This window comes from Trematomus bernacchii, unplaced genomic scaffold, assembly GCF_902827165.1.
Source record: "Trematomus bernacchii unplaced genomic scaffold, fTreBer1.1, whole genome shotgun sequence".
NCBI lineage: Eukaryota > Metazoa > Chordata > Actinopteri > Perciformes > Nototheniidae > Trematomus > Trematomus bernacchii.
Genome location: NW_022987705.1, coordinates 8,946,201 through 9,059,081, shown reverse-complemented (window position 1 = coordinate 9,059,081; position 112,881 = coordinate 8,946,201). Strand labels below are relative to the sequence as shown.

The window sequence follows — 112,881 nt, the reverse complement described above, 5'->3', positions numbered from 1 at the left end:
ATACACAAACACATTGCTGACAGAGGCTAAAAGAAAAAGAGCAATGGACAGAGGAATGCTGAGTCAAGCAGACCTGAGCCACCCCCTGCCCCAATAAAAGTACAGAGCATGTGGCCTCATCAATTATGAAAAGTCCTCCTTAAAGCCCTGAAAGTCACTGATATGTGCGTGCATGTGTGTGTATTTGTTGTTTGTGAAACATTAGCTTGTGTATTAAGACTCCAGGCTATACTGTGTGTGCCTGTGGTTGGGAGGGGGATACAAAAAACGAGGGCTTATAGTCACTTAAACTGTGAGGTGGAGCTCCAAGTGTCTCTTATCAGTCGACACAGCTGTACCTCCAAGGATACTGTGTACTGTGATGTACTGTGATGTACTGTGATGTACTGTGACGTGAGTGTCAGTCGGCCGATTTAGTTAGAGCCGATCTGAATGATGTTCACACTGTTAGACCCAACCAAAGGTTTCCAGACATGACTGCACGTTCCTCCCTCCAGCAACTCTGTAATCCCCCATCTCTACCTTCCGTTGACTCAATTAAATTATATTTCTTAATAAAAGTTCAGCACATGCATACAGTGCGACCATTTCACTTCATCATACCATGTGGACATTAATCAAGTATGTTTTGTGTGCACCTAGACGACTTAATTGTATTTAACAGTGTGCCTTAAAGGGAAACATATTTTTCGTAATATTATCAGCATTGTATCCAAATATACAGTAATTTAAAGCCATACAAATACTTTAGCAATAGAGCCATCTGATAACAACAGCAACAACTTTTCTTGGCAAAACAATTGGCCTGTTAAGCCCATTTTGCTCTGTCCAAACCATTTGTGGGTGAAAACAACTGATAACGACTTTTCAATCTGCAGATAACAATTGAAACAGGTGTTTCCAACAGATCTGATGAAGGGATACTGTAAGGGGAAGGTCACAGATGCAGAGGAGGTCACAGGAGTTTACAAGATCATTAATCCATTTGATGCCTGGGCGGGTGATGATTGCTGTACTAGCAGCGTCGGCATTATTATCAAGCAGAGAGACTTTGTGACCTTTCCAGTGAGCACCAGTACAAGGGGGGGCCCTTTAGTACAGATATTGATCCCCCCACCCCAAACCCTTAGGGCCCCCCAGTATCTGTTGTTTTTATTGACCTCAGTTTGCAGAGTTCACAATTTGCCCCATTGGTAGTTAGAGCCATTGATTGGAGTATAACACATAGATGATCAATCTGTTAAAATCGCACAGGCTGGGAGATCAGCCAGTCACCAGCATCTCGGGTCACAGCAACGTGACTGTTGGGGGGGAGGTTAGCTGATCCTGGGTCGTGAATGCATGCAAACAAAAAATAATAATTTGGTGTGTATTCATGCATGTCTGTTCATCATGCATTCATAGCAGTGTGTGCACCGTGTAAACACACATTAATCACAAACATACCATATACACTCTCTACACACAGAAATGTCATTGCACCCAACAATCAATACCTCACAAAATCCATAGCAAACTGTTTAGCATATGCTTTGATCATCAGCAAAGCTGCCCCCAGAACAACCTTTTTAAAGCAGATAAATAGATGGCAAATGTCAGTGTTCTTCTAGCCCCTTCACTATTTCATTTTTTAGCCTCTGTAGTGGCACGGCTCTGGGGATGGCAATGTGGACTGCTCTGTCTGTCGGTGGGCAACTACTGTAGTCCAGGCCAAAATATGTTGCTGAATGCTACTTTTTTTTGTGGCCATTTTGTCTCTTCAGGATTTTTTCCATAAATCGCCACCATCAGGTTAAAAATGTTGTCCTTTTATTTTTTTTAAAGGGCAAAAATGTGCTCATTCAACCCTAATTATTATTTAGTTCCAATTTGTATTCACAAACGATGTGGTTAATTATCAAATAGCTGTGTAAAGTAACGACATTCCCAGTAGTATAAAATGCTAATGAGCAAATGTTAGCTAACATGCAAGTGTTTGGCTCGGTACATTATAACTGTGTAATGGATATATTTGGTATATTACTTACCAAAGTACTGTTCACATATACTACATACACAACTGGATTATATATGTGTCATATTCCATGCCAACACTCCTTATATAGGCCAACAATACTAAGCCTTAATTTAATCATACATTCAACAATGAGCGTTCGGTCTTCTGTAATGCTGCTTACACAATAACATGCAAACATTGTGATATTTTTCAGTTTGACCATTGTCTGTGTTCGTGCTGTGTGCTGTAACCCAGTCTATCTGCCTCTCTCTTCCTCTTAGCTAGCAGTAGTGGACAGATGGTAGGATCAAACCCCATCAAACATTTACAACCTCACAGACACAAGCCTCATCACACTCACTCCCTGACATCAGAGAGGTCCACCCATACCACCCCCACATGCACACACACGCAAACACACACACACGACACCCGCCACAGCCTTTATATTTATTTTTCTAATCAAAACTTTGATTGAGCTTTGACAGAATACTAACACTGACCAATTCATGTTTTAATTATAAAAATATCCCATATGGTTAGCCTTACTTAACAGCTTAATGCCGTGTTTGTGTTATATTGTTGAAATTTGGTCAAGGACTTTCATCAGGACATATTGGATCCATCAGACTTGTTTTACTGCAGCCTTGATCCCCAGGGTTCTGTATCTCAAACAAAAGGAGAAGGACCGTAGGAAGGGAGGACAAGGATGATGAGTCAAGGGAGAAAGAGTGTGAGAGAGAGTAAGAACAGGATGACAGTGTTGAGGAGGATGGGAAGAGAGAAACACAGATGATTAGCAGGCGGGGGAGAAAGAGGAGGAGTGGCGGAGGTGGAGGAGGAGGAGGAGGAGGAGGCAAAGGAACTAAAATGGATAGCTGCATTGCTGTCATGCTATCATGTCCTTGAGGCTTTCACTGAAACAACCAAAACATGATAACATGAAGCAAACTTTCACACAGTAAAACCCAACATTACATGCAGAACAATGCATGTACTGTATGTTCAGGTACAACACCTGCATCATAAAGATAATTCCCTACATCCTGCAGTGTTCCTTGTATGATCACACTGTTAAACATACACAGATAACCTCATACTTACACAGAGACAAATAGATGCAGGAGATACAAATCCTAATAATGATCAGTCTGTTTCTGTCCCAACAACCCCACAGAGATTTGGTTGCCAAGTCAACCACGGCCACCTCGATGACAACCATGCAGTAGTCAGCTTGTCTTCACCTCTATTCAATATTCAACTGAATAACGCTGGCTGCTTTTCTCATCATGAATTTGCATCATGCATTTTGATTCTCATGCTTTGGGATCATTTCAGGATGGCACATTTAGGGCACTAGATTTTATCATTATATTACACTGTATGTTAAGTCTGTTTTGTACCATTTTTGACTGTGAGGCCAGTCCCACACTCTCTTGGCTTGATTTGCTCAGGAGAATCTAGTAAGCAAAGACTATAGATTCAAAGGCTGCTCTCCAAATGTCTGCAACATATGGTCTAACCATGCACCGGGAACAGCCATGGACGCTGCAGAGAATTGGCAAAGCGGCCAAAACTACAATTGCAGGTTTTGTTATACAGTTCCATCACAGAAGAAAGAGATGTAAACCGCAGAAGGCAGAGTTCAAGACTAAACATAGAGGAGATTTTAGCAGCTCGAGAGAAAGTCCACCTGAAAAAGCTTTTTTTAATTTAGTATGGCATATTGATCAACACGCCGATGGGTCTGTTGGTTCAGGGAAAGTGTGAATGTGCAGGAATACAGAAACAAACTAAGAAGAGAGAAAACGTTTTGGGCCCATCGCTGGATGAGCGACTTTCACTAAAATACATTTATATCGGGCATAAATTGGTGTAACCAGCATATTGGAAAACCACATTTTGTAATACATTTATGTGTCGTAACATCAATGTAGCAGATAATTGGACTACAATATCGGTGAGCTAGTTTAGAACCACAGTAATGATGGTGGATCACAACCAGAATGTTACAAGCTAAGAAATGTTTTATTCTTTCACAGGATTTTGATGAGATGGACCCTGGCAAAGAAAATCTGCCTTTGAATTCAGCCCTACTGGAGCGATGCCTGGCAAAGCTTATTGTGGGATAGTAACACATATTACAAATTGATAGCCTGAAAATGATCAATGACGATATTGTGTGTGCAGCAATATGATTCTACTAGAAAAACAAAATATAAGGAGACAAGTTCAGATTTGTGTTTTTGAAATGCAGTCAGAGTTTAGTCTTTGTAAAAGATATGCATTTCCATACCTCATGAATAGTGTAAGGTGATGTCAGAAATAAATTGGTATGTTACTATATACTGAAAGTAAACCAGTGAACCAACACATTTCTTTAAAATTTGGTAAACCAAATCTATTAGGAGACACTTATTTTACTGCAGCCCGTATTTATAATTTCAATCAAAAAGGAGATGGTGATATCTTGCCTATTGTAGCATTATTAATAGAAAATGGATCGCCTGGAGTGTCCAAAAGTAAACCATTAGAGTCACACTGATATACAGGCTGGGTGCTGCATGATCCAAACAGAGATACAGCGTGGGTCGACGACTTGTGAATGCATGAAGGGTTATATTATTCTGTACAGGCTGTACGAGTTTGAAAGTACAGAGCACAGTGGAACAGTCATTGCCTGAACATACTCAAGTCATGCATAAACTACAGAGGAAATGTTTGGCTGCTCACACACGCATGGATTCACTCACTCACTCACTGACCTACAGACACTCTGCTGTCCATGCTGCTTATTGTCACACCTCAGTCTATAATAAGCTTTGTTAGTCATCATGCCATTTCTTTCACACAGGTAATTACCAATAAAGACTTTGGGACAGCAGATCAACACTGACGTAGAATAACACAGAGATCACAGTAACGCAGTATCTTTGCCTTTATGCCAATCAGTGTGTCTATGTTGGCAAAACCAACAAGGTTCTAGTGTCCTCTGACCTGATTAGACACAATGTGCATTAAAGGCCATCTTTCATTTGAAGAAAGTTAGAAAAATAAGCCAAACAAAATGTCTCTCTCTCTCTCCCCCTCTCACTTACACACACACACACACACACACACACACACACACACACACACACACACCACACACACACACACACACACACACACACACCACACACACACACACACACACACACACACACACACACACACACACACACACACACACACACACACACACACACACACACACACACACACACACACACACACACACACAGCCACACCCACACTTATACAAACACTTAAACACACACTAACACCTCAGCGTTCAGAAACTCAAACCCTGAGCCAGGGATGAGTCTGAATGCTCTCCAGTGTTGATAGTGCTTGACCAGTCATTGAGATGCATATAGCAAGGTCTGAATAGAGTTCTGCCAAGTTGGAGCCATTTAACCACCACCAATACACACACACACACACACACACACACACACACACACACACACACACACACACACACACACACACACACACACACACACACACACACACACAGCAGACACAGGGAAGGATAGACACAGAGCCCAGGATTGTGTAAAAAGACAATTAACTAGAACTTCTTGTTTCTGTGATGTAAATTTAGAAGAAAAAAAGTGTGTGCTGTGTCGATATTTTTCAAGAGGAAATCAATTGAGTATAGAACGTGTTTGCTTTAACATTGCAGAGGTGGCGTATTGTGCTTACTCACCAGCAACACTTATAAACATGATAGAAATAAGATGCTAGCATTATGCTAACATTCTGATGTTTATCAGGTTTAACGGTTATCATGTTCCCCATCTTGTTATAGCATACTAGCATTTCCTAATTAGCACTAAACACTAGGTCTAGTAAAAAATGTGTCATTTAAACTCAGTTTGCTTTCATTCTTTCTGATATACCATTAAATGCAATCTACAGAGTCCTTCTTAAGAGGCACCATCCTTCCTTTGAGCTAATGATACAACCAGACATTACCTGTTGGCTTTTGTTTATTTCTCCTGCCACCTCTCTGCTGCAGTAAATAAATACATATTAGCACTATAAAGCAATGTTCCGCTGTTTTCCTCTGGAACCCCTTTGACAAGATGTCTTGTGCTGCTCCTGCAGGAAGAGCAACGAGCATCACTCAACTATCCTGCTGGGGATGACGAAACAATGAAGAAACCATTCCACATACTTCTATACAGTGCAGGTTGAATAGGGCCAAGAGGACACGATGTACCGTATGAACTTTGAATACAGTCTAGACCTGTTCTACAGGGTTGAAGTGTTAAAAATTACACCTACAAAGCCCTTCCTTTGCTAAGACAGTTAAAGTATTTCTCACGACGTGAAAAAGGAAAACCTTCCTCAAATGCCTTAAATTAATTTTAATTATTTATATCCCTACCATCTTATCACAAGATGCAATGTTAACCAATTAATTTGTTATCACACCTCCAATGTTGTTGTTAAAGCTGCTCTTGAACCAAATGAACTGTGATGTGGCACATATAGAAAGAACCAGAAAGTGTGAACTCAAAGCTATATTTAGCTTTAAAGTAGGTGCATTCCAAACCAAAAGCACAGAGCAACACCCTGATCTGTAATCTGTAATCTGTATTTAGTGGAACAAAGGTCATAAAACAGCAGTTTATCGGCATGCATGTTTGGGGGGAAGGTTGTCACGATTAAGGGATGATCAGCAGGCCGGGGGATTGTGATCTCAACTGATCATTCCTGCATTTTTACTCAGTAGTATTTTCATCATGTTTGAGCCTCTTCTCTCTGTGATTCTCAGTTCAATGAGGCAGTTTTCATGTCAGATATATTATAAATAAATAGTGGTTGTTGTCAGTCACCCTGTTATTTGTTTCAAATGCATGATGATGAAAAGAGATGTGGATTTCAGGTTACTTTTTTGTTAGATGTTTGCATTTAAAACCCAGATGTACTCTTATTCTGGGCATGGATTTTCTGTCAATAAGAGACAATACATTTTCTGTCAAGTGGCATGCATAAGGTCCCTTGAAAAACATATTGATGTTGCATCAGTGTGAAAAGATTAGCCTTTTTTCTTATTGTGCCCATTACTATTCAGTCAGTTAATATTCCTCTCTGCCTTCAACTCTAATAACAGAGCCCACGTCTTCTCTTTTTCCTTTTTAAGGAAAATGATAATCACCGTTCCTGCTGTTATAATTGGGGTCAAGAAGCACTCGTCATTTATGAAGAAATATCCCCCTTTCTCAGCCTCTCCCTCACCATTTTATCATCTTCCGGGGAGGGTGTCATGGCACCCGTAAAAAAAAAGTGACCTTGCTGTTCCACTCCAATTCATATGTGTGTGTGTGTGTGTGTGTGTGTGTGTGTGTGTGTGTGTGTGTGTGTGTGTGTGTGTGTGTGTGTGTGTGTGTGTGTGTGTGTGTGTGTGTGTGTGTGTGTGTGTGTGTGTGTGTGTGTGTGTGTGTGTGTGTGTGTGTGTGTGTGTGTGTGTGGGAGAGAGAGAGAGGTCATTTAAATGAGCTCTGTAGGAGGTTGTTGTTCCACACAGGCACCTGACAGAAATGTCTCAGAAGCCCCAGCTAAACTATAGACTCCCCACACACACGCACACACACACAGACACACACAGACACACACGCACACACGCAAAATGTATTTGACACACCTTAAGGCAGAAACAAAGCCACTGTTTGTATACATACAGCCTTATTGTCTAGGAAGCTCTTCAGTGATCCCTCAATGAATGGGAAACTGCATCGTCACTTCTAACTGGGACACCATTTTGTTTCAGAGGCAGTGCGGAACTACCGTATCAGGACTCTGTTACCCCTGCAGAAGGCTTTCACTCTTTCTCATTCTTGATTCCAGTGAATTTCCCTCTGACAATTTGACACTTGATGAACAGTTTTCCTGCCGTTCAGCAGTGTATGACTGTTGCATACTCTATATCTGTGTCTCAAACATGCATTTTTCTGTCTAACCCGCTCTTATCTTTCACTTACTCTCTCTTTTCGTCAGTCCTTTTTCCGGTGTCCTGATCCTTCCGATTGCCATGGGTAGCAGAAATTTGAAGATGTGATTACCATGACAACATGAGGGACTGACGTGGGGGTTATTTCTGAGGCCACGCAATCCATAGAGACAAACTTGATGACACTGATGAATCATGAAAAGATGCAGAACCAGAATATCTGACTCATTTGTTTCATTAATTAAATTGTATGTAAAATGTGGGATTTTAGCTTTATCTCTATCTCTTTTTTTTTATAAATAATAATAATAATGCATTTCATTTATGGGCGCCTTTCAAAGCTCTCAAGGACACCTTACAGAGCATAATTAAAAGCAAACAACAAAGAAGATCAAACAGTAATTCAAGACTTAAAAAACAAAGACTTAAAAACAACAATCAGTTTAGAAGAATTAAGATATTGAATACGCCAGTTTAAAAAGGTGGGTTTTCAGGCAGGATTTGAAGGTTGAGAGTGAGTCCATATTGCGGACGTCTTGTGGGAGAGAGTTCCAGAGACGGGGGGCAGAGTGGCTGAAGGCTCTTGACCCCATGGTGGTCAGGCGGGCAGAAGGTACAGTGAGTTGCAAGGCAGAGGAGGATCGGAGAGCACGAGAGGGAGTGTAGATGTGAAGGAGTTCAGAGAGATATGGAGGTGCAAGAGTGTGAAGGGCCTTGAAGGTGAGGAGCAAAATGTTAAAGTCGATGCGGTATTTAACGGGGAGCCAATGGAGTTGTTGAAGAACCGGAGTGATATGATCAATGGAAGGAGTTCTGGTAATGATACGGGCGGCTGAGTTTTGGACCAGTTGGAGCTTACGCAGGGATTTGTGAGGAAGACCAGAGAGGATGGAGTTGCAATAATCAATACGGGATGTTACGAGGGCGTGGATGAGAATGGCGGTGCTGTTGGGTGTGAGTGACGGGCGGAGACGGTTAATATTGCGGAGGTGGAAGTAGGCAGATCATAAATCATTCAGGCATGTTTTGAGTAATAATGTATTTTTTCTGTGTCACCTTTCTACACATTGATGTTTATGATTTGCTCAATGGCACCTTCTCAGCTTACTTATTCAGTTCCCCTCCACATATTTTCAGAAAGTGGACATATTTATCCTTTTTAACCTTCACAAACCCAGACCTGTTCCACACACCTGCCTCATTTTTGCACCCTGACCTGTTTTCGTTCACCTTTCTTCCCCTTCCTAGTGTTTTCTTCACCTCCTGCTGGCTCAGGCTCATCCTGTCCCATTTTGCCTTTTGTATTTCTCCACCTGTTCATCACCACAATTGCTCTCTGTCTACTGTGATGGTCTTGCAAATGCACTCCTCCATTTTCCTCCAGGAACCCACAGCCTCGCCATAGCAACAGAAATTACTGCGTGACAGCATGCATATCAAGGAAGGGAAAAGAGGAAGATGGAGGAGAGGAGAGGAGAGGGATGGAGGGAGGACTTGCATAAACATTTGTCTGCTTGCAGAAAGATTGTGAGGGGAAGCGCCAAGCTTCGCTATCCAAAAACATAAGTAGGTCAGTCCTAATCTGGGGTTGAGTTTAGCATATAAATAAATAATGAAGTCAGCTTCAGAGTAAAATCACCATCTAGGTAGAAAACCCTCTAAATATCAAAACACATTGTTCTGCACTTTGACAAATACACAATTCACTAAAGCAGAATAGTGATAAATGGACAGGTAGCTAGAGGCTGATGTAGCCTGAAGAAGCTGTAAAATACAGTAGATAGTGAGGAGGTTATCATGATACAATTATGTCACTGTGTGAGTGTGTGTGTGTGTGTGTGTGTGTGTGTGTGTGTGTGTGTGTGTGTGTGTGTGTGTGTGTGTGTGTGTGTGTGTGTGAGTGTGTGAGAGAGAGAGAGAGAGAGAGAGAGAGAGAGAGAGAGAGAGAGAGAGAGAAAGCCTGATTTGTTGGCGATATGAGGTGCATTAGACAGATGGGGCATGTGATGGGTCACATCTGGTGATGGGTGAGGAGGAGAGGAAGAGTAGAGGAGACAACGACACAAAGGGACATTTGATTTTAAGGTTATACTCATATCAATGGTTTATTTATTTCAAAGAATACTTCGACATTTCTGGGAAAGAATGCTTATTTGCATACTTTTTAAGAGTAAGAAGTATAGAGTTGAAGTGAGGACTTATTAATGTTTGCTCGGGGCAGCCGATCTCTGATGAAGTCACTTTTTTGTTGTCATCTCTCCAATTGTTTGGCATTTGCTAGAGTATTCCGGACACAGCACAGCACCTGCTACATAGTGTTAAAGGGTGTTAGCTACGCTACCAATAAACAATCACCCATGCTCCTCTAATTTATTCAAAGTGGTTTTCATCATCAGCACACCTGGGTAACAGCAGATTTGGAAACATTAAGAATTCAAAAGTGCACCAGGAGATCACCTATCTTATTTTAACAGAAAACAAAGACAAAAGACATCCAAATGTTTCTGCATGAGGCCCAATGCGAGTCATGTTGTTTTTCCGCGTACATAACCAGTCAAAATTCTGACAGCAAGTTCCATGTCACTCTCAGATAGAAAGTGCATCAACTTAAACTATTCCTTTAAAAGATCATCTTTACTCTATCAGGCCTCAGGAAAGAGCATGTTGCCATTTTTCTAATGTCTAACACATCCACACTTACTGACTCCTTAAAGAACATACAGAGGTTCAAAGAGGACACATTTCTTAGTCACATGTGAAAAAAATGCAGACATTCAAGTATGTTTTGTCCTGGCCCTGGTGTCAGTGCACAACTTACTTTAATAACCGGTTTCAATAAGATATATCTTATACTAAGGAACAACACCTGTACTTAACCCGTACTGATATCTGTGACACACCTCTCCGTCACCATCAGCCTGCACTGATTGGATCTATTTTCCGTTGCCCTAATAGGGTATTATAAAGCCACCTTTCCTTCCCTGGGAGCTGAAAGGGACAAACAGAACAAAGACTGCAGTGGACGAGGCCCACACCTTCCCTGCTGGCATTAGCTTTAGTTTCCTAATCTCACCTCGCAGTGGCTCAGCCATTTTGTTAACCCCATTCACACAAATCTCAGGGGATTTATACATCACCATGTATAAAGGTAATGTATGTGAATCTAAAGGTTTTCTCCTGGAACAACTGGGGCTCTCAGCTGCACATAACACTGTTATAGTTTTCAGCAACGTAATATCAATGGTGTTTTACATTTAATAAATGTCCTTTATTGACCTCATGTGTTTTAGCAATAAGGAAGTGCTCCGACTGTTGTTGTTTTGTCTTTTAACTTCCTGTCCACACTGACAATGTGTTGCATTGTTACATTGGCATAGATACTTTCTTTCAGGAAATATCTGATTCGTTTTACTGCATAACAGAATGTAAAGCATAAAGCCTGAGCTAATAGATAACAAGACGTTTTGTCTATAGACGTCAAACAGACAAACATCAACTGCTGTTTACATAGTGACGCTAATTAGATCAGTTCCCCTGCACAGAGCCAGGACCAGCTGGTCATGTTACTGTTGTAATGGTGACCAGTCAGAATGGGCTGGTATTTGGCACGTATTATATGTTATACCATTATGCTGCAAAGTTAGCATCAAAGCTCTTTAAAAGGTTTACCATAGAGCCAACTACTGCAACACACATAAGGGCAGATTCAAGCTAGTGAAAGCCAAAAATAAAAACATTTTTCAAATTCGGATGTGTCAAATTGACAGCATGGTCTCTTCAAAGTATGTTCTTCTTTTACAAGGTAACTGCATTGCTAATTATGTTTCAAGGAATAATGTTTTTGACATATATATCTATAGTAGGCTGTGCAAAATGATCAGGAACGCACATTTGTATTTAGCCAGTTTTATTGCTGCAGGCAAAAGTTAAGATACAAAACTGGACGTGGAATTATTTGATAACATTTTACTTCAAACCCTTTCAGAGACTGAGGTTCTATATAAGAAAAACATTGTCAAAGTGTGGATTGGTTTCCCAGTTTGATCAGATCACAAATAGGGGGCTGGCTGTAATGGCTGATCTGATTCCTCAGGACAATGGGTGACCTCACTGTGTGATTGAACACCAACACTGGTATCTTTGGTTACCGTCGTCGTAGCAACTAATGCTAATGCTGCTTGTCCTGATCTGTGTTGATGGTGACAGTCTGGTTTGGACAGTTAATCTCCTGTTATCAACAAAATCTTAATTTTTCTGCTTTCCATTTACTCTCCGAACCCCTCACCTTCCTTTTTTGTATCCTAACTCTGTATCACTGATCTTTTTCTGCCACTCTCTCATGAAAAAGTAAAGACTCCTCAGTTATGTTGTTTCCAAGAAGGCTTATTAAAATATGCTTAAAGATTAAACAAAACAAATACTGAACACATCTCTGCTGTCCGTGCCAGCTATTTTATTGCAAGTACCAGCAGGGTGATGAGGCTAGTTTTTATCATCTCTTCTGATTGCTCCCATGGGCTGTGTAAAGAATTGTGCTAGTTTTAAAGGCAATTAAAAACAATTAGGAAAAACAACAATCTTTTGCGTTCTTTAAAACTACAAAACAGTAAGGCATGCCACTGAAACATGCTCCAAAGGCAGAAATAAGCTCAAATATTCACACACTGCACTTATAGCTCTTAACAACTGTAATACTGTAGACCAAGTAACATCACTGAGTAAATCAGCAGTATCAATTACATATATTCAAGCTATAAGTCTGTGGGCATTCATTAATGCACTGTTTGAGTGGCAAAAGCTACTACTTGTACGCACTTGCATCTACTACAGTTTCAAACATTCACACACATTTCAAGAACATTTGACCTCCATGCTAAATATCAGCCTCCAAGGAAAAAAACTGTGGCCGCCAAGGGTGGGGAAATAGCAATCTGCTGCATAAAGCTGATGTTAGTAGCTAACACAAATGAAAATAGTATTTCATTTGATTTTACGGATTTTTCTTTCTTCATCCACAAATGTGCTTAAAGCTCAGTGCAACAGACATTGGCTTTGTTGACAAACATATGACGATAGACAAGAATAATGACAATTGAAAAGCTTGTAAAATCAGTCTGCTGTTACTCAACCAATAACACAATCTGTACAACCCTGTCTGATAGACCCAAAAAGGACAAAAGGTGCTTTTACAAAGAGCTTTTGTATTGCGTAATTTGTAAAAACTAATTAAATCACCTGAATAGTAACAAAACATTTCCAAAACAGCTCTGTATGGCTGAAGTGTTTTGAGCTGGATGATGTTATCATGCTGATGCTAATTTAAGTCAAGAAACCACCCAGAGTTTATCCTAAAGGGAACAGAAATCGATCCCATAGTTGTGAGAGAATGCACACTGAAACAACATTTCAATACAAATAAATTGTAACTAGGTAAACTGTGGGAGGATCAGCAAAGTCAATAGTACTTCTCAAATGTGCATGATGTATATCTGTACCAAATTGAATTCCAATCCAGTAGAAAAGTGATTTCACAGGATAGCTCAAACTACACCTGCTGCAGGTCCTGGAACAGAAATAGTCCGGGGATCAACAAAATCCTTAAAGTTAATCATCTGGTTATATATCAACCACATTTTATAACTGAATTATTGTTTAGATACTGTATTTCAGTTTTGTGTAACCGACCAAGCAAGAGACATTGCTACCCCTTGGAGCTCTAGTTTGGTTTTACATTGGGTGAAATGCATGTTTAATAGAAACTCCTGTAGCTTTCATCACTTTGTGTGTCTTTCTCTGCTGCACTCTGTCACCTCAGAGTGGTTTTCATGAGATGAGCATGCTGGTAGACTGCGCTGTGTGGTCTGACCGGGCACAGCTGCTGTTTATGATCTCCTGTTGTTATTCCTGCCCCATTAGGACACCACAGAGCAGCTGAGGGAAACAACAAAGGCTCACACAGACACACATGTTGCTCTGCGTCTGTCGGATGTGACAATACTGGTGGTTCACCGGATCGACTTACAAGGTGCTAATGTACCAGTACTTTGCAGCCAAATAATAATCAAAACTAGAAGTAAAACTAGTTGATCAATCATGCAAAGTATATAAAACTAGAAGGCCACTTGGAGTGCAGTTCTCCCCAAAGGGATAATGCCCTATCTCGCAAGCTAACAACAAGGAAAAACAATCAAAGCAATGCTTTTGTGTAGCTAGTTGTTTGATACTGCTTTCTTTCTTTCGTTTTACCAAATTCACACAGGGGTGCTACAGTATGACACACTATGTTTATGGAAAGGCCGCTGCCTGAGATGCTGCCAAAATAAAAGTTGGGAATATGTTCACTTTTTGTAGCATATTGCAGACAATGTTACCTCAACTAATCGAGAGATTCCTATGACCACAGAGATAATCGACCTTTTTAACACAGAGCGTCTTCCTGCTTGAAATGTCTTTAAACTTATGCACACGGTCGAGTTGCGCCCCAGAGTGAATTTAGCGCAAGAAATCATAATCTAACAAAATAAATCAAAATAACTTGTGTTGTGTAATTATGATCCATCTCTTTCCTTGGCCCATGCTAGACCCTTCCACCAAGAATCATGAACATGTGGATAGTTTTTCCATAATCCAACAGACAAATCAAACCGTACACATAACCTCATTGGCTCATAGGCGGAGGTGAACAAACATAGCTGCTGAGCTATGCAAATTAAAAACATGCTATTTAGAGCTAAATAAACACACAGCAACATAATATGGACTAATATATTACTTAATACATTTTACAATTACAAGCCAATAAGTGTTATTCTATCAATCGACATCTTTCCGCCCCTCTCTCAGATCTCACCACTGACTACATACTGTGACTGAGATGGTGTTTCCACAGCAGCATCCTTTTGAAACACCTGTGATCTTCCCTCCTCTCCTTTCACCCCGCCTCCTCCTCTTGTTCTCTGTCCCTCTTGGCCTCTGACTGTCTGCCCACCACCCTCGTCTCTCTGCAGCTTTCCTCCCCCTCTTCTCTCTGGACATTGCATGTTGGACTCATGCGAGAGAAAATAGATAACGCAGCAGATAGATGGACAGAGAAGAAGGCAGAAGGGCAAACTGATCTCAAGACATTTAAAGAGGAGAGTTCAAGATCCCTCCATTCTATCCAAAGAAAATCATTATCTGATGCTTTTTCAAACTCATATGAGGCTTAGAAAGATACAGGCTAAGTCTTGAGTGCAAATGGGACATACAGTAACCTCCATTATACTGTAAGAAGACTAGTGAGAAGACTTCAAAAATCATTGGTATCACTGACATATCCAGACATTGATGCCAGCATGCATTGTTTTGACACAGTGCGTGTTCTTTTATCATGTGTCAACTTGATAATTAGAGTAGCTTTGATCGAGTCAATTCATTCTTTCTAGATAGAATCAAAAATAATGGCGTAACCATCTGAACAGCATTGGGAAATCCTCTATACTTAGACCTCAATTGTAGTGGGTAAAAAAGGAATCACATTTTAAATGTGCCCAAATGCTTAATCATCTTCATCTTTTGTAGTACATATTATTTGAATGCTGTGAATTGCAGAAGATAAGCATCTATGTAAATTATTTGTCAGTTCAAGGATTGGATTAATATAACTTAAAATAAGGTTTAGGAACAATCAGTGTCTTGATCAATTCTATATATGTCCGAATGGCTCTCTATGCGGCCAGTTTATAACTTGACTCTATAAATGTTGTCTTTTTGTTTAATATTTTATATGTAATTGTATTGGAATGAATTTTTCGGAGATCATAAGGAACTTTCATATATATTACAATTTACTCAGAATCAATCCTTCACAGACACACTGAATCACAATTACAGTACTGCTTCTATCAGCATAATCACACACACACACACACACACACACACACACACACACACACACACACACACACACACACACAACACACACACACACACACACACACACACACACACACACACACACACACACACACACACACACACACACACACACACACACACACACACACACACACAGAGGATTGTTGTGTGAAGCCAGGCCCCAAGCAGCAGCACATGGTGAGCCCATGTGACATTATCCATGTGACCCTCTCTCTCTCTGGGGCACATCTGCAGTGCTACAGGCTTGAGGATACAGAACATCTGACACACATCCAACACACACAGACACACACAGACACACACAGACACACATATTACACACCACACATACACACAGTGTATGTATGTATTGTACAGTGCTGTAAACATATCACACGCAGAAATGTAAAAAGGCACATATGGCTCACAAATACACAGGAAAAAAAACAAATAACATCCCTCTGATTAAACTTTGACTTGTACACACACACACACACACACACACACACACAAACTACTCTTTGTTGGCCTGCCGATTCATGTGACGCTGATCACATGACCAACTTTCACTTACTCGTGAGTCGACCTAAATCTGCAATGACAGCTGATAATAAGTGCTGCATTGTCTTGGAAACAAGCCAAATGACCATCTGCAAACACTTTTTAACAAGCTAGTAATTGTCCTACAAAACATGCCAAATGTCATAACGTTTTATCTACACTCCATACCACCCAGGGGCGATGAGGAATTTCACAGCTGTGTTAAAAACATAGGGACCAAGCCATTGCAGCATATTGCAGAAATACGAAATATTTCACTCAGCTTGAAATGCTAATCATCAGGGAACACAGGAACACAGTTGTGACTGCAGGGTGGTGTTGTGAAATGCTGCTATATTTAGTAGTGAGAACTCGTCAGTGAAAAGGGGTATAATCGAGAAGAACTACATGCTACAAATAAAAAGGAACAAAAAGTCCCCGTTTAGATATGTACTGTAGGGCATAAGTATTGGGTGTTTAAAACCAATAAGATCTTCTCTATCTGGGATAATGTTTACATTTGAATGTTTCTGATCCTTTTCTCACATTCATTTCAATTTAGCATACCTTGTGCAATCTCACAGCATGTCGTCACCCTTTTTGAAACAATTCAATGGATTTGCTTTCTATGTTCTAAGACACGTTGGCAACCACTGAAGCTCTTGTTACCATATGGGAACCTTCATTATTTAAAGTTCAACATTGATAGCTCAGATGAAAATGTACTTTCCTTAACATATATGATTTGCTCACTCTTTCACCGCTCTACACACCACTCACCTGAAAACTACTGTATGCTGTTGCTGTTTCTGTTTGTATATAATTTGACAAGCCCCACCTCCTCCACCCATGCAGCCCCAAGGGAAAGTTATAATCATCCCTCCCTTACTCGCTGCTGAGCTGAACTTGGTGCCTCCTGGTGGGGAGTTCAACGTCTAAATACTAAATATCAATGCTATACATAATCTACATTTACAAAATATTCTCGGTCATGTGAGTTGACTGACTGTTGCTGGCTGTTGCTCAAAACATTAACTTCCCTTTAACTCATCATTTTATGTTGCCAGAACTTTCACTATTCACCAAAAATGAACACATATATTTGTGCAGGTTTGAGTCTAGGTTCTTAGGGGTTAAAAGTTAGAGGAAATAAATCATACCCTACACATGCACAGGGTTGTGTGCTTGCCAAAACAAGCTAACATAATATTCAAATAATCTCCATATTACTCTATATCTTCTACTACTTTTTGTTGTGTATGTAGTGCATTTCTTTTACAATGCATAGCAAAAGCCTTAAGTCAGGAGGCAGCACAGGGTGTAGTATCACTCTGACCACATGACAGGGTGTAGCTGCAGGATTGTGTGTGTGTCAGTGTGATAGGGTGGATGACGCAGCCCTTGTGGGGATCCTCTGAGGACTTATAGAGGATGTGAAGAATGAAAGAAAGGGATCACTGCTTATCTCAGGACCTCAGGGTCTCCGCGTCCTCCTACCCCTTTCTCACTCTGCTTCTTCCTCTACCCTCCCTTTAAACATTATGTGTTACAGTGTGTATGGATGGTTAAAAGTAAATCTACCTAGGGCTTGTCCTTGAAACAACTGTGTAGTGAAGGAGGAGAAGCAGGCCTCTGTAATGTATGGATAATGTAATTTGCTGCATATGTATGTGGATTAGCATCTTAGCGGAGGGTAGAGGGTGTAGGCAGGGAGAAAAGCTAGAAAGAAGGAGATGAGAATAAATGAAGGACGACAAAATGACAGGATAAAGGGGGGATGTAAGGGAACTACAGCTCTCTAGCCATGTGTACTAGCTGGCAGGGCTTAATTGATTGAGACAGCTAACTTCCAGTAATTCAGCTGATGAAGCTTTTCACTCTCAGGACTGCTGGATGGACACAAACAAACTCACCAGCACGGCAGCAGAGGAGTGGAGACGAAGACAGAGGAACAGAGAGAGGGGGATGCTGGGTGTTTTGTTAACATGTCGACCCACAATCAACCCCCCCATACACACACACACACACACACACACACACACACACACACACACACACACACACACACACACACACACACACACACACACACACACACACACACACACACACACACACACACCACACACACACACACACACACACACACACACACACACACACACACACACGGCCACCACAACTGAGTGGAGACAAAGTGCTGATAGTGCTGTTCCCATTTCAGGGTTGTTGAAGACACATGCATGGCTGGATGGAGCTGTGAAGATAATATGGCATGCTAGGCAGTAGACAGTCCTACTGGTGGTGCAGAGGAATGTTGTCTGACACAGTTTGGACTACTTTTTTTTTTAAAGATTACAGCCGGAGAGCTTTCAACATGATTTAAAGGTCCCATGACATGCTTTTCCGGTTATTACCCGTCCCCTTGTGTGTTATGTAGCTTTTTATGCATGTAAACGGTCTGCAAAGTCACAAACCCTCAAAGTGCACCCTGTAGCAAGTAAAACTCTAACACAGAAAATACCTGTCTATGCTGCCCCAGAACGCCTCGTTGGAGATTTTTCTTTTTCCATTTTTTTCTTCCTGAGTATAGTGACGTATACACACACACACTCACTCAGCCTTATCTTTTCTCAGCCGCGGCTCCGCGGATCTCCGCACACACACACACTGGCTGTGAGTGTGTGTGTGTGCTCAGGCTGAGTTCCGCGGTGTCTCGCTGTCTCGCAGACCCCACGCAGCAACCAGGAAACGACACCAGTAATCCAGCTCACACTGTCCGCTCCTCGAGCCTCAAAGGGCGGAGCAGCAAGCCCCGCGACGTCCCGCCAACACGGCACCCAGACCCCACGCCGCATTTTCATCTGTTTGTCATTACTGGTGTCATTTTCTGGTTGCTAACAAACGCCATTGTAACACATAAACACTGATGTTCCGCTGTAACCTCATCAGAACAGAATGGGCGAGTTGACCAATCAGAGCACAGTGGGCTCATAGGGAGGGGGGGCAGGAGCTCCAACAAGCCGTTTAGGACAGAGAGTGAATACACATACTTTACAGAGATGCTGTATGAGAAACCAATGTGAGTTTGGAACATTGAACAATGTAAATCTATTATTGTAGACCTCAACAATGGAATTATGATCAGTAGAAATGGCCATGTCATGGGACCTTTAAATTATATAATCTAGTATGTGCAAATCCAGCCAATCATGCCTAACAATCAACTCAGGCCAACACAGCCAAACCCCCGACCAAATTCAAGCAGCAACAGCAAAGTGCAGGCAGATTATAGACCAGTGCTTTCCATTGAAGGCAGGCCTGCATTTATCACCCCTCCCCTTCTACTCCGCAAGGCTCTCCCAATCCCTGCCTCATTCTCAGCCACGGTGCCGCATGTGCATGTGTGCCATAAATAGCATCAGCGAGGCTGCAGAGGGAGATCTGCAGATGGGAGACGCACGGCCCTAAGATTACACCTGCTACTGCAGTCTCCCTGCAAACTGCCACAATCTGCACTGATGTTCTGGATTATGCAGTGGAAATGAGGGGAAGGACAAAGGGAAGAGAGGGTGTAAAATAGGAGGGTATAGAAGACAAAATAGGATTATAAATTCTCCATCATATCTGGGACTGGCTTTCTATTGAGGTTTCCCCAAGCTTCTCGGTAGATATTACACTGATATTTCATCATTGCACACTACGGTAGATTAGATTTCTGTCCTTAAATCCCTTTTCATACTTGAGCATGAAATGTCTCTGGTATTAGTTGGAAAGCAATAATCTGCCTCTGTGTGAAAGCCACAATTGACAGTTTTATGAAACAAGTAACTGTGAGACAGAGAGGGGGTGAGGGGGGGAGGGAGGGTGTTAAATGGATGGGTGGAGGAAGGTATGTCTGCTTTAACCTTGTTGTTCCAGGATGAAGGTTTGTATCAGTGATTGGAGGAGTGAGTAAGTGAGCATAATACAGTCAGCTTTAGGCAAGGGACTCTTTGTTAATACATGCAGGTTGTATTATATTACTATAAAAATGTACATCATTATTTGGAAAGAAATCAAAAGTACTATTATTTGAAATAAAGTTAGTGAAATTAATATAAATTTAATGAAAATTAAATAAAGTAATTTCACAGGAGAGAAAAATAGTCAACAGCCAGGCTAGCTGATCTGTAGCGTACTTATACAGTGAGCTAAATGCTAACATGCTCACACTAAATATGCCAAAAGACTGATGTTTAGCAAGTAGGCCTACATTCATTAACTTAAAAAGCTTAGCCTTTAAAATGCTGTTAAAATGTGATAATTAGTACTAAACACTGAGGCTGATGGGAATGTCATTCATAGGTATTTGGATGTGTATGGCACATGTTAAAAGTTTGACTCATGATGGTGTTAGTTGGAAAGTCAAGGGATCACAAAACTTGTTACAATTAACCCTGAGGGGCGCATGACTGTCTGTGACAAATTTCATAGCGATCCATCCGACATTTCACCCTGAACCATAAAGGTGAACCTCATTGCGGCTCTAGAGAAAAGTCAGGGGGTTACCGAAGTCATTAGCAGTCATTACGATTCATTGGGATCAGGAATGTCAATAACATGGCAATATATCAAGGGTTGACAAGATATTTCAGAATATTCTAGATCTAGTGTGGTGCTAAAATATTTTTAAAAGAGTCATTTTCTGTCCATAAAGTCTTATTCACACCTACTGATTTTATTTCTCTCAACAGTGATGCAACAACTAGAAAAGCTGCAGTCACAAAGGTACCAAATATATGTCTAAGAATTGGAAAAAAGCCCCAAATATGGTAGCTCATAGCCATTACTGTGTTACCAGTAGTGGCATTACTTTCACACACCTAAATTGAAACACCGATCATGGTTAATAAGTCAAGATTGATCAACTTCATTTATATCCAATTTGTTTATATCCCTGTCTAGAATAAATCTAGGTTTTAATATTGCATATAAATAAGGATGTGTTTAAACAGCAGGGGTATTTACCTAAACTATTCAGAGGGCAACATTTTCAGAAAGCTAAGACTTTTATTTAAGCAACTGTATTATTCCCGGACGGTAAATTGAATGTTATGAAGGTTTTTATTTTTGATAATTTTCCATATTAATTTAACTCCAAATATTCTCTTAAATAAGAGACCCATCCTCTCCTTCAGGGAATTAGTCGGGGAGTTTGGATACGCCCTCCAGAAAAAGAGAATTTATCAAATCAAATGTGTGCGTTTACATCATCTACAGTAGGATGATCCTCCTCGATTTTGAGTGTATTTTCTGATCTGAATAGCTCGTTGCTGTCATGAATTGTTTTTCACTGTGTTAGAAAATTAAGGATTTATAGTGGCAACATTTCTGCTAGTGTGTCATTTTTTATCTGGTCCTTAATTGTGTTTTTTTGTAACAGCATATCTACATTTTTCGTCATTTATATAATTATTTTCTAAAAGTAAAATAGGTGTGACAGACTAACAGTAATAACAGTGCGTGTCTAATTGAAGTTGAAATTCAAATCATTCAGTGAGTTGACACATTACGAGATTTGATTCCACAGACGCCGATCTAGATTAAAATATGTTATTTAATATGATAATTATAAACACAACTTAGAAAGACGTGTCAGGGTCAAATCTGTCACTCAAGCCCCATTGATTTCAGGTAATGAAACAATGGAAGGGACCACCACAAGGCCTTTGTGTCACAGTAATTACAATGAAGAATAGCTCAATTAAATAGTGGGCGAGAGGGAGCAGTTTGGAGAGAAGTGAAAGATACATTTTCATCCAGGAGTACTGGTTTTATTATTAAAAAGTTCAGCAAATGCAGAATGTATTCATAGTAACCTGTCTTTAATGTTTCAGTATTTTAATGTTCTTTGATAATGAGATCATCAATAATTGATCAAATGAAGGGGAGTTTTTTTTCTTTCTTACCAACCTCTTACTTTACTGGAACTGGAAATGTAATGGAGGATATAAAGTCAGAGGCCAGTGAATCACCACTTTTAAAATAACTTGGACAAATTGTATGTCAGGCAAGGCCAGATACAAAAGAGATAAATGTGGTTAGGGGAGCTCTCTTTAAAACCATGACAGCAAACATACGTCAGGAAAGGAACTAGTGGAGCAAATTAAAACAAAAAACTGCAAAAGAACAAATGTATGGCAGTAGCAACTGCTCATATCCAAGTACATGCATAGCCTGAGGTTGAGAGTGTACAATTCGGACCACTGAGCAAGAGAAAAAGCAATATTTTCTGATGAAGTCTTTCAACCATTTTCCTTCATTCATCACATATGGAGAATACCAAATCATGCTGTCAACCACAACATTTGCTGCGACAAGATGGAGGCTCTGCAACAATATGGCAGCCATCTCATGAGAGTCATTAGCTCCAGTGATTGCTCTGCCTGTGTGTAGAGGGAATATGAGGCCAGACTACACGAGCAACAGATACTATTATCATGCAAATACTGTTTCCTCACAATATTTGCATATTCAAAGTGTCCCATGTGTAAACCTCTGACGTCCTCCCGGTTCAGCTCAGTTCATTGCTTCAGGTTCATTATGAATACTGCAACAAAGATTGAGGTATTTTCCTTTTTTCTTCAGAGTCACACTCTCTATCAACACTGTGTTTGAGCAATTCAACTGAAGTGATATCAAAGGCAAAGGAGAGATGCATTTTGCATTAGGAATGATTATTTACATAGTGGTATGGGAGGGATGACGATGTCAATCGGTCCATTGGGTCCACCATTTTAATCCAGACTCAAATTTCTTAATGTGTATTGTGTGGATTACCATTAATTTGGTAAAGACGGTCATGGTTCCTACAAAATGCAGACTTTTCTTTATAGCGCTATCCTCAGTTAAAAAGGTCATTTTATTCAATAGGTTCGTTTATGGCAGAATAGCTGCTCCCATCACCCTCAACTGAACTGTACTGTGTGTTAAGTGCTAATTAGCTAATTATTATGAATGCCTTCATGCTAAACTAAGGTGACAGAACTGAATATTTATAAGCTAACAGTTAAAGATCAGCATGTTAGCACCATGATATTTAGCTGAAAAGATAGCCTCCCAAAGCACAGCTGAAGCATCATGTTAATTACTACATAGTCGACTTACTAAATGTGGTGCTAAGTGTGTCAAACAGTTATATATTTAGCAGTCATTTTTAAAAGAAGCAACCCGGGGGGTTTTGAGTTTTTTTTTTCATGTGCTTGTGCAGTTACTGAATATTTTTCTATCTTGAAGTAAAAACACATTGTGGAGTCATTTTGTCAGAACTGCAGATACAGAATTAACCATTACAGATTTGGGATAATATAAGGTGTTGTAAAAATGGGCCGTGAAAGGCAGTGACAAGCCATATCAGTACATATTCAAACTCTGAACTGGTGAATACAAATACATGGCTCACTCAAAGGACGGCTTGCACATTGGTTTTGACATGTTGCATTGCAGTAGGAATAGATTTTTGTGATAAGTGGGCTTCACAGACATGTCAGACACAAGCCATGTGACAGTTGCTGGAGACACATAAGTGGGCACAGTGGGAGTTTGTCAGATGCTCCAAGGCAGGGAATGCAGCTCAAGGAGGCAGAAAGAAACAAGGGAGGCAGAAAGGGAGTCAACATATTGGTCTCAACTCATTACATTGTCACCATGAGCGCCCAATCTGGGACTAGTTGGCATGAAAAAAGGCTGATCCCACCCTGAATGTGTGTGTTTGTATGTGTGTAGGCTAAATGACTGTGTCCCAGTCAAACCAGGCCATGGTCACATCTCTTTTGGGAAAATAGGCAGAGCTTAGGTCTGGATTCATATTAAACCAAGGATTACAATAATATGAAGCCACAGGGATGGGCAGTGCAGTGCGTGTTTGTGTCCCCACAGTATTTCCGTCTCTCTGTGTGTGGCCAGAGTCTGCCGTACATGCATGGATGATTGCTCAGGTGCTTTTGTCCATGCTGGTATATGTGCAGGCATACTGCATCTACAGGACTGTATGTGCATCTGATGCTCATGGGTGGGTGATCTGGCTACGTCCAGCCATGCTTATGCATGTGTGTGTCAGAGTGTCGTGCTGTTGCTGAGGGAGGCTGCCATTTGTTTGCCCTTGGCCCGCAGAGGACGATCGGCTGCCAAGGACCGGCTCAGCGGGGTCGTTGAAAGAGGCAGCGAGGAGTTGAGCAGGGGATGGAAGCAACAATAAGAAGGAGGAGAGGACGTTTTCTTTTTATATTGAGGGTTATTTTACCTACATTACAAAAAAAAACTCCTCATTAACCTCTAAAAGGTTCAATCAAGTTGGTCTTATGTGGAATTAATAGGCCCAATAAAACAAAGTGATGTTTCAGAGCTTTTAGCACAACAAATAAACCAACTTCCAACTATCATCTCTATTGTGTTGGAGGAATTTCTAGATAGAATCAGAGGTTGGATAGAAAGTATGTGCTGTAATTTGGGTAAAGGTATGACCCAAAGGGGGCTGTCGGGTATTAGAAAATCAAATAAAGAACCAGAGAACTGTAAAAGAATCAAGCAAGTGTAATCTGCTTAGAGACAATGGTACAAGTTGAATTAAGAAAGTATTTCAAAAGTAAAATAAGTAGAAAAGAAAATGTAAGGGGAGGAGAACTAAAAAAATTGATATTAGATATAGCCCATAGGCCTAAAATAATTACAAAAACACACTGAGAGAAATAATCAGAATGAAGCCAACATAAAGATGGATGAGGAAAGGAAATAGGATGCAAAAAGAATCCACAGAAATACACAAACGTGAACACACACGGTGGCACAGACCTTGATCACTTATTCATTCAGACCTGAGGAGAGAGCCTGGAGGATATCAGGTTGCCTAATGACGACTAATACACACACACACACACACAACACACACACGCTCACAATACACACACAAACACAGACACACCAACCCACAGGCAGTGAATCCCACAGGCCAGGGCTCGCCAGCTCAATTGAATTACTGTTATCGTACACCCAGAACTGAGACTGGGACCCAGTCTGCCCACCAACCACACCCTCTCTGTTTGCCCTGAACTGAAGGACACACACACACACACACACATACACACACACACACACACACACACACACACACACACACACACACAGGATCAAATACCAGCACTACATCCATTCCACACACAGGATCGGTCCACATCACTCATGCAATGACCCACCACGGGCATGGTCCCATTATAGCCACCATTTACAGTCAGTATTGATTACTGCTCTGTCTGTGGCTCTCTGTTTTAGGCACACACACACACACACACACACACACACACACACACACACACACACACACACACACACACACACACACACACACACACACACACACACACACACACACACACACACACACACACACACACACACACACACACACACACACACACACACACACACACACACACACACACACACACACACACGGATAAGATGACACAAAACATAAAAAGGACACATCTTTGATTTGATATCCAGGTGCATATATTAACATGCATGCTGCACAAAGACACATATACACACATGTTCCTGAAAGCAAATAGAGTACACTCTTACACACACGTTGCCAAGATCTCATTGTATTGATTTCTGCTGGGAATGGAAATCACTCGTCTACATTACACTGCTCTCTCTTCCGTCTGTTCTTTTTGTTTTCATACTGACGGCGCGTGCTGTTTCATTGTTCAAACTAAATGGAAACGAGTAGATGAAAAGCCTGATGAATGATGAAGATCACTGAGAATATCTGAAAAACAAAGGCTTTCATTAACCAGAAACAGAGCAAAAACACACAGAATGGGGAATTAAAGCACTGACAGAGAGGCTGCATTTAAAATACACTGGGTTTTGTGATGCATACAAATGATGGTGTTGATAATAGACAATATGACCCACAGTAAATGTAATAAAAGAAAAGCATCCAGTAAAAAGATTCTGATAAGTGTAACCGATACACTAGACTATTTTTGGGGATGGATGTGGAGTTCAGTTTAAAAATGTGTTTCTTTTGTAAAGCAACAAAGCAGAAGGACAAAGTGACAAAAAAGTGAAATAAAGATCGGAGATAAGGAGATCCATCCGAGTATTTATGGAGGAATTGTGGGATTGCATTGTGGTGAAATGTGTAACATCTCCATAATTTCCATATATCTCGCTGCCAGAGCCGAGAGAGTCTGGCCGAGGACCAACTGTGTCATGTAAATGAAGGCTGGTGGCCTGCTTACTGTAGTGTGTGATGGAGGCAGCAGAGAGAAAAGAGGAAGAGAGACAGAAGGATGAGAGGCAGAAAAAAAGATGGAAAAGAGGGGGAGAGAGAGAGAAAGATGGGAGTAGGGAAAGAGAGAGAAAGACCGAGGGTAGGAAGAGGAAAAGGGAGAGATTCATAGGGCTGATGTTGCTGCCATGGTAACCGGCGTCACCTTGGAGAGGAACTGAACAGAACCGCTCAGGGGAAAGACCCAGTGAACACACACACACACACACACACACACACACACACACACACACACACACACACACACACACACACACACACACACACACACACACACACACACACACACACACACACACACACACACACACACACACACACACACACACACACACACACACACACACACACACACACACACACACACACACACACACAATCATGTATTAATTTATGTTTAATTGACACAGCCCTATTTTTGGACATTAAGTCTTTGTTGAATTATCTTTCTTGGAATTCATCGACTGTAGGTTCAGCGCAGTCCGAGCGCTGCCCCGCTGGCCATTGATGTTTAATTGATATGTCTGAGCCATGGAAATGCCTTACAGATGCATCCGCCTCCATGTTTCGCTTCCACAGACTGTTCTGTTTTGCACTTTACACATTCAGAACGCCTTATATCAACCGCCTTGTTTCATTTGGATCACATTCACCATTTTATTCCAAATTTGTACCACCAAAAATGAGTTTGTCAATAGATTGTGTGCAGTGCATGCCCTTGAAAAGCCTCTATATGGTACTGTAAGCCATACTGTATGCATTCCTGAATATGCATACTGCATATCCCCTGCTGTGGCTATGAGCAGGAGTTCCCATCCCCCCACATTTTACCCAGAGTGTAATGCGAGTCTGTTCAGCATATGCGTGAAAGATTCCCCCATTCTGTAATGTTATCCTCCATTCTATTAATTGTATGGACATATAATTAGATGTTTGATTAGCTGTGCCTTCTATTAACTAAGTCTCATATTTCTCTCTTTCCCTTCCTCTTTTTTCCTTCTAATTGTAATGTCTTTGTGTGAGACAAAGATCACTCTCTGTGATGAGAAACCCTCTTTAGTCAATGCTATAGTGCTATCCTGTCACGCATCATATACTGCATACATGTAATTTGAAGGAAAATAAATGCATCTTTGCTTAACATCTAGGGCTGTGAGTGGAGATTATCTTTATTATCGATGAATGTGTTGACTAGTTTTATGAACTAGCTAATATTTGAACCATTATGGTTCTAAAAATAATAATGTCACAATGATACAAAGAGAGAAAAACAGCAAAATCTTACAGTATAGAAATGGAACCTGTGAATATTCTGCATTTTCATCTTGATAAATGACCCATCAACCTTATCAAAATGTATTCCCTCTCTATCAACTCAACGATCAGCACTAAATCTATTATTCAACATCTCTTGTTCTGGTTGGATAGATACGTTGGGAAGGCCATCTACCTTGACTACAGTGAAGATCATAAAGGTATATCCAAGCCCTCTGTAGTATCTTGCAGTAGTTTCAAAGCACCAAATGCATTGCATATGCCATTTTGCTATTTATAGCACAGCATGTGTCAGAGAAATGTTCCAACAGATGCAATGGGTGTAACAAGGACATATAGCAAGAAGGGAAGGTGAAGACGATGATGCTTCAGGACAGGCCTGAAATATGAGGCTGCTATATGGCTTTAAAGATATGAGGAGACAGGGCTTTATGGGAAAACAAAACAAGACTAAAAGTCTTTGGCTATGCTAGCAGCTCTAGACGACTGTAAATGTTAAAATCATAATGCTTGCATGCTCAAAAGGATAATGCTAACATGGTGATATTTAGCAGCTATAATTCTAGGAATGGTTACAGATCATCCTGAATGTCTCCCAAATTCAATGGCATTTTATCCAACAGTTGAGGTATTATAGTCAAAAGACAAATAGCCATCTAATTTGGACACAATAGTCAAATTAAGGGGGTCTCCAAAGCCATTGGGATTACATTTCTTGACATCCATCTCATACTGTAGCTGTTTTGATATTTTAGTCTGGACCAAAGTAGTAGACCTACAAACAGATGGACATTGCACTCGAGCCATTCTGCTAGTATGGCTTGAAACTGGCATGGTGCACTGTCAGGGTACAATGTGGGAGCACACAGGTTTACGTCCAAAACACACTTTTTTTAAATCGTCAGCAAATCTGTGTTGTGATGTTGCCAGCCTGCCAGCGTGATAGCTATGTTGACGGTTACTAACCTGGCTTTGTGCACTGTCAACAGAACTTAAAACAGCAGGAATAAGCTTCAACTGGCAACAGGGGACTCAAGGTGATTAACAAAGTATCTATTGTCTTAAGTGTCACATTATTTGTTGTCTTTTTGGGAGTGTGGACAGATCACCTTTGTTCTTTTCCCTCAATGGTTGAGATGACAACAGAGTGGGCTGGTTTTTATCTCAGGCCGAGATGGTTTCATAAGTGGGAGTCACTTCCCCCTTTAATTTGATTCCTGGATTCCTGGCAGTGCCTCTGGTCAGTAATGTGTTGGTCCTACCTACACAGACACATCTATCATCTTAAATGTGATAATACAAGGTCAGCATCTGTTGACTATATGCTTTGGGGAAAGTATTGTGATCCCTGGATAGGTATCTACACACCTCTGCTGCAATATCGATACCATTAAGGCATTTAAAGGCAGACATAAAGAGTCTAACAGCGGAGGCCATCTTTTCTGTTGAATGTAAACCTCATTACTCCACTTTAAAATAATCCTGTAAGGGTTGTGATCTTTATATTATAGATCCTGCAAAGCCAAGACATTTTGGAGATAAGAGTTTTCACCTGGCAGTGATGATACAACTATAACTTTCAGCCGGATGTTCTCCTAATGCGCAGTTCAAACTGTTCACTGCACAGGCTCCTGCATATCACATAACAGTTTGTACTATCTCCTGTTTGTGCTGAAACTACAGCTCAAGCACAGTTACACTTGAAAAACATGGACTATACTGTAGGTCTCAGACTTAAGGCTAAGCTTTGAAAAAATATACTATTTACAAAATGTTGGTATTAGCAATCAAATGTAAGCATTAGGCCTGTCACAGTATAAGATCTTAACTATGCGATTACTGTGTATTGCGTTATCTACACAAAATTAGATTTTTCGTTGTTGATGCTATTAGTCAAACTATTTCTTTAACTGTGTTTATTTTGAGATTTGCCTCTTGTTTGGTAAATGATTTAAACAAAAAGTAACGAGTGTAGGGAGATGGAGAGAGAGACCATAGCTGTACAAAAGCGTACAAAAAGAAAACAGTTGAACCAATTGAAAGTGAAAAGCCACCCAGACGGACTGATAAAAAAACGGAGAGCATAACATCTGCCAAAACAATATTAAAATATGTATAATATTAACACAATATCAATATTTCAACACTCTTTATACGCATATTGCAGATTATCCTTATTCTTTAAGGCATATTTTCTATTTTATTCAAATATGTTCTTTTCTGGTTGTCACCTTTCATATCCACTTTGTCTCATCCCTGCCTCTTTGCACCAGTTCCTCTCACATTTAAATGTATGCAGAATATGTTTGCAATTTGCAAAGACTGTGAAGTGGCAAATGAATGTGAGAGATGCTCTAGTTATCAAATAAATACCCTGAGAATAAAGAGTGGAGTTAGAGGAGAAGGATAAGAGGGTGGTAGGAGAAGTGATAGGTGTGTTCGAATGGAGAGGACAGGAGAGGAGGATGGAAAAGTAAAAAAAAATGTGGGGGAGGCTGGGGGAGGTCAACAGAAGGAGAGGCAGATGCTCGTGCCTTGGATGCCTGTGCGCAAATAATTATCCTGATGAGATTCAACGAGAGCGGCACGAAATGCAGAGGAAGAGGAGGATTTGGGGAATACCTCACGACACAAAAGAAAAAAAAAGAGACAAAGGATGTTTCATTTTTTTTTACAAAGATATTGCAGTAGAGTGTGTATATGTTGTATGTGGGTTATGCACCTACTGTTTCTCTTTCATCTGTCTTGCATTGACTCCCTCCTCGTCATACATGGCGTGAGAAAGTGGAGCCTCCCTCTCATCTTTTAAAGATGCATGAAGCAGCAGCTGCAGAGAGTCAGGGGGAGACTGTATAGGAGATAGAGAAAGAAGAAGCACTGAGCATCAACTCTATATACAAAACACATACTGCTCTTCATAAACTCTCAACCCTGCAGTTTCTGTCTGCTGAGAGAGATTAAAATGAGTGGAAAGTCAACGGAAATTAGTGCATAATCAATTTTTCCTGTCTCCCTTCTGCGTGATTAGATTGAGAGGCCAGCCTAGTATGGGTCAGTAATGTCTCTCTGCTTCAAGTCAAGCTGATATTAGGACCACTGTGTGCATCCTAATATCACGAGCCACCTCCTTTTTGAGATTCTACCCGGCACAGTTGAATGGCGGCACATCAAAAAACAGAACCAACACCAGTCTCTTTCTTCATGCTCTGGTGAAAGAGCTTGATCTGTTTCTCACTGCAATACACTGCTTTTCTTGAGATTAAAAGAAAACACAGGTGTGAGAGTGCACACGACCCACCTGTCTAGTTTTTTTTACACACAAACTCTTGAAATGCACACACGTTCAGTCAATCCTTTCATGTGATAGGTCTGTATCACACATGTTGGCATCTTGTATACTCGTCTGTGGATGTGTCAGAAGTATAGCAACGCTTTAGGCTACTGATAACCTATCATTTTTTACGTGAATTTAATCTTTTCAACCTAAAGATGAAGCCGATATAGTGTGAAGAAAAAGAAAAACCAAGACCGTAAGTCACCTTTCAGCCTTTGCAGGCATTTGACATTTAGTAAAGCGGGACAATACATTTAGGATAGGAGATGTCAAGATGTGAAAATTAAATAATGTTGAAATGTATTTGGACAAGAGCAATTGTCTACAGGCATGCTAGCAGCTCTGTGAGGCTTTGAGCAAATTGCTAACGCCAGCATGCTAACATGTTCACAATTAAAATGTAAGGCTCTTCCCCATCTTAGTTTAGCGTGTTAGCATTCTAAACATTGGCTGATGAGTGTACCTGAAGTACAGCCAAGGGTGATGGGAGGGTCATTGTTTTTTTAGCTCAGTATTATTCGTTTATTAAAGAAAGTATTAGACATATCAATCTTGTCCTGATGATGCTGCTATTTTATAAATTATTTTGAAGGATTACCAAAGATTTGACTAGGCCTCTTGTAATATGAAATTCACTAGAATACTACTTTGAATATCTGCACAAAATGTAATGTAGTAATGATTTGTATAATCCAATTTTTAGATGTTAAGATCATTTAGATACATTAACCATGTTTTAAAAGATTATGCATTTCTCTTTTTCAATTGCATAATTTGAGGTCAAATTGTATGCTTTTCAGGGAGGGACATTAATTCTGAATATACATGAATTGGACTTCCGTTGTGGCCAAATGATATGTATCTAAAAATATGTTTGCTACATACAGTACAGATGCTACTGTTACTAAGAGAAGAAGCAGGAGGTTTTGTACAATAGTGTTAGGATAAAATGAACATTTTGGGAATGCTGAATCCCAAGCCCCTCATTCTCTGTTCCCTCCCTTCTGCCTGCTGCTGCTGCTGATTTGTAGGTCATATGTGAGTATCAGGAATAAACCGAGTGAATGAGTGAAGGACTTTTACCCTCTAGTGGTGAGCCTTGGGAAAGGCCTGTCAAAAATGCATTTAGGGAAAGGAATATGAATGTCCAATTATCCCTGTTCAGTTGCGCATGGAGGCAGTGACCCAGTTGGAAATCAGTTTCAGATTTCCGAATTTCATTTTTATATTCACCAGAAAGTCTGAAACACTTAGAGAAGAATGAAAGGCTTATGTATGTCAAAGTTTTCTTTTTTGGAGAGCATAAATCACCAAGTATGGTGTCACTATTCCACCCCGCTACTTGCAGCAGAATAAAAAAAACGAAATGAATCAGATGCAGCAGCTCTATTTGCATTTTAGAAATGTCAGTGATGTTGAATTTTCAACTTTTTATGAAGCGCAATACATTGAAGGAATATGCTTTTTAATGTGCTTTAAAATGTTTACCACCCATGATTTTCAGAAATGCAGGCCTCTCTGTGCAGTAACTTGCGCTATAAATTATAAAAATGTGGATTATAAATATTGTCTTGCTTACTGCTGGTTTGTCATGAGCATTTATGCTTCATTATAAATAATTCATCTTCTTCGACACACATAATGCTTGGTAAACAATCATCATATGTCAAAAAGGTCAGTTGGTGAGTTAACCACCTTGAGACACACTTGAGAACCACAGTTAACACACACACACACACAATACGGTACACATTGCAGCAGCCACACATTGTGGAAATCAGAGGGAGAATCACTGTTAAGCGCCAAGGGAAAATCCAGTTGGTTGAAATTCAGGTTTTCTTTTCCAGTGCCAATTAGCATAAATTAATACATCTCCGTGATATCGCTGACAATTGAGCATCAATGATAATGCTCATCAACTGTGCCTAGTTGTGTTTATCACACTAAAACACAAACACATCCAAACACAATCCCACTTCACACTCATGCACACAATGACATATGTTTAGAAAAATTGTCAACGGGCTCAATATTTCACAGTTTTGCCTGTCCCTGTTCCAACAGAATAGCTGTGACAATGTATTTGGTAAACACAGTGCCTGGACAGAAAGAAAACATTGAATATCTCTACGGTGTTCTGTATGCCATTACTGTTTCATGGTCACCCACTAAATAAAATAAACAGGGAAATCTCCCAGCATGTGAGCCAGTGTGTGGGTGTGAAAGCAGAGAAAATATAGATAGGGAGAGAAAGGGGAATATAAAAAGACAAAGAGAGGGGAGTCAGGGAGGGAATAGCTGGTATTTAAAATGAAGATGGCACATGGGATAGTTTTCCATTGCACCTCAGCTGGCTCTCATGAGATGGGAGTGACTTAACATTTCAAAGTCTCATGTGAAACAGACACACACATATATGGCTCTGAAGAAATTCTCATTTGGCTCAGGAGAGAATGATATGAAGGCTATCTCATGAGGTGAATGGAAGGAGAAATAGAGTTCAGTCTCGAGTTTCACAATGATCAGGGAAACATTTATCTGCTGCAAATAATGCCACACAATTATACGCGGCTTAGTGAGGGATTTAATGTTACAACTGCAAACTCATTTCAACGTTAGGGCTTCTTTAGTGAATGCTTTGGTTTATATATTGTTATAAATCACACTGATTTATGCTGCAGAAAATATTTAAAATTCATAGAAATCACCAAACCATTCTGTTACTATTTGCTTATTTATTGCTCCATACATAAAATATGACTGACCGGCTCTTTCCTTTCATTTCCCCAATTCAATCTCAATTCTACCCAAATGGTGACATCCACATAGAGCTAACAGTGTGAACAGAGGTTGGACACTATATTTACTCAACCATGTAACCAACATGTGTGGACATCCCCCTGGTCATTTCTGATTTCATCATGTTGAGTTGTAGTGTTTTTCAAATGTTATTATGCCCATCCACTAATTGCTAACCAATTACAACTACTACTGTATATATGGGGAAAGTATGTAAAGTGACTCTACAAATAAATAAAAAGAAGATTCCACAGGCTACATTTGGTCTGGGGCTGTTTCATGGTTTTGACGAGGCCCATTAGTTCCAGTCGATCGATAGCGAGGATACACAGAGATATTTTAGACAATAATCCAACTGTGGCAGCAGTTCTATCATGACAAAACACCTGTGCACAAAGCAAGATCAATACAGAAATTATTTCTAGACTTCAATGTGAAAGAACTTGAATGGCTTGCTCTAGCCCTAACATTAAAACCATTCAACACAGTGGGGATGAACTGGAGTAATGGACATATTTTCCTAATCAGGGTTCTAGTCTTCCCAGAAGAGTAGGCTGTTCTGGCAGCTTATTTATGGCCATAGTTTTGGAATTAAATGTTGTGGTGAAAGACATAAAAGAGTAGTGGCATACAAGATACTGTATAAACATTCTAAAACATGTTCTGTTCAGGGACAGTGTTTCCCAAATGCATTGTCACAGCTCTTCTGTTGCAGGCAAAACTGTACAGTATTGAGCCCGTTGACAAAGCACATTCGTAATGTGTAAATCTTTTCAAGCTGTTTTACTCACCAAAATACATTTGAGACCTACCATGTTTGCCAAGCATCATGAATGTGTATGTCATGTATGTGTATGACAATTACTGAACCATTTAAGAATCATAGATGATAAAACTAAACTAATTTGAAATAGATGTATTCACTTAAATATTTGTACTTCTACCACACTACAATTTATTTTATACCTTTAGTTAATTTGCAGAGTTGGAATAATGATGTGAAATATATTTAACACTTGTATTCACATCCCTGCAGCATACAATTCAAATCAGCGTTTGTAACACTTTAATGCATCAATAATTATAATCAAAACATAAATATAATTCTGAATAGGGCCAATCTGCAAAATGAGTACTTTTACTTTTGGTACTTTAGTATATTTGTATGCTAATACGTTCGTACTTTTAACTTGTAACAGAGTATTCCTACACTCTGGTACTTCTACTTTTACTTAAGTACAATATCTTAGTTCTTCTTCAACCTCTGACCTTAATGTACCTCGTTGCAGGGTCAAACTCGTGCAGATTTGTTGTGACAAATGGAAATGTTACACTGAAGGTTTTTTGACATCATTTCATGAACACAAAAAGACGTACCATATCATACATGAACACATCCCCCTTTTACTTGCCTCCAAGTAGTGATGGGAATTCCGGCTCTTCTTGGTGAGCCGGATCATTTGGCTCGGCTCACCAAGAAGAGCCGGCTCTTTCGGCTCCCAAACGGCTCTTCAGTTTACCACATATTATACCTTTTATAATTCAATCAAATGTAGCCCTGTTTTGACTAATGATTTATATGTGTACACATATCACTTAAATTATTCAATACATCCTTTGTACTGAAGTATTCAAAAGTAAAAATTACATGTTTAATATCAATTATTTGCTGCATGTGGCCAATTGTTTTCATTGCATTTACAGACCCTTGTATCTCTCTGATACCACCCAATGAATGCACAGACTTGCTTGTAGAACCACGCTACACAAAGCAGATAGCAACACCTATAACAAAACCCGAGGTGACAGGGCTTTCAGTGTTGCAGCTCCTAGACTGTGGAACAGCCTCCCAGTACATATCCGGACTGCTGAGTCTATTGAACTTTTTAAATCTCAGCTAAAAACTCACCTCTTTGCACTGGCTTTTAATACCAGTTGAACATTACATTTTTACATTTGTATGTGTTTTTAAAAAAATATTTTTCTAGTTATTGTGCTTTTTATCATGTTTTTAATTATTGTTTTATTATTGTACTCCCATTGTGTTATTTAATATTTATTGCCTGTACAGCACTTTGGTCAACTGAAGGTTGTTTTAAATGTGCTATATAAATAAATAAAGATTGAGATTGAGATAAAAACTTAAGCATAGATATTTTAAAAAAGGGGCTACTATATCGACATTTTAAAATTATATTTAAAGAAAAGGCCCTGACAAAACAGCAGGGCTCTATTTCAGTAGTAACTATAGAAAAAAAGACAGCAACAGCTGACATCAAATCTTTGCTGAGCCCAAGGATAATCATAAATAAATAACATAGTGAAAATAAATATATTGCAATGCTCAGTACAGCAGCATCCAACCGTCTCTAATCATAAAAAAACATAATAAAAATAAATGTATTGCAATGCTCAAAACAGCAGCATCCAACAGTCTCTAATCCTTGGATATTACATGTCACTGCATGCATGCACGGAGCAGCTGTAGCGCGGAGATCATCATATCATTCTGTCTTGTATTACTTAACAACAACAAAATAACAACAAAAAAAACGGCTCGTTCGCGGGCGCGAGCCGGCTCCCGTCGTTCACTTAAAAGAGCCGGCTCTTTCGCGACCGACACATCACTACCTCCAAGGTTGCCAGGTTTGCCTCCCCACCACGCCCTCATCTCGGCTTTGGATCCGAACACGTGGAGAACAACCACGAATACCTCATCTGTCTCAGGTTAGAGGAACGTCTTAAGACCGAAGGTAAACTTTAACTTAAATGTGGCCACAATATTTTTGAAAAGTTAGAATCGTTAAACCTCAAGCTCGACGTTTGTATGTTTTTTCTCAGATTGGAGAGGTTCGAACGCCAGTTGAGCACATCCAGATAACGCTTGCTACTAGCTAACACGTTAGCAAACATTACTTCACAGTTTCGAGGGGCAACAACTACATAAACTAGTTGACGTTCAGTGAAACGTTTTCTTTCACAGTTTCGTCTCAAATATGTGCAAACGTTTATGACTGTCGCTTAGGAAGCATTTACTGAAAGTCTTGTGCAGTTGGCAGCTAAGTCACGCTAGCTAACGGTCACCTTCGTCGCTAGCTTGACTCTGCCCTTTTCCTTCGTTTGCGGCACTTTAAAATGCACGAATATTTGGCTAGAAACTGGTGCTTTTTTTAAAACTCAACTAATCTTTGCAATTACGCTGGTTAATCATGTGGTTCAAATCTTTTTTTAAATACTGTTTTTATTTTGAGTGGTATGAGACAGACCAAAGCAACCAATTGTCATGACTAAAAGGCTGGAACCTATAAATCATTGCCTTACAAACAAAATAAGGTTTAAAAAGTACTCAGATCTTGTACTTAAGTAGAAGTACCAGAGTGTAGGTGCAGTGCAGAATACTCCGTTACAAGTAAAAGTATTGGCATCAAAATATACTTAAAGGTAGGGTAGGTGATTCACTTCAGAAACACTTTTTGTTATATCCTATGGAATGCTCTTAACATCCCGATAGCAATGAACAAATTAGATGCTTTGACAATAAATATATACAACGCGAGAGTTCAATTTTTTGAACTCGAGAGTCAAATTCACGTGACGCGTTCTCGCGGAAGCCAATCAGCGGTGAGGATCTCAGCCTGCCGTCACTGACGTTCAACCACACAACATCAGCCGTTAGCTGTTAGCAGTTAGCACACAGAGCTCACAGCTCCTCATATCTGTTCAGAAACTGGACAAAAGTTAAACAAGTACAAACCACAGACTGTCTGTGTCATGGCGAATACAGTCGATGGTTTATTTATGTCTGTAGGCCCGTTGTTATGAGTGTGGAATGAGCATATACAACGTTAGCTTAGCCTGGTCGACCCGATCTTCATTCAGAAAACAAGCATTTTAAAAGGTGTTTTGCCTGCCGTCTTGTCTGCAGACTTGTCAAAGCATTAATTCATGGTTGTTACTAACCGGTATCAGTATGTTGTTACTTCGGCATCATTTAGAAACGTGTATTACAATTTAATCACGGTAAAATATGTTCATTTGTTGTAGTTGTAGCTCCCGAGCCAGCGCGTCTTGTTTGCGAGTAAACAAAGCTGGCAGCCGCGGTGAAATTCCAGCGTTTAGAGCGATGCGATTCTGAAGCATTATGCTGCGTTCACACCGGACGCGATGCGAATATTCGCTTCGCTCTAAATCGCTCCGATCGCATCGCTCTAAACGCTGGAATTTCACCGCGGCTGCCAGCTTTGTTTACTCGCAAACAAGACGCGCTGGCTCGGGAGCTACAACTACAACAAAATGAACATATTTTACCGTGATTAAATTGTAATACACGTTTCTAAATGATGCCGAAGTAACAACATACTGATACCGGTCAGTAAAAACCATGAATTAATGCTTTGACAAGTCTACAGACAAGACGGCAGGCGAAAAATCTTTTAAAATGCTTGTTTTCTGAATGAAGATCGGGTCGACCAGGCTAAACTAACGTTGTATATGCTCATTCCACACTCATAACAACGGTCTACAGACATAAATAAAGCAGCGACTGTATTCGCCATGGCACAGACAGTCTGTGGTTTGTACTCGTTTAACTTAACCAGTTTCTGAACAGATATGAGGAGCTGTGAGCTCTGTGTGCTAAATGCTAACAGCTTACGGCTGATGTTGTGTGGTTGAACGTCAGTGACGGCAGGCTGAGATCCTCACCGCTGATTGGCTTCCGCGAGAACGCGTCACGTGAATTTGACGCTCGAGTTGAAAAAATTGAACTCTCGCGTTTAACGCGGCACCGTTCAATCGCGTGATTCGCGCCGCATCCACCGCTTCATGCGCGCCGTCGGAGCGAATTCGCGTGTGTCCGTGTCTCTGCATTGACTTTACATGTAATCGCGCCGCCCCCAAACGTCGCATCGCGTCCGGTGTGAACGTAGCATAATGCTGCGTTCACACCGGACGCGATGCGACTATTCGCTTCGCTCTAATCGCTCCTATCGCATCGCTCTAAACGCTGGAGGTTCACCGCGGCTGCCAGCTGTGTTTACTCGCATCATTCAAACAAGACGCGCTGGCTCGGGAGCTACAACTACAACAAATGAACATATTTTACCGTGATTAAATTGTAATACACGTTTCTAAATGATGCCGAAGTAACAACATACTGATACCGGTTAGTAACAACCATGAATTAATGCTTTGACAAGTCTGCAGACAAGACGGCAGGCAAAACACCTTTTAAAATGCTTGTTTTCTGAATGAAGATCGGGTCGACCAGGCTAAGCTAACGTTGTATATGCTCATTCCACACTCATAACAACGGCCTACAGACATAAATAAAGCAGCGACTGTATTCACCATGACACAGACAGTCTGGTTTGTACTTGTTTAACTTTTGTCCAGTTTCTGAACGGATATGAGGAGCTGTGAGCTCTGTGTGCTAACTGCTAACAGCTAACGGCTGATGTTGTGTGGTTGAACGTCAGTGACGGCGGCTGAGATCCTCACCGCTGATTGGCTTCCGCGAGAACGCGTCATGTGAATTTGACGCTCGAGTTGAAAAAATTGAACTCTCGCGTTTAACGCGGCACCGTTCAATCGCCTCAATCGTGTGATTCGCGCCGCGTCCACCGCTTCATGCGCGCCGTCGGAGCGAATTCGCGTTTGTCCACGTCTCTGCATTGACTTTACATGTAATCGCGCCGCCCCCAAACGTCGCATCGCGTCCGGTGTGAACACAGCATAAGGAAGTCTGAAGGAAGGGGCAGATTTGTTTCGGCTGTGTACTTTCAAATTCTAGCGCACTCGAGCTGGTTTCTCCATTCTTACCTACCCTACCTTAAAGGGGACCTATCATGCAAAATGCATTTTGTGATGTCTTTTATACATAAATATGTGTCCCCGGTGCGTTGGGGAACTCGCGCAGCGTCAGAAAATAAAACCCTCTCTCTTTTCCTCCGTACCCAAATCTTTTAAAAACGGGTACAACGAGCGGATACAGATTTGCTGCCGATCTGACTTCAAATCGGCAGCGGACCCACAGAAAATTGCTATCAGAAACAATGCCTGCCGTGTTTTGGACGTAATCTCGTCTTTGTTTACATTAGCAAGCCTCGCTAACACTCGGAGCTAACCTGTACTGTAGAGCACATGTGTTTAAAAAGCAGGAAATAAAAAAAGGAACTCACCTTGTGATAAACCCGCAAGAGAAAAAGCATTTGAGCTCCATACTGTTTCAGAAATAATCTTTGATATGGTTTAGAACAGGATGGCGTTTTATCACAGCAGAATTTAACTTTATCTCCGGTAGAATTCTGATCAGGCATTAGCTCCGCCTCCTCTTTTTTTTTTTTTTTTTAAGCTAAGGACCCAAATTCTGTGCTACAATGGGTGAACTGTTTGTACTACAAATGGGTGAACTGTTTGGTATTTTAAGCAAAAAACTTCACAGACATGTTTTGTATAGGTATGGCCCTACAATATATTTTTCCAATATAGCATAATAGGTCCACTTTAAAGTACCAAAAGTAAAATACTCATTGAGCAGATCGATCCATTTCAGAATAATATATTATATGTTTTTAATATAGTAATTGATGTATTAATGTGTAAATTAAACATTAAACAAACAAAAAGTAACTAAAGGTATTACATAAATGTAGTGGAGTAAAAGTACACTATGTGTCTCTGAATTGTAGTGGAGTAGAAGTACAAAGTAGCAAACCATTTAAATGCTCAAGTAAAGTACAAGTACCACAAAATTGTACTTCAGTACAGTACTCGAGTAAATCTACTTAGTTACTTTACACCAGTGACATCCACTATCTATATTCTATAAAAAACGATCTTGACTAATCAATTGACTTTCTTTATGATAAACAACCTGCAGGTTTAGTGCAATTTAGTCTTAAAACAACAGGACTCTTAATCTTGGGGCATTTGTTAAATAAAGCATTTTGTTGATTATTGGGGCAAGGCTAAATATGAAACCATCACACTAACTTAATTTAAATGTTTGTACAGGTTGCTTCATAAGCATGGCAGATCAGGACTCACTTAAATACAGTCCAAGGAGAGGTGCTGCTAGTTTTCTGGCTCTCCAACCCCTTCGCATTCCTCGGGTCCAGCTGACAGACGAAGGGCCCTTCTACAGCGATGCTGCTGGGCTGAGGTAATGGAAAATGCGACAGTGTTGTATTGTGTTTACACCAGAAAGGGCAAGCTTTATCTTTACTGTGATCAAACATATTTTTATTTCATTTTGAGTTGCAATGTAAATGTGATTCCATAATACATTCCTTTTGATTTACATACAATAGTTGTCATTGTTCATCTTTTCTTGTATCCTCTATACTCTTTTGAAGGACTAGCTGTACCATTTACAATGTCAAATGTTTTTATTTGTTTATGTTACCATCTCAGGAAAGATCTATCTGCTTCCTTTGACCAAGTGAAAAAGGCATTACTTTATGAAGAAGGTGATGGACCAAAAAATAAGAAGACTTCTCTTCCAAAACTCAACAATAAATTTCCTTTTGGCAACATCCTATCGGAAGATGAGGTAAATACATAAAAATACTACTTTCCTATTATTAAAGTGGTGTTTTGTAGTAAAGACCATGTGTCAAACGTGGAGTTATTGTTCAGGCCTTCACCTGAGATATTCAATTCCAAAAGCAGAGATGCAATAAGCATCTGTCACATTCAGCCGGCAGTAGCCAATTTCCTGGATATGAAACACAATATGCAATTTTCTGCTTTCATGTGGAATTTGTCCTGCACATACAACTTGAAATTACAAAGGAATAAATAACCCTATTTTGCTTTATTTGAAAATATGACATCAGTGTAAAATCTCAATATCTGTGATAGTAAACAGCATATTATTTGACTGGCAAGTATAGCCGTTCTTGATATCATTTTCCAGCTAAATGGAGGGGTACAAAGCCATCTGCAGCCACTTTGTCTCTTAAGCCGGGAACAGCAAAACATTCTCAACGTTAATCTCACATTTACATGGTCCTTTTTGTCTCATTATCTCTCCCTAACAGTCTGTTTACATGTGCTGACATTGATTTGACTATAACTTTATTTCCTAGAGAAACACAAGAGATGTAGGTTGTGGAGAAGAAATAGCACTGCCCTTTTTTTTACCAGAATGATAATGTTTATTTTTTTCAGGATGAGTACTCGGATGATGACCATGCTGCCCTCTCTCTCCATGGTTTGTCACCGGTCGAATGCCTGTACTGCGATGAAGAGCTCACCCTGGACCAGATCAAGGATCCTAATCCTGACGAGAGCACACGGACTGAAGGTGGATAGATGTGTCTGGTGCTCTTGTAGCCTTAAGGGCAGGGAATAACTGTGCTCTGGACTTTTGGATTTCTGCTCACTTATTTTGGTCAATGCTCTTCTATGTCCAGGTCACACAGTAGTGGAATAACTGCAGGCGTAGTCTGGACAGCAGAAGCAATTCACATCTTCCAACACAAACTGAAAATGATCTTCTCAGACCTCAATACCTCATGCTAGCACTACTGAATAAAATAAAATAAAAAGATGATTTGGACTTAATTGTCTTTAAAACATATGCAATAATGCATTCTCCATTTGCTGAACTCAACCTTACAGATAGATAAAACATATTTAATTTGTTTTGCTAAATGGTTAAAAATATGTATTGGGTTGTCCCTTTGACAAGATTTTAAATGACAGCGACTGAAACTAAGGACTATAGGTCTTACTGTCTGCTTAAATTGTTATGCCCTGATTCTGGAAAAAATCTGAAAGGGTTTTAGAAAACTGCACTGAAATAGTGGTGTCCAAAATATATTTATCTCTAAATACATAGCTGTCTTTTGTTTTTTCCTTTTTTTCCTTTCTCCTAGTTTGGAAAACTGACTTGCACAAGAACCACATGGCAGCTTTAAGTAGTGAGATGTTTGACAACCTGCTGAAGATGTGTCCCGATTTCCATGGCTGTAAGAGCCACATGGCAGCATTTGTCTTGATAAGAGGTAAGCACCTTCAGTATGTTAGTTAAAAAACTTTTTTTCCAGTCTGAAAAAATACAGAACACTGATGTCACTTCTTTATGAACGATTTGATTGGCTGCATCAAAATTGAGTCTCCATAGACATAGAAAACCTGACTTTAGGAAACTGTACAGTATTATAAATGATCGTCAAAAACATTTCTGTTCAGTTCACTTCTTTATGGCATGTTACTTCATTCTCAGAATAGCAACATCCCTGAATTAATCACCAAGCTTGCCAACCACGATTTTGACATTTTGATGGCAGAGAGCTGCTGTTAGTTATTTTTGCTTTTCTTATTCAAAGTCAGATTTTTATTTTATAACCTATGAATCTTCTGAGTCACCAGCTATGGTTTGAATGGAAACAGATGAGGAGGGTTTATGGATGTAAATGTAGTTTTGATCGCAGCTTTTTTTGTTTATTGTTTAACATGTGTCATCCCTTCTTCACCTCGTAGTTGAATGCCATTCACACATCATTGTCCATGTCAAAGAAAGAAAGTGTCATTTTCCTACAGAGTTGCTGGACACAGCAGGTCGTCCATGTCAGCATTACACGCTGGTGGCGTTAGGAGCCGGCCGTTCAAGCTGCAGTAGGTGGCTCTGCTACAACGGAACGATGGTCCATGACTGCCACGCCATCATCATCGCCAGAAGGGCTCTCAAAAGGTACGAAACAGCTTCTTTGACCCCAGCACAGGCCATCATTTACAAGATCATAACTTAAATATGTATAAATATTGCCTCTTTTATCTAGAGCAGGCAGCCCGGATCAGCACACTCACTGTTTTAAACCTTTGATGGTGCTTGCGTGGCTCAAAGTGAGAACTGTTTTTTCTGGCTTGTGTTCAGGTTTCTGTTCAAACAGCTTCTGCTGTTCTTTGATGCTGATCCAAAGGCTAAGGAGAACTGTGTTTTGGAGAAGAGTGCAGACGGCTACCAGCTTCAGCTGAAACCCAACACCAGTCTGCATCTCTACACCAATCAGTGTCCTGAAGGAGCGGCTAAGAACCTCCACTTCAAGTACTCTTTTATTCCCAACTTTGGGCTTTGTTGAAAGAAGTCTTTTGCAGTCAGTGTGTAAATTGTCTTCGGATGATAGAAATCAAGAATCTCATCCAAGAAAAAAGCAATCTTTATCGTCATAAACTTGTCAATACATTCACTTAAAATTAGAACTGGAAATAATCTCTTTCAAGTTAAGTCATATATAACTTCTTGTTTTTTGTTATGTAATGCAGATGTATTATTTGGGGTTAACTAGTTAATATGGTTTACGTTTGTAAAGTAAATGGGTTAGAATGTTTTCTGAAACACATCCGTCTTTCCTGATTAGGGGCCCTTCAAACGACATCTGGACCAGTATGAAGCTGCAGTACCATTCCAAGGGCCTGCTGGTCCCTGTTGCCTACCTGGACCCGAGCCACTGGGGGGCCAAAGTGTGCTGCATGTCCGGCAGTGACAAGTTGTGCAGCTGGACCGTCACTGGGGTGCAGGGTGCACTACTGAGCCACTTCCTCCAGCCTGTCTACATCACTAGCACCGTGCTAGGTAAAGAGCCTTAAAGCTATTATATATTTCAGGAAATACGCCTCTTTAATTCTTGGCCTAGAGTTATACGAGAGCTCTCAAAGTCTGGTATTTTACAGGTAGTTTAATTTCCAAAGCTATTATAGACACTAAGTGAAATATGTGTGAAGCTGTAATTGTATGACAATTTGGAATGGTGATTTAAATCATGTTACATGGATTACTTTCCCCTGTGTGTTCAAATACAAATACTGAGTTTGTTTTGATTATTTAGGGGGCCAGAAGTTCTTTTATGACGAAGTGTCTAACATCACCAACATGCGACTGGGTGATGGTTGGGAGGACATTCTGCCGTCGTCCTACAAAAAAAAACACAACATCTTCTTCCTGTGTGGCGACTACGTGGGACCGGCTGTGATCTCCCCGAAGCACGACAGCCTCAGCGTCAACTGGTGCCTTGGGGACAAGGATGTTGAAGTTCTGGACAGCAGCGATGGCCGCATCGTTGATGGGTAGGATGCAGATTCAAATGTCACTAATTCTAAGAAGTAGTGTGCAGTAATAATGTGTCCCTGCATCAGGAATGTGAGTGTGAAGTCTTGTACTGCAGTGTGTCCTGACCTGACTAAAGCTTACCTCATTTAAACTGTGCAGCCACATCCAGGGGCAGCGTAGAACTGCTGGCAGTGCCTGATGCTTTGTGTTTGTTGGACAGTCTCAGCAATGCCCGGGGCTTCTGCCATGTCTTGCCTTTTTAGAGCTGCAGACAAATGCTGATGTCCAGTAGCTAGAGTGTGACACAGACGTGGCTCTCACTGGAGGCTGCGTTGTCCTTGGGCAGAGATTACAGCCCAAAATAGATCTGAGATCCTGCTTTGCGCTCGCAGTGATGCTGCATATTTCTGCTTCGGTGCCGCAGCCTGAACTAATAGTTTAAGGCGACACCATAGTTTAAACTGTCAGGATGAGCTCTGCACAATGTTCCAAACAATAAACTATAAATAGGCAAAGAAAAATAGGCTCCCTGAAAAAGAAGAAATTAAATTCAAGGGCAAGAATAAAGAGTGGAGGGGGAGGTGAAGAGCAATTGAAAGCATGGCAAGAACACATACTGTACTGAAAAATACTAAATATAGTGTGAAAATGAAAGAAGACGCTGCTTCAGTCGTATGGGGCTTCTTCAATTTACTAATGTATAAGTAGCTTGCCAATTATTCCTATCATCTTTAGCAATAGATTGTCATCATTGAAGCAATGAATTGTTTCCTCAAAGCCTTTGCTTGCCCTAACATTTCTTGTCTACCTAGAAAGCATTATATAAAATCCCACAATTCAATGTCATCATTATAATTTAACTAAATGCAACATGTCAGCCTCAGCTAACGGCTAATGTTAACTAGCTCTCCTCCTGCATTACAAAGTAGCATCGTCAGGGAAATACCCCTGATCCCAGGTCCATGGCATACGGTAAAAAAAAAACTGCCATTAGAAAACGTTGTTGTTCTTGCATACTTCCACAGTAAATAACATTTGTTAAGATGAAAATGAAGAAATTGGGAAATACGTATAACAACAGAGCAAGTGTGTGTGTAAAGAAGTAGTGAGCATACGACTGGGGCTTTACTTCACCATTTGTGAAAGAGTTTTTTAAAGACATATTTGTTTATAGTTTTGACAATAAATTCAACCCCTATTTATTTGAATACATGAGAGAACGATCCATATTTTCATTAAGTGGGTGGAGTATTCCTTCAAAATGATTTCAGGCACCCTGCACAGCCATCTGCTAAAGTCGGCTCCCATCGATGCTGTCATACCCGATACCAGCACAGAATTTAGTCTTTCACTGAAAACACTTCTCACCACCGGTCTGCCCCCCCAGAGATATACTGCTAGGTTTCCCAGAGGAAATTGCTTAGCAGCAGTGGTAAGTGCTGCCTGCAGGAAACTCTTCCCTCAGTCAGCCAGACCACATTTAAGATTTTTGCTGTAACAGCATAGAAGAATTGTCTTGCACAACACTTTTTTTTTTAATTCTCAGCACAGCGAAGCCCCTGAAGCGGAGACTGCATCCTCCAAAATAGTGTTGGCGGTGGAAAACTTAGTTATGAGCAAGTCACTTAATGCAGTGCATGAACACACATTTAACATTTACAACTTTTGATCCTACGAGTGGATACTCTATACAGCACCCACCTCTCACTAATGCTAATTACCTGGCGAGCTTTATTATGACTCATGGGTGAGGGAGTGTGTGTGTTACGCACACTGCAAAGTCAACTTCACCGGTTAATATATTTGAAAGGGTTAATATATTTGAAATCCACTAATATACAATACAGTTCTCAAAACGATCAATACATGTATACAAGACAATCAATGCATCTAAAGGGAAGCATTCATTGAAATATAAGTTTGGTGAACTTTTCCCAGTTCTCCTTCTGTGAGTGGACCCGACTTCTCCAGCAGACTTTGCAAGAGAGCGCTCTACAGTTACTTCCTCCGAGCTGCAGAGATCAGCGGGAAGAGCTACCTGCTGAATCTTCCCGTCTACCACAGCGTCAAGGTCAGCTATAAATGATTATACGATTACTACACATTCAACCCAGCAAGCCAGTGTAAATGTGGTGAATGTGAGGGAATTGTAGCTTTGTTTCATTGTGGTTTTTAGACCGATGTGATGCATGATGATGTAAATGTTTGTTTTATAGATGGAAGCCGTCGCCTACCAGACTGTCAAAGATCTGGTCAAGGAGAAGTTTCTGAGTAACCATGCAGGTCCCTGGAATTCAAAAAAGCTGGTGGACTGCTTCAGCGTTTGAATGTGCTCCCGCTGAGAAACAGGCCACGCAAAAGTTCAAGTTCCTCTTGAGATTTAGTTTACTTCTGTTTGCTGTGCTCTTCGTTCAATACCGTTCTTAACAGAAATTCTAGTTTTGTTTTACATAACGTATTTTAGTTTTCTGTTTGTGTAGGTGTTTGAAAAAGATAAACGAGACCCTACTGTTCTGCAACACAGTGAAGTATTTGTTAGTTTGAATGAGTTGTGAGTGGGAAAACATGACTTATGGGAACAGTATGCCACTCAAGTAGAATGGAGGAACATATTATTACCCATTATCACATTTGTAGCCAAAATGTTTTACTGATTGACAAAAATATGTTTTGAGTTGATACAAATATAAATAATTCTACCTATGCCTTGTACTGTATGGAGTTGGTATCATGACAGGATTCATCACAATTTCATTCACTGTTTTATAATTTTACACATTTTTATTCTGATTTATTCAACAGCATGTTCAGTGTGTCCAAAGTCTAATCACCGACTAAGAACCAAGGATATTGATCATAGTTTCAACCTCTTTAATGCTCCAATGTCCCCTAGTTTTTACTAACCATGGAATGCTCTTAACATCCCGATAGCAATGAATATATTAAATGCTTTGACAATAAATACATAAAAACATTTCATCTGGAAGCCGTAGCGCTGTAAAAAGCACGACCAATCATTTTAGCCGGCCCGGCTAAAATAACTGGATGGCCTACCTGCCTGTCAACCTTCCATCTGTGCACAAACTTATCTCGTGCCCTCATTGGTCATGTGCGCGTTCGTGTGTGTTGGAGGAGGGGCTCTGTAAGGAAGAGGCAGATTTTTTCCGGTTGTGTACTTTCAAATTCTAGCGCACTCGAGCTGGTTTCTCGAAAATTACATACCCCACCTTTAAGATAAATTTAAAAAAACAGTACTTCAATATCATTATAAAACGTAACTCTTGCACTCTGCAGTAAGTGAGATGACCTTCCTGGTGTCATATAGTTGAAGAAAATAGGTAAAAGATATGCAATTATATTTCCTTTTTAAAGTCTCTAGTTGTATATCTTCATTCGTGTATTTTCGGACTGTCTGGTCATTTAATAGTTCAAAGCATTCTGAAGCAATATTTGTTTATGTACTAACAACTCTGCTAGTCTTCAAATTAAAATGTTTTGTCAAACAATACAGAATGAATAACTGTTGCAAGCGTTTGGTTTGCAAGTGTTAAGGGAATGTAGTCCATAAAACAATCCAGGTAAAAGAAATGACGTAAAAAAAGGCAAACCTTTTATGGGAGTTTTATGTAGCAATGATTTCTGTTCTTTCCACTGCTCTACTGATTAACTCCAATCAATGCCAGTGGTTTATTTAAACCGCATTGACTATTTTGGATCATCACATGTTTCACAAGGAAGGTGTCAGAATTTAAAGAACAAGATGGCAGCCACATTCAAGAAATGGTAATCACCTCCTGAAGTGATTCGAGGAACAACTGCAGCATAATTATTTGGTTGAACTTGAAATACACATTAACTGGCACAAAGAGAGGCGGAGAAGGGACACAGGGAGACTTGCATCATCTTAAATTAAATGTTTTATTATTTTTTTCAGACAAACTGTGGAGCCATGGTTCATTGTCACCATGGCTCCATCTCACCAGTTGCTTGGCAACCAACTCCTCATTGGAACTGATGCAACTACTCATGACTTCATAATTACAGGCTCTTTATCAGTAGTTGGCAAAAACAAAAAGACAATAGGATTGCACGATAAAATGATCTAATGAAGCTGGATTACAAAGGAATTAATTTGATATCTATCTTATGTTAAAAAACAAATGCATGTTAAAACTGCTGTTTCGGTCTTCAAGATTTCATGTCAGTTTCTAGCATTTGCATGTGTCTGTGGTTCTTTGTGTTTTATCTGTTTCCTTGCTGGCCAAGCAAGTGATTCCTCCAGCCAGGTGTTGGGTTCTCCCCCCTGGGGGAGGGCAGAGCTCCTGTATCAGAGGGGCTCTTCTGGGCACGAGGGAGAGCCAGGGAATTCACGAAAAGGCCTGCAAGGTAATTAAACCTCTGTGAACAATTTGAGATGTGAAAATCTGAAATGTTCTCAAATGTGGTTTGAGAATTCATGCCTGGGATTTGGGGGTTCAACTTAAATTGAGCTGACAGGTGGGAAAGGAAACCTTTCAAAAATAACAATGATGTCCTCTTAGGTCCCATTACAAAGGCTTCCGTGTAATTATTTAACGTCAGTGCAGTCTCATTAATGCATGCAGTGACCTTCACTGTGATTCTGGCAGCCGAGGGACTGTGATTATGACTAAATCTGTGATCATCATCATTTCATATTCCTACAAGATGAATGAGAACTTTTAATTGTAACCTTAAATGTCTAACAAAAGAGGAGAATTAAGGCCTTCATTAAGAGTTTAATGTCAAAAGATGATAATTGGGTTTTAAAGAAAAGTCATTATGGAATAAAATGGAAGCCAAACCCTCGGCTTATTATCTCTCAAAGCACATTTTCAGAAATGGCTTTTATTTTGTATTCAATTTATATCAGTGTTGAACTTAATGCATTGTTTATAATTATCTTTCAGGCTTTCAAGTGTGCTAAAGTGAAAGCAGTGTTGTAAGACTGATAACTATGAGTTTAATAAGGATGTATGCTACTTTTGAATAACTGGGCCTCATTTTCTCACCCAGGTTTGGTCTCTTGCAGGACGAGTCTCTCTGGCTGGAGTCAGAGGACGCTGATGTGCTCTCTGTGGAGCTGGACTTCACAGAATCCACCGATGGTACTGGCACTTTTGGAGGATTTGATTTGGGTTTGGCCGTCACTCCCACTGATCCCGAGTTGCTGTAGTCTGGATGACAACACAAATAACAGGTCATTAAAGCCATGAGTTGCCTTTAGTGTAATTTATTAACCTAATAAGAGGAACTGTGCTTTCACAAACACAGTGACAGTACAATATTTCTTCAAGTCACCAAAAATGTAACTTGAGTGATGATCTTTCCTTCCTGCAGTGGTCAGACTATACAACCAGCACAGCCCCTAGTTGACCCCTCCCCCCCCACACACACACACACCACAACACAGACTATATCACCCCTTGCTGCTGAATACCAACAAACTATGTGCAATATATAAATGCTTTTAATAACTGTGTAATATATACCTGGCTGCTAAATCCTTAGAACTCCTTACAAGGTGTGTATTTTAAATTATGTAACTTTTAATTTTTTATTATATCATAACTTAGTACTTTTTTTTAATGCATGTCACATATTTAACATATGTAACATTATGCTGTCTGTGGCTCTTTTTCCTGCTGTAACTACGCAAATGTCCCCTCCGTGGGACTAATAAAGGTATTCTGATTCTGAATCAACATCAAGCTATGTTTGGCTGCCGTACCAGAATACTCATCAAGTCGAAAACGTCCAAAGCAGAGGTGAATCCTCCACTGTTTCCTGACATTTTCCTTCATCAGACAGTGGAATAGGAAGATGAAAAGTCCTGGAAAATACATAAAAGAAAGATAAGGTCATGAGCTTGGAAGGACAATATTGGATCTTTGGTGGCTCTTTTGGCCCTCAGCAGTTATTTGTAGTCTCGATCGAGCAAGCCATTTCTATCCCAGAAGTGAGAAGTTGAAAGGGTTTCTTTGCGTCACTCTCAGACATAAAAGAAGGCAATATAACAAAGGCCAGCTGAGGTAAAGGCAGTTGTGAAATAGTTGCATCATTCAGCCTCTGTTGGATTAACTTCTTTATTTTTTGTTGGTTTCTGTTGAACTGTGAACATGAGGTGGGATGTTGACGAAACCTGCGTATGTGTTTAGTAAACCTTCCTCTTCAACAATTTCTTAACCAACATGTCTTTCTATTCTTGTGCATTGGTCTTTACATGCTGTACATTTACATATTTAGATATTATCCAGCATGGTTTTCATTGATTGTAGAACAATTGAAACCACAACCTTGCAGGGTGTTGAGTCCAGCGAAAAGGTAGAACAGAACTACTCTGGCTGGTCCCACCGTGAAGAAGCCAACAGTCCAGGTGAGTCCCAGTAACAGAGTGATACTGGCTACTCCCTTCAGGTCGTGCATGAGTCCGCTGCGAATCCCAGCCGGCCTGTTGACTCGCATGTGACGAATCTGGATCAGAACCACGACAAAAACCTAAAAGGAGATTCAAAGAAAGATCTAGTTAAATACAGGAAAACAATAGACTTTAAGATACATAGGCAAGTGCCCTCAAAAATGAAAAGAAAAAAGGGAATTAGCAAAATACTGTGATACATTTACCATTTAAGATGTGGGCATAGGCCATTCTTTAAGGAGTATGAGCATCTTGACAACAGTTCGGCAAATGTTATAACTATTTACCGCAATGTTGAAGAGAAAGACCAGCGCGGCATAAGCAACCACGGACACGTAAAATGTCAGATCGTCCTGGAGCCAACAGCTGAGGGGACAAGGAAAGAGGGATGAAAACAAGTAGGAATGATTTAGAGGCTATCAAACAGCTAATTCAAGTTTTGATATCAATTTCAGTTTTTAGTTTGACTTTATTAAGACCAGCTTGATATGTCACTTGTATGTATCCAAAAGGATTACAAACATTTTTGCAATATTTCTTTAACTGTTGGTGACAATAATACAAAATATAATCTTAATAATGTATTTATACTCTTGTTTAATAATTGAGAAAATCCAGTCAAGTTTTGAAGTTTGCTTGACACAAGATTGAAAAATTCTGTCTATTTCAGTCTCACTGCTGATTGAAACCCCTGTGTTTCAAATATGCCTCAGGACATGAATAATTAATTTAGGATAAACTCACAAGTTGTCAGAGTTGTCTAGAGTTGTCTTCAGGCTTTGTTGACCGTGTGTGTAGAGGTGACTGCCGTAGGCCTCTCTGTTCACGATAAGCACCAGGATGCAGATAACCAGAGGAATCCCTGGAGGGACAATTTAAATTCATTTATAGCAAATAATAATTTTGATTTACTTTTAGGGTGGTCACAATGTTCTGGCCAGCAACAAAATGTTATGTCAGTCAGGTGAACAAACGACTCACCCCACCCCAGAGAGCAGAACTTTAGGATGTAAGAGGGCACATAGACGTTGAAGACTTTGACGAGTGCAAAGTACATGTTAACGGCCTCTAACCCCATCCAGGTGAATGACGCCAGGAGGAAGTAATGCATTGTGGATGCTACAGCCACGCAGAGGCCGTACAGACCCCAGGAAGACAGCCACGAGTTAACCAGAAACACCAGGTTCAAGCCCAGCAGCGCCAGGGAGAGGTGGATCAGGATCTGAGAGGGGTAGTCCCGACGAAGCTTCCTGAGACGAAGATAAGGGGAGAAAACGAAAGGTAAGACAGAGAAACATCACAACATTTAAGTGGTTGTTTGGTCATGCTTAAATTATATTATTGTTATTCATTTAGGACACATGGTTGGTTATTATTTTCTCTTTATTTATGCTACACACTACACAAAGGTTAAAAAAAAATCTAGTAGGAACAAGCTGATAGTAACAAACAAACAAACAGACAAACCAAGTTGCAAACATGACCTCCCTGGTGGAGGTTTTAACAACTCAGAGGTTTGAGTCTTACTCGAAAGCTGTGTAGGTGAGAACAGTGATTCCCAAAAACACTGAGGAGACTCCACATCCAACGTAAGTGATGATGGTGAGGATCTGCTCATTAGCCGGGTCCAACGGAGTCCTGGAGACGTCCTACACACACAAACACACAACAAGGCTTTATGAGCAAGAGTGTATTTATTTGTCTCATGTATCACAAATAACTAACAGTAATTGCTTTTGTATCTAATACAAAGTATGTGACGTGAACAACTCAAATGATTAGCTTACTAAAGCACTAGAATGTGAAAAATGGTTGCGAAAATATTAATTAGTGTGAATTGCTGTCACAATAGGAGATATATCCATGATATTTTTGCAGTTTTGCAGTACATTTGTCAGCATTTATAGGTTTCACAAGCCTTAGCAATCATTATTTAATAGATTAATTGCATTTGATTATTTCAAAGTTATATGCTCAAGGTTGTGATAAATTACAATGCCATTTGCCTTTTTGTGAAAGTACTCTAGAACAGGAAGCATGTCCTACAATGACTTTGTCTAATCAAAAATAATTTGGGTCAAACTTTACCTGACAGTAGTTAATTTGTATTGTGCTTTGAGCGCCCTCTGCTGGTAAAATCTGAGTCTAACCACTTACACCTTCTCTAAGACTACATATATTAATACTGCTACCATTACCAAAACTCATAAGCATGCTAAAGTCACTGTGGAGCCAACGTTTATCCAGGAAAGAAATATAATAAACGCATACCAGAAGAACTCCGAAGTGTGTGAGATGATCACACAGGCACGTTGTGTACTGAGAGCTGCTGTTGTCTTTCCTGCAGCCGTCATCATCCCAGCCTCCGTGTCCATCTATGTGATGACACAGACATTCAGTACCACACTGTCCATCCAGCAAGTGCAGTGAGGATTTAAATCAGGACCTACTGTTTTTATTGAAGTTCCAGTACACGCACTGCACGTCCCTGTGAAGCTTCAACAGAGATTTTTGTTTTTGTTAATCAAATGTGTTTAATCACTACATAAACAGCAGTGGTAACTCTGTATCAGATTTTATTTGTATAGCCTTGTTTTTAGTGGGCCGTTGATCCTACTGTGTTGGGTATTAGATGGTAGAGCATGACTTCCACGTCTTCATCCAGGTCTTTGATTGGAGCGCTGGCGTTGGTCACACTGGCTGAAACCACAAAGGTGTTGAGGACGTGCCCCTGTTGGCTGTTCTGAAGAAAAGAATGAAATGTGTATGCAAGTTGGATTTTTTAATATATAACAGAGTCTACCCAGTATATTTGAAACATTGAGGGTTTCAAATAAATGTTTTATTGGAATTGTATGTGTTATATTTAATTTTATATTATTATTTATTACCTTGAAGAGCATTGGGATGCCGAAGAACTGAAACTTGACTCTGGGTGGGCTCTGGGTGGAGCTGTTCTCTGGGAAGCTGTGCTGCAGGACGGACGGCAGGGAGATGAAAGCCACTGTTCGGTTGAAGGGATAGCTGTTGATGAAGATCTACACAGAAATAAAAAAACGTTTAATGCTCTTTTAAGCTCAGACACAGCCAGCTTTCATAAGAAAAACAACAGTCAAAACAATTACTGACTATGGCTGGGCTTCATCATTTGAATTATACTTTCATGAAGGGTATATTCATTAAAATCAAGAGATTGATCCGTTTATATATACCTTATAGTTTTGTTCTATTAAATGGATTCTGGAAATCAGTTGGCTTTACCAATCCATATATAGAGGACATTTGTAGGTGTTGTTGTCACTTTACTAACCTCAGGCTTTTTGCCTGCGCGGTCAGATGACACTCCGAAAGTTAAACTGCTGAACTCTCCAGGAACTACATCCACCACTGAGATAGCAATGGAGGGGGCAGTCAGGGTGGAGGAGCCCTCGTAGCCCACCATCCTGTCTCCCACTGCCTCTGTGATGTTGAGGATCCTGAGGAGGAAACAGTAAGGAAAGTGATTAGACGTCAAACAGAAAATCTGAGCCAGTCCCTTCAGTTTTCCCTCCTTACATGTTAGTAAAAGGCACCAGGTTGCTGTCAGACTCCAGTATGTCAGAGATGATGTTGATGAGAGCTTGGCCCAGGCATGGTGTGACCCTGCTGAGATTCACAATGTCCTCCAGCTTGTTGAGGACTGTGGCCACCTCCTGGTAGTTCAGTGTGGAGTGGTCGCTCAATAAATCCTCAATCATCTCCACCACCTCCAGTGCATTTTCTGCAGATGAGTGATACAACATGTGGTGTTTTTACTTTGAAAAAATCCTGGTATTTACACTGATTGTTATGGGGATTTAAATTTACAAAACAGGTTTGAACTTAGCAACATTGACTATTTTTGCATGCCAGCAACACTCAACAAAATGTGCCAACATGACAGTATCCCTGGTGTCACTGCCATCTGGTAAATGGCATATTCTGTTTGGATATTCCCTTTTAGACCATATTCCTAGTGTCGTTTTCTCCGCTTAAGACATCATATTAATTGGAATATTATCAATAATATTTCTGGAATACCTATTTTAATTAGCCGCATAAAGAACTTTGTATCTCTTTTGGAATAAGGACAAGAAAAAATGAATATTCTCTGCAAGTAAACCAAGTCACTGTAACGTTCCTCTAATACATCTGTTTTTAGGCAACTAAATACAGTATGTGATTATGGATTTTTTGGATCTTTGGCATTACATTTTGAACCATACATTTGAGATTGAATATGTATAAGCTGACCGATAGAACATGAGACAGGCAAATAAGTAAAAAGTGTCCCACAGACCAGCAGTGACTTCAACATGATTCAGATCAGGGATGGTCTCCACCACCAGACCACAGTCCTCCAGGTCTGAGACCAGCCAGTGAGTTCTGTGGCACAGTTTGCTGTCAAACAAACAGGTGGAGAGAGGGCTTTAAAAAAACACTTTTCAAACAGATTTGATGGTACTTTTTTCTATATGTTCTAGAATATATCTATATTTGCACAAGACAGATTTTAGACAGCTGGGAGGTTGTTGATCCTGGGAATTACACATCTATTAACTCGGTCATTAGTAACACCCACCTGCTGATTAATGATTTTACAGCCTAGCCTCTTACAGCTTATGAGCAGCCATCAATAAACATTGTCAACAAACAGAAAGGGCCCTAAACACAGTGAGAGGCAGATAAAAATATATACCAACGGATGTAATCAATAGTGAAATAGGCCTGCAGTCACTCATGGGTTAGAGTCATGTGGACAAAGCAAACCAGCTAAACACATTTAGCCTTTTCTCAGCGTGCCTGCATGATAAAGGGTCTGCAGGTCATGAGTTCAGTGATAAGTGACAGTTGTAAGCAGAGAAGACACGATGCATAGTATAGAGCTTAAAAAAGAAGCTGCCAGCTCCACAGGAAACATATACCGTGAAAATGTCAATTTACCTGCACATTTGATATAACCATTGTATATATTCATTTGTCTTTCTTAGGTTAGAAGTCAGTTACTTGCAGTTGACAGAAGAAAAGGCTTAGCTTGAAAAATACTGATATTGGTCAAACCTCAGTGATCAAATCTTTGGCGCTAAGTGTGTGTCAATCCTCTCATACAATATTGCTGTATGTCACTGCCATGACGAAAACCTTTTTAAGTATGGATTCAGCAGCACATCAGATAAGTGACAGTGCTTCTATTTTAGTGTGAAATTGTAATTAGCTCTAAAACTAACAGTTATCTTTAGTGAGATTTGATTCATTGTTCATCATTATCTTCGGCTTTATTAATTGTGAAAATATTGTAGAAAATGTCCATCACAATTAGTCAGAGACCAAAGATGTCTTTCCTTTGCTTTTATTATTTCCTTTGCAGGTCTCCCTTGAAAAAGAGATCTATGATCTCAATGGGACCAATCTGGTTAAATAAAGGTTTGAAATGAAAAATTGTACTACCAACAGTGCTGTAACAAAATAAATTACATTTTAAATGAAACCAAATAGATAGAAGCCGCCAAAGGAGCATATCGTCACCTCTGATTATAACTGGTAATGGCTTGGTATCAGAGATGAATCAACTGTCTTAGCGCTCACCAGTGTCGTCTGGCGTGGCATAGAGGGTTTTTTGGGCACGGCTGAGATGCATTTTTTCCTCCTGGAGTGTCTGGCCACACAAACAGGCCTTTCATCGTCAGGTGGCTTTCTGCGTTGCACTTAGTTATCACTACAACAGAGAGACAGAAAAAGAGAAGGAGAGGATAGTCTTTTCTTATAGAATGTAATTGTATTCCTCTTTTAAACGATATGCTCTGTAACCTTTATTGAACCTCACTCACATATGCGGCTTATCTGTATGTCCTCAATTTCTATGGAGATCAATTCGTTGATGTAGGGCGTCAGCAGTAGGTGTCGTATCTGTGTTTTTATTTCCTGTGTGTTCAACTGCGACATCATGACCAAAACCTGGAAAATACAGCTCTCTCTGCAGACAGTAGAAGTTCAATGTGTTATGCAAAACGCTCTTTTTGTCCTATTATGATTTATCATGTAGTAAAACATTCCGGGTACATTTGGTGTATAAATCCTTAAAATTCATTGAAAATCTAAATTGAACCCCACAAATTAGGATGCAAGGTGAGAAAGAAAGCACTGATACAGTTTAGTGATCAACTCATTGTATATCTTCCACCACATTTACTGTATTCCTTTTCCTTTGGTTTCATTTGTCCAAAATCTAGGTGAAATTGTGGAGAGCCTCAATATCCATACCTTGAAATGCTGGGCCCAAACACCTGGCAAAAAGAATACAAATATTTACACAGCTTTATAAACAAATGGCAGTTCAAGACAGAACATACAATGGTTACAAAAATGTTAATAATTGCATATTCGTTAAATAAATTCCACCCTGCGTAATACCAATTGTAAAATCAGGCTTCAAATCCTGTGAAATGTATTCATCTTGCTATATTTGTTCTAATTTATCTCATTGTCTTGTTACATTTTTCTAAATTGATACCTTTTTAGGATAGAGAAAACTATTTCAAATATCAAGTTTGCCTACCAGCATATTTGTGTAGTTCTTATATAGAAAAATAGTCTCAAAGATCATGCAAAAGATGTCATATATTTAAAGTTTTAATTGTGACTAGATCTTTTTATGGTTACTTACTTTGTTAGCAGTGGATTGCAGTTTATGCTGATGCCTGAAAGTGAAATCAGTGATTTACATTTTTCTGGAATAGGATGTTGAGTTAATGTTCTGGCAGCTACTGTACATCCCATACTGTACCTTTGAGTTTTGGGGAGCAGCTGGAGGTCAAGCACCATCATCATGTCATCTGGTAGACTGGAGTTAAGCTGTGGAGAGTCAAATGTTACATTAACAACTAATCAATATTACTCAGACCTGAAGAACCTTTTTATCATCAGACCTACCCAGGTGGAAACAGTCTGTCCTGGGTCAGAGTCTCCTGTTAGGGTAATATTCATCTTAACCTCAAAATACAGCTCTGAAGAGGAGATCCAAACAAAAGAAACAATTAGGTATCCTGTAGGGTACAACTAATACAATAATGTAATAATCCACACAAAACTGATAATCGGACTGACCAGAGACATTTGCCGGGGTTGTTGTATTCAAGGTTGTGACTGGAGCTACAGTGGTAGGGACACTTGTGGGGGTGCTAGTCGTTTTAATGGATGTTGTGGTTTTAAATGTGGTGGTTGTGACTGGAGAGGATTCTGTTACCTCTCCAGAAGGACTCATGGTAACAGCGGAGAAACTTTCTAGAAACAGAGGAATGATAATTGTGAACCAGAAGGACTTAATCTGCAAAACATACACATGGGAGAGTGTGATTTCCTACCAACAGGTGTGGTGTGTATGCTGTCACAATCAGCCTGCAGCTGGAGATTCTCTTTGGGGTCGTAGTAGATGCTCCTCAGTTCTGTGGGGATCATATTTTTCACGGTTGCCACGTTCAGCTTGGGGATAACGTTGATATGAACCAGGCAGTCAAACCTGCAGGGGAGACATCAAGGGTTTATACTGTCCTCTGCTGCGGTGGTTAACCTATTTTAGGCTTTTGATCCCTTGAAATGAATCCATATGTTACGGTCTTAGTTTGGACATAATTCACAAGCAGTTTAACCAATGACTGTTTTTATTTTACTCATTGCAAGTACTGATTACTTTCTGCCTTGATTTACTGTCATTTTCTACTCAGTCTTACTTCTCTTAAGTTTATTCTGCCTCACTGTACAAGATTCAGACCAGCAGATTTATTGAAATACAAATGTGATTAATTAAAAGTTTTAAGAAGCTATTTAGATAAACTTAAAAGAAACATAATTACAATAATATGTTACGTTGCAGATAGATATATCGTATAATTAAAGGAACACTATTTGATCTATAATTATATCCTGCCCCCTATAGTTGACTTTCTTAATGCCAAACCATTATCCGATTATATAATATTTAAAAAATAAATCATTGTGTGAAACAGTAACCCTGGACCATATTACCTTTTGGAAGAGGGAGACCACCGCACCTGAAGAATAAAAGACACATAGATTTCAAAGGTTTACTAAATATCACCACTGAGAAAATTCCTATATGCTTAGAGCCTAAGTGATAATGGAGTTTGGAGGGTAATACAAATATCATAGTTTTTAAATTACTTAATAACAATTTATTGGCCAATATTGCCTCATAGTGCAAATATGTGATTTGTTATATTTGGCGATATTAATAAAATTGAACTGAGAATTGGTCAACAAACCATTACTAGCACCACCAAAGAGCACATACAGTGTTCTAATGCTTTTATCAATGTGTAGGCTTTAATGTGCTTCTTACCAGCTTGTTTTCATTCACAAAGCTGTTGTTTTTCCTGGATCTGCGAAAAAGATCACAAAAACTCCCATTGGTTCCACCTCTCCGTCGTATACTATAAAATAGGGTTTCATTGACGGGACACAACATGACATTGGTAGATATTTTATTACAAAATACACTGAGACAACTCCAATCTTCTCATACCTGGGTACTTCGAACACGGACACTCTGTTTAGGAAGAAGGTGATCGGCAGAACCGTTCTGAGCTGCAGGAACAACACCATGAAAGCAACAGTGAGAATAAACAATTACAGTGTTTATAGAAAGTCATCCGGAATATCTGTAGGTCAGGTAGTAAAATATTTCTTTGAGGTTCCTCCTTTGTTTCTTTACCCAGGTATGTGCGATGTCTCTGGCCGTGTAGAGCTCTGTGTTGTTTTTCCCATCGGAGCGCATGATGAGAAACATCAGTCTCACTTCGTACACGGACCATTCTGCCAATCGGAGAATACAAAACACCATTATGTAAATGTAAGTCAAGAAAAAGTAAAGGACAAACAGTAACTATTAAAACATATGCACAAGGGAATTATGAATATCAAGTATGGTTAAAAATTCCGAAGCAGAACTCAAGACTGCAATAAATCGCGCTTATACTGAAACAATTGATGCAGAACTACTTCGTCCCGTTATTGATAGTATCAACGGTATAAACTTTCCTGATATAACCTCTGTATTCAAATGAGTCAGATATTTATCTTTAGTCTGTAGATTGTCTTTGTTACCCTTTTTTAATGCGGTGTACATGACTGATCCTACTGAACTTAATTAATACTTTAATAAAATGAAAATGAAGATTTGTGTAATTCTGACAGGTTAATAGCTTTTTCTGGCTAAAGAATTATAATCGGTGATTTACAAAAAAAAAGGTTATTTAGTTAAAAAAGGTTAATGAATATCAGCATTTCAGGACTCGCATGTTGAAAATGAGTGCAGGTTCCTGCCTAGCAGAGTGAAAATAACAACGTATGACAGCTGTATGATTAATGCTTCTGATTTTAGTGTTATTGATCACAGAATGGCTTCAATATTTACTTAACTAACAAAGAGACAGGGGGTCAATATTTAATCTGAGGGCTGAGGACACACTGTAAACCAAAGGCAGCCACGGTTGGACGAAGCTGTAAAACGCTTGAAGAAACTGACAGGTGATTTACCGCATTAAAGTGAACCACTGTCTGTTGTAAACACTGTGGGACGCACCCAAGGGCGAAAATATCAATTTTGTTGCGACTTGCAGGTGCTGAGGTTAGCGTAGGGTTGATATCATTTCACACAAAACTGAAGAAACATATTTCAGTTAAAGTAGAGGACTCACCACACTCCAGGCTGGAATTTGAAAACACATCACAGACCGGGGTGTCCCAGTTGTCTCTCGCCCACTTCACAACGTCCCCCTCTGTGCATCTCAGTGATGTCACATCCTGTTTGCTGCGTTCTCGCCCCCATAGCCGAAACAGAGATAATTTGCCCACCAGAGCAGGAAATGTAATACCGTTGACCACGCTGCGGGACGCACCGAGAGTAAGCGTCCCATTGGGGGACAGTTTGCGGGAAAGGGAGGGAGTATCTACATCGTGAGAGAGGAGAAGAAAACACATTTTTGGGCATCTAGCGTCCTGTCATGTAGGGTTGATGGAACACACTTGATGAAACTCTGTATACTGGCCGAAATCACTTGATTGGATATTAGAGTGTTAAAAAAGGGAAATCGGATATGAACCATTGGCTTAAACTATCTGTCAATGACTGTCCTTGAGGTTATATTGAGCTTTTAGACGTATCCTGTATCTGACATTGGAATTATAATTCCTCAGTTATTCTAAATACTCGAACTTAAGCTTTTGCAATTTAAATTCCTCTTTTGAATGTTTGAATGGTGCTTGGAAATTCCAAAATGCGGCTAAAAGTCGATTTAGGGTGGGGTGAAAGTTTGAATAAAAAGAAGCAGCATTATTATTGTGGGCTGTTTATTTTTTCCTTTAGTGGCCTAAAGTATTCTTTAACAGTTTGAGCATGACAGTTTTAGATAGCTGGGGTAAGCCAAGTGCATTCAAACAATAGTAATATTAACAGCTTAGTTGAGAGGGAAAGAGACGGTATTGGATTGGTATCGGCTGATCAAGGTTGTGTATTGGCAATGAATATGTTGTGTCAAGCCCTCCTTCCTTGTAACCCAGTCGTTTAATACTAAACCCACCTGTTGTGATTATCTTCTGCTGGCCATCAATGTACAGGGCCAGTCTGCCTTTATGTTTCCAGGTCAGGCACATCGAGTACCATTGTGACCTATGAAGGATGATACTATGCGTAGACGACCACTCAGATCCAAACAACCAGACCAATAAGCGACGCTCCTTCATCCCTAAGCCCAGCTCTGTCTGGAACTCAGGGTGGCTGTACATGAAGGCGGTCCATGAAGAGGCGGCCTCTTCGGTCTAGATATGGTCGTTAAAAGATAATATGTTATTCTAATAACGTGTAGTCTTCTAAATGTGCCCCTCAAAGGTGTACCGTAGCAATGTAATTAGACTTATTTCATCGTCAGTACCTCAAAGTTTAGGTTCAGGCAGACGGTGAGCTCCTGCAGGGGGGGGATGGAGACCTGAGGCTTTAGTGTCCAGTTGCTGCACACGGTTGTGAATTGAACCTCCTCCCCCCATAGACTGAGCCCAGAGACTGACAGAAACAGAGAAAACACAGTGAATCATTAACGTGCAGCACATGAGATCTGAAGAGCAGCTGTGACGGTTTAAGTGTTTTATCTCTGAAGCGGCTTTTTGCCAGGCAGCTGTTTTTGATAAGAAAGAAGATGGGTAGAAAGACAATATATCTGGTTCTGCTACATTGTTTTTGATCAGTACAAAATATCAAAAAATATCAATTTTTAGTTTGACATTATTATGCCAGTGCAATGTTAAATCAGTACTGTTGATCTGTACACAGCTAGCTAGATTTGAATGAAACCTTGGAGTTTAAAGTCGGTATATATATTAACCCAGCAACAAACTATTATTTTAAAAAACAAGTAAGTGATTTGGTTGCTTTTATGATTTATTTCTTAATAATATAGGTTAAAATATATTAAATAGCATTTTGCAGAGCCTACTTATTTGTGATTATTTTCATTTTACATTAATCTGCCAATTATTTAAAAAAAAAAAGTGATTAATCTTGAAATACTAAAATGAAAAGTAGCAGTAAAAATGTCCATCCCAGTTTCTCAAAGTCCAAGCTGGTATCTTTTTAATTTATTGTCCTGTCAGACCTAAACCCATAGAAACTAATGTAAATAAAAAACAGGAAACAGCGAGTGTTTAACGTTTGCTTTAACTTCTCACATTGGCTTCAAGCTTTTGACCTTTCATACATGCACTATATACTATATAGAAGTACATAGTTTGACTACTGTTTGCTTTAAATATTCCAGACATATTTACAATCAACACAGTGACTTTCGCACGGATGCTGTAATCCAAAAGATAACAAACACTGAGTTTAGAGTGAGACACAGTCTTCTATCGCTGAAACAAGTCAAATTATTTCAATTGTCATTTCATTTAATCGTTTATTTAGCAGGGACAATGCACATTAATGAACACTTAAAACTAAAAATGCAAATAGTGTAAATATGCCGGATTTTAGCTTGGAGCTCATTTCCATCCGCAATCCCTCACATAAAACATTTAAGAACATGACAATTATACACATAGCAAAAACAAATACATGATATGCAAAAAGTGCAAAAGAGCAATAGCAGCATACACAAATATTTACCACGTGGCAGTACACTATAGCAGCAACGACATATAAATTGCAAGAGAGGATACAAGAGCTACTTAAAGTGCAAGAGGAGATACCCCTGTATTAAAGTGCATTTAGCGGTGATTGCACGTCTGTTTGTTTCTCAACCATTCTTTTAGTTGACCTTTAAAACTATTGAGAGTGGGACAATCCCGTATCTCAGTTGGGAGGCTATTCCAGAAAGAGCTGCCCTTAATGGAGAGGACATTTAGTCCAAAAGTGGTCCATCTGCGGTTGACCTCACAGTCTCCTCTGGTTTCTGACCTAGTGCAGCGTCCAGTGGGTTTTTTGTGGATGAATTCCCCTAAGGGAGGGGGGGCCAGTCCATGTATCGTCTTATTCTTGTATAACCATATTTAAAATTATTATTAAATCTATTGTGATCCTCCCCGCCAATCTTTAGAAGTTTTAATCAATACATTACAAAATATGTATATACCTGACTTTGATCGTCTATTAAAATAAGTGCTTTCAACCATGTGGGTATTACCCAAAAAAGAATCAATAATTTTGCAAGTATATCAAATTAAAATGTTACAATTTAGAGACATTACAAAATGTATTTGTATTTTATGGGCCAGAATGCAGTTTATTTTCTATCATTTATCAAGTCAAATCTATTTAAAACATTGACCTACCTTGCTCCACACTGTTCAGCAGAGACAGAGTGATAAACACATCCAGGAATCTTTGAAGGAAAGTCATCACAAATCTAGAAAGAAAAGAGGTTTTAACCCAATCAGTATTTTTTCTTATATCTTAGTATCTTTGCATATTACGTGAATAAAGCAAGTTAAACAAAAATGTGAGATATTTAACACTATGCTCATTAATAATTAACTACTTTTTGAAATTTCAAGTTTACATTTTCAAGATTTCCTCACCGAAACATTTAACAAGTGCAATACACTTGTCTTAAAACAATGTTCAAGCCTAGACAAAAATGAATGAAGTACTTACCTGCATAAATGAAATAGCCCTGAGAGCAAAGGAAATCTCTAAATCCTGTTCCAGACTCTGGAGATATAGCAGAGATTATGCACGCTGCTTCAAAGCAGACGGATGAAGCACAAACCTGTCTCTGCAAACAAGGAGGGTATGAGTGTGTGTGTGTGGAGCGAGAGCGGTGTATTGATGCTGTGATTGGTCCACTTGTGTTCTTTTGTGGGTCTGTACCTGTGTGCAGGTGAGAGAGCTAGAGGGGAGGAGATGGTTATGTACATATTGAATGAATATCATCTTGCCAATTAAAAAAAATATGATTTTACTTTAAATATGATTTACTTTAGTTTTGACAGACATGCACTGCTTTGTGTCAACAACTTATAAGTGGTGGTACATGTCGCTGTGTTTGTGTGTGCTATGTTCACTATCTGTGTTCAATGAGTGACATTAAGAATGCCATCAGTCTTTCAAAGATTTTTTGTAAACTATAATTATATAATATATAATTATTAAATAATTTCTGTCCGAACGCTTTTAGAAAAAACATCATAAAGTCAGCTTTATTCATAGAGCATATTTCATTATGAAGAAACTCGATGAGATCTACATTTTAAAAGAGGAAAGAAAGGGGAAACAGAACAGAGGCATAAAAACACTTCCTTTTTTAACATATGTTAATAATATTTAAATAATGGATTTTCCGTTTCCCATTTTTAGCCCACACCCACCCAGAATATTGCCTTTCCAAACAACCCTTAATCCCCAACCCCAGATCAAACATTACATTTAACCACTTACTGTAGGCGCTGGGCTCTTGAGGCACTGCACGGATTATGTTGAAAGTATGTGATGTCTCCAAACGCTGAGACTTAACTCTTGTTGTGTCTTCCTTATTGTTGATATACAGAGGAGTTTTCTTTGTTTCGGGTGCAGCCAGCAATCTAGATTCTCCTCCTTTACTGATTTCACATTCCCAGACCATGTGTAAGAAAAATCTAATTTGTTCAGATTTGGCAGAAAGAGCAGAAGAGTTGGCAACAGTTTAAGTATTTCCTCCGGTTTTCTATATGTTGAAATTAAATCAGTTTGACTTTGTGGAATAGAGGAAAATATTAATTGTTGTTTGCGCAGAGGTCAAATTTTATATAACTATATACAGTTGTCCTATAAATGGATATTTGAGATTGGCATAAAAGTCCTTTCATCTTTATCTTGAGTACATTAGTTGTAACATGGTAATCCTGGCAAAATAATGTGTGAAATGTTTAGCGGTTTGTTTTTTTAGAAAGTTTATTTCATTTTAGCAACATAACAAGGCATACAATTATATGATCCAATTTCATACTTATATTTCCTCTTTCCTTGAAGGGAGAATGGTTAAGAAAAGTGCATACACGTTTATTTTTATTCAAACACACAATAAGCATAGCAATGCATTGTAAATGAGCAATTACAAATATAGAAATTAATTTTGATTATTTAAAACCACTTTGATCATAGGAAAATATCACATTTTTGACATTATCAAAAGCAGGTGTTTTTGTGCTTAAAAAAGATGAAGAATACATTTAAAAAGCTTTAAAAATCACGTTACCATCTAGCTTTATGCTAATAGGCTAGCATACACTGTGTTGAGGGGAAAGTATCAACTTTCACAACCATCAGCTGAGATAAAAAACTAATAACATGTTTCTTAAGACCGGCAGACTCAAATACAGCATCATTAGATCTACTTTGAAGATCTCAGGTAAGTCAGGAATGTATCTGCTGCTAATTTACTTTAGCTGCAGGTGGCTAATCATGTATTAGCATGCAGCAAACAATCAACAATGGATACAAATCACAATTTGTCCCAACGTTTCTGTCATAATCTGCCAAAAGGTCACTTTAATAATAAACATAATATTGAAATGGGGACTCTGGCTTTAATGTAAAAATAAAGAAATATAAAAGGACTTTATAAACCACGGTTAGAAAAAGACAGCGTTCTCCAGCTCTACTTTTCGCTGCAGTCGGCGCAGAGGATGTCTCCCCCTTTGGCCACGAAGCGCTTGTTGGACAGACTGAGGGAGCATCTCTTACAGTTGAAGCAGTATTCGTGCCAGGAGCTGCCCTCGTAGTTCACCACGTTCACTCCTTTACCAAAACCTGAGAGAGGGGACAGAATATTATTATGCATCTCTGGCAACAAAGGTTTTTCGTTTAGTCTAAAGTCCCAATGAACATGATATCTTAGGAAAATATCTTAGGTCATATCTTCAAACGTCTAGTTGGACTAAAGGATTAAATTATTATATTTTGAAGGTCATAGGTCCTCTTAAACACAACATATATTATGGCCATAATTTAAGATTTTAAAGAATAAAATGATGGCTTTTCGGAAAGACATGGATGTAACCTGAAACATGACTGGTTGTCGGAGGCATACAAGCTGTAATCGTAGTTCATCTATATTTTATTTAACTGAAACATAATCCTCAGTTTCAGTCACCTGTGATGGGGTTTTGGCAGCCGCTGCATTTCTTTGCCACGGAGGTCTTGTAGCAGTCCACACAGAACACCTGGTCCTGGTGGTTGGTGAAACTGGTCCCTGCTAGGGGCTTGGAGCAGGAGCTGCACACGAAACAGTCGCTGTGCCACGGCTGGTCCTGGTAGTTCACTCCTCCAGAAGTTATAGCCTGGAGACGGAGGAAAGAGAAGAGCTACATGTATGAATAGTGAACGTTAATGTTTGTATTTTGTTTTTAAGAGTAATAGTAAAACCTTTTTGCAGCAGACGCAGTGTTTGGCAAACTTCTTGTCATGGCAGGGGCTGCAGTAAACGTCAGTTCCTTTGGAGAGGAAACTCAGCGATCCTATTGGTCGTTTACAGTTGAAACAGGTGAAACACTCATCGTGCCACGAGTTCCCTTTGTACTCCACATTCTCTGTGCCTGCAGGAGATCACAGAAGAGTGAGTGCTAATGCAGAGAAACAGCTAGTAAGAAAGTACCTTCACTGCAGTAAGAAAAGGGATATCAGTACAGGATTTTTTCTGTTCAAATTTAGTTTTTTTACAGTTTATTAATGGCCAGTGACCCAAAAATTCTCCCACACAGTATTCTGAATTTATCAACGTCTTACCGGGCAGTAAGGCTTTATAGCAGCCGTGGCAGCGTGGCGCGTCCTCTCTGGAGCAGCACTTCCCGCACATGATGCGGTCGTCTTTAGTGCTGAAGGGCTCCTTGGCCAGAGGCTTGTAACACTTAGCACAGCGGAAACACTCCTCATGCCAGTACCGGCCCTTATGACTGAGCTCCTGATGGAGGAAGGAAGTTTGATGAGATGTTTGTGGAGGGGGAAAAAAAGGCAGGGCTGATTTTCACGCATAGAAAACCCCAAACACACCTTTGATTCCACAGGGATGGGTCGACGGCACTCGGCGCAGGAGTTGGCGCAGAACTTGGTGTGGCAGCGGATGCACACCGGCCGGCCCTCGTTGCGGACGAACCTCTTCCCCCCGAGGTCCTCCCGACAGTAGAAACAGTTCGAGCTCTCTGCCATCGTCACTCCGGGGGAGACTCACAACTACAATACACCAAGAAGAGAGGGAAGGTCAAATACAGCTTACCATAAAGTCCTCATGAGAAATCAAGTTAGAAATAATGCACATTTTATAGCTGTACTTTTTCAAGCTTGATTTTTCAAATTAACCGTTACATCTTTCTCACAACCTAGTAGCCAAATTTAAAAAAAGGCTACTTAAAAGCACCACAAAGGGGCGCTGTTGGTACACTTATATGGGCTGAAGGGAAAGCAATAGGTTTCCAAATAATTGATATGAATTGCATGCTAATGAGATGATTTAATTTCAGTCTCTGACACAAGAATGGCACCACTGAATATTGGTTTTGTGTAAAAGAACATCCACCAGGTGTCTGTGATTCTGTGTGTAATTATGTGCAAAGCATTAACACAAGAATGTTTATATATGAGGAGATATGGTCCTCCTCATATATATTTGCTCTGCCTTATAATACAAATAAAATGGGCAATAAAGCTCGATGGCTGATTTGAGAGGCAGACATAAAACCAACAACACAAGCTTGAATCTTGCAATCGAATGATCAAATAAAAAATCCTATTTCATGTTTTGCATTTGACAAACATACCTGTAAAAGCAGATGCATTGTTAAGTGTATTACAATAACACGAGTATTTTCCTTTTTATGCTTTTGACTTTATTTTAGAGTTAATAATTAGAGATTATTATTTTTTATTTGATTGTCAGCTCAACCTAAACAAGATTTTACATTCAAATGCTGATGAGGCAATACTGTATGAGTATATGTAAAACTGTAGCATTTTAGCATAATGAGCTCTTTTGATTCTAAACATTTGTACTCACTTGTAATGCAGTATGTTTTTAGGCAGTGCCATTGTTAGTTTTGCTCAAATGAAGGATCTGAATGCTTTTTATAAATTGTCATTTAATTATAACTGTCCTCAGCATCTTTATGTAACTGATTTCTCACACAAGATAAAATCAGCGTGCCTAAAATACAACACTCATTAACTTCCTAAACATAGAACCAAAATCACCACGTTGATCACCAAAACAGCTTTGATTGCCGGGTTTGGATTCCAAATTGTAAATGAACCACGATGGCAAAATCACGACTACACAAACACACAGAAACGTGGAGGAAGAGATGGCTAAAGTGTGTTCACTCTGTTATTTCCCACATCAAGTTCATGCTGGCTGACCGCAAGGAATTCTCCTAAACTGCACAGAGGTGTGTGTGTGTGTGTGTGTGTGTGTGTGTGTGTGTGTGTGTGTGTGTGTGTGTGTGTGTGTGTGTGTGTGTGTGTGTGTGTGTGTGTGTGTGTGTGTGTGTGTGTGTGTGTGTGTGTGTGTGTGTGTGTGTGTGTGTGTGTGTGTGTGTGTGTGTGTGTGTGTGTGTGTGTGTGTGTGTGTGTGTGTGTGTGTCCGCATTGTGAGGTGTACACATGAAGGAATGCCTGGTATGACAAATGTGGTGAGATCTTGGACGTTGACAACTCCTTGACAGAACCTACATGCACACACACACACACACACACACTTCTTACACGGACCACTCCCTAGCAGACCATGGAAACCACAAACTATAGCGTTCACCTCCGGGTTGGAGCAGCATGTCGGCTCACATTCAGGAGGAAGTTCTGGTTTTGGCACAGGACCATGTTACCACAAGTTTAGGCTGCGTTCACCAACGGTCAAATTACCACGTTTTCTTGTGACTTTTCTTAAACTATCAGCAAAAATCACAGATGGGTGATTCCTTTTTAAAGGGGGAGGCTAACAGATAAGAGTTTGAAGATGCTGAAACTTTTGACAGGAGGGATTAATGGTGGTCTTCATCTGTCACAGGTGGAGAGAGGCAGTTGTAGTTCATGTAATATGATCGATGCGTCAAATATTTGCACTTTAGCTTAAAAGTCCCACAACTGAGTCTTTTATTTTTGTTTATAAATATAGAAAGCGTATATAAAGGCTAAATGTTAATAATAGTTTGGGTTTAAGTAAAGATGTGGGAGGATGTGGGTCGACTGAAATGAAGAGTCATGACCTTCATATTCGCACCAGCAGTCTCTCCTTTTTTGGACTCTACAAACTATTATACAACAAACTATGTTGTGGCCAATATTCAATGTCTGAGAGCTCTTTTTCCAGTTTTGTAGTATCATTAAAACAAATTACTGGACATGGATCACTTATGGAAAAAGATGAAATACAGTAAATCATTTATAATAGGACTGAACCAGGCATGCTAACAAACCAACACACTCTGACAAGGGTCAATAAATGTGTTTTAATTAAACCATTTTAAGGACATATATTTCAAATGTATATGCCAGAATTGTATGCAGTAGAAACACTTCTCAGCGATCATGTGACACTTGAACTCTCCAACCCAATCAAATAACTTTAACAGATAATATGCAAATAGCATTTTAATTTCGTATATAGCATATAGCAAGAGTCATAACCAGTCAGACTGCTGTTTGACAGAGAAATGTGGCCGAGGTTAAAGGTGCTACTGTTAATAATGTTGATCAAATAACTTCCTTTGTGGTCCTGTCTCCTCAACAGATAATAATAAATGTACAAAGTGACGCCATGTGGAGTGAGCATACATCTTCCTTTCAGTAACCTGCTAATTCATAACTTATTAAAAGAAAAAACCAGCAGCAGGTTTATTTGTTAACTGGGAGAGGCTACTCATACATCTTCTCAAGAGGACAGCGAGCCAAAGACAGGTATTGTATTTACCTGTTATCTTATATTTCTTGCCTCTCCCTGAACAAACAAGAATTCATGTATAATTGTAGTTCCTTGTCTTTTTAGAAACTGCACTCACAAACATGCTGGAGATCCTGAATCCACGGCTAGATGAAGCAACATGTAGCTCTAGGGCTTGTGGAGCTGGCAATAATAAAGCTTGGCTACCAGCATCGTGCAAACCTTATCTGATGAGAGGCTAACAATGGCTGACAGGAAGTGAGCCAGTATCCACAGGTTTGGAGGAAAATAAATCCGGTTTCACTGACGTCAGGCGGCTCTGAGGACACTGTTGCTGCATGTCTTTAATTTGTTTCCCTGCCATAAATATTCTCGCTGTGTCACGGCACAACAGCACATATATTATTTTCTTGTATCCTAGCTGCAAATGGAAAACACAGTTTGATCCCTATGGAAGCAGTTAAGGTGAATTCCGCAGACGTTTATATATTTCTATCTTCAGAAATGTTCTGCTTTTGGCAATTGATCCGAGGTTGTATTGTACCTCCCCACTTTATTCCCTCGACTTGATTTGGTGTCACAAAAGTTGACGGATGTATATCGTTGAGATCCAAATGTAAGTCAAGTTCGACTGATGGATCGAGTTTGAGCAAGAGAGCCTGGAAGCTAGAGGTTTGGAAGTGGGGCCTGATGTGGGGGACCAGTTAGTCTTTTACAAATTCACTTAATTTAAGGAACTTAAAAAAGGCATTATTTGTGGCGAATGCTTTATTATATAGTATGTGTTTGCCTAGAGTTATGCAGTCTGCAGTCACATGATTTAAAAGACTTTAAATACCAAGGGTCATTTAGTTTTGAAATCTTATTACTTCTGCTCTCCACTTCTGTTAAAGTTTCAGACACCTCAACAATTGCAGCAGCATGTGGGGGTCTGTGGTGTAAAAATAAAACACAGAGAGGTGACATCATGCCTTCTGAGAAAAGAGGAAACACACACATTTTTGAACACATGGTGCTGAGAAAAAGACAAAGAAGTAACAGATAGAGCTAGAGACTGTCTGGGGCTAGACAAACTAATATAAAACGGTGTGTATTTATTCGACTGTCTTCTTGTACCCACCATCTGTATGTCCATACACGCATGTGTGAGTTGGCATGAGCTTATCGCTAAAGAATGTAGCGGAAAACTGAGAAACAGGAAGTCTCCATCAGGCGGTTAAGGTGGCACAATTCAGCGAAACACACACACACACACACACACACACACACACACACACACACACACACACACACACACAATGAGCTCTCCACTGTAGTGGCTAATAACTGTGTTTACATTAACATCTGATTAACGCCTCACGTACAATAAACCCTATTATTTGACATAACTTCAGTGTGTGCTGCAGGTGTGAACTCTTCTTCTATGCAGACTTATCCTTTGACAACTCTTTAATCATTGACCTGTGTGGCAGCCGGTAGAGCATTCCTCCTAATGGGACTTCCTGATGCTCTAAAAATAGATTAAAGGCTGGAATGTACAACATATTCCTCTTAAACATATCTTCATCCTTAGCTGTGTTTATGATTATAAATGCCTCTTTAAATTGTATGCTTTTCCTCTACAATTGTTTGATTTGCAGATTTATGTTTTAAATTAATTAATAAATGTGTTGGCTGTGTTGGTTATTACTTGGTATGATTAAGGGTCAGTCATTGTTTAAATGTCAAGTTGTTGTCGTTGGGAAAGAAAGGACCTTTGTGGTGCAAGTCTAAAGTGTTGTGGTTGCTACTTATTAATGATATGAAATGATTGTGTTAAGACATTGTGTTGCTTTAAAGGCTTGTACTTGTAATCTACCCAGGACATGAGCTGTATACTTTTATCCCAACAAATTTGAGGCTGATTCATTTTCTGTCCATTGGCTTATCGATGTTGTAGCTCAAATGTATATTAACTATTTTGTGCACCTTCAAATTAGCCTAAAACTGATAAAATCATCAGCTGATTAAATAGTATTTTTCTTGTTTTTCAGAATGGGCAGCAGGAAGCGGTTAACTAAATTAAGAAGTCTGCAGCGATGTTCCTCTATATTACAATCCATTGTAGGAGACAAGGAGATATATCAACGTCTGAATCAACAAAAGCCTCAAAAGACCAGAATGCATTGCATTACTAAAACCCGTGAGTAAGATAATGCTGCCCTCATTAACAGTTTAACTAGTCTGCCGTGTGTCCATTATAGAGTATATTTATAAATCTGCTACCAGAGACAGAATCCAACCCTTTTCTCTCCCCCTTTCCTGTCTACCTTGAGCTATACTCACATAAAGGCAAAAAAGACTCACCAAAAAAGACCAAGATCTATTAATATATCTGAAAATGTGGCTTAAAACTGGATACAATTTTTATTTTATGCTTTTGGCAGACAACCTCAACGCTGACCTTGCCATTACAGACGACCAAATGAAACAGACCATTACCTGGAAAAAATGATCTGGGTTCGAAACTGGTTAGAAACATTTGGGATAATGAAAGAAAATACATGACATAAACTAATCGTTTTCAGACCTTTTTATGCAGAAATGTTACATATTACATCTTTTAAAGATCACTGTATCTCCCGATCATGGTCCAACTGCAGAACTGTCGCACTGAGAACATTCCAACCCTGATTCCAGTCATACCATCTCAAAAATAAATATACAATATCAGAATTTGAAACTCCACATCAGTCTAAAAAGAAAGATAATGTTTTCTTTGGCTCCGGTGGGGCACATTCCAGACGGTGGAATAAAGCCGATACAACAAATCTGAGTCGTGTAGAGCGAGGTCGAAGAAACCCAACATGTCCCAGTACAACAGGACGGACATGATGGTTTTACCAGAAGCTGCTGTTAGCTGCCTTTCTAACTTTGTCTGTTCTGTTTCCCTCTCTCTTCATCAGTGACACACTCCTTCTGTTTCTCCTCTCATTCAGTAACTGAGATGTCTTTCAGAACAGAGCAGCTGAGAAAACCTTCAGCTGCAGCAATGTACGACCAATTACCATTTCCATGAATATCTATGACATTTTATGTGTGCAAGGGAAAGCCCCCACATTGGCACCAAATCAGTCCTGTTGGAGCACTATGTCCAATGTATAACGGGACATTTAAGCCCTCAGTGCTGCCTTAAGGGCTTGTTTGCTTCCAAAATATCCCTTTATAAATCTCCAGCCACTTTCTAACCATTCTCCCAGATTGAAACCTCGACATAAATGACCACACCAAAGCCGTACTTTACGAGAACCATTTATGAACGAATGCCAAACATGACGATTTCTGTCTAAAAATAATATATAAAAATATAACCCTCCCTTCAGGGGACCAAACATTAGATCATTTACCCTCAGTTTAACTGTTAGACCACAGGGCTGAATGAGCTCACAGATGGGTGCCAAATTAAGGGAAAAACCAACATAATTAAGTTTCTTAGTAAAGTGTTGAGTATACAGACAACTATTTTTAAAAGCCTCTTTAACTCAACTAAAGAGATGTAACGTCACTCTCAAGATTTTACCATATTTGGTGTCTTATGGCATTAGAAAGTGCTGACAACAAGAAACATCGCTAAAAGGACGCTCAACAGCCAAATCGACCTATTAGGCAAATGTAATAAGGTCAGGCGAAGAGAACACGCCCTGTTTAATATTTTACAGCCAGCCTACACTTTCACACCTCATCTGTATCCCAAAATGCAACATCCTTCCTGACCTTTTTTAATGCTCAGCTGCAACAATACATACAGTTCACTTTGTGTCTTTCTTTGTTCCTTCTTTTTTTACCATGTACCTTTTAAACTCCCAACTGTTGCTGAATTATCTGGTCTCATTGGTAAATCCAAATGTTCTTCCTGCAAGTTAGACGCCCTTCCTCCTCATTTAGTCAAGTCTTGGCTACCTTCCCTGTCATCTTTAGAAACCGATATCATACAGACCCTGACAATTTGAAAAAATGTTGCCCCCAATTTACATTTCCTGCCTTAAATTCCTTAGAAATAACAGTTGCCGTTCAGGTACTCAGTGAAGACCATAAGGTATAAAATCCTCACAACTTGTGTCCAATATGGAAACGTCTGTGTAAAATAAGTTACATCACTATTTTAAATCATTTTAACAGTTTTTTGTGAGAGTTATATCAGATAATTGTTACCACACTCATTGTGCATGAAATATGAAGCTACAATCAGAAGCTAAAGACTGGGAACAATGGGAAACAGCTAGCTTTGCTCTGTTCAAAATATAAGATAAGATAACACAACACTACCAGCTCTAAAGCTCACTCATTTACATGTTTTATCTTGTTTGCTTACGCCAATGAAAAACCAAAGTGTACAAACTAAAAGTTATGATCCTACCAGTTGCAACAAGACTTCAAGAAGTCATTCCTGCAGGCCAAGAAAATGTGTTTTCACACTTTGTTTATTGGGACGGATTTATCTATTCTAATGCGATATAACGGGTTAATTGTAAATGAGGTTTGTTGACAAATAAAGAACCTTGAACCTTAAGACAGAGCCTGTGTCTTCCTGCTTACAATATGTATGCTAAGCTAAGCTACCAAACTATTAATTTAAATCTTAAACATATATTTAGCCATTTCATTGATGTTGCACCTGCCGTCCCCTTTACTCTTAGACATCCTTGATGTCTTTGACGGCACAAGAATATGTTACTAGCTTTGCCTCCTTCCTTTTACATATTATAAAGAAACACAATGTCTTTTTGTCCTTCTATTTCACAACCACTGATTGAAATCAGCAAACCCAAACATATCACAGCAGGTTTGAATTGCCGCCGGTTAAAGATAACACACTGCCAAGTTTCTAAGTCAGTCAAAATCTGCTTCACCATCATGTTGTCAGTTTGTCAGATTATTAAAACTGCAGAAATCAATTCAAAACTCTACTAAAAAATGTTGGGGATCGATTTAAAAAAAAAAAAAAAAAAAATGTCTGAATTCCATTTACATTCTATCTTATTAAAGTCACAACAGGCAAAACACAACAGGGAGTTCCTATGACATAAATTCAGACAAATGCATAAAGTTTTACGAGCCAGTGATGTATTTTATGGGACTGAGCTCATGGTAATTTCTTTAACATGCAGGCACCAGCTTTGAATCAGTAAAAACTCCCTATGGCTTTCGTCTGAGTGTCTGAGTGTGTGTGTCTGTGAGTGTGTGAGGCAGCAAAGGTCAGTCCCACATATGGTTCCTGGCTTACTTACTGTCTGAGTTTGTTTTTGCGCATGCTGTTCAAAATGACTGTACTGTAAGGCAAGTACCTCCAAATCACAGTAGGAATCAGCAACATTTAGTCGCCAATACATTAAAAAAAAGTGTACTTCAGTTGCAACATCTGTGACATGAGGTTTCCTTCTGTAAAGTTAGAGGAACATCTCTCCTTCCTCCTTCAGTCTTGTTTTTTCAATCCAACAGATGCATTATTTTTTTATATAAATCTATGAATAAGCAGGTTTTTCTTCCTATTTTTTAAAGGTTATGTTGCATAATCTGCTCTGTAACTCCCTGCATGAAAGGGAGAAAGAGTTCAGTTGCACATCTGGATCCTGAACTTGCAATATAATGATAACTGGTGGAACCAACACTGGAGCCATATGCATCACTTACATGTATATAAACCATGATATAAACGCACACACATACAGGACAATGAAAATAGCAGTACAGGAATTTTAATTGACCTCTGTGATGCATTTTTTAGCCTCAGCGGTTCCATCACTGGGTGAAAAAAAGGAGAATTCCTAACTGGAAACAGATTTCAGGAGCAGCCAAGGCTTCCATAAGTCAGCATGTAACTGTAGCTCTCACACACACATACACATGTACAGAGACAGCCAACGCCCCAGACAGACTTTAAGACTTGTTCCCTCTCCGGATATCAAAACGCTGCTTTGCAAGTGTAATGTGTATTGAAATGACAAGATGTGTGACAGAGGAAGAGAGTTGCATGCTACTGAGTCCTGACTGTACATGTGTTAGTTGGACATACTGTAAAGGTGATTACAATCAATGGTCACATATTTACAGTGGGCTAATAGAATATATAAGTGAGACTAGTGCAACAGTTTCATCAAGCGTAATAAAACCTGCGCGTGCAAATTACTAAACAGTTCCGCATGAAGTTATTTCTGTAAAAACAAGTTTAAAAAAGAAAGTACATTTAGACAGTGTACAGTAAAAAAGTAACAGCGGTGCTTATCAGCCAGCTTACCGGGTTCAGGGTGATGACTGCGGGGCTCTGGAAGCAGACAGTGGGACGAGTGGGACGCTTCAACGAGACCCTCACACGTTTTTAAGTACTGCCATCTGCGTCAAGCGCGACACAAGCACCCGCGCACTCAGACCGGAAATAACAGGTTGTACCTTCAAAATAAAAGTATCTACGATGTTCTAGCGGAGTGAATACATTTTCAAAATAAAGGTTGAGGTTATGTTCACTCACATATTTAATGAACTTGTGCCCAAAGACTTTATTTAGCATAAGCAAAAATGCAAAAACCTGTGTTCTGATTGGCCATGACTGTAATATATAAGGGTTTTAAGATTAATATGGACATATGGGATAATTTGGTGCGTTGAATCTTTGACAACAATATTCAAGTTCACAATTACAAGTATTAGCTATTAACGCATGACCTTTATTACATTTCCTTTAATATCATTATTATTATTTGTCAATATTATTTTTCAGTTATTACAATTAATGATATGTTATCAATGAACAACCATCACAGGTCATTTCAGTTTATAAATACAAAATAAAAATGTTGGAAATGCGATTGACCTTTTATCAATCGGTGGTAAAAGTCAGGAACATAAGGAACATCTGTACCGTCTGCCATACGTTCTTTTTTTCTAAACTGCATATCTGAGCATATCTTTGAAATGTAGCTTATTAGTTCATTACAAATACTTGATTATGGTCCTTGAAATCTCTAATACAGCAACGTTCTCACAATGCTATATCTAGTCTTTGGGCACATGGGAATATGTCCAAGGTCTAAATATTACATTTTAAGAAATGTGGTTTAAACGTAAAAAAAAAAAAAATGCAGATGTGTGCTATAACAAGCCCACTCTTTCCACCAAAGAAAACTCAAAGCGGGCACCTATGCATAATCGTTTTTCAGCATAACTGAAATAAAGTAGACAAACGGAGCGGAGAGTCTTTGACCTTGGAAAAACAATATTAACTCAATGTCCACTTGCTAAACTTTTCCTGTACTATAAATGTATCTTAGTCTTCATCAGCGGATGGGGTTTGATCAATTGTCTCTTCAGCTTAACTAGTCAAATAAGACAATTGTACTTGAGTATCAATATAAAGAGTCATTCTGAAAAAATCTTTGAAGAGATTAAACTAATACAACTGAGATTAACTCAACTTTAGGTAGCTCAATGACATTGAACAATACAAGTCATTGCATAATTTGAAAGAGCAAAGACATGTTATTTTCAACATTTTTTTTATTTTCTAGTACACTTGCAAGATGTCTGACTGCGACGATGTTAAAACTTCAGGACCACACAGGGAACAATATAATATATCTTTGATTGTTTTCCCCTCATAATGAGTTCACATTTTAAAACATTCACATATTGAACTTTTGCAGGTGTACTTTTCACAAATACAATTGTCAGTAACACTTCCTACAAACAGTAGAAACATAGACATGTTCAGATTTTCAGGTGTAGTTGTTATTTTACGATTATAGACGTTTCTTAAAAATTCCCATATAAACATATGTTTTTGTTATGGTTTAATTACAGTTAAACAACAAATGAAAATCAAAAGGTACCTTACTGAAAGGAACAAATGGTGAGTTCGCTTGTCCTTATCTCTCAAACCCCAGAACAACGCTTACAGATCAAAAAGACAACTCGTGCAGCTTGACAGTTTCAAACATTTGAACATGGGATTTTTAGCAGGAATACATTTCTACTTCAATCATAAAAATCACCAAACAGCAAACAAAACAAACAAGGAGATGCCTCAGTGCAAGTTATCTCACTGAGGTGGGAACATATTATAGGATATCAGTTGCCAAACAAGGAGTGAAAAGACTGAACACCAATATCAATAGTCGTATCTTTTCCTAGACCTTCTACAAAATAAAAAGAGGTCACCAGGTTCTTGTTGCGTTGAAATTCAGCCCCCAATAGTGTCATTCTCAAATGCCACATAAAGTATACTTTACAAAAAGTGATTCCGTCTGAGAAAATATTAGTGATACTTGTTTCCCGTTAACAAAGTACAATGTTTTAGTTTGCACTCTTTTGTGATCGCCACCCTAGAGGCCTGGCCTAATTATACTGGGAATATAATATTAAGCATTAGTCATAGGTTTTTTGTGTCATATAAAAAACAAGAAAGATAATCTTACTGCACATTAGTAAATCAAAATATGTACAAATCTACATTATGTAATAGAATTCCAGAATAGGCACTTTAAGTCAAAACAGTTCAGCCAGCCCTCAAAGTCATCAAGACACGGCAGTTACTTTTTCTAAGAAAGATTAAACCAGACATAACCCAGAAACAGACAAAAGCCCTAAAACCAGCGTCAGTAGATTTGGACAATTTCATTCTGACATCAGCCCCACACACACTTAAAATATGCACACAGGGAAGCTCTAGTTTCCAAATATAAAGTAAAATATCTGCTACAGCGCAGGAAGGAGATATAATAACATGCACACTTGGTAAAGATCAAACTCTTCAAATGATGATCCACCAGCCTCAAGACTTATCTGCCGTACAATTATGTAGTGTTTTGTTCCGAAAATGTGCATGATAACAGCCTTTCACCACAAGCAGCCCGATGTTCAAACAAGGCAAGATAATCATTAATGTCACCCCGAAAACAATAAATAAACAATAAATAAACAAAAGAAATCGTTAAATAAATAACTCTTTTTTTTAATTATAAATAAATACGGGGGAAAAGACTGATTCGGCAGTGCTAAAATTTAAGTTGGATTTTATGGCTTGGCTGAATTATATCTACTTTCAATCTTTTAGAACATATTTGTTCATTTTAAAATCTCTTTAAAAAACTTCTAATACTGCTTCCACCACAGATGTCTTAGTCTACTTGTTCTTAAGCCTTCTCCACCTGGGACCTTTGAGCAGGAGGAAAACACACTCGATAAACGTACAGTCTGTGGATGGATGGATAATATTAATAATGTGGCTGCAGTGTAAAATGTTTTCTCATTATTGGTACCAGAGTAACGTTTTAGAGTTCTGTGCACTAAATGATGCTGTAGGTCATCGTACCAATACTTGAAGGGAAGCTTAACAAATACAGGTCCTGTAGTCAGGAGCAACTTCACCACAGAGAGAAGGGTAAACTGCATATTAAAGTCCCTCCATAAAGCCGGAGGGACTTTAATGGATTATAGAAATAGCACTTGCATGAGCCAACACTACAGCCCCATTTTTTAAGCTTTCCTTAATGCAAGCCAAATGTGCGTCCCGCATTATTTTAAGTAACCCTTAGGTTTGAGGTGCACTTGATTGACAGTACCTTACCTCGACAGAGTACGCTCACTTTCAATATTACAGGAATCCACCTAAATAGCAAGTTGAATAAAGCGCACTTCATGTTTGTCACAAAGCTGAGCCTATTTTAAATCCACGTTAGAGAGGTGGTCCCATCAATATGGCGACTTTTATGTGACTCGTACTCTAAAAGCTGTTTGGTTTTCAATCAAAAATCCAAACAAATCATTTCCTTTTGAATTCAAATTAGAAGATTTGTGATTTTTTTTTGTAATGCTTAAAACAACAAACTGCATCCTGACAGCGTACGCTTTCTTACAGTCTATGCCTGCGAGGCTCGGAGCGTGGCGGTGAAGGCGGTGGGGGCAGGGTGAAGGTGGTCGGGGGCTCCACTGGGTCGTCCATGGGCAGGACCAGGCGGGTGCCCCTGATCGCCACTTCATGTTCCGCTGAGCCCAGCTCGTGCTCCAGACCCTCAGCCCGCCGCCCCCCCCTGCTGGTGGTGCGGGACCCAGAAGCGTCCGTGCTGACGGTGACGTCGGCGTAAATGGAGCTGACACTGGAGTCGTTCAGGATGAAGTCCGAGTCATCCTCGTGGAGCCGGTACTCGTTCTGGTGAGTGAACAATGGGTAAACGTGGGAGGGTAAGAAATGAAGCAGAATGAAAAGACAAAGACTGTAGAATACCATCACAGGACAGGAGAAGGAGAGAAGTGGACAAACTGCTTCTTTAAAGAAAAGCAAAATCTGAATAGTCACAGACTGGGAGCCCCTTCCACCAAATATCAACACCCAAGTTTATGACGTCAAAAGACTCCTAATAAGATCTTTAGATACATAAACTAGCTTGATTTATTGATTTTCAAATGTAGTTATTGTTCTATAACATGTAAAAAAAAAAGAAGAAATTCTGATTTATTTTGACCAAATACCTCCATATTTCGCCAATAATGTAGGGTTTCCCATTGGGGGCATTTGCAAAATATCAACACAACAGCATTAACATAACATTTCTAGATTAATAGTATGTGGATATATAACTACTGTGGTGTAAAGGCAACAATTGCATCATTGACACTTACTGTATGGCAAATTCCATTATCTAAAATCTCAGAAATACAAAGTCTTATATCACCGTATTGATTTATTACCCTGCCCTATTTCAGATGTTCAAAAAATGACTGATTGGGTTCTGCAAAACAATATGCTGAGTGTCCAAACCTCATAGGCCTGCGGGCTGGTGAGGCATCGGGCCAGCGGTCCACAACAAGCAGGCAGAGTGGAAGAGAGGGGGGGGCCGCTGTGGGTCAGGAGGGGCTTTAGGTAGCTGGAGAACAAGCTGTCAAGGACTATTTACAGTTTTAAAGTTTCATTATTAAAATGAATTTGGTCAACTCGCAGAACATTATCTATAAAAGGAAGTTATATAGCTTACAGCTTGTAAAGAGCGCCCTCTGGTGTTTAAAGCTGAATGTAGTTTCCACTCTACTGAAAACAGGATATTTTATACATTATACACGTATGATCCATGGCTCAAAGGATACTTGTGGTCGAAGTTATACCAGATCCTGAAGGGCCAGGCACTCTCATGTTTAGTGCTCCGTTGTGTCCCATCCAACACCGCTGAGCTCTGTTTAGCAAAACATTTAATTAGTGGCAATTTCACTTGGGATAACAACTAAAACATTTAAACATACAAAAAGGAGTATCATGCTGTCTGTGCTCATCACTTACAGAGTTCTCTTGATCAGAGTCCACACCCACCCTGAAAGAGAAAACATTGTGGCATTGACTTTTGCTGAAAAACATTTGATAGAGGGACGAGAGAGAAACAAATGCACAGCCTTACGGTATGCTCATGAGGGACAGCATGGGCGTGGTGCCCCCCCCACAGATCCACACAGTGAAGAAGACAATCAGCAGGGTGGTAGAAAACATCATCTGGCGGGCGTAAGTCGCTGTGTCTCGGATTGAAAGAGCAAAGGTCATTGCCCCACGCAGACCTGATGGAGATAAGATAACAAGAACCCGTGAGAGTGAGTAACAGTGTGAGTTTCACCCAAAGACACCGTGGGAGACACCTTCAGTGGGTTCTGTCATTCATTTTAGAAAAGCCAGAAAATATGTTTATTAATGTGGCTGTTCTTGGGTTCTTCTTTTCCTAACCACTTTTGATGAGCTCATCCTCCACAGTATGCTGATTCAGGGGTTTTTATCAACCCATCCGGGCTGGTGGTGTCCAAACAACTATGTGCAGAGACATGGAAGCGATGTTCTCATTTTAGCCAGTTTTAACTGTCAATATCAACCTACGTAGGGGCTGTTATTCATAACTACTGTATCTAGGGTAAGCAGTGTATTCATTTTTCGAGCAAGCCTGAGGAAGTTAAAATGGCTCATTGGAGAGCTGGGAATTGACAACAGAGACTTAAGTCCGTACCTGCAAACATCATGACATGCTGGAAGTTGGATTTAATCTTGTTCTTGCGGCCCAGGTTGAGCAGGAAGGACAAAGGGTAGATGTTTGCCGCCCTGCCCAAAAACACAGCAAACTACACGACACAGGAAGGTCAAGGCCACAACAAACTGAGATGGAAAATACTCGTGGGTAGATGACATTACGGAAATTCTATGTCAGCAATGACTAATCTTTCTTTTAAATGTTGCTGCTATCCGTGGGCTTCCTAAAACACTTAATTATTTCAGCAGTGGTAGCAATAGTTTTGGCAGCCAAAGAGTGGTTATATGCAACACGTATTTGGCTAAATAACCAATCATCTGAGGACAGCAGTAACAATATTCAGAGTAAAGGATACAAAGGCTCCGATGATGAACATAGGGTTAAAGATGTGTGACTGGAAGGAGAAGAGAGTCAGGCCCATGTAGGAGAAGATGAAGTTCTCTGCCAGGAAGTTCAGCAGCTCAAACAACTGATGGGGAAGAGACAAGCAAACATTTTAACAATGTAAAAAGAACATTACATTCATGATATTTTGGATGTAAGGGAAAGTGACTGTTGCAGAGAAAATGTGTAACATATGGAGTTACTACGTTACATGGGTGATTATCCTAATTCTAGGACTTAAAAACAGAAGTAACTAGTATTCAAGTAGGATTTGTATCTAAATAAATTGAGTGAAAGTGACCAAAGACATGTGGTTGTGCATCACCTGTTTGGTCCTGTCCTGAGAGTCGGGGGAGAGATTGTTGAAGGTGTAGTGAGCCTGAGTGATCCCACAGAACAGCACAGCCACTACGCCTGATGAACAGCAGACATAGAGTGGTCTCACTTCAGTATCAATCCAACACATTGAATTATACTTTACCAGAGGACAAGAATTAAAAACCATCATTCATTTCAGGATGTGGCAAAATTAGTTTCTAAGAACATTAAAATACATCTGACGGAAGTTGCTATGGTCAAATGTAATGGACGTTTCTTAAAATGAAACTGTAATGTAAAAAAGGGTGCAGTCTACGTCAAACATAACCCTGTCTTTTGACATCATGTGGCTTGAGTGTGTGTATCAGTTTGTTTGATGATTTTATTTGAGCAGGTGTGAATGATTCATCCTTTATTACTTGATCAATCATGGCTTCATTGTTTTAATGTGACAGTTGTAACTCCTAAGATAAGAAAATGTTTTAGGCGTATGCGTACTGGCTGAAAAGGTCACTTTCAATATGTGATAGAGATTCATTTTGGACTAAATTAAGACTGAAACTTAGTCCAAGACTTATGATCAAAATGAGAAGCAGTGTATATTGCATGTGTGCTGCTGTGTGCAGGTGTACCTGTGAACCCGCAGGCCTCAGCCAATAGGAAGGTGCTCCAGGACATGAGGAAGAAGAGCGCCGTCTCCAGCAAGGGGAAGTCCCGCAGCTTAGTGAACTTGGTCACGTGAGCAAACCTTAAAGTCAAGGAGCAAAACAAGAGGGGGCACAGCCAAAGTGGCCCTGCTGTATATAAATGGAAACAAGGTAATAAAGACATTGTTTGTATAAACCTTTTTTATCCGAACGTGCAAGTACACAATTTAGGCTACTCGTATAGGGACTGACACTAAAACATTTCTGGTTCCAAGTTGATTATAACTTGAAGCTGATCAGCAGGAACTTAATGAGTTACAATGAAACTCTTCATCCCTGTAGTGCTGCGGAATTCAATTTAAATGTAATGAGGTCCAGTTACTTAACTTTATTTCCAGCAATGTCCGAATCTCATAAAGTCTTAATTGTGTACCCCTTTGTCAAATAAAATCAAACAACATTAACATATTGTCAATTGTAAGTGTAGCATAGTTAACATTTAGAATCATTTCAAATCTTTACCATAAATTAGACCTAGCATAATATAAATCTACATTGCAGGTAAAACAAAACAAAACAGAATCTTGTAAAGATTCAGATTTCTGTCCACCAGTTAGTGATGCCTGCTGTAGTTTTATTCTGTAGCTGCTTATGCATACCACTAACTGTAAATGTTCATGATGTGATAGCAGGTGAAAGGATATGAGAGCGGTCATGAATCCGGTGGCCACCCCAAGAGCAAAGGATCCGCTAAAGATTCCCAGGAAGACGCCGAAGGATTTTAACATGGCCATGGCCTCAAAGCTGTGGTTGTTGTCTCCTGCAGGCTGATACGCCACAATAGAGCTGAAGGGCAGAAAGAGAGTTAAGACATTTACATGGAAAAGGGAAATAGACGTTTCCTAAGAATCCCAAAAGGGGATCTGATGAAATATTACTCACATGCTCTAATAGAGAAACAAACGGATGAACTCAAGATGAAGTAAGGCATCAAATCAAATCTGCAGCAACCCAAATCCAATAATGGCTGAAACCACAAGCCCGCTGTTTATCTGATGTGTTGTATCATTTAGAGGATTTTAAAATAACAAAACTAAACTTCACACACATGGACTGGAGTTGGGTTTTACAGACATAAAAAGGGAGTAAGTTGGGGTCTTGCATGCTTAATTCTTATTGGATCGTGCTGCATCTTAACACCATTCCATTGATATCCAATATAGAGTATCAATAAGTAGAAAACAGATCATTCAGGTGCTACCCTTTTATGAGTAGTAGTGCTCAAATAGCTTCAAGACCAACAAACCAAATCAATAGCACTAAGAACCAGGAGTAATAAACCTTTTACATACGAAATGACCAGAAATATAAATAAAAGTAGGGTCTATAGAGCACAGACAATACAGAAAAAGGATGCAAATAATGGATATGAAAGGGAAGCAGGGGAGGAGAGCAATAAGGCTACATACTTTAGTCAAAGATCTGCATAACATAGTCTTAGTTAAGATGACCAGGCTCTACAACTATAACTCTTCCAGCACAGCCACATAAACAGCCCCCCCCCCCACCCACCGAAGAGTCAATGTCTGGTTTTCTTCCAGCCATTGATCGTCCCCTTGAGGCCAGACAGAGTCATTGTCTCCTGGGGAGCGCACCCCCCCGGCCCCATGCCTACTCTGCCTGTCCAAGCTGAGGAGAACTCTGCATACATACGTACAGGTAGGCCACGAACGACACGGATGGAATGAAGGAAGGCAAGCAGTGAAACGACAGGGACTGACGTTAGTATGATTAGAGTCCATCAATGTGAAATGTACCACACAAAAAGCTGAGTTTGACACAGTTAGCCTCATTACAGTGCAGGGCAGTACCACAACTAGAATATGAAGGATAGGTTCACATTTCTTTGAAGTCTCTCGAAGAAATACTAACATTTATGACCATTTATTACTCTTGTACATAGTGGCCATAAAAAACGTTCCTGTATAATCCAATTCTTATTTCAAGAGGCAACAGAAAACATTTCCCCCCATAGCGTTCCACATGGTATAATTGATGGCAAAGGATACAACCGGATCCCTTTTAATTTACCTAAGAGCGAATTACTTGCGACAAATTTACAGCATTGTATTTATTACCAATGCTGCTGGAGTAATAACGGTACTCGGCTCTTCTGCCATCAGCACAGGGTCTCCCCATTTCCTTTTTGCGCTGTCAGAAAGAAACAGACACAAGCACTACGCTCTGTTCAAGAGAGCATATATGGCGATGTTTAGCTGCTCTTCGAACTACGAACTGCTAAATTTAGCATCACAAAGTAAGCCACTTTGAAAAAAGACACTTCAGATTTATTGACCTCAGACTGTTGGAACATCACATGAGCTTTAACTGCACAACAAAAAGCTGTTGATGTTATCCCCAATCACTACTTGTGAGCCAGTTAGGTAGTAGAGAATGAACTGGTGAGAAGGCCACTAATAACTCTTTAAATATATACTGTTCGAGATAGACTTGCACAAATGTTAACCTATCCTTTAACATGACACTACCAATGCTTTGATGAAATAGAAGTGGACATAAAGTGTTGCTGTGTAGGCTGTGTGTGTTCATATCTGCAGTTTGTTAATTAATTGGTGCTTACGAAGAGAGGACGATGGCCACAGCATCATTGAGGACACTCTCCCCAAAGAGTAAAGCATACAGGTCCACATCTACTTTTAGCTCATTGAAGATAGCCAGCACTGTCACTGAGACACAGAGGAGAAAAAGACACGTAAATACTGTACAGCAGGAGGACAGGAGCAAAGAAAAAATCGATAAGATGTCGCACTGCTTCATTAAATTACATTCTTAGTACAGTCTTTGGATAAATAGTTGCTAAAAGCTAACATGGCACTAATTACCTGGGTCTGTTGCTGAAACGATGGCCCCAAACAGGAGGCAGTCGGTAAAGAAAAAATCTCCTCCAAGCTGGCCCACAACTTTCATGAAGGACACAATGCCATACATGATCAGCCTAAGAACGGAGAAAAATATTTGATCAACAGCGTACGTACAGCATTTAAGTCTGAGAGTAGTAGGGATGAAGGATAATGTATGTGAAAATAATCTTAATTTTGTGTTTCTTTTCCAATATTGCGATTGCAGTTCAGTATGCACCCAGCAGTTTGGAAGCAAGACATGGAAACTTGTTTTTTTAGATTATTTAACGTGTAGCTTCCATTAAAGTGCATTGCAATGTCAATAAGATGTATTGTTCAGCCCTAGTGTACATCAGAGATAAACAAATAACTTACCCAATAACAAAGCAGGAGATAACTGTTCCGATGAAAGCATAGGCCAGGATGGAGCCGATGTTTCTAAAGAAATGTCTCTGAGATAGGCAAGGACACAGATTTGTTAACACAGAGGCTTTCTCGGACTAAAAGTTAGGATTACAGACAAAAAAATATCAGAATAATCAACAAAAAGTAGTTTAGCCTGTTTGAAACGTGTATGCGAAAGATCCAATGTAGACTTTGAAAAATCTGAATACTTAATTGACATGCTAAGTAGTTTAAACCCTCTTACCCTTTTGAGACTGTAACCAGCATGGAAGATAATGGGAGGCAGCAAAATGTTGAAAAACACTTCTGGGTCAAAGGTCACCTAAAGACAGAGGTAAGATATAACAGGTTAGACACTCATTTTAAATAGTCAACTCCCTATGTGTTAAACCGGACCCATAATATATGCTTGTATATTCAGACTGACACAAGTTAACATCATTTAATGTTCTATTTGTATTGTTGACAGATTATGTTTGATATATCAGGTTTGCCGTTTGCAGGTTGTTTGTTTTTTTACACGATAAAACATATACTTCTGCCATTTGGCAACCGCCTGCTGGTGATTTCATTTGAGAGCGGCACACCAACAACAAGCTCCACTTGAACCATTCATCTGTTCATCCTCTTGCCTTTCTCAGCATCTCGTCGTCCTGTACTTGGTGACCTTTGCCCCGGCTGACTTCCCCCTTTAGCGTGTACTCGTAGAATCGCCCACTGACGTTGACCAGAAGTGTAGAGGGACTGGCGTTGACGGCGCAGTTGAGGATCACATCACTCATGCTCGCGGGGACATGGACTCCAAAACGCAGGATCACACCCACCAACACGCCTTCAGGAGGGAGGAGAAAGTGGGTGAGGGGAAAGCAGTTAAGGTATCTTTAGTAAATGATAAATAGTTATAATATTCTTTATATATTATTTTTTTACAGTTACAATAGGAAAAGAAGCCTAACTATGTAATATTGACTTTAATATGGACAGTGAATATCATAATGGATAAATAATAATACTTTTGAATACCAACACCCTACTAACTATGGTAGCCTATATCACATTTAGCAGGGAGCCTCCTTTGTACCGTGAAACCCAGTGGTGTAAAGTATGTAGATCTACTCAAGTCAATTTTGAGGGACTTTTACTCCACTATATTTATTTAGTACCTTTAGTTACTTAGCAGATTTAGTTTAATGATGTAAAATATAACACTTTAGTAAGACTTTATTTAAACATGGAGAAAAATTCTCCAGCTACCCTACAGCACCTACATACAAAGTCATTCAAATTAGCCGCACCTTTACCACCTTTACTTTTACTTAAGTACAAGATCCGAGTACTTATTTCACCTCTGCTATTTAATATAGACATTAAAATGGGCTGTGCATATGACACTGGATAAAAAGTTATACTTTTGAATATGAACACCCTGCTAACAATGGTATATCCCATATCGTAGGCACTGGCATCCTCCCTTGAAACCTGAGTAAAAGCTGTCATATTAGCTTACTGGCTAAGTTGGAGGAGCTAACACCATCATAGCCAGCTAGCATTGGAGCCAAGTTAACTGAAAGGCATCAACTAAGTGCTCATACCATCAGAGGTGGGATAAGTACTCAGATATTGTACTTGAGTAAAAGTAGAAGTACCAGAGTGTAGGAATACTCAATTACAAGTAAAAGTCCTGCATTCAAGTAAAAGTACAAAAGTATTAGCATCAGAATATACTTAAAGTACCACAAGTAAAAGCACTCATTATGCAGATTGGACCATTTCAGAATAGTGTATATGTTTTGATTATAATTATTGATGCATTAATGAATTAATCAAGTTGGTAACGGTGCAGCTAGTTGTAATTCCTTTGTATACTGCAGGGTTACTTGTGAATTTACTCCAGGTGTCACTGAAGTATTTTATTGGGGTTGATTATATTTCACATCATTAAACTAAACCTGCAAAGTAACTAAAGCTACTAAATAAATGTAGTGGAGTAAAAGCACACGATTTACCTCTGAATTATAGCGGAGTAAAAGTACAAAGTACATAAAGTTGAAAAGTACAAGTATCTCAAATGTGTAGTTAGGTTGTTGAGTAACTTGAGTTGAGTAAATGTAGCCTACTCAGTTACTTTACACCAAAGCACCATCGTCAGTGCTCTTACCATAGATCATGGCCAGTCCTGTTTCGTGCAGGAACCTGAATCGCCGGTGTTTGAACAGCCATATCGTTAAGATGGTGAGTGTTAAGAGCATTATGAATATAAGTAGATTGGCACTGTCTTGTCGGTGGCTTTCCTCAGCCAGCCTCTCGGTTGAGACGTTATCCATCGCATTATTATCGCCTTGGCTTCCAACGAGCAATAATGTCAACAAAAAAGGCAGAAACACAAGCGTTTTCGACGGTCTAACACCAAGAAAGAGTCCCGGTGTAAATCCCATTGTTGAGCTCTGTGAAAACGGTCACATCTGTCGTTGAATTAGTATCAGTTTAATGGGAAATACTGCTTGGACGAGATAATATCAGGATAATAACCACGAAATGACAGCTTCTTCCGCAACCTTTATCAAAACACTAGGACTTCCGGTCCTTCAAAATAAAAGTCCGCTTATGACCAGAATCAGTCCTGAGAATAACAGCGACCTCGCATGGTGTTTGAAGGTCGACTTTTGTTGTCATCATGCAGAGAATATGGTTATCATGACATGCGCACCAACATTGTAATATGAAATGCATTACAACGAACCTAACAAACACATTGACAAACAGTAAAAATGTAAATATGGTTAATAGTCCTATAACCATCATAGCCTGAAAGAAAATTCAGTACCATGATAGTGACAAAATTATCTGGTGTCTTATATCTTTTTTACGTTAACATTTAAAGGGTGCAGTAATACAATGTGTTAATCATCATCACCAACTGAAGTGAAGCATTTTGTCATCCACATTTGTTGATGCTTCTCTAATACTTGCTTACCATACTGGTCTTTGTATTGATTTTAAACTTTGTATTGATTTCAAACTTGAATTCTGGTCTAATCATTTGGATACAGCTGTGATGGTCTTGACTCTGCCACAGAAGTATATGCACCATCATACAAGCACCATGATGCTTTTTAATGACCTTTGATTCAATGTCAATTGTTGCGTTGTTAGTTTTTTTTTCTAAAAGTATTTAAAAAGCATGTCGATATATCTGAATACTTTGCTTTTTAACAACTTGTGAATGAAAACACAGAGAGTTCCATTCAAAGATAAGCAAAAAGGCCTTTAAATGTTCTTTTCAAAAGGAGAACAGAAACAGAGCAAAAATACCATGGAATTTGACAACGCATACACCCTCTTCAATTCTCAGGAAACGAGCTGTGATGAGCTGATTGTTGCTAAGATGTCACATATCAAATCTAGTCAGAAGTTGGTCACAGATGTTGGGGTTGATTACTTGTTCTTGATTGCATAAATTAAATAATCATTCTCATGGCTCTACATGTACTTCTAGTTGGTTAAATATCGCAGGTCAAGTTTTCTGAATCTGCACAAACTACAGTTCAGACAGCAATTATTGCTTTGTAACATTTCAGCACAATTATTTTGCTATTTAAGATGTTGTCATATTTTGTTGTTAATTTGTTAATTGATAAACTGATGAGCTATAAGCATGCCTACTAATTTGATGGTTACACCTATAACACTCAATATATATCAATGTATAGGTTAAGTCCAATCAACGAACCAAGAGTCTTCCTGCACCACTAAACAGTTATTTAGTTTAAGAAATGGAGTGCATGTATTACAGGTTATTAAGATCAGTATGTATTTATTTTAATAAGATAAATAAGATAAAATAATGTGTCTGTTTATTGTGCACACTGATGTAGGTATACTTTCTCAAAAAACATTTCTGTAACAGTTTCCTCTGACAGGCAACCGAACACACAAAACTCAGCATTTTGGGATAGCACTCACCGAAAGTGACACATATCTGATGACATGTGACCCTGTCATGCACAAAGTATGTTTTAGCTCTAATTCTTCTTTAAAAGTCAGTCATGGTAATACACAGATGAATTGTGAATGTTACCTGTTTTACTTGAATAAATAAAAAATGTTGCACATTTAGATTTGACTCTGTCACAAACAAGATACATGTGACACGCTTGACATGCTTGAAACTGCAGGGCAGAAGGATAACCAATGTTTCCGTACAGTTTTGTAGAGAGGAACCTGTCAGAAGAGCAAATATGTATTCGAGACACTTTGTAGCTCTTGGAAAATTGTAAGAATGAACTACAAATTACACTTATTATAAACGTTCTAGTTGTATGTGTCTGTCCTCTTTGGTTGCAATATGACCTTTTTTTAGCTAAATTCAAATGCATGCAGTTTGCTAAAAAATGGTATAGAAAATACTAATTGTAAGCAAGGGGGGTTTTATGGAGACCTTTAACAAAACAAAAATGTAAATGTCAATGCTCTGTTGTTTCCCTCACTTTATCAGTGGACTTTATAAAGTTGACTTTATGCAGCAATGACTAAAGGTATAAACATTTTTTATAACTTAAAATAGTAAAACATTTGAAAATTAAAAACAGATTATGAAACTGACCAAATAACTCTATTGTGTAGTTTCACTCTATGAGTTAAAGCATGTTTTAAAAATGGTGGGGTATATTAAAATACAGCCATACACCAGAAGGCCTAACTACAGGCATATCTTGATATGTAACCTAACATGTGACAGGAACCAAAACCCACACAGAGAGATCAGAAACAGCAGACACAGAAATAACATTTGCCAAATATCGAGACTGAGAGCATCCTGTTTCTGTTTGACATGATGGCGACGAGACTGCTTCTGTTTCTCTGTCTGACGGGACATGTGTTTGCCAAAGAACCGCCTGGTAAGAACATTTCAAATGTATATTTTACATTTTAAGTTGAATTGTGAAAGAAATTGTAACAGTTTTAGCCAGATTTGAATGAGTGTATCAGGGCTTTTATCAGATCTAATCTAAGTTTCCCTCCAACTATCATGAAGTGAAGCTACTTTTCTTGTTCATTCATTTTTATATATAAAGTATTTGTTAATAATACATATAAACAAAGATATTAGTCTTTTTATATAACTTTTTCTAAAAATAGAATCCAGATTAAAAGGCAAGGACAGCAGAACTGACTTGAAATATGATTACCGTTAGATGTTAATAATAATTTAACATAATCAACTCCTTTAACCAAATCTTAATCAAACAGCCTGGTGGTTAACGGTAAAAGCCTTACTTAGTGTATTCTTTGTAAAGTCCCTATTACGCTCTGTCACCATTTCCTGTGTGTGTGTGTGTGTGTGTGTGTGTGTGTGTGTGTGTGTGTGTGTGTGTGTGTGTGTGTGTGTGTGTGTGTGTGTGTGTGTGTGTGTGTGTGTGTGTGTGTGTGTGTGTGTGTGTGTGTGTGTGTGTGTGTGTGTGTGTTGTGTGTGTTGTGTGTGTGTGTGTGTGTGTGTGTGTGTGTGTGTGTGTGTGCTGTTGTGTTTTTGCTTTATTATCTTCATTAATCTATGTTCTACTTATCTCAACCTTCTTGTTTCTCTGACAGATGTGGATTGTTTAGTGTTGCATCTGAAATATATTCACTGTTCCTGGAATAAGAACCGGACTCCAGAGGTCAATTACACCTTCTATAGCTGGTTCGTAATTACTGACGGTGACCCTGACACTCTCAAACACCTTCTTTTTGTTATCTCAATGTATCAATCTCTAAAGAAGAGTGAAATCTTGGACTAACGTAAAATATAAAAAGTTGACATTGTAATTTATTTATGATCTGCTGTACAGGCACTGGTTTCTGAATGTACAGTTATAGACAAAAACATCAGCACCATCCATTGATTTGTATGTGATAATGTATAAATAGTGATTTATTTACAGGTTCAACAACAAACCACCCAGAGAGTGCCCCAGCTATCTTTCAGAGAACAGCATAAACACTGGATGCAAACAGCCCTATTTACAAAACGAGGATAGGTTCAACAACTTTTACACCAAACTGGTACATGGAAACGACAGTTATGAAAAGAAACATGCTCTCAAACAGAGAGGTAAGCATTTTTACTGGGGCTCATCCTCTGATACTATTTAGGCAGTATTATTTGAAAATGAAGCACGACTGTAACTTCAATGTATCTTTTTTCTTTAAAGAAAATGCTAGTATTTGGACATAAAATAATAAAAAGAAAAAAAATAAATATTTGATTCATGTTTGCCCCATTACCTTGTTGCCATATTGTACTGTATCTTTGAATGGTCTGTTTTGTCTCCAGTCAAGTTCAATCCTCCCTACAACGTGACTGTCCAGTATGGATTGGACTCAAACCTGTGGCTCAACTGGACTCAGATTTCTCATTGTGTGGAGAGTCAAGTTCGCTACAGGATCAACAGCAAGGCGTGGATGGTAGGCATTTTTAAAGAAAGATCCTTTGTTCCATAATCGTTTTCGTTTTTTCCCCACCCGTCTCCTTTATCAACTCCATCTTTGTGTCCACAGACGTATCCAGTGAGGGCTGGGATTCAGAATTACTGCATCAACTTGCCCTCCAGTGCCTTGTATGAGCTGCAGGTGCAGAGCAAATTGGACTACTCCTGTGGAGGCAGTCAAAACTCTTTCTGGAGCGACTGGAGTGAGCCTGTGTTCTGGAGCTCCAAAAACAACAGCACGGGTAAACTGCAAATGTCTCTAGACCTATTTCCAGTCACTTACAGTAGCCTGTACTGAAAGAATGAAGGAATCACTCACTGCTACTGGTAACCATAAACTGTCTTAAGCACAGAACCAATAGTAAAATCAAAATAAAAAGACCAAACATTCACCTAATTTGTCTTTGATTTGATTTATTTATTATCAAATATAAACATTTAGAATATTCTGAATACTGGGCATGACAGGAATAAACATATTTTTCATGAATACTGACATGTTGTATTTACAATAATTTGTAGTGATTGTAGACCCTTCTTTTTAACACGTTTTTCCTAGGTTGGGAAATTCGTTTTCAAAGCCAGAGCTGTAGTTGAGGGGCCAGTAATAGATATTCTAGGCCATTAAAATCATCACATTTACAATATAAGATGGCCAGTGTAGGCAATAGGGCAATACAAACCTGACTTATTCCCTTCAAATCAGTACAGGGTAAACTCCTCGTTGAATTCTATAATCATGTGTCATTTTCACCAAATCAGACATGATTAAACGTCAAAGATGATTTCTACTATCTGCAGCTGTTGCTCTGCATGTGAACAACACAGTAAAGGTGCAGTATAATGAAACAATCTTCCCCTGTCTTTCTCAAACTCACAGACACTCACATGAACAGCTTGATGTCTGTGTGGACTCCAGTGATGTATGGGTTGGGTGCTTTCATCCTCATCCTACTGGTCATGATGTTGCTACACCATGAAAGGTGGGTCATGTTTTATTTATAGTGTTTTACATATAGTTTCAGCAATGGGTACATATTTCCTCCTTCATTCATTGTTATATTATCATCAACAATATTTACATGAACTGTTTCTAATGTGAGTATTTTAATGTTAAAATTTGAATTGTTTGAAGGAATACTTGGGCTGAGCATTTGTATATCAACAACTCACCCTGTTACCTAAAATGTGTGAAGATAGGGCCGGTTGACAGTGGTAAGATCTGGCGGCCCTGTTAAGCCGTGCTGGCCAAACATTACAGTCAATGTCCTCCTCTCTGTCGCCCCCTTTCACTCTATATCTCAGATAAAAGGCACTCTCTGGCCCAAAGATATCTTTAAAAAAAGGCAACATGGGAGGATAACTTGATGATCTTGAAAAAAATGATATTTTTGAGCTTTAAAGCAACAGTAGATGAAAGTGACGATAGCAATGAAATTCACATTTGGTAATGTAATGTACTTTCAATGTATGTGTGATGTAGACTATAGTAGTTAATATGATCATCTGATAAACATGTGCCTCCCTTCCATACAGAATCAGAATCATCTTGATCCCTGTGGTCCCCAAGCCATCCTTACCTCCTAATGTCGAGGTTAGTAGCATCAAAAACTCTCTGCTGCCAAAAAATGATTTGTACTGACACCACCATTTTTTCATTCAGCTGGAAATAACTCAAAATACTGCCATTTTTTAAGGAAATGTATAAGACATAGATGACAGCAAAATAAAGTCATACATGTTTTTTTGTTTTTTTTAAAGGATTGGTTTCAGTTCCCCAAGGGCCTGAAAGAGAGTTTTAAGGACAATGAGCGTCCCTGTCCTGTCCGTGAGTACTGCCATGTCCCTGAGTCTGACTGCGAGAGCTCTGACTGCTCCACCTGCTCCGGCACCACCGATCAAACCGACTGCTCCGTCTCCATCCCTGTGAACGAATCTGACCTGCCTACTTCCTGTTCCTCTTCCACCTCCACAGTCTCACCTGAGGAGGAGAAGCAGGATTCTGTTTAGGAGGCATGTCAGTCAGGGTTGGGTTTCTGAAAACTTTATAATTCAGATTGTATTTTACTGACACGTCTCCTCAAAATGGATACAAAAGGTTCCCTGTATGAGGAGAACTCAGTTTGAAACCCTTAGAAACAATTGGCTCAATTAAAATTGTACATGTTTAAGAAAACCTACAACCTGATGCAGTAGTTACAGGTAAAAAGAACATAATAAAATCCCTTTTTAGTTTGTTTACAACAAATTACAAACTCTGAATAACTTCATTGATATGTTACTTTTTATTAGTGACATACAGTAAGTTTCTCTTTAAAATATGCTTCTGGCAAAGTACCACTTTGAGGTGCCAATGTTTACTGTACTGCAAAGTTTTGTCTTTCTCTATCAGTGGTCTGTATGCTCTGCCCCAGGAGAACAGATTGAAGTTCCTATTCCAAATCAGAAAAAAGGACATTTAAACTTCCACTTCCTCTCATACCTTACAACCACTGATTAAAGCATGGCTGTCAGTTGAAAAACAAAAAAGTCCTTTGCACCTATTAGTTGTTCCTTAAGCATAGTATTTATTTTTGAGAGACAAATATTTTTACACAACTGAGTTTCATCATCAATCAATCAATGTTTATTTATATAGCCCAATATCACAAATGTTACATTTGTCTCAGTGGACTTCACAGTTTGTACAGAATATCAGTATGACAATACGACACCCTCTGTCCTTAGACCCTCACAATACGACACCCTCTGTCCTTAGACCCTCACATCGTACAAGGAAAAACTTCCAAAAAATGAAAAACCCCATCATGTCTTGTCATCAATCCAAAAAAACAGCTTCACTAAGATGATGTAATGAATGTAACCTCAATGAAGCAGAAGGAAAGGCCCCAATAAAATGACTGTTGAGATTGTAAATCAGCATCATCGTCAGGGCACTTACAGTAATCAAGTGTAGCAACATGGTTTTAATGTGTATTGATATTTGTGTGGATTTTTCTCATATATAACCTTTTGTACGTACATGTAGTGTTTCCATGATTATCAAGGCCCATAATTGCTTCGATCATCATGTAATCAAAAATCCATTTAACTTAGATAGGTATCTCCCTCTTTGGGACACACAGCTATAATAAGAAATGAATAGCATTCTATGCCTTATACCCTAAGTTGAACTCTCGACAGAGTAGTTTTTTTAACATGAAATTAGTTTGTGGACCATATACTACACCATCTTCGGTATTTCATTAACAACTTGAATTTTATCAACTGATGAATGACTACACAGAGAACGTACCAAAGATAAGCAATAAAAACCTATACATTTTCGGATTAAAAGAAAAACGGTAAAAGAGCAAAGATACCACAGTATTTTACCACATGTACGCAAAAAAAAACCCTCTTAAATTCTCAGGAAATGAGTTGAGATTAGCTGATTGTTGCTAAAACGTCACATATCGAGTCTAGTTAAAAGTTGGTCACAGATGTTGGGATTTCGTGTTCTTGATTGCATACATTAAATAATAATTATAATTGCGCTACTTGTAGTTGGGTGAATATCACAAACTACCATTCACAATGCAGTTATTACTTTGTGTAAGATTTCTGCATAATTTGTTTGCTATTCAAGATGTTGTCACTCCAAATATACAAGCGCGTTTCATGCATTTTGTCAGGATGAACTAATTCACAATTATCTGTTCATTTTAATAAGCTGATGATAGCCTTCCTCTTAGAGAATTAGTCCCAGAATTGCATAGCATGTAATACAGGTTATTAAGATATAGGTAAATATGTATTTTTTTTCTAGATAAATAAGATTTAACAATGTGTCTGCTTGTTGTGCACACACTCAGATGTATGTATACTGTTTTAAAAACATTTCTGAAACAGTTTCCTCTAACAGGAAACCAAACCACAGAACTCTACATTTTGGGATAGCACTCACCGAAAGTGACACATATCTGATGACACGTGACCCTGTCATGCACAAAGATTGTTCTTTAAATGTCAGTCATGGTAATACCCAGATAAATTGTGAATGTTACCTGTTTGACTTGAATAAATAAAACATGTTAAACATTTTTGATTTGATTTGATTCTGTCACAAACAACATACATGTGACACACTTGTTCAGATACTTAAAAAGATAACCACAGCGACATTTCATCAGAAACTCAAACCGGACACACGACAACCACAAACATCACAAATGACGGACATGGATTTGGCTTTTCTGTACGTATGGATGTTTCACGGCTTAAAAATGTGCATGTGCATTATGACAGCAGAGAAAAAACCCTGTGACTCAAAAAGTGTTGTAGCAACATTTTATCCTGACTTCAAAATGTGACATTCGATGCCGTTCAAGCTAAGAAATAATCATCCATCTCTCAGATTTCTGCCTCGTCCTCAGTATTTAACAGCTCCTCTTCCACATCCATTTTCTTGCATGCCTGACCAACAGCAGGTTACTGTAAAAGAGTCTGTACGCAACACCTTTAGCACATTTATGAACTGTAGGACAAACATTATCTTAGGATAACCTACAGTATGTATCACTCTATGAGTTAAAGCATGTTTTAAAAATGGTGGGGTATATTAAAATACAGCCATACAGCAGAAGGCCTAATTACAGGCATATCTTGATATGTAACCTAACATGTGACAGGAACCAAAACCCACACAGAGAGATCAGAAACAGCAGAAGGAGAAATAACATTTGCCACATATCGAGACTGAGAAGTAGATCTGCGCAGATCCTGAGAGCATCCTGTTTCTGTTTGACATGATGGCGACGAGACTGCTTCTGTTTCTCTGTCTGACGGGACATGTGTTTGCCAAAGAACCGCCTGGTAAGAACATTTCAAATGTATATTTTACATTTTAAGTTGAATTGTGAAAGAAATTGTAACAGTTTTAGCCAGATTTGAATGAGTGTATCAGGGCTTTTATCAGATCTAATCTAAGTTTTCCTCCAACTATCATGAAGTGAAGCTACTTTTCTTGTTCATTCATTTTTATATATAAAGTATTTGTTAATAATACATATAAACAAATATATTAGTCTTTTTATATAACTTTTTCTAAAAATAGAATCCAGATTAAAAGGCAAGGACAGCAGAACTGACTTGAAATATGATTACCGTTAGATGTTAATAATAATTTAACATAATCAACTCCTTTAACCAAATCTTAATCAAACAGCCTGGTGGTTAACGGTAAAAGCCCTTACTTAGTGTATTCTTTGTAAAGTCCCTATTACGCTCTGTCACCATTTCCTGTGTGTGTGTGTGTGTGTGTGCGTGTGTGTGTGTGTGTGTGTGTGTGTGTGTGTGTGTGAAAGTGTGTGTGTGTGTGTGTGTGTGTGTGTGTGTGTGTGTGTGTGTGTGTGTGTGTGTGTGTGTGTGTGTGTGTGTGTGGTGTGTGTGTGTGTGTGTGTGTGTGGTGTGTGTGTGTGTGTGTGGTGTGTGTGTGTGTGTGTGTGTGGTGTGTGTGTGGTGTGCTGTTGTGTTTTTGCTTTATTATCTTCATTAATCTATGTTCTACTTATCTCAACCTTCTTGTTTCTCTGACAGATGTGGATTGTTTAGTGTTGCATCTGAAATATATTCACTGTTCCTGGAATAAGAACCGGACTCCAGAGGTCAATTACACCTTCTATAGCTGGTTCGTAATTACTGACAGTGACCCTGACACTCTCAAACACCTTCTTTTTTTTATCTCAATGTATCAATCTCTAAAGAAGAGTGAAATCTTGGACTAACGTAAAATATAAAAAGTTGACATTGTAATTTATTTATGATCTGCTGTACAGGCACTGGTTTCTGAATGTACAGTTATAGACAAAAACATCAGCACCATCCATTGATTTGTATGTGATAATGTATAAATAGTGATTTATTTACAGGTTCAACAAACCACCCAGAGAGTGCCCCAGCTATCTTTCAGAGAACAGCATAAACACTGGATGCAAACAGCCCTATTTACAAAACGGGGATAGGTTCAACGACTTTTACACCAAACTGGTACATGGAAACGACAGTTATGAAAAGAAACATGCTCTCAAACAGAGAGGTAAGCATTTTTACTGGGGCTCATCCTCTGATACTATTTAGGCAGTATTATTTGAAAATGAAGCACGACTGTAACTTCAATGTATCTTTTTTCTTTCAAGAAAATGCTAGTATTTTGACATAAAATAATAAAAAGAAAAAAAATAAATATTTGATTCATGTTTGCCCCATTACCTTGTTGCCATATTGTACTGTATCTTTGAATGGTCTGTTTTGTCTCCAGTCAAGTTCAATCCTCCCTACAACGTGACTGTCCGGTATGGATTGGACTCGAACCTGTGGCTCAACTGGACCCAGATTTCTCATTGTGTGGAGAGTCAAGTTCGCTACAGGATCAACAGCAAGGCGTGGATGGTAGGCATTTTTAAAGAAAGATCCTTTGTTCCATAATCGTTTTAGTTTTTTCCCCACCCGTCTCCTTTATCAACTCCATCTTTGTGTCCACAGACGTATCCAGTGAGGGCTGGGATTCAGAATTACTGCATCAACTTGCCCTCCAGTGCCTTGTATGAGCTGCAGGTGCAGAGCAAATTGGACAACTACTGTGGAGGCAGTCAAAACTCTTTCTGGAGCGACTGGAGTGAGCCTGTGTTCTGGGGCTCCAAAAACAGCAGCACGGGTAAACTGCAAATGTCTAGACCTATTTCCAGTCACTTACAGTAGCCTGTACTGAAAGAATGAAGGAATCACTCACTGCTACAGGTAACCATAAACTGTCTTAAAAAGAAGGGTCTACAATCACTACAAATTATTGTAAATACAATATGTCAGTATTCATGAAAAATATGTTTATTCCTGTCATGCCCAGTATTCAGAATATTCTAAATGTTTATATTTGATAAGAAATAAATCAAATCAAAGACAAATTAGGTGAATGTTTGGTCTTTTTATTTTTATTTTACTATTGGTTCTGTGCTTTAACACGTTTTTCCTAGGTTGGGAAATTCGTTTTCAAAGCCAGAGCTGTAGTTGAGGGGCCAGTAATAGATATTCTAGGCCATTAAAATCATCACATTTACAATATAAGATGGCCAGTGTAGGCAATAGGGCAATACAAACCTGACTTATTCCCTTCAAATCAGTACAGGGTAAACTGACAGAGCAAACTCCTCGTTGAATTCTATAATCATGTGTCATTTTCACCAAATCAGACATGATTAAACGTCAAAGATGATTTCTACTATCTGCAGCTGTTGCTCTGCATGTGAACAACACAGTAAAGGTGCAGTATAATGAAACAATCTTCCCCTGTCTTTCTCAAACTCACAGACACTCCTCACATGAACAGCTCGATGTCTGTGTGGACTCCAGTGATGTATGGGTTGGGTGCTTTCATCCTCATCCTACTGGTCATGATGTTGCTACACCATGAAAGGTGGGTCATGTTTTATTTATAGTGTTTTACATATAGTTTCAGCAATGGGTACATATTTCCTCCTTCATTCATTGTTATATTATCATCAACAATATTTACATGAACTGTTTCTAATGTGAGTATTTTAATGTTAAAATTTGAATTGTTTGAAGGAATACTTGGGCTGAGCATTTGTATATCAACAACTCACCCTGTTACCTAAAATGTGTGAAGATAGGGCCGGTTGACAGTGGTAAGATCTGGCGGCCCTGTTAAGCCGTGCTGGCCAAACATTACAGTCAATGTCCTCCTCTCTGTCGCCCCCTTTCACTCTATATCTCAGATAAAAGGCCCAAAGATATCTTGAAAAAAATGATATTTTTGAGCTTTAAAGCAACAGTAGATGAAAGTGACGATAGCAATGAAATTCACATTTGGTAATGTAATGTACTTTCAATGTATGTGTGATGTAGACTATAGTAGTTCATATGATCATCTGATAAACATGTGCCTCCCTTCCATACAGAATCAGAATCATCTTGATCCCTGTGGTCCCCAAGCCATCCTTACCTCCTAATGTCGAGGTTAGTAGCATCAAAAACTCTCTGCTGCCAAAAAATGATTTGTACTGAAACCACAATGTTTTCATTCAGCTGGAAATAACTCAAAAATACTGCAATTTTTTAAGGAAATGTATAAGACATAGATGACAGCAAAATAAAGTCATACATGTTTTTTTGTTTTTTTTAAAGGATTGGTTTCAGTTCCCCAAGGGCCTGAAAGAGAGTTTTAAGGACAATGAGCGTCCCTGTCCTGTCCGTGAGTACTGCCATGTCCCTGAGTCTGACTGCGAGAGCTCTGACTGCTCCACCTGCTCCGGCACCACCGACCAAACTGACTGCTCCGTCTCCATCCCTGTGAACGAATGTGACCTGCCTACTCCCTGTTCCTCTTCCACCTCCACAGTCTCACCTGAGGAGGAGAAGCAGGATTCTGTTTAGGAGGCATGTCAGTCAGGGTTGTGTTTCTTAAAACGTTATAATTCTGATTGTATTTTACTGACACAAAATGGAAATCATGATTTCCCTGATGAACAGAGATCAGTTTGAAGCCCATATAATCAACTGGTCCATTAAAGGTATACATGTTTAAGAATACCAAAAACCTGATGCAGTAGTTACATATATAAAAAAACATTTCAAATTCAGTCACTCATTCTTTTAGTTTATTTGATCAAAATGAAAAACTCTGAACCACTTAATTGATAATATTACTTTGCAGTAAGTGCAGTAAGTAACTCAGTGCCAAAGTTTACTGTATTACAACGTTTTCTCTTTCTCTGTCAGTGGTCTGTATATTCTGCCCCAGGAGAACAGATTGAAGTTCCTATCAGAAAAAAGGATATTTAAACTTCCACTTCCTCTCATACCTTACAACGACTGATTTAAAGGTAGGGTAGGTAAGTTTGAGAAACCGGCTCGATATCGCTAGAATTTGAAAATACACAACCGGAGAAAATCTGCCACTTCCTTATAGAGCCCCTCCTCCAACACACACGAACGCGCACATGACCAATGAGGGCACGAGATAAGTTTGTGCACAGATGGAAGGCTGACAGGCAGGTAGGCCATCCAGTTATTTTAGCCGGGCCGGCTAAAATGATTGGTCGTGCTTTTTACAGTATTACGGCTTCCACAGATGACATTTTTTTATGGATTTTTTGTCAAAGCACTTAAGATATTCATTGCTATCGGGATGTTAAGAGCATTCCATGGAATATAACAAAAAGTGTATCTCGAGCCGGTTTCTCAAACTTACCTACCCACCTTTAAGCATGGCTGTCAGTTGAAAAACAAAAAAGTCCTTTGCACCTATTAGTTGTTCCTTAAACAAATATTTAACAGAAATTAGTTTCATCATGTTTTGTCATCAATCCAAAACCCCAGCTTAAGATGACATAATGAATGTAACCTCAATGATGCAGAAGGAAAAGCCCCAATACAATTATTGAATGAGATTGTATATCAGCATCATCATCAGGGCACTTACATTATGATAAAAAAAGTGTAATCACTGGCTTCTTTATTTTTGCTTCTGTCAGATATTATTTCTGAAGTTGTAATCATTTGCCTTAATCAAGTTAAGCAAAATGGCTTTGATTAGTATTGATATGTGTAGATCTTTCTTACATATAACCTTTTGTATGTAGTGTTGCATAAATATGAGTAATAATAAGTCCTAATTGCTTGAATCATCATGTAATCCAAACTTCAATTAACTTAGATATGTATGTCCCTCTTTGGGACACACAGCCATAAAAATACATTTGGAGCAAAGCTATGCCTTATACCCTCGGTTTAAAATAAAATGAATACGTGGACCAATTATTGTACTTAAGTACAAGAGTGTTGATTATATGTCACTCCACAAATCCAAATCTGCAAAGTAACTAAAGGAATTAAATACATGTAATGGAGTGGAAGTAAACTTTTTACCTGTGAATTGTAGTAGGTAGAAGTACAAAGTAACAAATAAAAAAGTAGCCTACTAGTCCCTCAGAATTGTACAAATACAGTAGGCTACTTGAGTAAATCTACTCATTGACTTTACACCACTCTACATGCTGATGGGTGCATGCATGATACCCAAAATCAGGGTGGGGGATGCCCTTTTTCCAAGCTAATGTGGCCTCACAGCCCCTTAAAATATTTGTCTTGTATTGTGTGTTATATTCCTAAAATGTTTCCAATCTTAATAGCTTTGATTGTACTTTTTCAATGTGGTTTGACATGTTGTAACCTGATTGTATTTTAGTCCTTTCTGTCATAACCTGATTTAATAATGAATAAATATAAATGCCTTACGTCTGAGGAACTGTGACATTAATTTCCCAACTGCAATGATTAGTCAATCTGAGCCTGTCCAGTTATCTCTGTGTCCATTAGAGGGAGTGCAGTGTCCCACAGTAACGCTACGGAACTGAGTCAACGCATTTTTCAGATTCAACAAGGGTAGGGCGCAGGGCGGCTGGCCCCCGCAACAAGACAGAGACACAAGTCAGCTACTTCCCTAGCTGAATCGATCAGCTAACGTGTTATCAATTTATGTCTTCATAGGAGATTTAAGATTTTGCTGAGCATTTAGTTGGTTTGATCCGCCGTTTGTCGTCCAAAAACTACAACCCGACAAAATGACAGACCCTTCGGTGGCCGACACTCGCCGGTTGAATTCCAAGCCCCAGGACCTGACGGATGCTTACGGCCCCCCCAGCAATTTTCTGGAAATAGACGTTTATGATCCACAAGTCGTCGGAGTTGGACGTAACCGTTACACAAATTACGAAGTTCGCATGCGGGTAGGTGTTGAAAAAATCAGAAGAAAAAAAACACCCTTTTAGCAGCGTTAGCTTTTATTTGCTAAGCTAACTGGTAATTACTGTGTTGTTGCTAGCCAGTTAGCATATTTAGCCGCTGTACTGGAGTCAACTGCAGGGACCGGGCTGTGACGTTGACGGTAGCAGCCTGGAGTAGGTCAAGATGGCGCTCCAGTAAAACTCAAGCACCGGGGATTTTGTGTGGCCTACTTAGTGTAGTAAGCAGGGCTGGGATCTAGAAGTTTCCTCAACATAACTACGACTTCCAGCGTACATATTTAAAGCAGCAATGTTTAAGCCCGCACACTGACTGGAGTTAACGTCATATTTGTATGTATTTTAACCAACTGTGTGTGGCTAGTAAACGTTACGTACTGAAACGTAATGTGGTTATTACGATAGTGTGAGTCCCAGCAGACAGCATGCAGCTAACAGCTACTTATGCTACTGTCAAAAAGCTGTGGTAGACATACATAAAGTACCTTCACTCAAGTACTGTACTGAAGTAGAATTTGTAGGTACTTTATCTGAGCCTTTTTGAATTCACTTAATACTTCTACCCCCTACAATTCAGAGGCCAAACGTGTACTTTCGTTTCTTTGCACATTTGGATTAATAATAGGAAATGTAAGGGAAATCAACTCTTAAATAAGACTTAAGTAACACCTTGAGTAATAATACGACACATTATTGTTTTTTGGTTATAATTATTGATACATTAATGCGTTTATCGCTTCAATGTTGCATTTGGTGGTTTATTTGAATTACTTTATATACTACTGGGAAGTTTAACCTTTACTAGTAGATGGGAATGTTGAGCTTGTAAAAGATAATAGCTGACACTGTTAAATACGTTTAGAAAAAAAAAATTAAGGAAGCTGGTGACAACATTGCAATTGCGTAATTGTAACGTAAACGTACTAGTTCTGGCTTAACTACAAATCCTTATTTTGCGGGTTTGCTCCTGGGAGAGTTTGCAGATCATAATGTAAACACGTGACTTTCTTCACCACTTGAATGTTCTCATCACAAGATTCGTAGGTTAATGCAGGTATAATACGCTGTCTGATGTTTCCTTAGTTTAATGTTTTTTTGTTAAATTGCTCATCCAAATAGTGCTGTTTCAAAACGCTGCATAGAAAAACGCAAACTAACCAGATCTGTTAGTTTAACTGGAAAGCATTGTTTCGTTACTTACTCCCTGTCTACAGGCAGTGAATCATAGGAGAGTCATGCTAAAAAAGCCACCGAATCTTTACTCACTGGAACATGGAGAGATTGGTGGTTATTGTATGCACAATTTGCCTTTATACCTAACTCCAAACTTTTGAGCGTTCTGGGAAACGGGTTTGCTTGGCAGGCTTTCTAATATTATTGTAAATAACACATTAACACAATACTTTGCATTTAGAAGTCTATTCATTGCAGGGCAAATACAATTTAGAATACAATCTAACATAAAATAGATTAGTGGCTCTTTTTCTCTTTCTTTATGTAATGATTAACAACTGAACATCTTTGGGTCTTGGACTGTTGTTTGAATACCACACACTGGGATCTGGGAAACTTATGAAAATGACATGCATTCGGTAAAATACAATTTGTATTACAGTATAATAAATAGTCAGAGCTCTCATTATACTACAGTGTAATGGAAATAATCAGGACAAACAACACAGCAGTAGATGCTACTGTAGAGGTAGAACTATTTATCTGCATACTAGTCTTAAGTGTTGACTTTCATACCATTAGTTTAGTCAAAATAGGGTTATATCGAGTGATTTTTTTGTTGTCCCCTTAAGGCATCTCCACAATGACTTCAGCATTCAGTAAGATCGTGTTTTTGAAAAAATGATTTTTTAAATTAATTTAGAGCTGTTTATTTATTTTTCTCTGTGTAGACAAACCTCCCCATTTTCAAACTGAAGGATTCCACTGTTAGAAGAAGATACAGTGACTTTGAGTGGTTAAAGAACGAGCTGGAAAGAGACAGTAAGGTAAGTGAGTAATTATATAATGTTGTGTTTCAGACTAATCATTTCAGCAGACTGGTTTAAGCAAACTAATAGTTAAAATGATCTGATAAGTGGTACTGTTGGTGTTACAGCTTGGAAAATGTAATTACTTCATAAAGTAAACAGTAGGATAACACTGTAGGTTTCGTCTTTTGTTTTAATGACAAGGTAGGTTTTGTGATGTTCTCCTAATTAAATGTGTTGAATTAGTTTATGCCTTTGCACTGCTAATCAAAATACGTTTATTGCCTTGCTGGAGCTCAAATTTATTGATGCCAATGTATTGAGTTTTGACTGTTCAGCACATGAGTGTGGACTTTGGATTTCATGAATGTGGTCTTTCCTGTTATTTGTTCTCCTTCAGATTGTAGTACCATCTCTGCCGGGCAAAGCCCTGAAGAGACAGTTGCCATTCCGCGCAGATGAGGGCCTTTTTGACGAGGTCTTCATTGAGGAGCGGCGATCGGGCCTGGAGCAGTTCATCAACAGGTTCAGCCATACATTTTAATACATATTTTGTGTGTTTGCATAGTAAAAACTATCTGTTAAGTTCCAAAGTTTTGGATTTTTATTTGGTGATAAAGGAACAGTACATTTTTTATTAAATCTTGTAAAGCTTGTGTCAAAGCTGCAGTTTTTCTTTTTGCCTCAAAAGTGTTGTTTTTCTCAACTGAAAACCACATATTCAGTCGAGTCAGTCATTGCCATAAATGTATAGCCCCACACAAGGCTTAACCTAATCTCTGTCTGTGCGTCAAATAACTAAACTAGTCAAAAAACAATTTCATTTTACAAGCCTCAATGAAAAACTATTAAAACAAGTCCATTTTATCCACTGTCCATCTTTGTGTTTGTTTCTGTAGAATTGCAGGTCACCCCTTGGCCCAGAACGAGCGCTGTCTGCACATGTTTCTGCAAGATGAAAGCATTGACCGCAACTACATTCCTGGAAAAGTACGTCACCCGGGTTACTGGGGGGGGGGTTAACCTTTGGGGTGTAGATCGGACTCACCTTTCACTTCCCTCTCTTTCCTCTTTTAATCTCTTTCTGACTTTCTGTCTCTCTCACTCAATATCTCCCTTGTGCATTTGTTTCATAAGTGTACAAAAAGAAAAGCACTACTCACTATTATTATAATATAGTATATAAGTTTGATGCATTCAGTCTTTCCCTTATGAGTGTTGTATACTCAAGGTTGTGATATAATGCGAGTCATTAAATAATGTCTAAAATCGCCATAGATGTTTACCATATGGATAAATGCAGACTGTAAATGAGTGTTCTGATCCTGTTTTGTTCTTTGTTTTTTGTTCTTCTAGGTATGAATAAAGTAAGTCTGCTTTATTTGATCCGGTCTCCAAGAGCTTTCTGAAAGGTGGCTGCATGGGCACTCTAAAGACCAAAGGCGATAGTTCACAAATACTTAAGTAGACTAATGCTAATGCCATATAAGGGCTGGGCTATATATCGATATCATAACATTATCGTTGAATGAGACTTTATATCACTTACATTTTGGATATCAGAATATGGCATACATTGTATCTTCCTGTTTTTAAAGCTGCATTACAGTACATTGATGACATTTGAACTAACCAGACTGTTCTAGTTAGTCATATCCATATAACTCATGATTATTTATCAAAATACTCATGTAATTAACCAAAAGTCCACCCTACAATATTGTTGCAATATCGAGATATTTGATCGAAAATATCAAGGTATTTGACTATCTTCATATAGCCCAGCCATATCATATATAAACAATCACAGATGTCTGACTACAATCTGTCACTTTGACTTGTAAATGTACCACCCATGTTCAACCAGTCATTTCCCAAAGAAATTATAGCGTGATCATGATGTGTTGCAAAGGGAGGAACACTCTGTCAGCCAGTTTGGCATTACCCATTATCTGCCATGTAGAGAACAAATATTGTGAAATCTGAACACTTTTAATTGGAAATTAGTTTGCGGGAGTTAATCAGATGATTATAAGAAACTGGCTTGCAGAGGTTTCTCAGTCCACCAGTATCAGGAGTTTGAGTTATGTCAAGTTACTAGGAAAAGGTTCTGTACATCACTAGAAAATGTACTTTTTGAAACATTTCTCCAACTAATTCTGATACATTGTCATTATCAACCCGTTATCATTGGCTGCATGGCAAACTTGCACGCTTTCCTTGCAAAAATATGTCTCAACTTCGCTGACAAATCTTTTTACATGCCTCTGACCACGATGTTCAGCCTGTCGATTCAGATATTCATTCCTCTTATAATTTCCGTTTCTTCAGACGTGATATTTCCTGTGAATAGTGTTATAATATCGTGCCATTGCATTAGTCAAGCATTGACCAAATCCATTTAAAGCTTGAACATGTCTCTGTATTATTTCTCACATCTGTCTCTTTCTCTCTCTTACTGCAAAGACAATACAGACTGCTGCACCTGCCCCATGTACATTAATTACGACAGCACGTCATTATAAAGCTGGTGGAAATGTCAGAACTGATAAGTATCAACGGTGTAGGAAAAACACAACTATCGCTCCAGGACAAAACTAAGAGATCCAATGTATAAATCATTTGATGTTGTGTCTGTATTAAGCCATTCCACATACAGTATGTACATTATATTTTGATTCAGTACCAGTGAAAAAGAAAACATGTTCCATATGTCCTTTTGTCATAGCTAGATTTTTCTTTTTTTTTTACAATTGATTATTATGTTCTCTGAGTGTCTTTTACATTTATTTGATCAAGTTTAAAATTAGGGTAATTTCCTGCTTTGATTAATGTCTTCTTTTGCTAGCAGTGATGTGATTTTGATGATAACTTCCCAAAGTCCAGCCACATGTAGCATCACGAAAGACATTTATGTTTCATTCCAGTCAATACAAATGTTCGGAAAATGCTTTTAGACGGGATTGTTTCATGATTTATTGTTTTAACTCTGCTGTCTTAGTTACATCATCATGCCTACACTTCGGCTGTGTGTTGTCAAATCAGCTATTTGGAATGTTAAGTTAGGTAAATAACCATATCTAAGCACTGTGACAAGAGGTTCATTATATGAACAATAATTCATGTTTAAAGGCGTAATCAGCATCTGGTTTATTGATCTCAAATATGGCTTATTCTGTGCTTATTTTCAGCTGGTTTATTCTTTCTATCAATGTTATTGTGAGGTGTATTAATACATGTTATCATTGCAGTTTCACTATGGGTTACGAGGAACTCCCTTGTTAATTCTGTCCACCGATTAAATTTCCTGCTGCCTGCTGGTTCATGTCTACATGTGTCTTTTCAGTTTAAAGAGAAATATAATCAGCAAAACTCAACTTCCAATGTGTGATAAGTGCGTCACACTAAGAAGCAGTAAGAGGGGGTTATGGGAGCTGGATGAATGGCAGATAACCTAATTTAAGATAAAATGATTTTAAAAAACATGAAGAGGTTGGAAACAGACTTCTTTTTTTTTTGCATGATTCTTACAACTTGTACATAAAGATTTTACTACATTTTAAATATTGTTTTAAACAGCCAAACCTCAGCACTTACTGGTGGACTTGGAGGTAATGGACTTTATGAAAATAAATGGTGCGGTGAGATAGGGTTATGTTTCACTTTGTAAAAACACAAGGCCGTTCCCAGCACTATTAGTTAACCCTCCACAGACCCTCTCCACAACCTGATAATATAAGTGTAAAATTGAAAAAATATGTATTTTAAACCTCAATGAAACTTGTAATGTGCTGCAACAAAGCTCACATTAATAAAACCTTAATGCAGTGTCAGATCTGTTTGTGTCTGCATATGGTAAAACACGTTAATGAACACATTAAACCCAAATCAAAGCACTTACTTTATGTAGTTATTAAGAAATAATTTGTGAACAAAATCTTTTTTTATATTGTAAAGCACTATGTCACTAGGTTCAATATTAATATAGTTATCAGTATTAATGTGAAGACGGCCGCTTCAGCTCTGTAATCATAATTACTTTTTCTCTATACTTGGAATGTGATAGACAGCATTTCTTAGATCACAGCAAAAAAAAAACCTCTATTTAAAAAAGTCAGACTATCCTACCTTTTTCCGGTTAATAATTTTTATAAGGTCCATAAGAAAACCTAAATATTTTAACATTTTATTTCTGCATTGACGATAGGGGGCTTCTTTTGTGTTGTTTCCATTTATTAAAAGCACCAATGTGTTCAATTAGTCACTGAATTTCATAACATTTTAAGACGTCATTAATAATCACCCTTTTAAACCAGATTAATGCATTACAGTATAAACATGTTATATTATAAACAAACAGATTTAACCTGAGCACAGTCCCAGTGCTGTAAATACAAGGAATACAGTTTAGGTGGCAACAAGGAATATAAACTGTAGCTCTTCAGTGACAACAATAGGTCTTTTGTTTCACTAAACATGAATCTTAAAGTCCTCTAATCTATTTCTTGTTGTTCGCCTTCAGGAAATAAGAGTCGGAGAAATATTGTGACCACAGGTGGATTAAAGGAGTCCCTGAATACTGATATTGTGTGTAGACCTTGACCAGCAGGTGATCCAAGATATGACTGTAATAAAAAAGAACAATACAAAAGTGTACACAGTTCATTAGTGCCTGCACTGCACTAAACTACTAAACAACAGTGTGAGGTGTGAGTCAGGCTTATTTATTCATCCTTAAAATCTAAAACATAAATCTTTACAATTTGTACAGCATACGACCCTCTAGATTCAGGAAATAAAAAGTGAGAAACCACCTTTTGGGATGACATAAACATGTAGTCTGTGTGAATGAGTAGAATGAATAAATTAATTAGAAATGTTTCCTGGGATACACACACTGCTCCTGAACTTTCTCATCAGGGAGAACTGTGATCTACAAACTGGTGAGCTTTGATGTGCTGGCCTTGTCCAGAGTAATGACCGTGGCAGACAGGATGGGCAGAGTAGGCCAAGGCGGAGATTAGGACGTGTTTTTTTAGCGCTTCTAACACTGGAGCCCAGTGTGCAGCCATGACGCTTGTGTTTGCAGAGACACCCAGTTGGGTTAGATTGATAAAGTGGAAGTAAATTGAAAGAGCAACCCAAAGCAGTGTGACTTGGCAAGTACAAAAGGTGAGACGAGTGGCTACTAACGCACCATCAGACAGAAAGTGATGGGAGGAGAGGGAGAAAATAAAATTCACAAATCCTGTTTTTGTTTTTTTAAAGTTACGTCTGGTTCTTGTTCAATGCATGAAAAACAATGCACCCTTTCCCAGGAACAGAAAAATAAATCTGAACCTTCTTCTTGTGCAGTGGCCCCACATTTCTCTTTTTAGTTTTTACTTGTCAGTACAAACTTTATTAGAAAGATTAACTACAGTGACTTAAATCAAGAAGAAGTCAGCGGTGTAAATTAAAATTAATCTCTGAGCGGCAGTAGGAATGATGTGTTCCCGTCTGACCAGGGGTCCGAGATAAACAGTTGCCCCAAAGGTCCATTTTATTGTGTGTCAGTTGCTTTGTGGTGATTTTATGTATTGGAAATGTATTAAGGGATATGCAGTACGAGTCTCGTATCATAATATCATATAATATTATGATTTATATCTTGATTCACATATACTATGTTTTGTAGAAGAGGTCAAAATGTCTCTGACAAACACATATTTCAAAAAGATTTAAACTCAGTTTATGTGACCTTGGTGAACACACTTTTGCTCTATGGATCATATCCCACAGTACAAATATAAAATGTGAACAAAAGTGACTAATTAAGACATATTGT

At 39.0% G+C, this 112,881-nt stretch overlaps 7 protein-coding genes across 8 annotated transcripts; 4 read left to right on the top strand and 3 right to left on the bottom strand.

Moving 5' to 3' along the window:
• Nucleotides 1-36,830: 36,830 nt before the first annotated feature.
• On the top strand, nucleotides 36,831-47,942 carry adad2 (adenosine deaminase domain containing 2). Of its 2 annotated transcripts, none has more exons than XM_034140297.1 (11): nucleotides 36,831-36,936; nucleotides 41,198-41,345; nucleotides 41,597-41,735; nucleotides 42,356-42,491; nucleotides 43,066-43,194; nucleotides 43,733-43,883; nucleotides 44,067-44,237; nucleotides 44,551-44,765; nucleotides 45,019-45,256; nucleotides 47,178-47,310; nucleotides 47,456-47,942. In XM_034140297.1, the coding sequence occupies exons 2-11, from the start codon at nucleotides 41,212-41,214 to the stop codon at nucleotides 47,564-47,566; spliced, it is 1,557 nt and encodes a 518-aa protein (XP_033996188.1). In that variant the 5' UTR covers nucleotides 36,831-36,936; nucleotides 41,198-41,211; the 3' UTR covers nucleotides 47,567-47,942. The 2 variants fall into 2 exon arrangements, with proteins under 2 accessions (XP_033996188.1, XP_033996189.1); XM_034140298.1 differs by having other exon boundaries at nucleotides 36,844-36,910.
• A 1,265-nt stretch (nucleotides 47,943-49,207) lies between these two features.
• LOC117490524 (adhesion G-protein coupled receptor G4) lies at nucleotides 49,208-62,462 on the bottom strand. Its single transcript, XM_034140288.1, has 29 exons — nucleotides 62,289-62,462; nucleotides 61,407-61,658; nucleotides 60,422-60,522; nucleotides 60,233-60,294; nucleotides 60,050-60,089; nucleotides 59,716-59,741; nucleotides 59,055-59,209; nucleotides 58,798-58,974; nucleotides 58,624-58,697; nucleotides 58,478-58,545; nucleotides 58,358-58,391; nucleotides 57,955-57,977; nucleotides 57,522-57,667; nucleotides 57,280-57,409; nucleotides 55,994-56,094; nucleotides 55,231-55,435; nucleotides 54,986-55,151; nucleotides 54,567-54,713; nucleotides 54,293-54,418; nucleotides 54,126-54,171; nucleotides 53,947-54,050; nucleotides 53,203-53,324; nucleotides 52,657-52,925; nucleotides 52,420-52,537; nucleotides 51,963-52,041; nucleotides 51,554-51,755; nucleotides 50,989-51,090; nucleotides 50,270-50,434; nucleotides 49,208-49,618 (listed from the first exon to the last, which is right to left on the bottom strand). Exons 1-29 carry the CDS (start codon nucleotides 62,449-62,451, stop codon nucleotides 49,482-49,484), a joined length of 3,540 nt encoding a protein of 1,179 aa, XP_033996179.1. The 5' UTR covers nucleotides 62,452-62,462; the 3' UTR covers nucleotides 49,208-49,481.
• Nucleotides 62,463-66,109: 3,647 nt separating this feature from the next.
• On the bottom strand, nucleotides 66,110-77,492 carry fhl1b (four and a half LIM domains 1b). Its single transcript, XM_034140452.1, has 6 exons — nucleotides 77,377-77,492; nucleotides 68,225-68,404; nucleotides 67,961-68,135; nucleotides 67,601-67,770; nucleotides 67,329-67,515; nucleotides 66,110-66,985 (listed from the first exon to the last, which is right to left on the bottom strand). The coding sequence occupies exons 2-6, from the start codon at nucleotides 68,378-68,380 to the stop codon at nucleotides 66,834-66,836; spliced, it is 840 nt and encodes a 279-aa protein (XP_033996343.1). The 5' UTR covers nucleotides 68,381-68,404; nucleotides 77,377-77,492; the 3' UTR covers nucleotides 66,110-66,833.
• Nucleotides 77,493-80,985: 3,493 nt separating this feature from the next.
• On the bottom strand, nucleotides 80,986-90,241 carry LOC117490340 (sodium/hydrogen exchanger 6-like). The gene is made up of 16 exons (XM_034140050.1): nucleotides 89,965-90,241; nucleotides 88,439-88,638; nucleotides 88,051-88,128; nucleotides 87,777-87,853; nucleotides 87,384-87,496; nucleotides 87,122-87,227; nucleotides 85,185-85,326; nucleotides 84,466-84,571; nucleotides 83,841-83,929; nucleotides 83,487-83,600; nucleotides 83,111-83,222; nucleotides 82,520-82,673; nucleotides 82,405-82,435; nucleotides 82,215-82,300; nucleotides 81,892-81,997; nucleotides 80,986-81,282 (listed from the first exon to the last, which is right to left on the bottom strand). The coding sequence occupies exons 1-16, from the start codon at nucleotides 90,239-90,241 to the stop codon at nucleotides 80,986-80,988; spliced, it is 2,088 nt and encodes a 695-aa protein (XP_033995941.1).
• Nucleotides 90,242-92,610: 2,369 nt separating this feature from the next.
• LOC117490339 (cytokine receptor common subunit gamma-like) lies at nucleotides 92,611-98,355 on the top strand. Its single transcript, XM_034140049.1, has 8 exons — nucleotides 92,611-92,704; nucleotides 93,396-93,486; nucleotides 93,728-93,897; nucleotides 94,120-94,250; nucleotides 94,344-94,515; nucleotides 95,154-95,256; nucleotides 95,810-95,867; nucleotides 96,035-98,355. Exons 1-8 carry the CDS (start codon nucleotides 92,638-92,640, stop codon nucleotides 96,281-96,283), a joined length of 1,041 nt encoding a protein of 346 aa, XP_033995940.1. The 5' UTR covers nucleotides 92,611-92,637; the 3' UTR covers nucleotides 96,284-98,355.
• Nucleotides 98,356-98,992: 637 nt separating this feature from the next.
• Nucleotides 98,993-103,161, top strand: LOC117490338 (cytokine receptor common subunit gamma-like). The gene is made up of 8 exons (XM_034140048.1): nucleotides 98,993-99,127; nucleotides 99,851-99,941; nucleotides 100,183-100,349; nucleotides 100,572-100,702; nucleotides 100,796-100,967; nucleotides 101,618-101,723; nucleotides 102,229-102,286; nucleotides 102,455-103,161. The coding sequence occupies exons 1-8, from the start codon at nucleotides 99,061-99,063 to the stop codon at nucleotides 102,701-102,703; spliced, it is 1,041 nt and encodes a 346-aa protein (XP_033995939.1). The 5' UTR covers nucleotides 98,993-99,060; the 3' UTR covers nucleotides 102,704-103,161.
• Nucleotides 103,162-104,691: 1,530 nt separating this feature from the next.
• Nucleotides 104,692-110,385, top strand: snx12 (sorting nexin 12). The gene is made up of 6 exons (XM_034140047.1): nucleotides 104,692-105,057; nucleotides 106,977-107,072; nucleotides 107,455-107,579; nucleotides 107,954-108,044; nucleotides 108,411-108,421; nucleotides 109,521-110,385. Exons 1-5 carry the CDS (start codon nucleotides 104,893-104,895, stop codon nucleotides 108,414-108,416), a joined length of 483 nt encoding a protein of 160 aa, XP_033995938.1. The 5' UTR covers nucleotides 104,692-104,892; the 3' UTR covers nucleotides 108,417-108,421; nucleotides 109,521-110,385.
• The last annotated feature ends 2,496 nt before the right edge of the window (nucleotides 110,386-112,881 follow it).

Coding starts and splice junctions, on each gene's coding strand:
- LOC117490339 (XM_034140049.1), top strand. CDS start 92,638: ATGATGGCGACGAGACTGCTTCTGTTTCTCTGTCTGACGGGACATGTG. Junction 92,705..93,395: donor GTTTGCCAAAGAACCGCCTG/GTAAGAACATTT, acceptor TTTCTCTGACAG/ATGTGGATTGTTTAGTGTTG. Junction 95,257..95,809: donor ATGTTGCTACACCATGAAAG/GTGGGTCATGTT, acceptor CCTTCCATACAG/AATCAGAATCATCTTGATCC.
- adad2 (XM_034140297.1), top strand. CDS start 41,212: ATGGCAGATCAGGACTCACTTAAATACAGTCCAAGGAGAGGTGCTGCT. Junction 41,346..41,596: donor AGCGATGCTGCTGGGCTGAG/GTAATGGAAAAT, acceptor TTACCATCTCAG/GAAAGATCTATCTGCTTCCT. Junction 41,736..42,355: donor ACATCCTATCGGAAGATGAG/GTAAATACATAA, acceptor TATTTTTTTCAG/GATGAGTACTCGGATGATGA.
- fhl1b (XM_034140452.1), bottom strand. CDS start 68,380: ATGGCAGAGAGCTCGAACTGTTTCTACTGTCGGGAGGACCTCGGGGGG. Junction 68,136..68,224: donor CCATCCCTGTGGAATCAAAG/GTGTGTTTGGGG, acceptor TTCCTCCATCAG/GAGCTCAGTCATAAGGGCCG. Junction 66,986..67,328: donor CTGCCAAAACCCCATCACAG/GTGACTGAAACT, acceptor CCCCTCTCTCAG/GTTTTGGTAAAGGAGTGAAC.
- LOC117490340 (XM_034140050.1), bottom strand. CDS start 90,241: ATGGGATTTACACCGGGACTCTTTCTTGGTGTTAGACCGTCGAAAACG. Junction 85,327..87,121: donor GTGGCCATCGTCCTCTCTTC/GTAAGCACCAAT, acceptor TCTGCCCTTCAG/CTCTATTGTGGCGTATCAGC. Junction 81,998..82,214: donor TGGTATAACTTCGACCACAA/GTATCCTTTGAG, acceptor CTTGTTCTCCAG/CTACCTAAAGCCCCTCCTGA.
- snx12 (XM_034140047.1), top strand. CDS start 104,893: ATGACAGACCCTTCGGTGGCCGACACTCGCCGGTTGAATTCCAAGCCC. Junction 107,073..107,454: donor AGCTGGAAAGAGACAGTAAG/GTAAGTGAGTAA, acceptor GTTCTCCTTCAG/ATTGTAGTACCATCTCTGCC. Junction 107,580..107,953: donor CTGGAGCAGTTCATCAACAG/GTTCAGCCATAC, acceptor TTGTTTCTGTAG/AATTGCAGGTCACCCCTTGG.
- LOC117490338 (XM_034140048.1), top strand. CDS start 99,061: ATGATGGCGACGAGACTGCTTCTGTTTCTCTGTCTGACGGGACATGTG. Junction 101,724..102,228: donor ATGTTGCTACACCATGAAAG/GTGGGTCATGTT, acceptor CCTTCCATACAG/AATCAGAATCATCTTGATCC. Junction 102,287..102,454: donor CCTTACCTCCTAATGTCGAG/GTTAGTAGCATC, acceptor TTTTTTTTAAAG/GATTGGTTTCAGTTCCCCAA.
- LOC117490524 (XM_034140288.1), bottom strand. CDS start 62,451: ATGAAGGAGCGTCGCTTATTGGTCTGGTTGTTTGGATCTGAGTGGTCG. Junction 60,295..60,421: donor GAGACATCGCACATACCTGG/GTAAAGAAACAA, acceptor TTGTTCCTGCAG/CTCAGAACGGTTCTGCCGAT. Junction 59,210..59,715: donor TGGTCTCCCTCTTCCAAAAG/GTAATATGGTCC, acceptor TCTCCCCTGCAG/GTTTGACTGCCTGGTTCATA.